We start from the raw sequence: 127,796 nt of genomic DNA on the forward strand, positions 1-127,796 counted from the left end.
GATCCAAAATTGAGCTCAGAATCGCTGAAAAGTGCTTCTAAAGCTCAGAAAAGGCCAAAATAGAAAATGATCCCAAATTTAGTTAAGAATCGTCGAAAAGCGCTTCTAAGGGCCAGAAAAGGCCAAAATAGAAAATGATCCAAAATTGAGCTTAGAATCGCTGAAAAGTGCTTCTTAAGCTCAGAAAAAGCCAAAATAGAAAATGATCCCAAATTGAGCTCAGCATTGTCGAAAAATGCTTTCAAAGCCCAGAAAAGGTCCAATTAGAAAATGAATTCAAATTGAGCTCAGAATTGCTGAAAAGTGTTCCTAAAGCCCACGAAAAGCCAAAATAGAAAATGATCCCAAATTGAGCTCAGGATCGCTGAGAAGTGCTTCTAAAGGCCAGAAAAAGCCAAAATAGAAAATGATCCCAAATTGAGCTCAGAATCGCTTAAAAGTGCTTCTAAAGCCAGAAAACGCCAATATGGAAATTGATCCCAAATTGAGCTTAGAATTGCCGAAAACTGCTTCTAAAGGCCAGAAAAAGCCAAAATTGAAAATGATCCCAAATTGAGTTCAGAATTGCCGAAAAGTGCTTTTAAAGGCCAGAAACGGCCAATGAAGAAAATGATCCTAAATTGAACTCAGAATCGTCAAAAAGTACTTATAAAGGCCAGAAAAAGCCAAAATAAAAAATGAAGCCAAATTGAGCTCAGAATCGTCGAAAAGTGCTTCTAAAGCCCAAAAATGGACAAAATAGAAATGATCTCAAATTGAGCTCAGAATCGCGGAAAAGTGTTTCTTACGCAAAAGGAACCCGAATTGATCTAAGAATTGCCGAAACGTTCTTCTATAAATTCATGATAGTCCAGAAAAAGCCAAAAAAAAAAAATTGATCCCAAATTGAGCTCAGATTTGTCGAAAAGTGCCTCTAAAGGCCAAAATAAAAATGATCCTAAATTGAGCTCAGAATCGCCGAAAAGAAGTGTTTAAAACCCAGAAAAGACTAAAAAAGAAAATGATCCTAAATTAAGCTCATAATGGCCATTCTACAGTTAATTCGAACTCATTTAAAGTTTTTTTTAAATTTCATGATCATTTTTATCATATTTGTTCAAAAACCTTTTGTTGGTTCTTCGTAGTATCGATTTACCTGTCACAATTTTTAAATTTGTATGAATTCTTTGAAGCTATTTTTTTATTATTAGAAAAATTTGTTCGTTGATATTAAATAAAGCCGAAATCAACGAAATTGTTTGTTTTAGCGATTATATTATATTGATATTATATAATTAATCCTCATTCGATTCGTGTGCTTGTGTTCTTTTCTCCTCTCTAGTGATTTCGGTTTAAGGTTTAAAGTCACGAACCCGTTTAGAATTTGTTTCATCCTAAAGGTAGGCAATGAATAAAAACAAACCATTGAAATGTTACCGGAAATATTTCAGAAAGCTTCCGATGAAGCAAAAAATTTCGATGGAGATTGTCAGGTTGAATAGCTATGCGCCTCCTTCTTTTTTTTTCTAACAATTCTGTGTTTGAACAAAAGCAGAGGATTTTTTTGTTCAACAGACAACAGATCGACCAGTGTTAGTTGACAATATAAATATAAAAAACTACTTAAGCAACGCTGAGAAAAAAATTCAACGTTGATTTCTATTCGGATCTTAATGACTTACTGCAGCAGGTGTTTATGGAAGCATGAAACTCAATTCAAACACGTTCATATTTTTTCTAACTGATTAATATGAACTGAACCTACTAACTGAGTCATTGTGATATCACAGCAAGAAAATAGACCGTGCGTATGAAATAGCAAATTTATTTTTGTTCTCTGTTTTATTTTTGTAATAAAAGCTAAGTCAACTAACCACTAAATAATAATAAACACATGTTAACATTACTCCTAACTGTAAAAAACAGGTCGTTCACTCCGCCAAACGCTTTGCGGTAGGTCCGTCTAGTGCACAGCAGAGTGAGAACGGATTTTTTTCTCTTCAATTATTGCGTTTCCAAAAGATCGCCGGCAGATCATTGATTATTACACATTATTAACTATTCAAGTGATGTGATTTCTTAATTCTACTATGTACAACAATAACCGAACCCACGACAATTCAGCTAAACGCATTGCACTCGAGGTACCTGAAAACTTAACAATTGCGTGGCGGTGTCTGGAATAAAGATCCATTTGATTACCCTGATCGATGCAAAACGAAGACGCCACAGAGGGGTTTCATATTGATCCGTTTATTAGATGGCTCTGCTGTTCGACGTCTGGCTATTCTAATGTAGTATATCACGATCACGATTCGATCACCATTTTCGACATGCGTTTTACAAATTGTCTGCCAATCTCAGTGGTATTTTATCAGTCAATTTATACTTTCTCTTTGAAGTTTTTATTAGCATATAAACCTTCGCTGAGCAAACTTATGTGTGATAACTAACAACAAATAAAAGGTACTTTTACAGAGCTAAATGATTGCTTACATCCATTTAGACAGTTTAGTGCTAGTAGTTTTTTGTTTGTTAATTTCTTATGAATATACAAATAATAAGGGAGACTTCCTGATGTTGTTCTAAACGTCCGTTTATTAGTTTCCTGATCCATTCCGTCTGACTTTTGTTTTCTGCTACTGAAATCGTAGTCTCTCTCGCTCGCCTTCGCATGCAAATTAATTTAATTTGTGGACACAATCAGTCTTTTGGTTTCTATCATTTTTCATTCGTTACTAGGGTTTGTGATTTGTTTTTATTGTTCGCTGTGCAGTACAGGTGTGCGTGTATTTGTGTGTGACCTAATTTTTCATATACAATTGTTTCCTGTATGTTTGCTTTAAATCTTACTAGTTTCATTCTTTTCCATTTAAAAAAACCCTTTTTCTGACTATTCATTGGAAGGTTAACTCCGTTTTCTTTCCTGTCATGGCATACTAGTGCGCGCGGCACGAGTCTATCACACGGTGCTGACCGAGATAAAAAAATCTGTGGTTAAAACGAACAATAAATAATAAATAGTACAACCGGTGCTCCTGGCTAGGACCCGCTTGCTGCTGACTGACTACTAGTAGGCCATGCTTCATTGACAATACAATCGTACTTTTCAATCGAAATTCCCTAACATCTTCCGTCTCCCGTTTGCTCACTACTGTAGCAGAGTAGGCGTTCCTTCGTCGCTCTTTTACCTGACATAAATAGGTTAGGCTAATGTACTTCAACACAAAGCGTTAAATAGGTATGGTTCTAAAACTGCTTTAAAAAAGTATCGAAAAACAAACATTCTTCAACCCTCATCGGACACAGAGAATAGTACGAACAAACTGTATATTACGGCTTGCTTCCCACGAAAGTGTGCGTGCGTGTTTGTATGTGTAAGTGTATAATTTTCAGTATTCACAATTAATGAGAGTTAGAGAAAAAAAAATCTGTCCAAAGGTCCATCTTCAACCATGCACATTCTGACCGAGCAGCATTTCTCGCAGGCTAAGCAAATTCGACAGCAAATCGTCACCGTCGGAACGTTCCCGGATAAAGTATTGTCGACCGGTGTCCCGCGGAGTGCTGCAGCTTCGCACCGGCTTCTGCAGGGAACGGGTAAACTCGTCCCCACAGGAGCTCAGATGAATAGTACTGTGACGACGCATGCTTCCGTTGATAGCGTTCAGTGTTAGGTTGGTGTTAGCACGTTTCGGCGATACGATCGGAACCTTTGACGGGGTGCCGCCAGTGGTGCGGGGCAAAGGCGATAGGTCCGGATCGAACGAACCGTCCACCGAGTCGCTCTGCGGAGGAGTGACCTCCGGCTTCGGTGTCTCCGTAAGGTTTCCGATTGGGTTATCCGAAGGTTGCTGTTTTGCTGTGATAGTTTGAGCTGGAGCTAGTTCCGATTGCTGGGTCTTCTTCAGGATACCAGGTAAACTGTAAAGCAAATAGAAAGACAAAAAAAAATGTTTAAAGAAATCTTTTGCTTTTTTTTACGTTTAACACAGAATGTCACCATGTAGGGATTTTCGAGGCAGTGCGATACCCAATGAATTAAAGCGAGTGCGCCAATGTACAAAAAAAACGCAAACTATGTATTTAAACTGCATCTCTTAAAAAAAGGTCTGATAATAAAATGATCAGATTCATCCGAGTTTTTTTCGCAGGTAAATTGCAAACGGCTGATCGGACAAGAATTATTTTGAAAGCCTAAAGTATTTTCCAAACATCGATAACATTTAGGGATTAGATAATCAGCATATTATCTAATCAGTTCCGAAAAAAATTTCGAAACCGATCACAATCATGTAATAAAAAATTTATCTAATCATGGTCGTCAAAAACAATCGCTTAAACTTGCAACGTCTTGTTGATAACTGTTGAAAAATGCAATCATCTATATCGAGCGCTCTCGCAAAAGCTAGTCGTGCGAAAATAGAGTCAACATCCTTATCTAAACTGTTTTGGTGATACTTTTTTAATACCACACGAAAGCGGTCCCACGCCTACAGAGCGATATCGCTAACACCTGATACAAGTTAAGTAATATTTATCTGATACATCACCCGATCAATTGAGTCACTCATGCGCCGAGTTGGAGTGACAGCTAGCGGCGCAGTAGGCTAAAACAATCGCGAGGATATCCGATCGGCCAGTCTGCGGAGCACGTTGTGTTACGTATATTAACCGCATAGCACTGCAACAGTCGATACTGATAGAACGGCAAAAAATCTTTGAAAAACCTGTTTCTATACCGGGGCGCCAACACGCTTGACTGAGTTCATTCGTATCTGCTCGAATTGAACCCCATTCGCATTCATGACGATCGTGCGCGCGTATCTCGATGAGAGCAAACGACAACGGAACTTGCGTGAAGTATTCGCAAAGGTCACCTCAGGAATTGCGAAAGGGAAGCGAATCTCGCGCGCCTGCCTGGAAGGTGTGATTGACCGGACTAATGTCGCTCGTATTCGTGTAGGTTCAGCTCTATGAAGCAGGTTATAATGACCTATTTTTTGTAATCATGCAGCTTAAAAATTATTTTTCCAACTGTTGCTTTGATTCGAAGTTATCGCACTACTCTCGGCTGTCAAACACTTCAAATAACGCAAGACTAGAACAAACCGATCGATTTATATCGAAACAACGACCGACCGTCTGGTCTAGTCTTAAACAGTAAAACTTACACAGGTGTCGAATTAGGGTACCCAAGCCACCAAATACCGTGTGGGTTTCGTTAGTGGTTAGTGTGGTTCGGTTCCATAGGATTTTAACTACGGTATGGAACATAGAATGAACGACTCAAAATAGGTTTTGTTTTCCAATTGTTCGAAAAAGGCCAATAGCTACTAGGTTAAGTGTGTGTCTTTTGTGGTAGTTTAATTTACCTTCCTATCTATTAGAGTGCTAGTCCGGGTCCGAATGGGGTTGCTCGCTGGTTAGTAAGTGAGCGGTATTAATATTTTTTGTTTTTCGCCGGTGAAGTGATGAAGACTTACTCCGTACGAGTGGAATGATCAGGATGGTTATTCGTTATGATCGAGGAAAATTGCAATAGGAATGTAATGAGATGCTATGGATTCATTCTATAGAGAGAGAGAGCAATGGTGTTACCTTCTTGCACTTTAGTTGTAGTATTCCGCGACCGTTACCTCTCGATCGATGATGATTTTGTGTTTGTTTTTTTTTATAGATAGGAAGATCGATCTGTTAAGAACTTTAGCTTTTTTTGTTTGGATTTTTTCTCTGTTCTGGCAATTACCGTTTTGTACACACTTAACACTGTACCTTTTGTTTTGTCTTGGACTCTCAATAAATGCCACCGTTCTAAGACTAATTGGTTACAATTTGGTAGAATTGTGAAACGGTTTTAGTGATTTTTGTTTCGCGAACGAGCAGAGAAAAGCGCATGAAGATGCACCCTTGATTGCTGCATTTTAGTCTGCTTGCTTTTGATTGTTGAGTCGGGCTTAGAGTAGCATTCGATTGAAAGTGTTGAAGCGTGTGCAAAAATTTACCAATAGGGTCCACTATGGTTCTCTGCGGTCATATGGCGCCACGTGTCCAGTTCGACCGTCGGATCCACGTACGACGTGGTCGAGTCTATGCTAGTGGTGTTGGAACTGAAACCGTTAGTGCTGTTGTTTGTACTGCTGGTGTGAGAGGTACTGTTGATGTTGCCGCCATTGTTCACTCGATCCCTGAAGGCATTGTGCGTCGGGAAGAAGATGCTGGACTCCTGGCGTGGCATTACCCGGTTGGTCAGAGAGTAGTTGTGACCCTGTTCGAAGAAAATGGAAGACGCACAGAGAGTCGCTTTTAATAACTAGAGGAATTTTCAACCAACGGATTGCTTACATTGTTATTGTCCCAGAACTCGCCGATGTCGCATCGGTAGCAGACACAGAACTCAATCCGCCTGGACTTAGGAGGAAGAGTGATTTTGAAGGAGAACGTATCGTGTACCATGTAGGCTGATGCAATGCCGGTTCCAACCTGGGGAAACAATAAAATATTCAAAATAATTTCGGATTCTGAGTCGACCCTTCAAACTTCAAGTGGAGCCTACTCACCACGGTATATGTGCAGTAGGTGTCCTCATGCGTTTTCCACCCATCGCAGGACGATCTGACGACAACTTCTTTGTTGTAGCTAACGTTTTTCACCTTCACCGTGCCGACAATCAGATGCTCCGTCTCTTTGATGATCACGTTTTCCAGCGAGACATTGTGATCCTCAACTTTTTGACGGAACTCCAGATAGGCACTGGCTGGCTGTCGGAAATCCACGACCCACTGTTCCTGTGGGACCGGGCTGATCATGCCCTGGGTTACGTGGGCCAGAAATTGCAGACTCCACACCGGAGGCATGTAGGAAGGTTCCTTCATCACGCGTACCTGTGTCAACTGACCGCCCTGGTCATCGGCAAAGACAACCTTTTTCTTGTTTCGAATTTTATCGTGGATGTCGGTTGGGCTGTGCAGGTCGATGGTGCGTTCCTCCTCCGGTGTGAGGTCTTCCACCCGGACTACCAGACAGGATCGTTTGGGTGAGGCCGGCATTTTGGTACTTAGTGGACTGAATGGTGTCGGCTGACGGCGCAAAGGCGGTGGCGTGAGCTGCAGTGATGCTGGTCGGCAGTAGCTACGGGTTTGGGGGATGACGGCGGAACCGTATCGACTGAATGGTGACCCGCTGTCGGTTTGGCTCGCGATGTAGTCGGCTAGCGAGTGACTGTAGATCGGCGGACTTTGCGATACCAGCATCTCGGCGAGGGCTGGCATTCACGAACCGGTATCGGACGGGTGGACGGGTGAAATTTTCACTGAAAAAGAAGGAAAAAAATATTATTAATTTAACTATACACATTCATTCACAACAGATTTCGTTCACATTTAGCAACTGAGAGCAAGTCCTACTTGTAGGAGTACGCGACCGATAATGCTGCGCGGCGGAATATCTGCTGAATGTTTTATTGTTTTTGTTTGGGTTCATACACTTATAAATATAAAACCACCGTCAACCGGGCGCATTGAAGCTCCTTGATTGGCGCCAAACGTGAGAAAAATTTTCCATTAGTTTCGAAGCAAACTAGAAACCTCCTGCTCTGGCACAGATTTATTTTTTCTCATCCCAAGCTCATTCCTAAATTCAAATTAGAACCCACACGGCAAGCAGTAACAGACTGAGCGGTTCCATCGCTTGCTTGGTGTGTTGTTAGTTTGTAACTAGAAGGTCATCAACCAGCTGATGAGATGAGGTTACTCGGTAGAAGATGAATGCAATCGTTCGGTTAGTCTACTTAGCTTTCATTTTCGAGCAGGAAAGACATGAGGTCGCAGCATGCAAAGGTGCTCTAAATAAGATTCTAAAGAACAGACTAAACCATGTGTTTTATTTTGAAAACGTGCGTCACGCAAACTCAGGTTAGGTTCATTTTTCTTAGCCAGCTTCGACCGTCACTGGACGCGGTCAGCAAAGCAGCATCGAGTTCGGTAATTCGGTAACGATTTCTCGAAAACACGATTATTTTAGATTTTATTTACTCGAAAAGACAATGTTCTGCAGAAGTCATCTGCAGCAGCGAAAAACAGTTAAGAAGAGCTTCATATTAATCACTTCGATTGACGCAAGTTGGGATATTTTCGGGATTGTCTGGCTACGAATAGAAGCGCAAAATAAGATCACGAATTATTGCGGCAGCGTGTGACAGCGTTGGCACAGCGACCCGCTGTTTGTTTTGCAACTTTAAAAAAGAATATGGCGATGAAAACACCTTTCTTTTGGGGGGTGGGTCCAGCAGTGGCGAGTAGCTGAGGGCATGGCATGGAGGCACGATCTTGATTTCATTTTGCTTTTATTTGTTAATTTGTGAAGTGTTATGGAAGATGCAGCTTCTTAGTCTTCTTTGTTGTCATACATTGCGCAGCTGGCAATCGGTTATAAATAGTCAAGAAAACCGCATTAGTGACCGCAGCAAACAGCTTCCAAAAAAGATGATTTATTTTGATGGTTTTGGTGCTAAGAGAGCTAAGCAGATGACCGCGAAGCCGGAACGGTCGAACTACACGTAAATTGCATTTAAATGAAATAACAGTAGCATTGCCGAGCCAGACACTATGTGGTGGATTTGAGGTTCAGGGAGGGGTGTTACTTCCGGCTTACAGTAGAATAAAGGAAAACGATACTGAGCAGCTTTTGGCGGAGGAAGTCACAACACGTCTTTTTTTTTTGACTGCACTAAAAAAAGTTCCGATTTGATACGAGCGATGCAATACAATGAGTAATTCTGTTATGGCACATGCAATTGACGCTTGATAACTGGCGTCATTTTGACGTTTTATTCGAGTGTGTTATCATTGTTATTAATACATTTCGCTAGCTTTTGGTCCTCCGGAGGGAGAATATAATGAGGGCACTTCTGCGAAGTAGGCTGAGAATTGATACGGTGAATATCGTTTCGGAAGTTGAAAGTGCGGTGCTGCACTTTTTTGTGGCGCCGCTTATCAGACATTTATTGGTCTAGAGTAAAAAAAACTCGGGACCAATCAATAATTGGTTTTGAGCTGCGGGAATTGCTGATGACCTCCGCCGTCAGAATTGCGTACTTTCTTCGCTCGTTATGGATTTATCAACAACAGAAAGAGTAAGTGGCGTGACTAACTCCGGCCATGAAATAAGTTTCTTCCGAGTTCGCTTCTAATTAGAGCCCTTTAAAGCGAGTCACTTGACCTGATCAGGGCCGTAATGCCTCTCCATCCTGTATCAGTTGAAATGAAAGCGAGGTGTGACTGCACGTAGCTAGAGCAAATCCCACTAGTCTGTTATTGTATAGCATCCATTGAAACTGTCCTACTGGGCCGTTACACGAAACAGTAATTCTGACGTCTAGTTCTAAGAATGCCAGTTTAGTGTTGTTACGCACGAATAATTCAAACAGACACGTGAGTATGACCGCCTTACAGAAAATAGGTTAAGAGGAATTCAAATTTATTACTATTGCCTGGGAGCATCTTCAAGTGAGTACATACACCTAAAAATATAGGAATGTCTTCAAGTACCGCATTTCAGACGCGGTATTGGCTGCCAGAACCACTGCGGTCTCAATGTTATCATCCCGTTAATAGTTTCTCTTTCAATGCACTAAGTGCCTCCAAAGGTCTCACAGGGCGCCTACGAGTACAACAATCAGAACAGTCATCCAGAAGGTCGAAGATGAAACCCGTCTCGTTCCGAGTGTATTCTTTCTCTACTACAACTTCATTCAAGCTGCACTATCAATTAGATGATGATGCACACGGTATAGTGGTAGCGTAACTGATGACTGTCAGTATGTCAAACAGAGACTGGATGCGCAAGCTGTAACGTACGTCATAGCTTGGGGCAATAAAAAAAATCGATTAGCTCAACAGTGATCTTGTTTGGTGCCCGCTTACGTTGAAAATATTTTTATTGTTTTCGGCATTAAAACATGTTTTGGATGTTCCACTTCGCGAACAATAATGTGCGCAAACTGGAATACAGTTAAGCTTGCTTCGTTTAGAATCTGGAACAAATGAATTAGCTCTATCTCAAAGTTGGTTTGACTTAGTAAACATGTCAAGTAGTTAAAGTGGAGGTATATTATTGTACTGTCAAAGAAAAATATAACAAAATTAATATAATTTTCTGCACGGGAGAACTTGTTTTTTTTAGTAAATTCCTTGCTAGATCCTTAGTTTTCGTGCAAGTATTGTTATTATCATCATATTTATTGGCGATATGCCGATCCGAGAGTTCTGGGTTTACCTTGATTGCCCTCAAGTTCCTTCAAACTTCGTATCGAGATGAAACTGAAATGCAAAAAGTTTCCAAACCAATAGCTGTCAAAATAATTCAGATCCGACCACTGGGGGCGCTGCTCTACAACTGATAACAGTTCCGGATTCTAAATAAGGAAAACTTTAGGTTCAAAAATTGCATGACGAGTTTTGAACCGGTCCCTAAACTGATTTGCAAAACCCAAAAAAGGCCCATGACTTGTCTCTATGTTTAATAATTTTCATTTGGTTCATTTTGGTATTCTTGATTTTTCATTTTTTCTTTCTTTTTCGCTTATAGTTTCACGTCAGCTAGTTCTCATTTTTGATTATTTTTTTAACCATAGAGACCTAATTTTGACCCAACTTTCTTCCACCCATATTTTTTTGGGAATCGACACATTTCACACATACGGAGTTTCTTGACTTTGCATGATATTTTTGTTAATTTTGATAATTCTTTTGTGGGAGTATTTTGTTGTTGTAATTGTTGTATCATATCTTTGTTAAAACGAAACAATCTCTTTATAGAACCTTTTTTTTTCTCAAGAAATATGCACATGCGTGAATTTGTGCACACGCTTCCTGTATAATACACATTCAAAACATGTGTTAATAAAAGTATTCATTATGCTCTAAGAGGGTGCTAATATTGCCCCACACACTGACTAATTTCTACTTTTTGAAGCATGAATATACAGGGTGTCACCGTGGAAGTGATACACACATTTTAGTGTCTCTTTTCGCAACAGGAGGCCTACCCTGTTGAACAGCTGTGTTTGTTTTGGTTGTGACATATGTTTAAACTGGTACGGTTGTCCCTAAACGGAAACCGGATAAAAAAGGGGTGTGCAGCCTGCAGCGGTGAATAAAGCGGTTAAAGAACGTATCCGGCGAAATCCAGCCCCGTCGGCAAGAAAAATGACTCGTGAAAAGAACATGAATCATAATACTATGCAAAAAATAATCAAAAGCGACCTTGGACGCGGAGCTTTCAAGAAACAAAAGACTTACGGATTATCTCGCAAAAATATAGCAGACAGGGTTGCCAGATTACTACTTAAGACGCTATTCACATTTTTTTTTTCGAATGAAAAATTGTTTACATTGGAGGCTGTTTTGAACAAGCAGAATGATCGTGTGTACGGAGTCTTCGTGCTATTCCAGCCGACAATAGGAGTGGAACGATTCCAGAATGCTTAAGCTGTGACGGTTTGCGGATCAATATCCAACAGAGGAAAGTTGCCCATGATATCATTGACAGGGATGTGAAAATTATAAAGAGTATTATCTAAAATACGTCATTAAAGACCATTAACTGCCTTGTGCCAAGAAATTATTTGGAGAAAAAAGGTTCTGCTTTTAACAAAATTCAGTGCCAGCAGAAGTGGTGCAACGCAAAATTTACCGTGCTATATCAGCCCCTCTGAATGACCCGCATCCTATCCCTATCCTAATTTAATCCATTGGACTTCAGCATTTGAGGGAAAAGCTGGATGATTTGTGAACATTGTGTTTCTAATTACTGATAGTACATTTGAGTTTTGCGCTTATGATATTTCAAAATTTTTGTAATTTTGGATCTTTAAATTAGCATTCAAGTTAGGGCGCTCATTATGCCTCTATTCTCGCTATATTGTCAATTGTTTTTGCATGTTTTTGTTAAAATTCAATGAATGTAAATCTTTAAACCTCTGGACCTGCTGCCGAAATGATTCGATACACGAGTAGTTACTTTATGGGCCAGCTAACAACGTTGCCAGTTTTGTTTCGAAGTCCACGAACGTTTTGATAGTAAAATAATGAAAATAGCATTCCACCGACGAAGGCCCGCCTGGCTATTCCGAAAATACAGTTTTTATTATAACATTGTCGCTCAATATAATAAACGCATCGGATTGCAACCATGCATTCTGCCTGCGGTGATCGACCGCACTTGTGATTGTAGGTACTTAGTAAAACTCTTCAGTGCACTGTTCTTTTCCCTTTCAGCAGCGGCTTTGAAAATATCTTTCGTTAAATAGATAAATAAATCCGCCAGGATAAACAGACGTCAGCAGACTATCAATCAGAGACCAGTTGCGCGATGCGTCCGAGCGAGAGACTCACACAAGGCATCGGGGGTTTCAAAGGAAGAAACCTCGTATGTACGCTCGAATTTCCAGGTCACCGGCGAGGGGATTGTTTATATACACACACGGTAATCAAGATTTAAGTGAGATAAAGTTGTCAACTCGTGTCGGTGTACTGCAAATGTGACGTGAATGTGCGCTGCAGACCCCGCCATCCAGAGGGAAACAAAGTATGCTCTTGTTAAGCTGGAAAGTCGCGATTGTTGCGAGTGTATTCCAATGTCACCTGCGATTGATAAATTGTATCACAAGTCGCAGTGGAACGGGAAAGCATTAGCAACTTGCAGAGCTGGATCCAGTTTATGTGCACACCGCATTGTTTAAATTTGGCCATTGGTTGATTGCAGAACGATGCAAATAAATGTCAGCCAACGGCGCGTGGCCGAATAGAAAAGATCCGGGATCACACATTGGTGCCTATAAAAGATGATTGACTAAACAATTTATGTTGACTTGGCAACAATTGCTGTGTGGCTCGAAACGAAAAAAAGTGTTTTTATTTTGTTTCAAATAATCCCCGATTGCCGTAAACACTGAGTGGGAGGTGTTTTGTTTATTGAAAGATGAGTACCTTTGATAACCTATAAGGCTGATCCTGATTTTGGAGTTAGCGGAAATTGGACGTTATAGATTAAAACTCAGATTGGCGACCACCAGACTCGTCTTTTATTTCTCGTTTAGAACCAAATATGATGCATACACATACACAGGGTTTCCCGTTTTATTAGGCTGCAGTGTTGGAAACAAGGGCGCCTAATCTGTCCACGTGGATTGCAACTGTGACAAAGTGCCGATCACGCTCGAATGGCATGATCCCAAAGCATGCAGGCAGGCAGTCGAATCGCAACACACTTGGAGGCCAAGAGGCGCTCATCTTGATTACAGATGCATCGACAGTTCGAGTTCTAAATTTAAATACGACGAAGTGCAGCGTTCGAAGTGTTGATAACTTTTTTTTCTCTCTTCAAGTCACTTCTTATTGCTTTCTAATCATTTGCCGACAACAACATAACAAACGCAGTTCTGTCAATTCGAGATTGGCAAACCGACTTGCCCCCTAAGAGCTCTGAAAAATTCGCGAAAACAATGACATAAATCGTGCTTTAAAATTAAAGCATTGGTCATTTGAATAAATTTAAACGAATAAAAACGAGTTACTCACTCGGGTTTTCGGCTGCCCTCTCATCTTCACATTCTCTCGAAAGCATCGCTGCACCCACGAAGCGCCGCTAGGCCAGTGCCACCGCAAAAGTAGGCGGGAATTTTAATTATAGCACGCCGCTTCTGCTGCTGCAGTGCTTCATCGCCATCACCATCGCAGAGGCCTTTCCGTTTCGCGAAGAAAGGCTGTGAACGGAGGTGACCAATTATTATCGATGGCTGTCCGCTATTAATCGAAGCAAGAGTTATTGGTCTCCTGTAGGGTATTATATCGCGTTACGCGCACTCCACAGCCCGATAAAGTGAGATTATAATTACGGATGTGTCGCAAATCGTGCCTCCCAACCGGTCCGAGTATGATTAATCGCAGTAATTTTCATGTAAATCTATTTTTTCAGGCGAAATTGATTAATTTTTGACACAAGCGTAACAATTTCCTAGGTTGGAATAAGAGGATTTTTGTTTTGCTTTCCAAGAGACCGAAAGAACGGATGACTTCTATTCAGCTAAACAAACATTCCCAACTTTCATTCGCCGTGCATGCGGCACAGCTCAATCCAAGATTACTGGTTATCTAATTTTAGAAACTAATAAGCTGTATCATCAGTTGTATTTCCAATTAATTTCCTTCCTTATAAGAGCTTAAGCTTGAAGCGTTTCACATTAGCAGACCGCAGTCTCTGGGACGGTGCTTGAAACTGGATCGCCATTAGCGCGGCTCTCATAGGCGGCGCAGTCGAACGTCGAGCGTTATGGATGGTGATAAAAATGTGTAAATTTCCTTTGGAAACCTGATCGCAGCGAAAAACCCTTTCAGTTACAACATAAACTGAAATATGCATCTTAGATCTCACAAATGCACGACAAATTTCCTATCCTACGGTCATCAATGGGTCATAGAAACACTGAAACCAAATACTAAACTGAGATCACATCGGCCGAATAGAAGAGGCTAGCTGGAAGTAAAAGGAGAAGTTATCGAAAAACGAAAACCAAACGCAGCGACAACCAGCCTCTTCTGTGTAGCAGGTTCTGGTCCGTACCGGTCGACTGCCGTGCCGGCTGTAGTTTTGGAAGTGGTTCGAAAAGAAAACTACGAAAATATGTAAACGCCTCCGCCGGCGCGACGATCACGCAGTCCAGGCGTGATGGCAGTCGTCTAAGCGGGTTTGTCAACTATCGGAGGCACCACGCACTGACGGTATGATGGCTTGCCTAGCTGTACGGGGACCGGTCAGCGGTGCATAGCTCGCATCGCCTGGCTACCGAAAGCTTGCTTAAACAAAAATTGCAATGAGCCACGAATGCCATTTAGATAAGAATTTTCTTGTGTTCGACTCACAAGTGTTACTCTCTCTACCTCGGGCTGAGAAAAGTGTTTGTTTGTGTGTGCGTGGCTATGCTCGATGCACTTACAGACCGATTAAAACTGTCTGTCTGTCTGTTTGAGCCATAAATAGATTAAGTGTTCACCTATCAGGAAAGCCACACTTGGATTGCTACCAGCTGAGCTGACTTTCGTTGACCCTCAGCGCGCGAGACAGATCACCACTGATGGCGTTTTAGTGTGCACTTTTGAAGAACTGAGGCAGACGTTTGAAAGGGCAAATTATTGCGTTCATCTTTCCTTTTTGGCAATCCACAGAACTTTTCATTGTACCGTAATCTTTATTAGAAGACATACTATTTTAGGAATGTACAACCGTGTGCGTAGGGCACGCGACCTAGACTGAGGCGCCACCGATCATCCCTTGAACACGTACTTGACGAGTGATTCCCACTCTGCTCAAACCGGTGCACGGTAGTAAAACTTCGAAAGAGCAATCCTGTAAACTACTCTGGACGAGTTTTGCGCTTGTAGCTGCACCAATTGACGTCAACCAACTGGTTAAGGCATCTCAAAATTTGACTAGCAATGCCGGAAGTAACCCCGATCCCGTTAGCAATGATCCAGAATACTTGACATACTTTCCGTGGTGTTTTTTGGGCAACCTGCGAGAAGCTGATAAGAGGACCAAAATCAATGCGAGTACCGCCGAGCGTTTAGAAACGGTTCACTAACCTGCCGCGTTATCGCTTATCGCAGGTCAGAGTGGTAAGAACGGTCTGCTGCGAGTCTGCTGAATTGCCGTCAATGTAGCGTACATTCAGTGTAAACCGTTGATATATTTTCAAATAATAAATGACCTTCTCCTAGAAGAGTGTAGTCAGCTGATTATCAGCCGAACAAACAGGACATGGCTCAAAAAAGAAAGATTGTATAATTGTAAAAGATTGTGTGCTAGTGGGGGGACACGCGATCAGTTTATCGTTAGCAAGCCTGGCTGGGGGTGTGACCAACCACAGCTCGGCACGAGGATAACACCAGCAGAGCACGTGTTGCAACCGAGGCGACAAAAATTCAGGCCCGCGAGACATCCACGTGTCTGTATTTTGGCAGCGACATCGTAGTAATTAGTAATTTGTAGTTACGTAATTTACGGTAACCGTTTGTATGTTTGTTGTATCATAGAGTACTTCCGACACTACTAGGGCTAATTTTGAACCTTCTCTGGTGCGCGGCCAATATTGTGTGTTTATTAATAGAGCTGGCGGCTCTGTGATCGAAGCTAAAAACTGATTGTGTGTAAACACGGTAGAACTTTGAATGATGCTATTTTTCTGCTAGGAAAACTTGCCAGTGATGAGCTGTTTACAAACTATCTTTAGATCAGTTGTACAGTTTCTCGAAATTAACATTGTCACGAGATTTATTCTCTAGAATATTCGATTATTGAAGATGCGTGTTCAGTAAAATTATTGGAGTAAACTATTAGCGTAAAATCATTATGAGCAATCGCAACTGCGATATATCACAGCAACTTGTTTTCGCATTATGTGTGGAATTTGGAAACAAACTTGTCTGTTTAATAAATCGCATTCAACGCTGATTTCGAAGTTCTCGTGTTTTCAAAACAAAACAAATGATACGGATTTCGAAACTTACACCAATTTTCCAAAAAAGTTGGTTTTTAAGGGATATGTTGTTAATCATTTTTTCCAAATTTATTCAGAGTGTCTCATGAATTTTCAAAATCAAATTCACTAACTTTGTGAGAACAGGATAGTATGGTGTAGAATCGTACGTGTCATGTGCCGTTTTGAATTAATGCAATGTTGCTTTCATCACACAGATCCTGAACACTAATATCTTAATCGATAGGTTGAGTTTTTCCCAAAATTTTGGTATAATAATTGGCATATCTTTGCAAATGGGTTGTAAAGCTATCTCAATTCTCGATCAACTAGATTAATTGAGAGAATTCGTTATCGATATTGTTTTTGGGCACATTTTGCATGTTGAAGGATAAGTACAACGATACACCGTGCCCCAGTGCTGAGTCGAGAAAATTTCCAGCTCGAAAAGATCCTCGACCTGATCGGGAATCGAACCCGACATCACAACCGTGTAGGAGAGCTACCCGACCGACATCGCTAACCACAGAACCACGGGGACCATATCCTCTAATTAGAACCGCCCTTCTATCAAGTTCTCACATTTTATCCCAGTTTCATGCGTACGAATGTACGAAAAATAAATCTCATCTCGTTTTGGCAGCAGATACCAAGAGTGCAACTGTGTTGCAGATTGTCGATGGGCGACTGGAGAAAAATTCTTTTCGTGCTGACGTTAATTGATGACAGACATTAGTATAAAGCATAAGTATATTCCGCCGTGATGTCAAACTATGGTGCTTATTACGGGAGTCACTTCACGGTGATATCAAAGTGAAGTGAACAAAATCCTATTACGGGACTCACGTAAGTGAGAAAAACGTCGCAAAGTGACATCTGCCGCGGAAGCTGGGTTATTATGAGTGTCATATGAGTGAAGTGAAAACGGAAAAAGCGACGTTTCGCGTGGAATTATTTCACGACCATTTTGAACGGTGAAATGATTCCACGAAGATGCTATAAGTTTTAAAGTTGATTGATTTGTGATCTAATGGTAAATATTGGATTTATTCTTCAGTAACGAAACGAATTAGAATTTGATCCGTGCCTTAACCCTCTAGTGCCCAGTGCCGTTTTGAGACGGCCTCAGTCACACCTCTAAAAAGCTTCAATCAATACTTAAAAAATGTTTCAAAAGTTCCATAGTGATTTTTTCGAAGTCCGTCTTAAAATTAACTTGGGCACTAGAGGGTTAAAGCGATAAAATTTTCATTTTTTTGCCCGATGAAAAAAAATGCAAACTAGTTCAGGAAATTTTCGATACCGAAAAAAAATTTTTTTTGATGCCGAATGTCTTAGAAATGCAGAACACGTCAAGATCTGGTGTTATTTAAAAAAACGAGAAAACGACTTCCTGGGACTTGGAAATTTTTGAGCTGAGAAACAATGTCATCTCACTTGTCCCATTCCCAATTTCACTTCACTGTCAATCTCACTCATCAATCTCTTGGTGATTTTTGTCACCTCACTTGAGGTAGAATCGGGAATAGGTCTAGAAAAGTGAAGTGAGCGTGAGAGTGAAATATATTTCATCGTGAAGTGACTCCCGTAATAAGCACCTATAACAGTCTTTTTTAGGGACTTAGATCCTTTTTGATGAAATGTTGTGATTTTTTTTCAACTATTCAGCATTGTTAGCTGAATATGCTGAGCTTTCCTGTTTGAAATCCAATTAGTTTCGTATATCGAATTGTGGTGTAATGAACATCACACTACTGTGCATCTGCAGCGGCATCTAAACGCAGTTGTAGTTTGATAAAAATTATTCATTAAGCTCTTCCAAATAGATGTAATAACCTTGAAAAAGGCCGATTGATGCAATTCAGCTTTTGTATAAAATTCAGTTATATGATTTATGCGTTAACGTCAACCGCACTGACATAATATAGAAGGATTCGCCTTTATTTCAAGGTTTCTCATTTTCTTATTTGCGCAAAACGCGCAAAAATTTTATTTCGTATGTAGGAATACAAGTGTACGAAAAATAAATCTTGTTTCATTCTGTTCCTGATGTTTATTTTAGAACTACTTCTTAGCAAACCGTCCTTATTTCGAGCTCACACAATTTGTCCCAGTTCTGCAATACGAATGTACAGAAAAGGAATCTTATTTCGTTTGAGCATACAGCCGAGCCGGACCGATAGACCTCTCACAATCGCAACAATATAAAGCACGCGTAAATTCCAGAATCCGCGTAAAAAACCGCGTAAATTCCGGAATCCGCGTAAAAAACCCGCGTAAATTCTGCAATCCAAGTGAAGAGAAACCAGAATCCGCGTAAAAAAAACTACCGCGTAAATCCCGGAATCCGCATAAAAAACCCGCGTAAATTCCAGAATCCGCGTAAAAAAACGCGTAAATTCCGGAATCCGCGTAAAACAAAACCGCGTAAAAAGCGAACTTGATCTATTGGCATTTTCTTCATAGCCGCAGTGTATTTTCCTTTCAATGCACCGGTGAGCGGAAAAATCATTTCAAGGGAGATTTAAAAAGGATTACGAGAAATGAATGTAAATTTTAAACCATGAGTGATTTTAATGCAAAACATCGGACTTGGAATAATGCTCAAAAGAATTCCAATAGAAAAATGTTGTTTACCGATTTCTTTCGTAAGGAATCTATCTACAATTGATTTGGTACTAACAAATCTAAGTCATTCATGGAGTGATTCATCAACCCATGCTGATGTTGAAACTATTTTAAATTGCACTAGTTCTGTGTGCATTTATCACAAGAATAATTGGGATGAATATCGATCCACGATAAAAGAAAACTTGAATTATGATATTATTTTACAAAATACAGTCCTTAAAGATGTTGGCCGCATTTTTTCTTCGAATGAACAGAAAGGTCAAAAACTTGCTCAGCAGTTCAAGAGTGTTCATAGTTTCAGTTCGAATGTAGTGCTTTCTATTAGGATTAAAGAATCACAAAAGTATAATTAGATCACCACTTGATGATTTCTTTCTGTAGAGGTACTGGAAACAAGCTCGAATGGAGTACGATAAAGAACTTCAGCCAAGAAAAACATGAAAGCAGATAAATACAAAATAAATTCCCGAAAACTCTTTCACTTTTATTTTCTTCATCTATAATTTATTTGACACGGCACAAATACAATTTAATGTTTAACGGCGCAAATTATATCTGGTAGCTTACTTTCTAAAGTATCTTAATAACTAAAAGCATATTTTTTAACCTCGCTGCCGACTACGAGCTGAAACTAAATCTAACTTAAAACTAGAATGTTTTGCATTAAAAGCACTGGTTTGTTGTTTGATGGTTCTGGTGTATTGCATAGAGGTGCCTTGGGCCCAATAATTTAACTTCTGATCTTCCTGATTTACTACCGGGATGTAAAAAACTCTGTTTTGTGACGACGAAAGCATTACTGTACAAAAAAATCCTTCGTGTCATATGCAATCGGCGGACTTTTTGGCAGTCTAAATATATTTTCTTCATACTTGCAGAAATGGATGATTTCTCCTAACGTATCCGAATTAAATGTTTTTCCTCATAAGCCAAGAGGTTCATTTCTCAAATCCACCAATACGTAATCAAGTTGCTAAAATGAACGGTGTGATTTAAAATTGATCTGTTCAAGTTAAACATATAGAAATCTTACTTTCAAGGATCACACAATCGAACCAACAATTGTATGTTGTTTATTTTAAGTTTGCATTTCAATTACAAACCAATAAGAATTTGCGATAAAGTCGAGCGTAAACGCCAACCGATCATGTCGTACTTGATATTTAATCTGAAGGCAAATAGGTCAATGTGAATTTGTGAAATGCCACATGATTGTGCAGATCAGACGTACTGTTTTTGCCAGCCGATCAAATTCGAAATCATGGCGTGCAAAGAGTGGCACCAATGAAACAGAATCGCTGACTTTTGCTGGTGCATTTATTTTTTGTTACCTCGTAATAATTAATGCATTTGCAGGAGAAAAGTCTTACCTAATAACGATTTCAAAGACCTTTCGATTTTTCTAGCTTACCTGTGGGATAGAAGAAAAGAAAGACAACAATTAGAATCACCATCTTATCAAGCAGGTATTTGTATTATAGTCGCTAGCGACTTGCTTTTGATAAAGTAGCACTCGCACAGTCGCACGCCACTCAGTCGAACATTAGTCATCAACTACTCGGAACTCGTCCGCTTCAAGCTCGCCTTAACACGTCGTCAACTCCGGGTTTTTTTTCTAAATCATATTACTCGATAAGCGAGCATCCGGGGCAAGGCATTAGCTGGCTCATCGCGTTATCAGTCGCGAAGACCAAAGAACTCACTTTACAACATTGTAACCATCCATATCCAATCAACGAACGAACCGGTGGGTAATCTGCAGACGGTGGCCTAACAACCTCCCAGGATGTATTCCCCGACGGAGCAATTATATCAACCTTTTCGATCTTCACCTAGGCATGACACGCAGTGGGTCCCTACAACATGAACTATGCATAACGAATCTCGGCTGGTCCGCGCAAATGGAACATAAACCCGCTACAGGAGAAAGGTTTAATGAAGAAAAATGCTGGTAGGCGGGAGATCGCTTGGAGCTTGCAGCTATCCCACGCCGTCTCCCGAGAGCCAACTTGTTCCACACGCATGCGCCTGGAAATTAGGTGTGTGTAAATGAAATATTAATAAATTGCATTACCCGGTCTGCAAGCCTCTGGTCTGGTATGCCAGCATAGAAAAGCCCATGCACGGGTGCTCGCCCACGTTTTGGAAGTCGATAAATTTTGCCGGCCTCGCCGCCGAGTGCCGCCGGTCGCTTATGCAGATTGGCACGCAGATCAGTACACGATCGGAATGGTCGGTCGTATAAAATTGCAGCATAAATTCAATCCCGCGCACAGCTCGCCCTATGCTGACGGCAAATGAGCAAAGGCGATGATTTATGCTGCGATTATGAAGCCGACCTCGTGTCGCTGCAGTCAGTTTACACCGGAGTCTGTGGCTTGTAGACATAAGTTGTGCATCCAATTGGCTTGAAGAACAGAGGCGTTCAATATGTCGTGGGGGTCACCGTAAAGTGGAACCAATTCCGGTTGATGAGACAAGTTTTCTTACTGAAAATACCGGTCTACTTGGCCACGTATTATGATTACACGGCGAACCGTCTACACGTACTTTTTTTAATAAGCGTTAACAGTGCCAATTCACCAAGAAAGTCACCTTGCACTATCGACTGATTGGCTTCAAGTCGCGAAAGGATGAACGATCACGAAAGCAAACAAGAAGCAATCCAATTACCGGCAACAACACAGAGTGATAACCAACTGCGAACAGCCGACCTCAACTGAATTTCCCTTTTTTTCGAGCGAAACCTGTTCCGAGAAACCAAATGTCGCTGCGTATCTCCAACGCAAAGTGCCGCCCAGAAAATAGCCTGCTTGTGGTGCCAAAAGTACCGCCCGAGGGAAGCAAAGACGCCAACGATACAACAAATTGCCACTTTGTTGGTTGGTCTCTTCAAATTGGTCAGCGGGAGCCGGGCTCAAAATAAACACAGCATTGCCAGATCTGTTGAAAAAATTAAGACACAACAAACATTTTTTTTTCATGCTGTCCCAACTGATTGCTAACAATACCACAACGACTGTGTGCTGAAGGTTCCGTAGAGGTGAAATGTGTTCGGTATGGAATAAGACAGCATCACTTGGTCCTATACCTGGCGACGCAAATTTGTATTAAGTGGAGTATGCTTTCCAAACAGTTTCCATAACGAATATATTGAATGGTTAGAGGGCGTTCTTTACTATTCATAATGCAAAACAGTTGGTGTTAGGCTCCATTTCGCTAACTGTTTCATAATGATGTTTTTTTATTAGTTGGTTGTCAAAAAGAAATATTTTAAAAAGAAACTTTGTATTTTGAAGGGTGTGTTCCAATAGCTTCAAACCATCTATCTGAAAAAATGAAGTTCTCGACCAGCGACAATCAAATTCTCTGCTGTTTATCGCAATAATTCTGATCGGTTTTCAACTGAATCGACAGTAAATGAATTAGGGAAAAAGGGTCTTAAGAATGTGTGTTGTATTAAAATATTGATTTTTTGTAAGACAAGTGTGTGCTTGATTCTCGGCCGTTAGGTGAAAATTTAAGTAAATTTAGTCGAAAATGTATTTAAAGATATGCAGTCAATGAACGACCTTTACTTTGTTGATTTTTTTTAACATTTCGTGTCTTAGCTGTTTTGTCTTGTTGTTGTAAAAAAGTACAGCTAAAGCACATCATAACACATCGGTTATGTGTCGGCCTTTCCGGATTGCAATAATACTCACACTAAAAATGAAGAATCGTTTCGTTTCCATACCAACTGTGGTAACAAGGATGTTATATGGGCGCTAATTGACATCCAGTTACAAATAAAAATTTGACGAGCGACTACTGGGATAAAGAAGTTGATGCAGAGGGCGGTTTATTCTGTAACCCACTAAAAAATTATTCGATAAATTCTACGAATTGACAAGCAGACGGGGCGGTACATATGTGACCGTCCTTGATAAGCCTAAAAATTTAAAACAAGATAGTTCAGTCTCCTGTAGCTATGCGATAAACGTCGCTTTGTGGTAATTGTTCCGTTATATTACACCCAATTTCTGATCACGTAACACGACGAGAAATCATCGTCGCTAGGTGCACCCATCATCGAATTCAAAGCGGCTGGTTTCTACAAAATTTCGACAGTGCTGTCGTCACGCTGCAGCTCGTACCTACGGACAACGCGAGGGAAGTCGATCACGCACCAATCGCATGATGGGTTACTGAGCGAACAAGCAAACGTATGGAGAGCAAAAAAAAAAAAACAAGAAATGCCGAATATAATAAACGACATGACGGTTGCTGCCGTTGTCGGCCAATTCTGACGGCGATCTTCGAGACAAACATTTGCTATGGGTGCATATACTTAGCCTAATAGTAAATGAGAGGAAACTTCAAATAAAGAGAGTGAATCGTCATAGCTTGGCGAATCTGTTTAGTTCCGAGTTTTCGGGTATTTCAGATAGTCGTTGAGAATGATAAGCTTATCGTTTACATTCTACGATTTACGTTCGATACGTCACTATCAAATGTTTGTCGCTTTGGTCGTTATCTGTGTTGACTTAGTTGTTGTGCGCTTTTGTTTAGCGTTTGCGTTCTTGTCTCTTCTTTTTTCTTATCAAATCCTAACCATACCCACTGTTGTTAGGCAAAAGCTAGCGTCCCAAATTAACTCTAAGCATGCGGTGAAATAGCGTTTGCAGTTCTGTTAAGCACCCCCAGCGTTTGTTTAGAGATTGTACCTGTTTGTTGGCCATAACTACTCGGTTGAATAAATCAATAACTCGTTGCTCATCTGCCAAAACGAAGGTTCATCAGGTTTGTCATCTCTTATAAAATATAATAACAACTACATAAACGTGTCAACCTATATCGCGAAAATACTCACGCTTACCATAACCCGCGTCCTTGCGTTTTGAACGGTCAAGGTGTACTTTGTTTATAAATAAAATGGCTCATAGTATGAAGTATTGTGGTATGCGTATAAAACAAAATACTATCGTACTACTACCGTCTCTTGTCATCCGCACGTACATTTTATAGCTTCTAGGCATCCCAACCAGAATATAGATTGTACGACCCGATGCCATGGTAAGTTGATTCAGGGGTGATCCCGTCATTGAATGAAAATGAAACCTTGTGCACCCCTTCCGAGAATTGGTGCGAACATTGCGGTAAAAAAACTATACCGCCATCGATGGAGGCGCATGGTTCTAAGCGTTTGTTTACATCAGAGGGAAAATCTATGCAGACCGACTTGCGCCTCTCGGTAGGTACACTGCGTCGTCTGTAGTCTCGTGAATGTGCGTTGAGTCGCGTGAGTGACGTGTTTTTTTGCGATGAAGGAAGTGTGTTGCAAATTATAGAAGGAAAAAATCCGCGCAATCCGCGATGGTGACGACATAGGTTGCAAAGGTTGCTCGTGTCAATTGCACGATTCTGAAGACGTACACAACGAGCGGGACGCGCATTACGTTGAGGCAAGAGTTCGACTAGCTCTAGGTGGCGCGGGAGCGCAACGTAAATCAGCAGGTGTGTCAACGACTTGCGGGACCTTGCTTCGAGTCGTTCCGGTTTGTAGAGTCGCGAATAAGTAAGCGGACGATTACAGCTGCAACAGATCAGCTCAAACCGTTAGAAAGTCATTCAAATAGGTCGTAAGTACGTATCCAGTTTGGCAAATCCAGAGCACTGCTTTCTCCCAACAGAAAGGAACTAAAAATTCCTTTTACAAAAAAAAAAAGCCTTGAAACGGGCTTAGTTGAGCAGTAAAATGTAATATGTCAGCGGGGAATTAAAGCGATGTTTATTTAGATTCGACTGATAATGCTTACGAGCCTAGGAGAGTTAATGTTTATCGCAAAAAATACAATGAAAAGTGCAACAAAATTTAAACGTAAGCTTTACTGGAGGTCTGGAACTTTTGTTTCTTGCGCGACTGCAAACAAAACCGAAATATTGCATGCATTTCTTATCGGAAATGCAGACTGTTGGGCGATAAGAAAATACACCATCATAAAAGTTTACTTGGAGTAAAAACGTCCAAACGCCGCGAAAATGACGGTGGTTGTTTTTTATGTTTGAGATTCTGTGCTGGAAGTCTGAATGCAATAAATAAGAAGCTGCTGCTCGAAGTATTTTTCTCGAACATTCGCCGATGCAAGTGACGTTGCTAGGGCGTTGTCACCAATAATCAACTAATGTTTGCATTTATTTATTTTACGATTACGACTCGACCAAATCTAAAACGCAACACAAATCAATTAGACGTTTACGAATCAGGCGATTAATAAATGGCACGTGTATTTGAGTCATTCTTTCTGGATTTCAAGGCATGACCTTTTGAAGTAGAATACTTCTCTCAGGAAGTTCGGCTACATAGGGATGTGAAATGAAAATCTAAAACCGAAAAAAGTGAAAAATATGTCCAATTTCAAATGCTAATAAATCGGTTAGTATTCGATGGATTTCCTTCATTCTTGCAGCAATAGATTGGAAAATCTTCTAAGATTCTTCCCAAAATAAGATAATTGTATTGTTATTCACACTATTGTACTATTGAAAATAGTTAAGCCTTGTCAAAACGAAAAATTCGATCTGATTGGTCGTTATATGCTTGCTTCCCAAGCACGGTCGACAGGATCATATACCTTGCAATTGAAAACATGCTATTTGGCCTATATAAGAGCCTGCTTCAGCCGGAGCCGCTCATAATAGTTCTAGACAGCGACAACAGCAGTTGTCTTTCCTTAGCAGCAGCACTAGCCCTGTGGTTGGTCACCACGTCTCAGGAGCAGCCGGTTTTTCTCAGCGTGTGTCGCCAGACAGCCATTATTTCCCCCGTGTTGGGGCAGCATGATGATTGCCATCAGGAAATCTAATTTCGGAAATCAAAATGCCTTTTTAAGGCAAATAAACAAGTCATTGAAAGTTAATAATTTTTGTCAACGCAAGCAAGCATTCTGTGTTGCATCCTAGCAATTCAAATTTGGTTCGCTAATTATGGCAGAGGCCTAATGGGAAAGTTGTATCATTTTGTTCAGAAGAATATTATTGTCGGTAATATTACAGAGATGCGATTGCGTAAATCCGATTTTGAATTGAACAATTGTTCTTTTGAGAACAAATAAAACACTTATTTGAAGAGTAAATAGCTTTTGGTACCAATAGCAGTATAGTGACAGCCTCAGCGGTAGATGCAGATGCAGCCGGTACCTCCCTGAGGCCGATGTAAAGGTAAATGGGAGCAGCACGGCGAAACAGTTCGGGTTATGCTTAGACGCACGTCATTTTTCGTTGTTGACATTCCCCACATGAAACGACGCGCTTTCGTATGATAGCGGTGGTATTAGCGGTAGATGCATTTGCCAACAAGCCGTGTATAGTTTTCAATGTGAAAACACCTTTCTCACTGTGTTGACCGTGCGCCTTAGTCCTCACTATCAAGGTAACACAAAGATGTAAGATAAACACTACATCCTATGATAAATTGAACAATTGTCCTTATAAGGACAACAAATGAATTAATGAAGATTTAATTTTGAATTAGAATACTTCTCTCAGGAAGTTCGGCTACATAGGGATGTGAAATGAAAATCTAAAACTGAAAAAAGTGAGAAAAATTTCAAATGCTAATAAATCGGTTAGTTTTCGATGGATTTCCTTCGTTTTTGCAGCAATCGATTAGAAAATCTTCTAAGATTCCTACCAAATGCATGAAATTGCAATTTTATCATTCGAACTATTGTACTATTGCAAACTCAAGCCCTGTCAAAACACAAAATTCGACCTCTGATTGGTAGTTATACCGCGCTTTCCCAAGCACGGTCGGCAGAGTTATGGACCTAGTAAATTGGGAATGCATCATTTGGCCTATATAAGAGCTTCATCAGATAATAAACAAACATTTCATCGGATATTAAATTGAACAACTGAAATTTGAAGAACACAAATGATTATTTGAAGAGTTAATATTTTCTCGTTTTGCGCTATAATCCAAAGTTAATTATCTTCATCTACATGCATACTCTGATTATTATTACGTGTTTGCGTCGCTTAGTGTTTGGCTACGGTCATGCAGAACGCAAATAACGGCGCGATGCGATTCGGCAAGACGAAATCTGTTGAAATGTATAGCTCTACTTCGCCTTGAAAAGAGCTGTACGTTTCACCACGGTAAGGCGAATCGCATCGCGCCGGCATTCGCGTTCTGCATAACCGTAGCCTTTGTTCCGTTCCCGTTTAATGATGTCGTATTAAATGTGCATATTACAATTCGGCAGCACTTCAACGTCTCATTTGCACAAAATTCAAAAATATTCAATGAACTTCATTAAAAATATCAGACAAAAAGAAATTACAATACTGCCAACTGACACGCAATCAGCCGGGTTATCTTTCTTGTAAAAGTATTCTACTTCAACCTTGCGGTCGTGGCTTTGCATACAACCTTCTTGTGATTTTGTTTGTTTGTTGGTTTTCTACATTAAAGTCTACATTAAATTACTACATTAAAACGACAGATTCAATGCATAATCGTGATCGATTGTCGGTTCAAAATGTGTTTCAGAATTTCTAGAAAACCAAATTCCTAAATACTTCTTACGGAAGAGTCTATAAACCAATGCTTGATTACAAGAATTTCAACAAAATCCTAAGTTGAGTGCTCCGTTCTAAGCAGTCTACCGTGGTACGCTAACGTCGGACTGAACCTTCAAACAGCAGGAGAGACTTGATCCCTCATTTGGGTACACATGTGCTTTATGTTGATATAAACTTTAAGGAGTGATTTGTTAATTACGTAAACACTCAACGGTCATTCAATTTCAACGTGGACTAATTCATATGTAACTTATTGTCGAATTTTAATAATCAAATGTAGCTTCATTTGCTCATCACTGAAATTCATAGACAATTTATTGTTACTGAAATGTTGTTGGTAAAAAAATTTTTTGAAAATGTATTGTCAAATGAATAAAAAAGAAATTTTTAAAAGTTATTCAGAGTTGTCAAAAAATCGAAAAAAAATCTGCTGTTTTTCCTTAGATTTCTTCATCTGCCTTGCCATGCTTGGTTTCGCTCTTTTTCTCTTTGAATGCTCATTAAGCTATATTTTGTCGAAAAGGCAGAATTCGAACAAGTCATATATAAAGCACTTGTAAAGATACTCTATCTCTACAATTTGTCCAAACATTGTACTGTTGAAATTGCCATAGGTACAGCGTGGAGTTTTTATTCAACGATGAGCAGGTTTGAGGTAATCTGAGGGAAGTAGAACCTATAGAATCTTGTTGAACCCGGTAATTTTTTTTCGGGTGCTTGAATGTTTTGATTGCATTATGAACTGCTGCCGCGACACTCGATTAGGGCTCATTGATTGCTGGCTCCGGTTACGGTCTGTTCACGCTCGTTCAATTTTACTCTAAATTGAGTAAAAAGTACTCACTTCCGTATTTTAATTAAAAATGTCAAAAAATGAGTAACTTTAATTAACGAAACTGAGTAACTTAAACTCAGTTTACGTATTCTTCTATTTTACTCATTTTTGAGTAACTGGCCATTTTATTTTCCGCGATTCAAACGCTAATTTCGTGATTGGATGTGCAGAACCTAATTTGTGAAGTGAAATAAAGGAGTAAAATTTGCTAAAAGGACCGAAATGGATAAAATTGCAGCTAAAGTAGACGCCGGGACGTGCAATAAATTGAAAGGTAAGCTATTTGAATAAAATTTTTGGAAAAATAAATAATAATCATTATTGAAGGATTTCGTTGTCATCTTGCTTCATGCAGGATTCTGGTTCCGGGGCATCATTACATGCCATAGACACCTTCTACAAAGCCTACAGTGTGTTTGGAATAAAAATTCCAACTAGCTTAAGCATGATTATGGATTTTTTAGGATGCGTTCTGAATAAAACTTTAGATCACAGCTGCCGCATAACCGTAAACAAAATAGCCGCTTCTTTCCGCGAGGCAATCAATGCGGAAGATGTGGAAATAATATGAAATGTAAACTTTATTAACCAAATAAATCTATAACATTTATGCGATGCTTCTTGTGTTGTTTTCAAATTCGAATTTCCGAAATTTCAGTCATTTTCCCTTGCGTAGGAACGTCAATACTACGAAACTGAGTAACAGTTACTCAGTTTGCCTAATTCTTGCTGTGTTTGAAATGAGTAAGTAGTACTCAGTTTTTGACATATACTAGGGCTCCTCAAAAGTGAGTAACAACATGATTACTTTATTTATTTTACTCAATTTAGAGTAAAAATGGCCGAGCGTGTTAGTTACGTATGACGTGTTGACCTCAGTAAAAGCTTTTTTGAATGCCCTATCAAAACCACTCCGACACTTGATAGATAGTCAACGTTTTTCCAGGATTCTGGACCTTGTTGCCAATCGCCGAACACCTAAGGGATTTAGGCCTTGGTTGAACTTGCTTGGTTCCTGGATCCTAATCCTGGAGCATTTTCTCCTCTTCATCTAAGAATATTCTAGATGATGATTCATAGTCGGATCCGTTCTGGATCGAAAGTTTTCTGTTTCCGAGCCAACCACTCGAGGATCATCGCCGGTAAATCAAACTGCTTGGCGATCGTTTTGATTTGTTGACCATCCAGCACAACTGTTACAGATTTTTCATCCGAGTTTGACGGCATCAACAACTTATCATATTTACATATTAAAACATTTACCAGTCGACAAACACGGCAGCGAGTTTTTAAAGATAAGTGTACAACTGTTAAACTTGCGATACAGGGCTGCCAGTCGTGCTGCATTTAATAATAATTATTGTTCCACTGTATCCAGAAGTAATGATTTTCGACAATTCTTTTGTGACATGGCAACATTCGCTTTGATTGTGGTAGCACAGACTAACAGACATAACAGGTCGAACAAATTTTCAATAAAATCATCGTTTGGATGATTCCAGTACTTTACATTAGTAACACTAGCACCATCTGCTGTCGTGTTCGCGCTGCGTCATGTATTTTGACATCAGCGCCAGCGTTACTGCATGTGTCAAATGGGGAACTGCAAAATATGTATGAGATTGCATGACAGCGCCCCAGACGACGTTTTCGCGCGATGATTGTTATTCGATTGAAAATTTGAAATGAACGTTTTTTGTGGCGATGGAGCTAGGTTCCAGTGTTACGTCTGTTAGTCTGTGGTGGTAGTGTATATTTTTTTAATGATTGTTGGTATATGTTGTTGTTGGCACAAAGGAATTATGTATACACGAATTTAAGGGATTAAATCTACCCAAAAGACCTAGTACATTAGATTCAAATAATCATTACCAGCATCGGCTAAAGGAGATTGTGGTACAAAACTAGCAGAAGATATCTTCCGCAACAACTAAAGAAATTTGCTCTTTCGAGGACAAGACGCCTGCAGAGAATGATCAATCAATTTCTTTTATTGGATTTTGATTGAATACTGATTAAAACTCAGTAGACACTTTCCTACAAAATCAAAATAAATCTTATGTTTGAGCTTAACGATTGAATAGGTTCAGTACAATAGATGTACGGAAATTTTTTTGACATAGTGTATCTATGATAGGAATAATCACGATTAGGAAAGAGCTCGATAGATTAGATAAAGTGCAACGCTCTCTAGCTTCGAGCGTGATTTGAAATGATTTTTTTTTTCTCTCTCACAAGTCGATGATACGTAGCAATTAATTAATGCAATGAAAGAAAAACATTTTTTTTATTATTATTATTCTTTCATAACCATGCTCAGCAGACATACACACGACTTCATTGGGGTACTGATAAACTTTGTCAAAACAGCAGTACGCATAACAAAACAAACAAAAAAAAATAGAACGATGAGTCCATCGCAGCCTTCCCGCGCACAGTGGACCAACGGGAGAGTTTTTTGTTTGTTTCATTCGTTTATCATTATCACGCTAGTCGGGGTCAATTCAAAGTCACACCCGTGCTGGGCCACCAATTATCGCAACGGCGATTCCCCAAAAAATAAGTATAGCACATTATTGTCCCTAGTACCACAAACGCCCTGGCGCTTTTTCTCATACTCAAGACCGAGGTACTTGCTATCGAGGTGTGCGTTATCAGCGTACTTTATGGGCTTGTGATTGCGCGAGGTGTAAGCTTTTCTTTCAAAAATAACTTTTTTTCTGTTATGTTGGGATTATCATATTTCACCGGTCGGGACGCTGAATGAAAACAACTGCCTACCATTCGCCGGCCGGATGATTCAGTCACGTAGCTTTGCTACCTATTTTGACGTACACTTTGGGGGATCATTGTGGAACGAAAGAGGTTATCAACGGGCCACCTTTTACTCTGATGATTACTGGAGGTTATATAGCCGTGGGCGAGTGATACGAGTCCTCCCGAAGTGGAGCTTTTTGCTAATTTCTGTACACATTTTCGGTGTGTATATTTCCGGGTAATCTAAAACCCATTTACCGGCATTAATGGGTCTACCTTAAACTTGACCTCCTTCGGAAGGATGCGATATTGGTAATTGCGCAGTTCATAAGCGCGCCGGATTATTTTGGAACTTTGAGATTATGAATACTAGAATGAGTTTTATAGCTGCAAAACAATCAGAACCTCAGCCATAATAAGGCTACTGTGTGAGATAACTGGGGCTCATGTTAAATCACGCTGTTGCAGTAAGAACTATAGTAAACTTGTGTAAAAGCATTCCGAACACCAATCAAAATTTAGTGAAACACTTCGCAACGACATTACATTCATTGCTGCAATTCCACTAATAAAGTTTTAAGGAGTTTGAAACAAAGAAGCCTATGACATATTTTTCAAAGATTTTCAAAATGGCGTAGGCTTTTTGATTTTTACCATTTTTAGATCGAATTGTTTGAAATTTCCCATTTTTTATGATTCCAAATATTTTTTTAATAATTTTGATTTGTCAAAAAAAAAAGGAATCATTTGTCAGCCAGGTTTAGACCATGAATCTAAAGCTACGATATAGAAGCAATGATGTAGCGATCGTAAATTGAATTTTGTGTCTCTCACTTCCCATAGCATTTTCGATCCATATTTCAACACCAAATTCCAACTGAACGTCGTAAGAGAAGGAACCTGCATCTAACAGATGCAGGCGATAGACAAAATAAAAACATCAATCACAATTGTCGTTTCGTTTTCTTTTATAGCGGCTTTCCGCTAGGGTGTATCTAGAAATCTGATGACAGCCTTAACGTTGTTGATTGAGATGTCACAAAGAAAACAACCTTACAACGGGATTTGTATCAGAGATTAAAAGAATCAAACATTTCAAATACCCCTCCGAAGGAAAAACATACATCGAAAAACATACTGTAACTCTCCGAGTGCATTCAAGTAGGCGGCTGTTCCGATTTTAATCTTCTCCAACGAATCGACATGTGGAACAGAATTAGTTTTTCCTTGCCGGGTTGAGGCCAATGCGCGGTCAATCCAAAGTTCGATCGAACCTCCCCGTCGGTTGATTGATGTAGCCCCTCAATATGCACCATAAACAGCTGTGTGCAATATGCACAACTGGCCTGTTCGGGGATTGTGTAGGCATATCTAGATTTCAATATGTGGCCCACCGGAATGTCGAACTTGTCGCTACATTCGCCCGACCACCGAACATATGTTTCAGTCTTGTCTGAAATCTCTGCATTCCTTTACCAAACTTTACATTGTTCAAACTGCTATGATTCATGACTGTCGAAATAGCCTACTTGGTTTGAACCAAGTGCATAACCATAAGCGTTTTTTAATAAGATGAAATTAATTTTTAAAACTTACCTCGAACCCCAAAGTTTGAGCGCACCGAATACACCAGGAACTGGAACTGGTTAAAACGTAATCTGCTGGTGCCGTTAACTTTCTAATATTTTTCTCAAATGCGAAGGTAAAATGCACGATCAGTTCTTCTCTTGTGTCCCAGAAGGATTTAACCGAAATGATTACACTTTTACCGAACACAAATCACGACGAATATAAAAAGTCCCGACGGCAGTTCTTTTCCTTGGAGAAGCGCACTTGAGGCTTTACTTTTCAGCGAATATTAATCCAACAAATTGTCCGAAAAATCGGCTATTGTTCGAGAGTTGACTAGTTACCACAAAACCACTTTTGGACATACAACAAAAGAAAACTGTCCATCGCCACTACAGCTCCCGTTATGCTCCCACACCGTTGTGGTTAAACTTGAGCATCGTATTTCACAAAACAACAGAACGATAGGAACTTTTGCCCAAACATGCTAAGACACTACGCAAAAAAAAACACGGAAAGTTACTACTTTTTGTTACACCAATTGCCGCTTCAAGCTACACTTTTTTATCATTTTTATCACACATGTCGCTGCCCTCCATTAGCTACGACGACTTCCATCAACACAATGGACGTAGGCACGTATAGGATTTACTCTGCTCTTCAATTCCACCGTTTTGGGAACCGGCGAATTCGCAAGCTGCTTGCAGTTTTGCCGACGTTTAATTCGCTCCTCAATTATTTTGTCACTCTTCTCCAGTGGAGTGCGCTGCTCTCTTGTAGTGTCGGTGACACACAGTCTCTCAGATACGGTTTAAGGTGGATCTTGCTCGAATTAGTTAAGATCTTCAGCGAACTGTTAGTTGGTTAAAATAAAATTTTTTGTGTTAAAAAAATGTTGACTATTGCTGCTAATATTTTAACTCTAACTAAACGATTATGAACTGTGAAACTGATTGAGGAAAAACGTCCATACGCTTCGACCGTTTATCGAAGACTGAATGCGGGCCACTCCGCGACGTCCGGTAATAAATTCGAGCTCGTCGCAGTGTTTGTCAGCATCGTATTCCGTTTCGTTCACTTATGTTGAATGTGTATACATCAGACAGATAGAAGAGCCACAGTCACACACATGCTAGCGCCTCCTGGTGGTGAGAGCGACACTGACGGGAAGTTTTCTCTCGCACAGGCAGTCAGACAGATAGCAGCAGGATTGTCTTTAGAATCTGCAGATTAATTGGTGTTTTGCAGGCTGCAGGCTGCCCGACGCCACATGCATACAGCCGCAGTCATGTCCGTTGGATTATTGCTATCGAGCAAGGATCGCACAGTGCTACGAAATAATAAAGTTAGTAATCATAATTCGATTTTATTGTTTCAATCGTTAGCGAACAATTCGGATAAAAATTCCCAAAAATAGGATCAACGTTTATTCATTGGAAGCAAACAATGACGACTTGAAAAAAAATGTTAGAAACTTTAGAAATATGTGACGAAATCATGAAAATTATGTTGAACGATCACTTGGAAATTCCATCAATGACAATCAAAATAAGGAAATAATACAAAAATAAATAAAAAAGATCGATCTAACACTAACATAAATAAATTCGTACTTTTCTGGAATTTTGAATATTTTACTTTTATAATTTCAAAATACGGTGCTTCTCTAGTTGAGTTCTAACAGTCAGAATTTTTCAAAATGATAAACCACATGCTATTATTGCCAATTCTGCAGAACGAAAGCAGACAGAGTATTGTGTAATAACAAAATTGTCTGAAATTCATACGGTCGAATTGCTTCCACAATTGAAGTTCAGACGATAGTAACAGTTATAATTTCCAAAAATTTAATAAGATTGACAGTTTGTCCGACGGTTAAACAAATTGTGTTATAAGTAATATTTTTCCTAATCAGCCGGTATATTGTCGTAATTAAACCGTTTGTGGGTATCTAAAAATTTACTCGAATAACCCCCTTCACATCCCGAACGAAAATCCTGCTCATGCTATGTATGCTATCGAAAATCAATGTGTAATTAACCTATACATAATGTTCATAGATATCAAACTATTTTCAACAAAAAACAATACGTGACAAAACCATGACAATCTGAAGTTCCTGAAGAAAATATGATGAAACAAAAATTTAAAAAATCGGAAATCTAGATCATTGATCCAAAAAAAAGTAGGAGATTGTGTCCAATGCACGATCGCATAACTGACGTAAAACTACGCAAATGCATTGTCAGACTAAGTTTATATTTAAGAGGATAGCTTCATTATTGTTAATTCTTTGTTTTCTCGTTTTAAATTCGTTGTATTTTAATTTAAGTGTTAATAACGGGCCCAGAGCCTATGTTTTCCAGAACAAATAAACAAATTGTTGACAGAGTTTCATTAATGAGTCATAAAGTCAACTATTGCTTACTTAAATCAAGAAACTCTACAACGCTGGTAATCTATTGTACGAAAATAACACAACACTTCAAAGTAATACTGGACTATTTGGAGCAAGAGACAATTTGTGCGTTTTACGCCCTGCTAGAGTACGAAATAAATATCTGTGATCGGGAACCTTCACGTGGTTGTGAAAAATTCCATATCTATCAACCTGTTTCAACTGAGCAAAATCCCAAATCGTCACGATGGCATCAATCCCCATACTTCTCCATACTGAGCAAGCGCTCTACCATCTAAGCTACATCCCCGCCGATAGAAAAGGTTTTGTTACTGATATATTAAATTGTGCCAGCTAAACATAAATGAAAATAACAATGAAAGGACATTGGAAGCATAAACATACAGCTGTGCTTTAAGTTCGAATTTTTGTGCAAACCCGGTAGGGTTCGGGTTTTGTGAAAAAAAAATATCTTCGGGTTCGGGTCGGGCTCGGGTTTCGACCGAAAAAAAATTCGGGTTCGGGTCGGGTACGGGTTTGAAAAACATCAAACCCCCCCATCTCTAGCATCTATCTCTGAACCGACATTTCTCATTCAAAATGCAAGCATTGAAAAAAAAAGTCACAGCATGCTGCTAATTTTGCTGCAAATAAGCTTGGCATCTGCTCACACTTGCGACATAGCAAATATTTTTGGTAAAACCAGTTTTTCAATGAAAAATCAAAAGTCCTTTTGATTCTGTACATCTTCAAAAAAACGCCGAAAAACCAAAAAAAAAAAAATAAAAAAACTCTTTCTTTTTCACCAACACCCAAGTCTCTAAGAGACTGCAAGAAACTAGTGAAACCACCTGGAAAAGCTAGTACTAATCTCCATCTTTGGAGTGTAGATTGTTGTTTTTGCAGCTTTGCGAGAAGCTTTAGTTTGAAAAAGTGCATTTTTTCATCAAAAACGTCATAAAACCTATGAAAAAGTTGGAAATTTGCCCAAGACATGTTCGGCAGAATGATGTATTTTTAAAATATGAGAAAAAAATATCGAACATAGAAGGCTTTTAGATTCTCCTCAGAAAAAGTTAATTGGCATTTTTTTGTTTTTAGAAATTTTAAGAATGTCTGTGTATAAAACTACCTGTATGTGGTCGATTTTTAAGAGAAAGAACCAAAGTGCCTTTAGCAAATATTTTCTACATAAGTTTGCCGTCAACTTTGCAGAAGACTTCACTTTATTTTAGGAAGCAATTTTTAGGTGAATCAATCAATTTTAGCAATTTTAGGTGAATTAATCAAAAAAATTTGCTCGGCTAATTACGTTTACTATTCTGTTGACCTTTTTAGGGAAAGCCGGCAAGCGACCAACCAGAGGACGTAATTTTCATTTGAACGAGACTTGACTATTTTCAATAGTACAATAGTTCGCATAATTAAACAACAATTTTCTGCATTGAAGCTAATGTGTGTATAATCTTTCAATCGATTGCTGCAAGAATGAAAGAAATCGGTTGAAAACAAACCGACTTTAAAGCATTTAAAAAGGGACAAATTTCGTCAAAGTCATCCAGATACAAATTTTTAAAGAGCAAATTCGCGCCTAATGACCTATTGTCAAATATCGACCATTTTTGATTTAAATGAAACTTTGCACACGTATTTGGCTTAGTAAATTGAGTATAGTTTTAATACAAACTTTGAACAGTCTCAAACTTCGAACACTTTAGAATAAAAATCAAATCATTACAGCTAGAGTAATTAAAAGATGATTACTATATACCACTTCGTTCCTTGGAATGTCCTTTACCCAGTGATGTATAGCTATTTACTGTAGGACCACTATCATGGAACCAGAAGGCGTTGAAAAAAGTGACAGTCAGTGTTGAGACGGTTTACATATCTATCTCTTAGTGTTTACATTGAAGTGTTCGGAATTTGAATCGAAGCTGAGCTGAATTCTCGTTAATTTCTTAAACAAAACATATTCAAATCTATATGAATAGCACTTTTTTTCCTGTGTGCACTCATCACTGCGACCAGAGATTAGATCTATTGTGCCCAGGTGTTTTTTGTACTTCGCACTTCATATTATTGGCAGTATCACTATTGAAGTAATTATACGCTTATCATTCGCTTACCAAGACGCTTATCATTCATATCCGTGCCTTTGTGTAAGTCTTGCCTTTCCGTTTCAAGCATACTACTCTACTGTACCGAGCCTTTGTCCAGCCTAACAATATCCCCTAATTACAATTCCCTGGAGAGAACTTTCATATGTTACTCACACCAATTTTATTATAATAGGGACTTATTTTTGTTAGAAGGAGAGCCAACAGAGGTACTGTAGAATTCAGATTGAAGGAAGGGTACTTGGTGTGAAACCTGAGAATAAACCCATGCTAAAGTCCTTTGGCAACCAAATGGCCTGATTCTACTGAGATTCGAGCCCACGACCACCCGCTTACCAAAGCGGACTCTGTAACCTTGCGGCTACGGAGCTCCCCATTAAATGGCACTTAATTGAAACAGCAATACAATAACCAACATGTTGAACCTTTAAGATCGACGAGGAAAAGACGAGAAGTTACATCATAGCTTAAGTGTTCGAAATTTGATGCAGTGCGGTATATTTCACAGATGGAGAAATTTTTCAGACCCAGGAGTTATTTTCTTAGAGGGCATATGGTTGTTGACATGGGCTTTAATTTTAGAACATTCAAAGCAGTTGTGCAGAGAAACTATCTGAGAATAAGTTGTAGGGAATTATCAATGCCTTACGAAAAATTATGCACGGTGAGTTTTTTGACAAATCACACTAAATTTTGATTTACAAAAAAAGGAGATTTTTTTTTCTAACGAAACTCGGAGTTATAAAAAACAATTACTTATAGGAAAGATCAGTTTTTGAAAATAAATTCAATTTTTTACATGTTTTGAAATATTTGTACTCCAATTATTTTAAACAAATTAAACTGTCATTTCGAAACGAAAAGCTCATGATAATTAACTCCGGAATGCATCCGTTTTCAAGTTATTTCGAATTTAAGTTGAGCAAATGAAAAAATAAACACTGAATTATACATTAAATTAACAAAGCATGAAATTTTTACCTAAAATTGTTTTTTTGTTGAATTTTTACATTATTCCTAATTTTTTTGAAGAAAAATTCTGGCTGGAGAAATGTGAGAAGAATTTTTTATTTAAAACTTATGTTTCGAGGATTTTTTTTCAATTTCAACACTTTCGAGAATAATCAGATTCCAATGATTCGGTATGATTTCATTGGTAATTTAACTAAGCAACTAACATTCCAAATGCATCCGTTTTTGAGATATTTTACTATGAAATTCAAATAACTTCATTTTTCATGAAAATACGCTTTTTTGTAAGTTGTTTGTAGTTTTCCAGCAACAACCATAGATTTATAAAAATATACGATCGATATAACGCAATTTATTCTTTGATTTCAAAGAAATTGAATGAGTAATTTAGAAGTTATCTTCATGCTTCGAATTACTCAACCCTTGGAAATAAATTTCCGTGAATGTTCATAACCATAATGTATCATTGGAATTTGATTATTCTCAAAAATGTTATAAGGCCATTATTTTATTCTCATTTAAGCAACCCCCCCTTCCCCCCTTTCAAAAATCTTGAATCTTGGAAGGGGAAGAAAAAAAAAGCTCAAACCGTTTTGTTCAGTTTATTGGTTTTCCGACAGCATAAATGCTTTATTTAGCAACAAACAAGTCCAGTGACAGCGAGAGTGTCGTCAAAAGACAAGCGAAATAAATAATAATAATAAAAAATCACAGGAGGGTTGTGTGCAAAGCCACGACCGCAAGGATGAAATAGAATACTTTTACAAGAAAACCCGGCTGCTTGCGTGTCAGTCATTTTTTAATTTGTTGTCCAATTCAATATCGGATAAGATACCGATCACATCTTGGCGTTATCACTGACAGTGCGAATAAAGTATTCCTTGTGATAAAATAAACAGTGGAAAGCTGATTTAACATTCAAAACTAGACGGCTCATGTGTTGTCAAAACGAGTCAACTCTTCATTGAATGCATTTACTAGTGCCCGCCATCGCACAGAGACTGCATTTCACTAAAGTGCCTCACTGCATCAGCTGCTATCGATGCTAAACCCGCTGCAACTGCTACGCTATCCGTAGCCATGCTAATGTTTTGGCCGCTATACGCCGCTATTGGTATCCGCTGTCGCTGCATCAGCTGACCCAGCTGCTATCGATGCTGAGATCCGCTGCAACTAGTGCACTATCCATTGCCATGCCACAGCTGTGGCCGCTATCCGCCTGGTATCCACTACACTGCTACTGCTGCTGCTAAGGGAAGACCGCTGTTGTCGCTGTCTAGAACTATTATGAGCGGCTTCGATTGAAACAGGCTCTTATATAGGGATGAAAAACCTATCGATAGTAGTAGGAAATCATCGATAACTATCGATAGCCATTTCAGTCGATGATTCCCATCCTTACTCTTATACAGACAAATAGCAAATTTAAAATGACAAGGTATATGATTCTGTCGGCCGTGCTTGGGAAGCAATATATTAACGTCTAATCAGATCAGTCAAATTTCGCGCTTCAACAAGAATTGACCATTCTCAATAATATAGTTGCTTGGCATGATTTGGACTTGATAATTTTTGAATTTTGATTATGCGAAAAATAAATTTTTATGCTGATAATGAAAGCTTTTCGGATGTTGTACTCATGACTGAAGGAAAAGATAATTCAGTACGTTCTAAGACACGGAGATGAAGCCAAATATAGATGTTCCAAATTTCCTGAAAGTGAAAATTGATTTAAGAGAAAATATTAACTCTTCAGTTAGGTTTTTATTTCATCCTGAAAAGGACAATTTGTTGTTTAATTCAATGTTTGATAAGATGCCGATCACATCTTTGCGTTATCACTGGCAGTGCGAATAAAGTATTCATTGGTGGAAAATAAACACTGAAAAGCTTTCCAGAACGTTCTTTTTAATGAAAATGAAAAGGATGCTTTTGCTATTGTGCCTGCTATCGCTCAGAGACAGCATTTCACTAAAATGCCACACTGCATAAGCTGGCCCTGCTTATATAGATGCTGAGACCAACGTCAACCGCTGCGCTATCCCCGTTGCCACAGTAGTGGACGCTTCCGTTGCCATTGGTATTGGCTGCCCTGCATCAGCTGGTCCTGCTATCGATGCTGAGACGCGCTCCGCTATCCGTTGCCATACCACAGCTGTGGCCGTTGTCCGCTGCACTGCTACTGTTGTTGTATCCACTGCAGCTGCTAAGGGAGGACTGCTATTGTTGCAGTCTAGAATTATAATGAGCAGCTTCGGGTGAAACAGGCTCTTATATAGGCCAAATAGCACATTTCAAATGGCAAGGTCTATGATTCTGTCGACCGTGCTTGGGAAGCAATCAAATAACGACCAATCAGAGGCCGAAGTTTTCGTTTTGACAAGGCTTGACTATTTTCAATATTACAATAGTTTGAAAAATAAAATTACAATTATCTGCATTTGGGAAGAATCTTAGAAGATTTTCCGATCTATTGCTGCAAGAACGAAGAAAATCCATCGAATACTAACCGATTTATTAGCATTTGAAATTGGACATATTTTTCACTTTTTTCGGTTTTAGATTTTCATTTCACATCCCTATATAGCCGAACTTCCTGAGAGAAGTATTCTACCTCAAAAATGTTATTTTTTAACACTTATTTGAGTGCAAGTTACAAACGTCATAACTTGCACACAAACTTTGATCAAAGGTATTTCTTTTTTTTTTCGTCTCGGTGTTATTTATTTTTTGCCACCCCCTTTGCTAACTTTGATAACCTTGGACATAAAAAGAATTCGAAATTTGTATCAGCCTAATTAAAAAAAAAATTTAACTAACCTCCTAAGTAAAAACTAATCTTAAACTTTCCCATTCAACACTTTTTTGAAATTTTGATCTTTTTTTATTTCATTGGAGTACAAATATTTAGTAAAATGTCAAAATAAATATATTTTCCATAAAAAAGTCGTTTTTCATTTCTCCATCCTGGACTTTGAATCAAAATTTGGCTATTGGTTCCTTGTTAGGAGTGTTTCAGGGGCTGAGAGAGGGTCATATTTGATGAAAAAATCTCTTCTACGCATATGCCCTAACGTAAATCTACTCGGAGTTATTCAATTTTTAAGTTTTTTTTTGGATTCTATTGGTTTCATTTGAAGGAAATGAAAAGGCAATTTTAAGAAAATTTTCCATTAGACAAGCTTTTACATGTCTAAATGAATGTAAAAATAACATTCTAGAAGCAAACGTATTATAATTATAATGTTAATTCAGCATATTTGGTGGAGAACCTGCATTAACATAAAACTGCCAATCAAAACATCAAACAAACTGACTATTGAGAAAGTCTTACTTTATACTATATATACATTAAACACATTTTTTGGAGTTTTTTACAACAATACTTCATGCCGTTACTTTCAAGTTGCTTTTGGAATATATCGCAGCGGTAATGATTTTTTTTTTCTTAAATTTAATGAGCATGAGCTGAACACCAGAAACGGATCACCGGTGATTGGTTTTGCGGCCCAAAACTACTATGAATTGCGATGGCAGCTTTTTTGACAAAAAAAAATCAAAAAATTTAAAGCAGTGTCAATTTATCCGGTTATTTATGCTATGAGACAATACAACTTGGTATTTTAAGAACTTTTTTTTAACAAATATAAGGATATTATTTTAGATGTAAAAAGTACAACCTATTTAAACCCATTCTCCGTGGGTGATGTCGTATACTTGAAATTTTGAACGATGAAGATGTTTAATTTGGTAAGAGAACAGATCAATTTCTTATATGAAATACAGTTTGTGCCAAGTGTGCATGTTGTTGATGAGTGATAAGAGTATGAAGGTCATTTTCCGAGGTGAAAACTGATTTTCTCCGCGAGGATAATTAAAAAACACGAAATCCATAAAATGTCGAAATTCACTGTTATGTGATTATAGACGGTTAATATGTATTTATTTCCTATAGTATCTATAATTTCACGTCTAGTCAATTTCCGTAGAAAAGCTATAAAATCACCGAATGTTCCAGAATGAACTGGATAAATCACTATGAGAGTTTTGTCACTTCTGTAGTCTGTACTGTAGGTATTTCATATATTTTACTTTCACCTCGTCACAGCAGAACAAGGTTAATACAGGTAGGTATCCCACCTATTGCACAGTGCTGTACTGTTTTTAGTATCACTAGATCTTCTAGCAATCGAATGTCCCTTGCCTGCAGTGGGTGTGCACAGTACAGGCAGCTTCAACATGCGCTTCGTGCTTCATCATCCTCCTGATAATAAATTTAACGAGGAGCATGACTAAGCCTGACAGTCGAACGAATCATCACTTGACAGATCCTTCGAACATTAGCTCATCCAGCAGATTAGCACGGATGCTGCAGTGCCATCTGACAAAGTCCCGAGATCTGGAAGAAACGCACACACTTGACAAGAATTGCATGAAGTTGCACATGGAGAGTGCTCAAACCGGGTGCTGCTGAAGCTGCTGACAAGCAACGTGATCGCATTGATAAGATCTGCACGTGGAGTGTGAACTAAAGTTCAACAATGTGTTTAAGTCAAACGGGTCAACTAAAAGATTAATCGTTTTGTTAATTATTAAACAATAGAAAAGTTTCTAGGTTTTCTTCAAAACATTGTTTCTATCTATGTTGTTTACTCAAGTGTTAATGTCCACAATTTAACTTATTTATTTTTGCTTCATAGTGATAACCCCTAGAGATTTTCAAAAGCTTAAGTTACCAATACCAAAGTTTGTCTTATCCCTAGCCAAATCAAAATGCTCGTTGATCTACTTTCATCTGTGAGAAGACATATTCTCATGTATTTTTATTTATTCCATCATCTATCATAATGTTTTCAACTGCTAGAGATGGAAGAACACATTTGAGCATTAATCCATCACTTGTTGCTGGCCAAGTGTTGAAAGAATGCTTTTCTATTTTCAGACATGTCGCCTTCCACCAGTTCGTGTCCATCACGTGATCGCAGTATTAACCCTGATTTCACAATTTTCTCAAGTCCGAATCGGAAAGGGCACCGAGCCATCAAAATAGAAAAATTAGAAAAACAAAGCAGTATTATCCCTGATTTCACAATTTTCTCAAGTCCGAATCGGAAAGGGCACCAAGCCATCAAAATAGAAAAATTAGAAAAACGAAGCATGGAACAAAAAAAAGGTCAATCTAATCTATTCAAGTTCCGTGAGTTTACACGATCGAGAGTCGCCTTGCTGGCGGGGGAACATTGAGGAACCAATCAGAAACCTTTCTCATCATAATCAGTCGCTAACCGGCCGAAGAAATTTGCCTCCGTTCCAGGCTTGTCGCTCCGTCCCTTAAAGGATGCGACGATCGCCTGGAAGGTGGCAGAAATAGGGTGGCATTAATGACTGTGATTAACAAACACATGATTGTTCGTAACGTAGTGTAGCACGTAGTAGGCGAGTGATTCCGCTCGCGCGTTTTATTTACCAAACAGAGCACCTTATCATCTGCAGTTTTCCAACTGGCGACAGCAGCCGCGCAATTCGCTACGGTTGCCGCCTTCGTGATTGGGGGAATCCTCGAAGCGTTTTAATTCCTCTCGTTCGAATCTTGCTTTTATTTGTTGATCAAAGCCTTAATAATCAAATGAAAACATGCAAGGTACAGCAAGGTAATTTCTCGGATGCATTCCAATCCCTGGGCGTTCCGCAGTCAAAGTGTAAATAAAAAAACTACATACACGTACTTAGGAAAAATTTCAAGTACTTACTATATTCATTATTTATGCTTCGAGAGCTGCTGTTACACACGTGTCTCTATATCTGGCTGTACGTGAATACTTTAAAAGTACTTCAAGCCCTTGCTTTTCTCCCTTCCATTTATCAATCCCGATGTTGTTTTTTCCAAGGGACTTTGCGCTGCCTCACTGCACTTGTTCGAGAAGATGAACCTTTTCTGAAGTCGTTGGTAAATCTTGACCTTTTTCGTTTCCAGCACCGAACGAAGCAAATCGTTTTATAACGAAACGAAAAGCATCGGAAATTGAAACGGTCAAAGACGCCTCGCATAGCGGTTAATATATGCATGTATTATGTAGATTTTGCTTTGACTTGGGTGTGAAACCGGTCCAGACAATTTCACCGGTAAGTCACTTCAGTATACATAGTTACGTCTTTTCGGTGCAATCAAGACCGAAATCTTGTCGCCTAAATAGTATATTTTTGGATTGAAAATTGGCTTCTATCAAACCAAAATAACCTATGAAATTGTGTAACCTGAACTGAGTCTTAGTGTTGAATTGTTCACCAACAAATTAATTTCGAAATACGGATTTTTTGGCCCTGATGACTCTGTTGATATTGGTTTGGTTTTTACTTGCGAAAGTGAAGGAGGGAAATATTTTTGCTTTTGTTTTCACACATAAATTGACAATTGCATATGATAATTTGCGGTGGTGCGAACAGCCATAAAAATCTTTTTTACTTGTGTCAGGACCAATTGGCCTCACAAACGCAAACAACAATCACATCGTTAGGCAAATGTTTTTTTATGATAAAAAGATTTGATCCACACTTCGAACCCTTCAGAATAAAAATGTAGTTATTATAGCTGTAGTGTAATAAAATGTAATAAAAGATGTGAAAATTTGTATTGTCGGACTTCAAAAGGAAATCGGTTGGCGTTGAATACAGCGAAAACTATTTGTTTATACCTCTTTTTACCTTTTTACGATTGTAGCAGTAAATGTGACAGTCTCTTGTTGTTTTTTTCTTTTCGTTTCTGTTATATTATAAGTTGCAAGTCGTTTGTTTCTATTGTAATATGTTATGTGATTTTTGGACATATGTTAATTAGAAGACTGCTAATAACCGTCTTGCTTCTTGTAGTTTCAGGTAGGGAACAGCTTTCATCAAGACATCTTCAGCTTGCAATTCAGTTTCAACGTGGTGATAGATTTTCTCTCGACTTGTTCCTTAACGAAATGATGACGAAAATCTCATTCTTGCAGAGTAACCAATATCCTTCTCCGCTAGGCAAATGGTACTCTTGTTGTCGCAATACAGTGGTAGTGGTGATTAGCGTTACCAGTTCATTACCCAGTTAGCGTCTCTAAAGCTTCTGAATTCGGCCGGGTCATCTTGGTCGAATACGAGCTGCCTTTGAGGCATAGAAAAATACGTTTGGCAGCTGCCCAGTGAGCTTGTCCTGGGTTACTTCTGAACTGAGACTTTTCAAGGAACTTCAGCGAGAAACTAAAAGCCAGCTGCATGTTTCCGGAAGGTTACTTTCTTCATTTGCTCAGCTTCCTCAGCAGATTTCGGACACATCTTTTTGGTCGAACGCTGATTCCACACATAGTTGTTCATACCAAACTGCTACAGCTACTCATCCACGTAACGCTCCTGGTCCAACATAATTTTTCCCTCCGTGCGAGTCACACGGATGTCCAGTATCTACTTAACAACGCCGAGATCTTTCATCACGAAAGTCACAATCAGTTGCTCTTTGACCCTCGCAATCAGTTGTTCGTCGTTCAAAAATATCAATAGTCCGTTTATGTACACCGCAACTACAATGATCTTCTCGTCGTCAATCAGGGAGTTTACGCAAGTATCCAATTTCAATCTCGTTAACTCAATTTTCCGCAGCTCTTCGTCGAGTTTGACACTCCATACGCGACTAGTTTGTATGTACTCGGTGCCATAATCAGTCCTTAATCACCAGTCTGCTTTTCCACGTAAGTTTGACAATGGGAGCTGCGTAGCCGCAAGGTTACACAAGGAGCAGGTAAGAAAGAACTGCACTCCCAAGGCCATGCCACGACGCTGATTGAGACTCTGGACGTTCAGGTGTCCCATCCTCCTAAGCCACAGTTTCAGATGACTTCGCCCGACATACGAAACATTTTTGCTTGTACAGACTACCAATTGCAATCACGTCGCCAGCCAGATTGATCACTTTGCACCAGTTCTTCATGTAAACAACTCGATGAGTTCCGGATTACAAAACACAGCCGCAACCTTGATCATGCTAAATTCACTTCTTACGTCTCCTCTAAATTCCACATCATCTTAAGCCACCGCGAACATCCCAATGATTTTGGTAACCATCACGATATCGGTTACGTTTCGATGGTTCGCCAGTTCCTCAAGATCACGACTCATATGGGACAAAGATCCGGATTCGAAAATCCGTTTTACTTTCCCGGTCTTTTTTTTTCTGGTCATCCAACCACTTGGCATCCTGGAGAATCTTCGCTTTACCAGTATTCTCCGTCAGCTTAATCCCGGACGCTTTATGGACCTTAGACCTCATGGGATCGTACATCTTTGGTAATCTCATTAACAGTATACATCAAAGTCGCTTTTTACGCAGGGGATTCGTAAAAATCCGGAGTTTACGCGGTTTTTTTACGCGGATTCCGAAATTTACGCGCTTTTATTCCGCGTTAAAAAAACGCGTAAATTCCAGAATCCATGAAAAAAAATTTCGCTTGAACTCTGGAATTCGAGTGAGGAAATTCCGAAAACCGCGTAAGAGATAAATACCGCGTAAATTCCGTAATCCGTCTAAAAAAACCGCGTAAATTCCGAAATCCGCGTAAATTCCGGAATCTGACGACTGCAAAAAAGTACGCGACTTCCTGCTTGCGAGTAGGAGTACACGACTAAAATTGCTCGACTACAAGGAGTGCTTTAAAAATTGTGCTCGAAAACGAAAATGAAAATGCGAAAACGATACCGACTGCCGAATGTGGGGAAAGAATCTGTATCGCATACTGGAACGTGTAGAGTATCGGACGGCTTTGGTAAGTTTTTTATAGTAGTCTAATGCAAAACCAGCCGAAGTAAACCGTTACCGAAATAGTCCGTTACCCTATTTGAAATATATTTTTGTAGTACCTCCGCAATTATCGTAATGCATCTTGAAACAATTGTACTCGGTTGGTTGTGCTCGCGAGAAGGGGACTATACGCGAGTTAAAGAGTAGGCGCACGTGTGTGCATATGATCTCTGGAGCGAGTGCGAGGGTCTCAATGTGTTCTTGTCGTTTGGTTGAATGCAGGCGGAAAGGAATAGGACTAGACTGGGGCATCGGTGGATTTTAGAAAAACGTATATAAGGGACATGTAGGGTAGGTCACTAGCTACGAGAACTTTACTTGAGGTGTTGCATGCTGTTTAAGAGTGAGACCAACAACACGTTCACCACCTTCACTTGCTGGTGACAACGTCGGGAACATTTCGCTCGATGTTTGGCCTGACTGTGCTTTAACTAGTTTCGTTTCGAATGTATCCACTTGGCCTGATTGTGTTAGATCGTTTCATAGAGCTCCAGATGCTTCCACCTCAACTTCAGGATTCGATTTCAATCCAATTGAGTTGTTTAGCTATTCACGGATTTCTGATTTTTATATATCAGCTAAAAGAGTGTAATTTTCTGAGCAAAAAGTGATTTTTTAAAATTTCCTTTTGGCGACTTCGAGCAGTTTTAGTTCGTGATTTAAAAGTTGGGGCATTCAGATGATATAGAAACTGATATATCTAGACAACCCAATTCCGTTTCTAGGAAAATATTGTACCGACACTTGGAAAAATTTTCAAAGTTTTTCTACTTAAGCTTTCCTTCAACTTTGCTGAAGACTCCGTTTAATTTGACAAGTAATAAAAAAATAAAGAAAATTTTATCTGTCAAAAGCAATTACTTTTTTAGAATAATGTATCCCCGCAAAATAGTGTGATTGTGAGTATGACACTTTTAAACCTCCTGATTTGTGAGGCAATTTAGAAGTTACCATGTAATGGTTCAACAATAGTGGAGCTTCAACTAAAAATCCGGATATTGCCTTTACTTTTGAATAGAATTGAATTCAATGGTGCCTTTTAGTAACACTTTTATTGAAAGATTAAGACATTGTCGTCTAGTGTAAAATAAAAAGAAACCGAATAAAGGCACACTATTTTTTCAATAAGAGAATCACGACCTTAAAAATGTTTGAAATTTGATTTGAATCAGAACTTCGATACATTCATATTTTTATGTACAAAGCTGTTACATCAAAGCAACCAGTGAAAACAGCAGACAGCAGAGTGAAAATTTTATTATTCTTTGTTAAACCAGTCAAACCTCGAATAAACATAGATGTTCTTTAGTAAAAATCCTCGAATTCATTTAAATGGACCCCACTACGACTAGTAGTTTTTTGATCTTTTGAGACAAAACACCAGCCTTGATCGTTGTAATAAAAACCAGACGACCGAGTATGAGACTACTCGACTGGACTAAATGACGCTTTGGAAGCCAACAACTATTCATTGCCGGTTTCAAAGGAAATCTTCGCACAACTAGCAAAAAGTCAAGTCTTCAGTATCATCGATATGTCCGATGCCTGCCTGCAGTTTGAAGTAGCCGAAGAGTCGAAGTAGCTCCTAACCATCAAGACGCATAGAGGTTTGTTTCGTTTTAACCGCCTTGCTCCTGGAGTCGACTCAGCGCCATGCATCGCATCGCGGACATTCCAGGAGTTCGTGCGTTTATCGACGACACTATCATTTTCGGCTAGAAGCCGCATGCAGAGTGCCTAGACCAACTGCTCAAAATGCGGATTCCATCTCAAAATATCGAAAAAATCGAAATCGAAACTGAAGTAGGGACCGTATGCGTATAATGGACCCTGTGCGTATAGTGGACCCCTCTGGTATATTTTTGCATTTGTTTCTTGTCATTATCATATTTATGCCATTATTAATATCTTTCACGAATAACTATAACATGCTATAGATAAGAATGATATGAATTTTCCGAATTTCTGCAAGAAAATAGGAAAAATAACTGATTTTCATTCAGCACAGCATAACACAGCGGTTTGTAAGCCATTTTGTAAGCAGAGACAAATTATATTCTATTGTTTTCTAAGCGAATTGTGTGTTACAAATATGATCTTAAACATGTTGATACCAAGCACTAATACTAAATTTTACTTTGAAACCTTGAAAACGAAGAAAAAAATTAAATAACACTTATTCACTGAGGGTTCATTAAAAGCATAATTCAGGTTACTATGTTGCGTATTTGACAACCCTTCATTTCTGCTCATTTATAAACAAAATCTGTCGTTCGTGTGTGCTTTGAAGTGAATATTCGTGAGCGGGGAAACGGGGAAAACCAATAAGTGTGAGTGTAATTACACGAAATTAGATGTGCAACAGTGTATTTTAGCGATCCAGAATCACGTTCCGATAAAAGAGGCATATAGGCTGCATGAGCTCCCACGTTCAACCGTGAAGTATCGTCTTGAAACTTGGACTGGAAAAACAAAGAAGGGCCCCCCAACTAAGCTAAAACCTTGGGTGCTACATTCCGCTATCGGAACTCGATCTTCTGTTTCGTATACACAAGCTTCACGGCCAACTGTTAGTGTACACAACAATTGCGGGGTTAGCGCAACAATTCTACCGATACTAACAGTCTAAACTGAGCCGGGATTCCAACATACGACGACAGGCTCGTTAAATCAGCGTCGTGGCCCAGCGCGCCCCAAAGCTGTTTGAAATTCAAGCAAACAAAACCGTTGTCTATGAATTCAATAATTTTGGCCTCCAAAACCATTTTCTGTTTTAACTCTTTTGACTATTTTTTAAGTTAAACCATCAAAAAAACCTTTGAAAAATGTGTGAAGTTATTTGAAATTGGGGTTCTCAGAATTTATTTGGGATGAACACTAATGTAAGTTGGTACTAATGAAAGAAATCAACATTTCATGACCAAATATTATAATATGCGTATTATGGGCCCGGGTCCATTATTCGCATAGTGAACCCGGGTCCGTAATAGGAAAAAGGGTTCATTATGCGCACATTAAGATCGGTAATAGTTATTGATATTTGGCAATAAAAATGGAACTTGACCAAAGAATTTTTCATTAGACTAGGTAAAAGACTTCATATTTTAACCAAATATAAGAATACTTCTTCGAAAATAAAAAGAATTCGAGCCGTTTACATCTAAATTGTGCAATACATCTACTAGGTGGTCCATTACTAGCATATTAACCCTATCTAGGTCACATCATAGACCGAAACGAATCGACTTCTGGACAAGCTTGTCAACCTCTGGACAAGCTGTTGTGAAAATATGCCAATTGGAATTGGAGTACCGACTGTCAGCATTTGTTTGACCAATTCAAAAATAGCCTTGATTCAAACCTTCTTTTGAACCACTCGGGTAACGGGGGTATTTCAGCCAACATTAGTAATTGATTGTATAATTTATTTAAATAAAAAACACGAATTTTTCAACATAAATGCATGTTCTATCATATCATTGTTAAGAACTAAGTGTCTATTTGACATACATCATTCAACAATACAATTTACTGAAAAATATCCAAGATATATCGAAATTTATACGAAGTACTAAAATACATTTTGAGTAACCAAGTCTATATTTTGGCCCACCTCTATGTTTAGAGCCGTGTGTAGAAATATTTGGGATTAATTATATTTTAGATCATCATAGATCTGTGCAGGCTCAAGTACATAACACCAGTTCATGGTGTTGGGTGCCTAGTGTTATCAACGAACGCATAGGAAAGGTCAAATGTACTGTTAGACGAACTATGTGTAAAATACTACAAGGTATACAGCCCTAGGGTTGTATGAAATGGTGACGTGGGACTAAACACTGTAATTAGTGGATTTTTTGTTACAAAATATACAGAGTCTGCAGACAGAATCAATGTGTTTATTTTCAGCCTCCCCTGGAAATCAATTTTTGGAATATATTCAACAACACTCGAAGAAATATCACTTATATTTGGCGATATTATGCCTTTAGTATTTTTTTTGTGTATTTAACAAGGCAATATGTATTTAACAAGGCACAAGCATATCGTGCTTGTTGAAGGAGCACCAAGAATTTCTCTTAATGCGTGAAAGTCAGAATCATCTCTATATCCTCAAAAACCAAATCCAATAATGCTTACGTTATCATAATTAATGGTTTTGTCTTATTTAACTCTAACTAAATCAAATCTATAGTATGGATATTACTTTCAAAATAATATGGAAGCCCTTACAAAGGTTCATCAATTGGAAAACATAAGAAAATATTTTGAACTAAATTCCTAACAAGTTCCAGCAAAAAATCGTAGAAATCCACAATTACATTTTTATTTTTTGCTTGACAATTTTTTCATTTGCCTGCAACTACATTCGCTGTATTACGAAGACAGGAAATATACGTTTATTATGGTAAAGCTTAGAATAATAATATATCATCTAACAATTTTGAAATATAAAAAGAGATTCTGTACGAATCTTACTAAATAAACTAAAAAATCACAAGCATTCGCAGGTTCTTACTCTTCTATAAATGTATATATTTAGGAATTTACCCTTTCGATACTATCCGGTCACGATTATTTTGTGAATATCGAAGATAAAATTAAAAAAATATCCGTTGCAAAAATTTACAATTCTTGTTGAGTAATTCATGGCAATCATATTTATGAAATAAACTTTCAATCACCATCAACAGCAGCATTGTAGTTTTTCCTCAATTGCATACGAATAGAAATGTACGAACAAAAGTGTACCACTGCAATACGAATAGTACTGCTGCAGTACGAATAGAAGAGTAGCAATGCAATCATAGACGACGAGAGATCTGCGGTTCTATACTCCACTGGTACTGTTGCTTTTACTGGCATGTTTTCTTTCAAGACATCAGTTTTTATTAGGTTCTACAGTACCTAACACGCAGGTTTAGAGATTGTTCAAGGATGGGTATTGTTTCAAACTTTTAGGAAAACTTTTACCTTCGAGACATCATATTAGTCTAAGCTCATGGAAGCAAAAATAAATTGACCTATTGGGACGGGGAGACTCTGTCAATTTTTATTTCGAAATTGATACAGGGAATATCACAGGGAACGGATGGTGTCCATTCACGTCGTCTGTGCTAGGAATGCTCGCATGTAATTGGTTCATTATTCGCGTAAATTTGTTATTGAAACTATTATCAATTTTACCGCTTAGCAATGAAATTAGAGTGATAATTAACACATTACAAAATTGTTATACATTTTATCTATCCAACAACATATTGGTTATTGTTATCCATCATGTGGTTATGCTGTTATTAGCGTTTGAAATCTGACGCAACATTTGCCCGTTTCATTTCCAATTTTACAAAATGCATCCCAGTATAGTAAACAAAGACGTGTCCCACGTCAAAAAAAACAAACTCTACAACTAATCCGTTCGCATACCAACCAATTGTGAAGCCGGATTGTGGCAGAAGTACAATCCTGCACCAACTCACCACTTCCCGTTTTGCTCGACAAATTTGAATTTCAACGTGAATCCAACATAGTCGACGTAGATATTCTGGAAGCTCCTGTTTCTGAAGATCCACCTGCTGGACATGAAGTCCAAGGTACTCCTCTGTTACCAGTAGAAGCTCCACCATTACCCATTGTTGACTAACAACCGCTAGATACTGCTGAACAGCTTTCAAACGATTAAGAAAACATTCCTGAGCAATCAGATGATGCAGAGCCAGAAACCAGGGGGAAGAGACGTTCCATCAAGGCCAGTAAAAGTTGTCCTTGACAGTAGAGTAAAAGACTTTGTAATTCTTTGTCCAAATGCATACACTGAGACGCCACTATTTTCAACACAAGAATCTTTGTACCAGTTAAATACTTACACCTAAGCTGCACTGCCGTGAGATGACAATGTGACGTAAGTGCCACTTTCTCGAATTTGAGTTTTTCATGCCAATTTGTTCATTATTCGAAGACCTATCTTTTGGTATCTTCCTTTTCGTTGTTACTTATTCATACGTTGCATGAAATCAAAAAAACAAAGTGACGTTTGCATACATTTCCATACAAAAGTGACGAAGAATTCTTTCGTTTTTGGGCCGTACTGAAAACTGATCACTTGGATCTACGTCACAATGTCATCTCACGGCAGTGCAGTTGTCGTCCTACGCACTGGAAAAATAAACATAGGCCAACGGTTGATTGCACCACGCCTCCACACGACTGCGATTTTCGCTTTCATTCGATAAATTGATAAATTGCACTCACCGTGCCGAGTATGTCACGCAGCCGCGGCTAGCCGGCCGATTCGGAGGCTGGTCTGAATATTGTCGTGCCGACATCGTTATTGCCATTGAAAAGCACGGCGAAGCTCAAGCTATCGCTTTTGCGTCACGTTTCTAACGAAGTTAGATTAGCTTGATTCGCTTCGGATTTAATTCGTAAAATATGACACTATTTATGGCTCTTGCATTGGGGAGACATTTTCCTAGTGATCATTGGGTGATTTTATTGATTGGACGATGCCGAAAGCTATTCGTTTGTTGACCAGCAAAACAACAACGAAAACTGGAGCACCTAATTAGTACAATGTAAATTATTAGGAATGTGGTGAGAAATATGATTGAAACATTTAAAATATTAATATTCAGTCAGAAATTTTGTTCTTATAGCAGCTATGTGGACTTATGGATTATTATAAAACAACAACAATATCGCATGCTAGCCTGGAGTCTAATGCGGTCTCGATCGCCAAGATTAGTTGAGAGAATTTGTTATCGATATTGTTTTCGGCACATTTTGCATGTTGTAGGATAAGTACAACGATACACCGTGCCCCAGTGCTGAGTCGAGAAAATTTCCAGCTCGAAAAGTTCCTCGACCTGATCGGGAATCGAACCCGATATCACAACCGTGTGGGAGAGCTAGCCGACCGACATTGCTAACCACAGAATCACGGGGACCACAATTATTATGTACTTTTAAAATGTAAGTGTCTACTAATCGCTAAAAAGCATAAATTACTGCTTCTCAAATTTCTTGCTTGTGAAAGAAAAACTCACAAAATTTCAAGAAAGAAAGAAATGCAAAAATCAGATAGGATTTTCTTCGATAATAACTGTAACTGGAGGAACAAATTAACTCAGAAAGTTTTCCGGTAAACTTGTTGAGACGACTTGGAGTTACCCGAGTAATTGCATAAAATCTACCCGTAGCAAGTAAAAACATACAATTCCGAGATCCATCGTTTCACTTCGTACGATAAAGAAAAGGAAACACAATTTTTACATTTTTTTTCTATGATTGTTAAATAATCACAATGCAGAGGCACTAAAACATTTCACCAGTAAGTCGCGATTTGCAGCCCACCATAAAAACACGACACTCCAATAAAATTTGTCTCAATACCATGGAACGGGGTGAAATTGATCAATTTTTATAACAATTTCCAATTAACTAGCTTCATGTACATTTTTCCCAAAATAGTATAATTTAAAAACAAGTACTGATATGTGCTCCAGTAAACATCAATGGCTATTGGTGAAATTTCTATCGTCTACTTCATGAAATAAATTCGATAATTTTATAAGGTACTATGAGGTAAATTGGGGTGAAATTGATCACCATTGAAATCCATACATTCTTTTGGCAATGTGCTTTTTTTCGATATGCTAAAGATAAATGATGATTTCTGTACTGAAAAATATCATTTACAGCTAGTTTGGAAACGAAAATAACGATTTTTCAGGTTAAAATTTGTTTATTTTGGTTCATGAGCTGCTTGTTGCTAATTTTGCTCTTATTTGATCATCGTTAGACCGATTTTAATTTGGTTTTGTTGCAAAAGCTCAAAAATTAGCTCTGAAATTAAAATCTTTGCGGTTTCCTGCGAATTCATCAGTATTTCTTTAATGGTATGGAATGATCATTGTTGAAAATTACATTTTTTGAGCTTTTATCAAACTTTACTCACTTCTCCAAATTTAACGTAACTAACCCTCAACTAAGATTACTTCAAGTAAATTCAATATTTTTTTTTTTGTTATTCGGAAACTTGTTTGATCAAATTTGATTGAGTTTTGACTGAGTTAGAATTTTTCAAAAATATGGAAAATTGCACCGGGCATGCAAGGGTTAACTTTGACAGGTATGTGAATCATGCAAAGGTTGCGTTTAAGGACACGTTAACATTGCCTAGTGTTGTAAGAGCAATATCTTTTGATTAGTATTTTTTATCACAAATTTTCAGGTTATCAATTTCACCCCATTCCACGGTACCTCATATCTAAATTAAGGTTCGACATGGAAACTCTTTGAACAGTGCACGCAACCATTAGGTTATCTATTGTTATTCATTCCCTCATGTGACGATAGACGCAACTACATTTTTCTCCATTGTATTTTGGTTAATCCATTTGATCCACAGTACATTTATTTAAATTTACCTTTGAAAAAATTGATCGAAAGTAAAAGTGAAATCCCTGGGGTTCACAAAAAAACCGCTGTGCTGTGCTCAAACCCACACTCAACAAAGATTGGAGTATAATTTTTAATGCTTATTCGTTGAGAAAGTAATATCAATTTGAATAACGGGTGATCAGCCACGGACAGTGTTATCTCTTCCCATGCGTCATTTAATTTAACCATTCCTCGTTGACTCCGCCTTAAGGAGATCATCCTTGTTCGCATCCCGCCAGCTAGTCATTGTTTGCAAATTGATAAATATTCTAGGACAATACAATCACAGTCAGGCGTTCGTCCAGACCAACGGACCAAGGCTTGAGGCGCGAATCTCGTGATGCTTATTCACGGTTGAAAAAGCAGGTTTATTTCTGTTCACTTATCAATTAGTCGGGCGATAAAAATTACAACTCCAGCCAGCCGGGAACGCTGCGATTGATAAGTGACCATCTGCACTCTGGAAGTTTCTTGTGATAACAAACAATCATGTGGAAGTGCTGGCAAAAAAAGGAAATAAAGGGATTCGATGGTAAATGCGTACCACATCTATGTTCATCTTAGCGAAAAGTCGGCGCCGAAGATTAGCAAAATATTTTATTCACCTTCCTTTGAAAGGTCAAGACATAGCTGGTTATGTTCCTTACGACTCAAATTGATTAGAAATCATGTTCATTGCAACGAAAACACAAAACACAAAAAAACTTAGCAAATTTTTCCATCGAGCGCGCTTTGCACCTGCCAGTAACGGCGAAGGGCGCGCTTTTATTGCTACATTGTGAGCGATCGTATTTCGCTCGGATTAAATTACGTTTTGATCGGTTGTCAAACAACCCTCTCGTGCATTTGAGCAGTTTTGTTCTTCCGTAATTGTTGAGGATGCTGGTCGGGTTGACCCTCAGTTTAGTGAAAACCCAGCCGCAGCCGGTCATTGCCACAGCCCTTGCCCCCGTATGTTATCACGTATCGGTCAATATTGGCTTCTCGTTAGACGTAAATGGTCCTTGTCTACTTTAAGCGTAATTTTTGGTACTTCGACAACGGTACAAACAAAGAGCGTAATCTTGGCAACAATATGGGTCAATGTCATAACTAGAGCTTTGGTAGTGATGAAAAGTTTTGTATGGCTTAAAGAATTATACAATGCGACCGTGAATTACTGGATGTTGGCGTAACCTAAATGATTCTTCTAATTTTTATTTATACTAGATATTGTTAAGAAACACTTCTACGCAGTTGGGTACAAGATCACGAACAAAACGCGTGCACGTTATCAACGGGTAACCCAAATTCTTGTGTTACTGTCCGAAACCTACACAAGTGTGTACACGCGCACAAAAACTTTTACGTTCTTTTTTTTTTTGTTCAAACTGAGGCTTATATAACTATGATGCAAAGAAATGAAGGAAATGTAAGGGATACCGAAGCTATCAGCATCAATAACATCATTACATCTCATAGAAAGTGTTGCTATTTTAAATTCCAATTTAGGACCAAGTATTAATTTGAATCATATACAAACGTTATGTTTAACATTAATGAAATTTTATAAAAAATATAAAATTTAATTATCCCCTACTCGTATACATTTTTTGTAAAAAAATTCTCAAATATTTACTAAACATTCGAGGAAATGAATCTTTTTGAATCTCCAATTTTTTTGAATTATTTTTTCGAACATTATAAAAATGCATTATCTTCGCAAATAAATGTTAATAATTCAAAAATTTTACGGATGTAAGAGTAAATCTAAGATCTAGAAATGCTTCAACCCTTTTGTTCCAGCTTTGGCCCTTATTCTTGTTTTCGTATCAATCACATTCATACGAAAGTATTAGAATGTTGCATTCCTATTTTCGTTTGAATTAACTCGAACTGCTCGTTTATTTCCTAAAATTTTACCAAAGCATAATCACATGGTTGAAAAATAAGCCTGCGAAAAAATGTTAAAAATGTTTCAGCTGCTGAGCAATTAAAAATAACCTTTAAAAATGAAAATAAATCTAAAAGTTTTTTTTTACAATATTTTATGCAAGTCAGTATAACTTAAAACTATTCGATAGCGCTGAGAATAATAAGCGAAAGATAATTTTCAATAGAGACTGTTAACCAAGTTGTACAACAATACCCATCTGAAAACAAAAAAAATCATATTTTTATTCGATTTAAAATTTTTTTACTCAACAGTCATTATAAGGGAATTTGCAAGTTAACCGAAAAAATATGATTTCACTGTATTTTTTTAATTATCACCGAGAGATGACCGGTTTGGTGTTTCAGAGTAAACAGAGTAAAAGTTAAAAATTGTTGACTGACAGTAAAAGCTTGGAAAACTAATTTAGACAGGTACTGTGTCATATCTCAGATCCCCATGCAGTAAGCGCCCGTTAGAGAAAAAGTTAAGACCCGAATACACACACGGCGTGACAACGCCTTCCTGACGAAAATTGTCAGTACCTTTTTGAAATCTTCCAATGTGCTTTCTAGCATCTACCATGATGCATGAAGATCTACTCATCATGGCATCTACCACCTTCAACCAAGGATGAAAAAACTCGTATCGCATAACAATCATTCGGGTATCATTTCTGAACGTGCTATTTATAAGCTTTCAATCCTAGCAAACCATCGCTATTAAAAGTTACACAATCTCAAGCTTGCAAGAGACAACTTAGAGCAAAGAAATATATGGTAGCTTTCTTCGATGATTTTGTTTCAGTATTGCCTGCTTTAGGCGGAGCGAGCAACATATAGCGAGTGTTTCACGAAAGAATCGTAAACGATTGCACTCAAGCGATCGCAATGATTCTTTCAAATGTTGGTTGCTTGTAGGCGTAATTCGGCTACTCCACGTCGTGCTTTCACCGTGATATACCACGATGATTCTTGGTGATTTCAAGTATCAGATGCTAATGCACCATGCAACAATTTCCGTAAGCATTGATGATACCTATTTGCTCCGGCAAGCAAACAATTGAACGCAATCTAACGTTCATTTGGATTCATAATTTTGTATCACTGGCGATAATATCTCAAAGCTTCTCGCGATAATGTTGAATGCAAGTGAACTTGGATACAATAAATACTATCGTGTTTGAATCATTCAGTCTCCTTCTATGGTATTCGGAACTCTTAGAAGCGAAAAACAATCAGCAGCGTTCCTATGGAAAACTTGTACGCGAGTGGAAATAGCTGAACGATAACTGATAAATCAAAGAACACATATGCATGAAATATTGCTAGTGAGTGAACTTTTCCATGCTTGCCTTCAACTCTTCTACATAGGGAACCTGTATATTAGAGAAATGACAAGACTTCTACACTAGTCAGCCTATACACCAGAGAGACGCCGAGACACTCACCGTTAAGGCAGTCATGGTTTCCAATTTTGTTTATGACACATTCTACCGTGACGTTACAACGTTTTGACTATTCTGTTGGCATCATTTTAAATCTAACTTGTTTTTTTTTTCATGAAACCCTTTGATATTATTACAGATTCGGAAAGTAGACAAAATTTCCTATAAGAATGATGCATAAGACGAGCGGGGGCCTAGTGTGGTTGGTAACGTCTCCGTCAACCACGCTTGACGCCTGGGTTCGAATCCCACCGCCGACATAGGTGTCGATGGTTGTGAGGTGGCGTGATCCACTCACAACCAACCCAACTGGTCTAGATTCAATCCTAGCCGACACCGGGAGATTTTCTGAGGCGAAAAATCTCTGGGATCACGCCTTCCATCGCATGAGGAAGTAAAGCCGTTGGCGCCGGTCCGTTAATAAACGGGTCGTGAGTTAGGGTCCTGGGTGTGGAGTCGCCTCCCTGGGCGTCGGTGATTGGCCACAACAGTGGCGGAACTAGACCGACGGAAAATAAGCGAGAATAAAAAAAAAATGATGCATAAGATATTTGTTTACTTTGTTTATATTACCTTGGGGAGTAAAAATGAAGCGTGACGTTACAACGCGCGAGAAATTGAGGTGTCGGGACTTTTCTTGCAAAAGTCAAAAATTTTGCTTTGTTTGGAATTTTATAACAATTTCTTCTTCCACGATTTGATAACAAATAATAATCGAACGATTTGCCATGTTTAGAGTGCCTATAACTGGTAACATCTATATTTGAGAAGCTTTAATATTTCGTGACGTTACAACGCTCATTTTTCAGCAAGGGGTATTCTCACTCCGTTGTAACGTCACGAAAATATGAATCAGTCGATATCCATTATTTATCACATGTTTCTTAGGCATTTTCATATGAAATAGTTCAATATCTGATTTTATATATTTCTACTTCTACTTTATGCATTTGGTTTGTGGGGTTATTCATAAACTACGTAACAAATTTACTCTGTCGTTTAATGTTTGGTAATGAAGAACCAAACTTAAACTTGGAGATTTTCAGTGAAGGAATGTGAGTTATGATCAAATCAATTCTTTTCATAAGTGACACATGCATCATAAATATTCTCAAAAGTGTCTTATATGACATTATGTGTAAAACATATTAAATTTATTTTTATTGTAGTTTTTTCACAATATTAGAGTACGTTAGCAGTTTATTCAGCATTTATATTAAAGTTTACAAATGTGTCCTTAATTCCAATAAATACAAGAAACCTTTCAAAAATAATAATAATAACACAAAAATGCCGCTTGTTAGCTTTTTTCGCTCCCGTAATATTTCCTTGATTTTTCAAAACTCACACTACTTATTCAAGAAAATTCGAGTGCATTTTTGCCGCTGAAGATTTTTTCATCTAGACTCGCCCCAAAAATAAATAGCTGGCTTATTCCACGATATGGTGTTGGTCGTTCAAAAATGTTCCTCTCATCGTTAAATGTGGTGATGTCACGTCCCGTAATTGCGATAACCATCACATTCGGAAGATTGGCTTGAGCGATGCGGACGAAGTACCTATTCATTTCATTAATACGGTTACCTTGCGTCAATAATTTTTCTCTTAGGGAACATTCGCATGTTACGTAACGCGGAAGTTGACAATTTTCAATTCCCCCTCACGCAATGCATTTTAATATAATCAGAGGGGATTCACTGCTGTCAAATTTCATATATGTGTGCGTTATCGCAGATCAACTCTGGTCCATGACGTTTGTTGGTCCGTGATGTTTGTAGCTATGAACAATAATGGGGGAAAATCACTACACAACACATTCATGAAAGTTTTCCGCGGTTTCTCGAGTTTTGATGAAAAAACGTTCCAATTCTCTAATATTTCACATCGATCAATTTCATGACCAAAAAGAACAAAAACCTTAACAAACGCCATGTTGGTTACACGATATTTGACAGATAGATCCCCCCTGAATATAATATAATAGAATAATACTAGAATTTTTTAGAATGTAACGTTACTCATGGATGACCCACAGTTTAATAATTAAAAACATTAATCCATTTTACAAAATTTATTCTCTGTTATATGACAGATGTAACGTGAACTAATTTAGACGTATAAGTATGTTTTTAAACATAGACGAATATTTTATAAAGGGGAGAAAAAAATTTCGTGACGTTACAACGCAAACTAAACCCGGTTATAACTCAAGTTGTATTCAGCCTAGATGCGATCTTTTAGTATCAAATTAAAGGTATTTTTGAGTATGAAGAAAAAACAAAATATTACTTTGATTATATGTAAGGAGTTCCCATGAAGTAAAAACTGTACTTTTTTCGTGACGTTACAACGCTAAATTACCCCTGTTGTCATATTGGCCTAAAATCAACATATTTAAAATTTCACTTCAAAACCCCTTAGGCATCGAATAAAGCACTTATTTCACAGTCATATAACATAAAAAATGTATCACAAATACATACTACTGATCATTTGTAACCATTTCAAAAATATGTAACCAAAAAAGCTTGTTTTTTGTTTATTTCACTTGAACTTTGCAATTAGTTTTCTACAGTTTCTTAAACACTATAAATTTGACATTTACGTTTTTGGAAGGTTCAAACACTATAGAATCTAGGAAAATTATTCGCATTGCTGAAATATGCATTTCAAAAATTGGTTTGTTGGTGTAGCTTCGCAGAGAATGTGTCTTTTTTATGTTTGTTGGAAGAACAAATAGTACAACATGCTTCTCAGTCAAAGCTTAAATCACCAAGGCAAAAAATAATATAACATGCTCATGCTCATGCTCAGTAGGCAAAAAATATTATGCATTTAGTTGAAAATTGGAGTTGTCGACTAGCGACATTCGATTTTACTCTCATACCGTACATTATACTTAAGGTCGGAAGTAGTGCGCTGTATAGCGCATCTGATTTGCTATACAGCGCATTACTTTCAACAACCATTCGTTGTTTTGCTTTCGTCTCGATTAGACGCAAATTGTTTATCTCCGCTTGATTCGCAAATTAACAATACACGAGCACCGATGGAAAAAAATCGCTTCTAGCGACTAATGAATACGTATAAACTACGGTGGTTTACCGGTAAAACAAAAAACGGTAAAACCGATATTTTTTTCAATACCGAAATACCGGTATTGGAGAGGCAAAAATACCGGTATTTTCGGTATTTTCTTTAAATTTAAAAAAATCACCAAAACAATTGTAAGGCTAATGAATGCCACCCACTTAGATAGGCATTACAAATCACATGACGATGTATATAATAAATACATTTAGACAGAAGCAACATTGAATATGAATTTACCCTCACCTATTTATCAATTTTTGTTATCTTTTTGCCTGTTCTGCATGGATTCAGACGATGTGTTCATGTGTATCGATAATATGTCAGAAAACTTCATAATAATAAAGCAAAACATTTATTTTTTTAGTAGAACGGATAATCTCTTTACACTCTCATACTCACAGAGGCAACTCGTAGGTATTGAACCTACCAGTTTAACTACAAATTATGAAAATTGAACTAGGCAGCAGTAATCACAATCATGTCAGCGAAAATACATAAGTCATTATTCATTTTGTGCTGTTTAAAAATAAAACTAAAAAAATAATAAATAATTATAAATTTGGATTGGGAATTTTTTGTTGTTGATACAAAGTGTTTACAGGATGAAATAATCAACCAATAAAGAATTCATCCTAAAAACTACTGTTTCTTGAGAAAATGAGATATTTGAATAGATGTAACATGGTCAATGCTTCGTCGCCCATACCGCAGCGGGCTTTGATTAGCAACTAGCTGAATGTTCCCGGATTTGCTCGTGTTAAAATTTCTGCTTTTTCTATAGTTTCCTATATTTTTATATATTTTTGGCCAACCTCTCATTTCAAATATTTATTTCTATTTCAGTTACAAACTTGTGCATATGCCACATTTTTCGTTTCTCCATCAGGAGCTAAAATTAATAAAATAATTATAATAATATATAATGTTGACGAACTGCTCAAAGAGCATCGAACAGAATATAGAAGCATTTACCTTCGATTCCTTCGCAATAAGTAAATTCTTGTCTGATCGTCATTTCTTTTTATTTCTTTTTTTTCTTCATTCATATACTCTTCTCAACAGTTTCAAATATTGTTTTTCTAAGAATTTTAAAGTTATTCACTAATTTGAAACTAAGTTTTGCGATGTGAATGAAAATTGAAGTATAAATCTGCATGTTATTTTTGTTGTTTTTGAGTTTCGAAATTATGTTCTTCGTAATCATATCACTAGATTCATTCATTGAAGTTTTCAAACACTGTTAAATTTTTCCAGTGTTGTATGTGGAACTTATACCACAAGAGATCAAAATAATGGTCGCAGAGGTCCAAATCTTACAAAAAAACTGGACCGTAATGAAGTATAGGTACTCATAAATGCAAAAACATAATTATGCAGCGACACGTCCATACATAGATGCAGATGCAACCTGAGACGCTAAGCAAAAAATAAATTTCAAATCCAAATTAGTGTAGGTAACGTCTTCGGCAGTTTTACTTCGGCAGGTTTTTCCATAAAACTGCGGCAGAAAACCGGCCGAAGAAAACCACTGCCGGAGACGTTCGACACCCTATATCTTTGATTACTTTTCAGTTTTATTTTTAAATAGTACAGAGAGAATGACTTGCGTTTTTTCGCTGACAATCACCATTACTTCCCCAAGATATGATTTTAAGAATTTTGTGGTTGGAAAAGTAGGTTTAAAGTCCATGAGTCACCACTGGTTTGTATAAAACCGAAAACAATTACAAATACCGGTTTTTATCGGTTTTACCGGTTTTTATTTTTATGAATACCGAAATACCGGTTTTTCAAAAAGTCGGTAATACCGACCACCCTAGTATAAACCAAGCCTATGATGCGTTGACATCGTCGTCAGTGTGCGAGTTATTCTTATTCTTCGCACATTTGCAAACAGACCTCCATGGTAGGTGAATAACGAAGATCACAAAAGAGCACCATATAAAAAAAGTAGGAGGTTGTATCCAAGACACGACCGCATAAATGACGTAGAACTACGTACACTATTAACAAATGCATTGAGTGTTTCATTACCCTAGAAACACAACTGTTTTTATCAAAGTTTTATAGCGCTTTTTTGGCTGTATTGAGCGCTATAAAACTTTGATAAAACCAATATTTTTACTTGGGTAATGAGTTATAATGTCTACTAATGAAGGGGTTGTGAATTTCGTGAACCGGATTCAGCAGTTAGCAGATCGTGCCGAGTTTGAAACCATACACAGCACACACACACAAATCATACCATATCATAGACACACACACATCATACCATATCATTATACCATACACACATCATACCATATCATACACACATACACACACAGCAAGCAAGCTGAGGACGTTATTTTTATTTCAACAAGGCTTGACAATTTTCAATAGTGCAATAGTTCGTAGATTCAAACAACATTTTTCTGCATTTTACAATCGATTTCTGCAAGAATGAAGATAATCGGTTGAAAATCAACCGACCTATAAGCATTTGAAAAGGGACAAATTTCGTCCCAGTTTTTCAGTTTGCATCCCTGTGTGGTATGCTAAAGTAAAGCGTAGTTCTACGTCAAAAAGGCATTTTGCAGTTCAAAATTGGATTTGGTGATGACGATCTTTATGCTGCCTCAACAGTGGGAGAATTGTGACAGTCTGGCGAGGCACGCTGAGAAGAACCGCGCTGCTACTGAGACGTGGTGACCAACCACAGCGCAAGTGATTTATTTAATTTAAAAGCAGCCACAGGCGCAACCCGCTGTTACTTCTGCTGAGTGCTGTATCTGTTTCTTCTGCTGTCAACGCTGTGGACGGTCCATCCAGCTCACCTTCCGACTAATGAATGTAGCTAGTTTTCCCAGAAACACTCTTTTATAGCCGAAGGGTGCTACGTAATAGGCCACGCCTTTCAGTTCAGCTGTCTAATTCTCTAATATTCTTTAGACGAATTATTCCACAATTCGCATTCGATATTTGTTTCCAGCGAATAAACACCGATGGTGCTCTCACACACGCAACGGTTTTAACCCGTATTTTATTGCGGTTTGTAACATCAAGCGATTTCGTTTGCTCGTTGTTGCGTGTTGCATCATGTTACAACTTGGCAGCTGGGAGACGACGAAATTCTGTTAATGCTAATTGATTGAATCGACTTCATATTAGCTCGCATATTCGAATTAACTGCCTTTGTGAATGCGTTCTAACAGGGCAATTTGTTATTCAAAATCGGTTATGTTGATCGCAGCCTTTGTGCTGTCCCAACAGTGGGGGTATTAACTAAATAAACTACAACAGAATTTGATTGCTAGGATCCCGCGAAGAATGCTAGGATCCCGCGAATGTGTTGATGCTAGGAAATTTTCACCCTTCAATCACTTGTTCATTTGCCTTGAAAAACGGCATTTTGCTGTTCAAAATTGGATTTGGTGATGACGATCTTCATGCTGCCCTAACACGGGGGAATAATGGCAGTCTGGCGACACACGCTGAGAAGAATCGCGCTGCTTCTGAGACGTGGTGACCAACTACAGGGCTAGTGCTGCTGCTAAGGAAGGACGACTGCTGTTGACAACTTGTCGCTGTCCAGAACTATTATGAGCGGCTTCGGCTGAAACAGGCTCTTATATAGGCCAAATAGCATGTTTTCAATTGCAAGGTATATGATTCTGTCGACCGTGCTTGGGAAGCAATCATATAATGACCAATCAGAGGACGTAATTTTTGTTTAAACAAGGCTTGACAATTATCAATAGTACAATAGTTTGCATAATCAATCAACAATTTTCTACATTTGGGTGGATGCGTGTGTAATTTTCCAAACCATTGCTGCAAAAATGAAGGATATCGGTTGAAAACAAACCGATTTATAAGCATTTAAAAAGGGACATATTTCGTCCCCTTTTCGTTAATAGTTTTCCTATTTACATCCCTATGTGGTGGGCTAAAGAAAAACGTAGCTCTACGTCAAAAAATCGTTACTGGTGCACTCTCTCCGCCTTCTTCTGACGATGTACTTTTCATCGTGGGAGCACGCAATATATGTTATTCTCTATGTGCACAGCTGAGAATATAAAGTTAGCCGCGTTATGAACAAGAAATGAATAAGAGAAATTGGATCGTAAATATTTACTCAATGATGGGGATTTTTTTCAAGAAAGAGAGTTCGTGTTTTCCTACTCTCACTCAACTCAACGGGGTTTTTTTTTGGTGGTAGCTGGTAGGTGCAAGCGCAAGTGCAAATTGCTAGTTGGTTAGAAGCTTTTGTCGGTATAAGGCGTCAAGATGGACAAAGGGCTAAGAAAAAATAATGTATCCGAAAAAGTTCGGCAAATGTTTGTGGCGGAGAATGGCAATTTCCGGTGCACGGCGGTGGAAAATTGTAGCTATCGGCCAAAAGTCATTAACGTTACGAACTGCCATCGTAACTTTTTCTCTCTCAGTTTGCCATGATCAGACAACAAATATTTAGCTAACCTTTTATAGTGTTTTCATAACAAAAAATGAGATTTCGGAAATATTAACTTAAACAACTTTTTAACAATTTTAAATTTTGTGTATTGATAATGTAAAGCAATGCCTTGCTGCTACATTCCATCTTGAAATTTGAACTTCTGTTTATTATACACAGACTTCGCAGCCAACTGTTGAGTGTACAGGACAATTGCGGGGCTAGAGCTACGATCCTTCTGACACTATTAGTTTTCCCCGAGCTGGAAAGAGAGAGAGACTTTTTTATTTCAAATAAAGTTGTTCCTTTATCATTGACAAAATTGATTTTTTTGACGTAGAATACGTCTTACGGCAACATATATAGGGGTTCAACTTCAATACAGGGATCCAATTTCGAAAACCGAAAACATGGAGAGCGTCACGAAAATTGTCCAATTTCAAACGTTCTAAACTCAGTCAGTTTTCAACCGATTTCCGTCATTTCTGCAGCAATCGATTGGAAAATCATTTAACCCTCTAACGCCCACAAGGTTTATGTTTAAAATTTATAGCTTCACGAGAAAATTCAAGCTGAACACTTTGTAGACTAACTAAAATTACTGTCAACTGTAGTATTTTGAAGAAAATGCCCAGTGATGCTCTGAGGCAGCATATAAAAGTTTATAGAACAATCGTAAGCACAACAAACTACTTTATGTCAAGATATGGTGATTATAATTCTTGGTGCTCTAGAGTCACCATGAGCGGGAAAGGGTTAAGCAACCGTCCAAATGCAGAAAATAGTAATCTGACTGTTCGAACTATTGTACTATTGAAAATTGTTGAACCTTGTCGAAACGTAAATGTCGACCTTTGATTGGTTGCTTGCTGTCTTTCCCTAAAAAGGACGACAGAATGGAGTACCTAGTTAGCCAGGAATGCACTCGTTGGGCTATATAAGAGACTGCTTCTCCTCAAGCAATCTCCGTTTACAAGCAGCAGGCAGCAGCGGCGGACAGTAGCAGCGATGGCAGTGGGCAAAGGCGACGTGGAGCAGCAGCGGCGGCGGTAGTGGTTAGCTGCAGAACCTAACTTTTTCAGTTCGGCGCCCTTTTGATCTGAGTTGGACCCCACCAGTGGTAATTTAATTCAGATATCGTTGGATGAATACAGCAAGAAATTAAATGAGACTCGCACCGCCAGGTGGTTTGAGAAGCCACCATCTTCCAGGGTGTATATATAGGGTGTGTGCACATATATAACGTGTTTGAATTTTTATAGCGTGTGTCGCTAGCGTGCGTGGCTAGCTATATAGCGCGTGCATGTCTATAGCGTGCGTGGCTTGCGTGTGCATGGTTATATAGTTTATGTGCTTGTCTATAGCGTGTCTGTGCATGTCTGTGCATGTTTAGAGCGTGCGTGGCTAGCTATATAGCGTGTGTGCATATCTACAGTGTGCGTGGCTAGCTATATAGCGTGCGTGACTAGCAGTATAGCGATAAAAATTATCATATACAGCCACAAAACAATACAATTTCATTCTTGTTTTGGATATGGCGTCAAGTGAAACTGCTTAGCTGCACATAGCTTCTGCTGTTGTTCTTTGTCGTTACCGGTGCCGTCTGTAGAGGTAAACGTCATCTGGAACAGAGAGACCATTAAATTGATTAACCCCATTGAGTGTATTCCCAAACCTATTGCAAGAAATACATTGACTTAAGACAGGCTGTCGTATTCTAGGTTAACTCTGCGGTCGTGTCTAATAAACAACCTCATCAACTTTTTTACGATGGGCAATTCCTTACATATAATTAGTTGGTGTTAAGTCAGATCAACATTTTAATATAAACAAATTCTAGATTTACTACTCTTTGAATTCCGGAGTTTTCAAGCTTTTGTGCAATTTTGATGTTACGGGCCCGTTTGATTTATCACTAACAGCATGTTTCTCCTACTTGACCCATTATGGCCAAACAACATCTGTCGTTACAAACCCAACCAACTTTTCAGAAACAAACCCCCTGTGGTCAATGAAAGCAAATGTTACCAAAATCGAACCATCGAACCGCACTGTGTCAACAGGGTGTATTACAACTGATTCAATTGTGACGTACGGAGAACTTACAAAACAAATTTCTTTTAAATATGTATTAAGAATTTTTTCCTTACCGTTACAAGTGTATACAAATTTTAATAACAGTTCGAATATTTCCAAAACAAATAAAAACAAAGGTTCAAACTGTAACTGTTTTCAGTACAGAGCATATAGCTCTGAAACTAACCTTATAATCGTTGTGGCAATGCTTTTCGGTCGGAAGGCTGTGGAATGAGCGCGAAGCCTTTTAAGACCACTATTGTTGGCCCTAACTAGTGTTTCTTGAACTGGTATTCCGCGAACATTCGACTAATTGAAATCAGACCAATCAGGAAAAAAGCTTCGATGAGCTTTTTATCATACCAATTGTTTCTCCTCTATGTTTTTCGAACTGTTGTGAAAGATAGAAAAAGTTTTAATGATTTGCAAAATATTGCAGATTTTAGCAGGTATTAATCAGGCATTAGACGTAAAAAACACTTGCCATATTTTGTTTGGATTTAAGTTGCATAACATTTTTACTAGGGTAAATATGTTTGTTAAATTAGCCGTTACAAATTTGATCTGTAAATAATTTATGTCATTTGTACTCAGAAATATAGAAAATTGAAAAGGAAGGGAAAAAAAGATCTGAGTTGTTATGCTTATATTCCAAGTTCCTTGTTGAATTTAGTATGAATAAACAAGTCCAGTGATAATAAAAATGTCGTTGCCAGCATATGTTTAATAAGAATGATAATTCTACAAACCTCTACAAATTTTTGCTAAAGATTTTGCTAAAGAAGCCGTATTTTACGTCTCGGTGTTATTTCTGTACTTCTGTACAAATATATTCGGTTCAACACAATTGGCATACAGCACTAAAACCTGAAAATCGCAGCACTGAAACGTGAAAATGCAGTATCAAAATCTGCAATAATGCATCCAAAACCAGTTCAAAAGCAAGTCAAGCATTATTCAAAGATTTTCAAAACTCCATCCCCTCTCACTCTTCCATAACGTTACTACCCAAATTAGTATGAGGAAAATATTCCATTCACTAATCATAACAAAAACTAGTGAGTAATGTCATTGACGAAATCGCAACGCAATACAACAAACGTATAATTTCTCGGTAACAAACATAGCACATTTTGGTATCTGTTTGGCTGCTATAGAAAACCTGCTGAAAAAATTACCTTCCGAACTACTTACTCTCCCTCCCATCATCACCGCACCGCATCATCGCTGCTGCGTCACTGCGATGCGAGATGCAATCCAACCAACATTTATTCTTTTGCTAATTATTCTTTTGCTTGTTGCTATCGTTTTTTTTTCTACGATGCGCCCAGGGTTGCCAATGTTCCAGTTTAAACTGGATTCTTCCAGTTTTTTTCAAGTGATCCAGTCAAACAGTTTTTTCCCAAAATCTTCCAGTTTTTCAGATATTTGCCAGTTTTATCCAGTTTTTTATTCACTGAAGCTCCGATTGATTTTTAAAAATATTTTATAAACGTTAATATTGTAGATTGATAAATTATTTTGACAATTCTTAACAGCATTCTCAGTATGCTATCTTACATCAAATCAAATCAAATTAAAGACTGCATGGTTGAGACAAAACCAAACAAATAGAATTTACCAGACCATGCAAAAACATATCTATTTATTTTCTGTTGCATAGCAGTTAAAAAATTATTAAAAGAATCAGATACCAAAAGATAGCGAAGTCAGAAATAATTGAAATTTAAACTTCACTGTTGTAACGGAAGAAAATGTTGCTCTACACTGGGGTCTTTTTTACGCGGTTCGTTTTTATGCGTTTTACTAAACGCGATTTTTTTACAATAACGCGGATTATTTTTAGGTGATTTAGAAGACTATTTGTACTCGGTATCAAATAAGTTTAGTTTAAGTATATCTAATCTAACCTTTAAAAGGCGATAAGATCAACCGCGTAAAAAAAGACCACAGTGTATTTTCTTAATTTTGAGATAGATTGATTGCGTAATTTCAAATTGCGCTGCTGTTAGAAGAAATTTTTCAGTCCATAATTTTAACAAAATGTAAGCCCAAAACAAAACAGTTATGATTAAAATGAGTAATTTTTTGCGAAGTGTTATCTCTTTAGTTGCTTCATAAAAAACTGTCACTGGATTCAGTCCCCATAACAGAAATGCACACTCACAATAATTTTTATGCTTTTTGAAATTTATTCGGAATCCAGTTTTCCCAGTTTTTTCTTCAGCCTTTTTCTTCCAGTTAAATAGAAAATCGGCAGAAACATCTTCTGCACACTAGTAGGGGCAGGCTACCCCGCCAGTGATCTGATACGCAGCTGATATATCAGCAAGAATAATTCTCCCGCACCGCTGTTACCCCGCTAGCAGCACGGACCATCATACGATCGAGCGAGTGGAAGTCAACTACAAGTGGCATCTACAAGGTCGCGTGTAGAATACGGCCACTGTTTAACAACTCGAAGCTGGATCGTCATTGTTTGTTCTGCGGAGACACTCGATTGATCCTACTATCAGCCGTGAGGTCGTGACTTAGACGTTCGGTGAAGTATTCACTTTAGATTTTTTATCATTATTTTTAATATTATTACTATTAATATTAATATTATTATTATTATTATTATTATTATTATTATTATTGTTGTTATTATTGTTGTTATTATTATTATAATTATTATTATTATTATTATTACTATTATTACTGTACTCTCCCAGCTGGTCTCGAGGTACGATGCTGGCTTAACAAGCCAGTCGTCGTAGGTTCGAGTCTTGGCTCGGTAGAGACTGTTAGTGTCAGTAGGATCGTAGCGCTAGCCCCGCAATTGTCCTGTACACTCAACAGTTGGCTGCGAAGTCTGTGTATGATAAACAGAAGGTCGAGTTCCGATACGGAATGTAGCACCAAGGCTTTGCTATGCTTTTACTATTATTACTATTGTTATTAGTATTAGTATTACTGTCTTTTTTTATTTTGATCCCTTGTAGTTTGAAAAATTGTTTTTAAAATTTAATATCAACTATTTGAACCCCCCCCTCCCCCCCACCACACATTCGAATATTTATCGTTTGTGTGCGGTAGAGCGTAACGCTCCCGCAAAATGGAAGACATGCAGGTGCAACTTTTCCTGGATGTTGAATCAAATGGGGAAGAAATTGAAATTTCCTCCAGCAGTTCTCCCTTACCTTCCCCTGTACCACCCCCGCTACCTAGCCCCGTACCAAGGGTACCGGAAATACGGGTAAAAGCTTACCCAGATGCCGCTAGCGGTCCCTACGTTGTTTACTTCCGGCCCATAAAAAAACCTTTGAATATAATTCAAATAGGCAAAGACCTGGCAAAACAGTTTTCGGCCGTAACCGAGATTACGAAGGTGAGGCCGAACAAACTGTGAGTTGTCGTGAGTAGCTTGAAGCAAGCAAACTAAATTGCTAGCTACGAGCTCTTTACAAGGAAGTACCGCGTGTACATCCCTGCCAAGGACGTGGAGATCGACGGTGTGGTTACCGAAGGAAGCCTCACGGTCGATGACATTTTGCGTCACGGGGTTGGCTGCTTCAAGAACCCCCTAATTCAAGATGTAAAGATACTGGATGTCAAGCAATTGCATTTAATATCCATCGAAGAAGGGAAGAAGAAATTCCTCCCTTCGGATTCCTTCCGTGTAACATTCGAACTACATCTCTTTGGACAGGGTTCGTCTGCCTGTACGCCTGTTCGTACCGCGGGTCATGCATTGCCAAAACTGCAAGCAGTTAGGTCATACAGCCACCTACTGCTGCAACAAGGCACGCTGCAGCAAGTGCGGAGGCAATCATGCTGAGACCGCTTGCAGTGAGGATACTGAAAAGTGTCTTTACTGCGAGGGAACTCGGCATGACCTTTCGGCGTGTCCCGCGCACAAACAGCGCGAGGAGAAAATTAAGCGTTCCCTCAAGGAACGATCAAAGCGCTCTTTTGCAGAAATGCTTAAGAGGGCTGAGCCACCCTCGACAGGAAACATTTTTTCCTTTTTGCCAACCGATGAGGGTACCTCTGACGATACCGTCGAAGGGTGTTCTTATGCCTTGCCAGAGGGATCTAGGAAGAGGAGAATGCTCAACTCTCCTAATCTTTCTTGCAAAGGTCGTAAGATAACCCCTAGCGGAATGACCAATAAGACAACACAAAAAGGAAGCGGTGAAGAAAAACCGAAGCAAGTACCTCCCGGTTTAAATTTTGAATCAAACCAGGAGTACCCACCGCTTGCTGGGGCACCAAAAACCTCTCGTGCACCCATTTCTCGATCAGAAGATAAAAAAGAAACAGGGTTCATAAAATTTTCTGATATTGTGGACTGGATAGTTAAAACATTCAACATACCAGATCCCCTACAAAATATTCTTCTTGCCCTTCTTCCTACAGTGAAAACCTTTTTGAAGCAACTAGCAGCAACTTGGCCCCTCATTTCAGCTATTATATCTTTCGATGACTAATACGGCGAAAGAGATTAGGAATTTTATCACTGTATTACAGTGGAATTGCAGAAGTATCATCCCCAAATTCGATTTATTTTCTCATTTGATAAATACATACAATTGTGACGCATTCGCGCTCTGTGAAATCTTTCTCAATTCAAACGATCAACTCAATTTCCACGATTTTAACATTATTCGTCGAGATCGAGACTCACACGGTGGAGGGGTACTTTTAGGGATTAAAAAGTGCTATTCCTTCTTCAGAATCAACCTCCCCTCGATCTCGAGTATTAAAGTCGTTGCCATTCAAACCAATATGAATGGAAAAGATCTTTGCCTTGTTTCACTATATATACCTCCAACCGCGCGGATTAAACAGAAGCAACTTTCTGATATAGCAGAATTGCTTCCCGCACCTTTTCTGATAATGGGAGATTTTAACTCTCACTGTTCGCAATGGGGGTCGCTGTACGACGACAACCGATCTTCGTTAATCTGTTCCTTAATCGATGACTTCAATATGACACTTTCGAATACTGGGGAAGCGACACGTGTACCTAATCCTCCAGCTCGTGAAAGCGTGCTTGACCTATCCCTTTGCTCGACATCACTAGCGTTAGATTGCCGGTGGAAAGTAATCAATGATCCCCACGGTAGTGATCACCTACCAATCGTTATCTCAATTGCTAATGGTTCAACTCCCCCGGACCCAATCAATATTTCATACGACCTTACTCGTAATATTGATTGGAAGTCATATGAGACGATCATAGCGGAATCCATCGAGTCTCACGAGGAACTTCCTCCGGAGGAAGAATACGCGTTCCTTTCTGGCTTGATCATCGACGCCGCGACTCAAGCTCAGACGAAACCGATACCCGGGGTAACGATTAGACAGCGTCCTCCCAACAAGTGGTGGGACAAAGAGTGCTCTGAACTGTACGCGCAAAGGTCCTCGGTGTATTTGGCCTACCGAAAACACGGTACTCTTGATCTGCTCCGAAAGTACGATGTACTGGATAGACAGATGACGAGTTTAATTAAAGCGAAAAAACGCGGATACTGGCGGCGGTTTGTGAACGCGTTGTCAAGGGAAACAGCAATGAGCACTCTTTGGGACACGGCCAGACGCATGCGGAATCGTAACGTTTCTAATTAGAGCGAGGAATATTCAGGCCGCTGGATACTCGACTTTGCCAAAAAGGTCTGCCCGGACTCTGTACCGGAACAGAAGACCTTTCGCGACGCGTTTTTAGTAGCTACGGAAGAGCCTCCATTTTCGATGTTGGAATTTTCGATGGCTCTCCTCTCGTGCAAAAATAAAGCTCCAGGGTTGGATAGAATCAAATTCAACTTGTTGAAGAATCTACCCGTCTCTGCAAAAAGACGCTTGTTGGACTTGTTCAACAAGTTTCTTGAGCTAAACATTGTTCCGCACGACTGGAGGGAGGTAAAAGTCATTGCTATTCAAAAACCCGGAAAACCTGCCTCTGACCACAATTCTTATAGGCCGATTGCTATGCTCTCTTGCCTCCGGAAATTAATGGAGAAAATGATCCTCTTACGGTTAGACAAATGGGTCGAAACAAATGGCTTACTTTTAGATACTCAATTTGGCTTTCGCCGGGGCAAAGGAACGAACGATTGCCTAGCGTTGCTTTCTACCGAAATTCAACTCGCCTTTGCTCGAAAAGAGCAAATGGCTTCTGCATTCTTGGACATTAAGGGGGCTTTTGACTCTGTCTCTGTTGAAGTTTTAACCGAGAAACTTCATTCGCAGGGACTTTCTCCAAATTTGAATAATTTTTTGCTCAATTTGTTGTCAGAAAAGCATATGTATTTCTCACATGATGATTCGACAACTTCCCGAATTAGTTACAAGGGTCTTCCCCAGGGCTCATGTTTAAGCCCTCTCTTATATAATTTTTACGTCAATGACATCGATAAATGCCTTGCAAATTCATGCACGCTACGGAAACTTGCAGACGATAACGTTGTATCCATTACTTGAAGCGAGGCTAATGATCTGCAAGGACCATTACAAGATACCTTAGACAATTTGTCTGAATGGGCTCTTAAGCTGGGTATCGAATTCTCTCCGGAGAAAACTGAGCTGGTCGTTTTTTCTAGGAAGCATAACCCAGCTCAGCTGCAGCTCCTACTAACGGGTAAAACAATCACTCAGGTTTTAGTCGCTAAATATCTCGGGGTCTGGTTCGACTCTAAATGCACCTGGGCTTGCCATATTAGGTATCTGACACGAAAATGCCAACAGAGGATTAGTTTTTTTCGTACGATTACCGGAACCTGGTGGGGAGCCCACCCAGGAGACCTTCTAAGGCTTTACCAAACAACGATATTGTCTGTAATTGAGTACGGGTGTTTCTGCTTCCGCTCCGCAGCAAACACACATTTGATCAAACTGGAGCGAGTACAATATCGTTGTTTGCGTATTGCCTTAGGTTGCATGCAGTCGACCCATACGATGAGTCTTGAAGTGCTAGCGGGTATTCTTCCATTGAAACATCGTTTTTGGAATCTCTCTTACCGGTTGCTAATTCGATGCACAGTTATGAACCCATTAGTAATTGAAAATTTCGAGAGGTTGGTCGACCTTCAATCTCAATCCAGATTTATGACTTTATATTTTGACTCTATGGCTCAAGATATTAATCCATCTTCATACGATTTCTCCAATGTCGCACTTTTAGATACTTCTAATAATGCTATATTCTTTGCCACCACCATGAAACAAGACATTTCTGGTATCCCGGATCAATTGCGACCCCAAGAGATCCCTAAAATTTTTCCAATAAGTTTAAACATGTTAGTTATGATAAAAGGTTTTACACTGACGGTTCTAATCTAGATGAGTCCACTGGCTTCGGTGTTTTCCACGAAAATTTTACTGCCTCCTACAAACTCGATGCTCCTGCTTCCGTGTACGTCGCAGAACTTGCTGCCATTCAGTACTCTCTTGGGATCATCGAAACCCTGCCCATAGACCACTACTTCATCTTCACAGACAGTCTCAGTGCCATTGAGGCTCTGCGATCGATGAAGACTGTGAAGCACACCCCGTATTTCCTGGGGAAAATACGGCGGTTTTTAAGTGTTTTAACAGATAAAAATTACCGGGTTACCTTAGCGTGGATCCCTTCTCGTTGTTCCATTCGGGGCAATGAAAAGGCTGACGCTTTAGCTAAGGTGGGTGCTATTGATGGCGATATTTATGTAAGACCAATTGCTTATGATGAATTTTATAGCATTTTGCGTCAGAGAACACTCCACAGTTGGCAATCATCATGGAACTCAGATGAACTGGGACGGTGGCTACATTCCATTTTTTCTAAGGTATCGACGAAAGCATGGTTCAAGGGGTTGGATGTAGGTCGGGACTTCATTCGCGTGATGTCCAGACTTATGTCCACTATACGTTAAACACGCATCTCTTTCGTATAGGGCTTGTAGACAGTAATCACTGCGTTTGTGGCGATGGCTACCATGACATCGAGCATGTTGTTTGGTCGTGTACCGAATACTGTGGTGTTAGGTCTGAGCTTATAGATTCCCTTCGGGCCTGAGGAAAACAACCGAACGTACCCTTTAGAGACATTCTGGGAAGCGGTGATCTCCAGTACATGACACAGCTATACGGGTTTATAAAAAATGCTGGCATTAAAATTTGATTTCTTTTATCTATTTGCTAGAATACAATTTCTGTCACAAACTGAAAGAGAATGATACACCCGGCTGGAGACACTAAAACGAAGACTCGGCATCTCTATGTTTACGCAGACACCTCAGACCAAAACTGCTCAAATAGAACATCACTGGTTAGCCACGTACAAATGAATACATTCTGTAATATAAAATAGTTAAAAACAAAATTGTAACACCCCTCCTCTCACCTTAAATCCCCACTAGCTCGTAGTCAGTCGCGAGAATAAAAAAAGACCTTCCTCTTTTCCCTGCTAATTTAGAATTTTAAAAAAATGTACTTGGCTCAGTTAAACATAAATTGTATCGTGCCGTGTCAAATAAACTATTTAAAAAAACCCTAGCCAACCCCAAACAATTCTTTTCGTTCTGTTACCCTCTCCAAAACTTTCATGTGTAATATTTTCAAACCGACGGACGATCGATTTGCACAACTCGCCGGCCGGCAGTATCAATTTCACATAATTGATATTTCGCCCTCTTAACATGCGGACAGTGATATCATCACAAATCATCAGTTTCACATTGAAAATACACCGGTTCCGTTTTTCTCTAGACCGGTAATTGTGGTTTTATATTGGGATTTATTTTCGCTGTTTTTAAGTCAACTTTATATGCGAGAATCAAATAAACACGACTGCTTCGGATGTACCATTGTCGCTAAGGAAACCAACTTCCTCTTAGTTCAAGTTTGACATTTAAATATGTAAAAATCTCACCTTAACCGGCTTCCTAGTCGGATTCGCTTTCGCTCTCCGACTGGAAGTCACCCACATTGATGCTGAATTCGTACTCCTGATCGCATCCCAGGTACGAGTCACTCATGTAGTACAAGGTGTACTCGTGATGGCCCGGGCTGGGTGCGACAAAGTCCAGTTTAACCTTGGCCTTCTGTTGTAAAGTCAATCGTTTGATAGACAGCAACGAGTTGGTTTTCGGGTCACCGATAACCACCCACCAACCTTCCTCTCGTTTCTAAAATATCGAAAGAAAAATAGCAGTTAGTTGGACGATTCTGAATTCCAAGCGTGAATAGCGGGTACATATTTTTCAATTAGAACAAAAACAACCCCGTAATATTCTCTAATCATCGACACGTAAAAAGAGCATTCAGGATGTGAAACTTGTGCCAGTCACATTATTTTGTACCTTTCTGATAATGTGACCGCATCCGCGATTTTCCCTTCTTCATCTCTATCGCGATGCTTGGGAATAAAAGGTTTCTATTTATTTCCCTATTGTTTGTAAACACGGGCTTATGATTGATAATGTAAGCAAAAAACAAACTCCTCTAATAAAACGATGAATTGCTACCATTCATTAGTAGGAATAGCACGCGCAAACGCTCTCAAGTTGTTTGCACAAATAATGGCGCCAGTTTGTAGTGGAAACTTACCTGCGGGAAGAACGGAGCAATAACTGGTCCAGTAACATCATCCTCGCGCTCCAGATTGACGACCACGTTCACGGAGGAACCCGAGTGTATGCGGTCCTTCTCCACCACCTCGAAGGTCATCTCGATGTTTGGATAACGATTACAGAATCGGGCAACGTCGGACATTTGCTGATCGTTCAACTGCAGCAAACGAATCCGGTCGTCGTCATCCAGCTCCATAATATCGAACACGGTTTCGATTTTCTTATCCTGACAGCGTTTGATAATATCCGCACCGAAGTGCGGCAACTGTTTTAGATACGAGTCCTTGCTCCACATAGCTTGGGTGACCATCTGGGCAAGCTCCATAGCGGCAACCGCCGGCGACAACCAACCGTTCGAGCTGAGCACGTCAACACAAGCCTGAATGAGACGGATTGCTTTGCCCAAAATTTGCTCCGTATCACCTTGCAGTTCCGCTCCGAGTTGAAGTCGTGACAGGTGGGCCTGGAGAAGCAGGTTCGTCTTGATGTGCGGATCATTATACCTGATAACATAAGGGAAAATTAGAAATTAGTGAACGTAAACATATACAACACACTTACTTTGGTGCAGTTCCATTAGGACCAGTCAATTTATTCGGTAGCCGACCGGCCAAGCTCTTCAGGATGTTATCCTCATGGTGGCGCACGACCACATCTTCGTACTCTGCCGCCGATGAAATGATTTCTAGCAGTCCTCGGATTTTAGTTTTGCTATTCAACGATAAACTGAACAACTCGATCGTGGTATAGTTGATGTAGTAATAGGCGGCAATCATGCCTAGATTCAATGGCAGCGTGTCCATTTCGTCTTCGACGCTAATACACTTGGACTGCTCCAGATCGGAAAGGGTTGTTTCGACCAGCTCCGACAAATGATCGGACAGATGCCGATGGGTGACTCCCTGAAGATTGTAATAGTTCGGATTTTGAGTCAAACGTCGGTAGAGGAATGTCCAGGTAAGATAATCAACTGCGTCCTGTTTATTCTCAATCGTTTTAGTTACGATCTCGGCATTGAAGTGATCGTGTAAACGGTGGTCCAAATGGCTCTCCACGGGTAAGCTTTCGTTTAAGAACTTCTTGAAGAAATCTTTTTTCGAACTCTGGCACATCAGAACGCACTTGGCATCGTCATCTTCCAGTGGACGATTGGCCCTTCCCACCATTTGCATGACGTCTGTGATCGGATAGTCATCGTAGGAATGACTTTTGCCATTGTAAAACTGCGTATCCATTATAATCACGAGATAGGCGGTGATATTAAGACCCCAGCAAAGATCCCGCGTAACGACAGCAACCTGAACAGCTCCAGAGTCAAACAGCTGCTCAACGATGCGATGATCGGATGCGGTCAACCCCTCGTGAATGTAAGCAACCCCCTGGGAAAGTGTTTCCTTCAAAGTTTTATCGGTCATTCGATCCAAGAATGGTTTGATGTCTTCTTCTTCGGCGTGAAAGAAACGATTAGGTTGAGCTTCAGCTGCGCAATATGTCAAAATATCGATCGCAGTCAAACGGGCAAGTTTACGCGAAGATACAAACACGATCGCCGGTTTGTGAGGACTGAACTTAGTAATAGCATTATATACCGGTTTCGACATTGCGGCAATCCTCGAAGCATTATGAGTTATGTTGAAACCCTGCACGTGCAATTCAAGTGGAATGGGACGAACACTCGGATGGAAATTGAAGGTCGCATTGGCGTTACATCCCAACCACTGAGCCACATCTCGTGCATCCGACAACGATGCCGACAGAGCAATAATCCGGATTTGTTTCTCGATCTGCGAGGAAATGTAACGCATACGTGAGCAAACAACCTCCAATACGGGTCCGTCTTCACCGCCAATCAGCTGAAGTTCATCCACAATAAACAACTGGATGTTCTGAACGTTCTTCCTTTGTTTCCAGCGACGCGACAGAATGTCCCACTTGTCCGCTGTCGTCACAATAATCTGACCTTTTGCGATCAACTTTAAATCTGTTCCGGTTTCACCGGTTAACTTCACTACCTTACAGCCCATGTCGTCGTTTTCCAAATTCTGCCCAAACTTGTGATGCCAGTCCATGAAGATTAGCTCGGCAAGCGAGTCCTTCGATACCAAGTAAACGACGCGTCCGTGGGGATTCTGCTTTAACATGCGTAACACCGCAAACTCCGCTATGGTTGTTTTACCCGATCCTGTGGGAGCTCCTACGAAGACGTTATCCTCGCTGTTGTAGACTGCATTGAAAACTTGAGTCTGAATGGGATTGAATTGCGGAAATCGGTACAACTGCTCAAATCTGGGCTCCCGGAATGCACTGATTGGTAGTGCTTGCAAATCGAGCAATTCCGTTGGGGGTAGATTTTTTTCCGGTAAAATTAGATGACGGAAGGAAACTGGTAGCTGAGTTTCCGATCCGATCCAGCGGTCAGAGACGATTCTCAGGAAGTATTGAGGGGGCAACGGCTCGAAGACCGGCACGAAAAATTTCACCAGATGATCATCCTGGCAGTACTTTGCCTTTAGGAGAAAATATTCATGATGAAGAATAACCTCGGAGTCTACATCTTCCACCAGAATCCAGAAAGCTTCCGATTGACCATGAATCTTGTCATCCCACTGAAAATCCGGAGTGATTGTCAACTCTACTCTCAGCGTAGAGCGGGTGATCGGTTGAATATGCGTCGAAAGTTCCAACTTCGGGAACTGATGGACATATTTGTAAATAGTTTTTCCCAGCTTTGGAACACGGATCAGTTCGCCGATTTCGTTTGCCTCCAGATCATACAGTCTTTCCCAGGGAAAGTTTTTCTTTTCGATCTTCTTGACAATTTCCTCAGGCATTTTTCGAAACTGCCGCAGCGGGGACATACTCTGCCACATACGACGATCGATCATCTTACATAAAGTCAAACATTTATCTGCCAGCTGGGCCCATTCCCTATGGAGCACGATTTCGAAAATTGCTCGTAACAATCGAGACGCAGATTGTGTCACGTAAACCATATCGGCCATCAAAGCGAATCCTTCAAGTTTCAACTGTGAGATGTAGGCTTGCAGTAGCACATTAACCTTAGCACTAGCTTCCTCCATGCTTTCCTTGATTGGAATGGGCACACGTTCCATCAGCTTTTGCAGTTCAAGCTTTTCCTCCTCACGAACCGTAATGTTACGAAACTCTCCCGAAAGTGAAAACACGCGGAATAATTCGATCTCACTGAGAGTCGGTTTTAGCAGCTGATTATAGGTCAACATGGTTTCGTGGGTGCAGTAATAGTGGGAAGCGATTCTTCCAATTTCGGTTACCTGGAAATGTCCGCTCTTGCGATCATATTTGATCAAACCGCTTTTCTCCAGATGCAGCGCAGCAGTGTGTACTAAATCCGCTCGGAATTGCTCCAGCAGAGGATCGTCCTTGATTGCATCGTATGAAACGCCATAAAGAGTTGGCTGTCGAAGCATTCGAATGTAGAGATAGGTGTAACCTAGCCAGGTGACAGCATCTTTAACGTTTTGTATGGTTCCAAGAACAATTTCTGCATTCAGCATGTCTGGCATCTTGGAGATCAGCTGCGATTCGATCGGTAGCTGTTGGTTGAGTAGCGATAGATAAAATTGCAGTTCACTGTGGTTGGTGATAAGAATTCCTTCTCCCTTAGTGTCGTACTGTGGTCGACCTGCTCGACCTAACATTTGAAGAACGTCTAAGGCTCCGAGCTCCACCCAGCGACCTTTCTCTGGATTGTAAACCTGGGTACCTTTGATTATTACCGTGTGAGCAGGTAAGTTGACACCCCACGCTAGGGTAGCAGTTGAAACCAGCACTTGAATGTGACGATCGGCGAACAAATCTTCTACCAGTGTTCTGTCGACGCGAGTCATACCAGCGTGATGAATTGCGAACCCATATGGAAGAAGATCTTTCAATTCTGCGTTTTTCACCTGCTCGGCTTCAGAGCGTAAAACTTCCATACTAGCAGACCCCTCACGCAGAAAGTTTCCCAGAGTATCCTTCTCCAAACACATGTCTCTAATGGCACGCGCTGTTTTACCAGTTTCTTTTCGGGAATGGACAAACACCAACACTTGATTTTTTCCAGCATGCTCCATCACTTTTTCGTAAACAATATCGTTCATCACCTGGAAACGCTTAAGAGCTTTCTTCTCCGTGACACCAATGTACTGCTGCTCTAATGCAACCGGACGATAACTGTTGTCGAAATAGAAAAGTCCTGTTTCTGGCCGAACACGCAAGAAGGTCGCCACGTCCTGGTAATTCGGTAAAGTAGCCGACAGTCCAATTAAACGAACATCCTCCTGTGTGGTTTCAATGTTTCGAATAGTCCTGGCTACCAACGATTCTAAAACCGGACCTCGCTCGTCATGCAGCAGATGAATTTCATCAATAATCACCAATCGAACCAACTGTGTGTATGTTTTCTCACCGCCCTTCCTAGTTATAATGTCCCATTTTTCCGGCGTACAAACGATAACCTGTGTAGCGGCTATTTGTTCTCGGCTAAGCTGATGATCCCCAGTCAATTCCGAAACCGTTAGGTTGTATGTTGCCAAACGCTTGCCAAAATTACCGACCATTTCCTGTACCAGCGAACGCATCGGAGCAATGTAGATAATCTTGAACTCATCCACATTGATTGTGCCGTCGTCGTTAATATGTTTGCCTATTTCTCGCATCATCGTCAGCAGAGCTACGTTAGTTTTACCTGCTCCCGTGGGAGCACACAGTAGTAGATTTTCATCGCTTTCCAAAGCTGTCTTATACAAACGACTCTGAATGCGATTCAACGTTTTGAAACCAGCAAAAACGGGCTGCACGTATTTCGGCAACTTTTCAATCGTTAGCAGCTCTTCGTTATCTTCAAACGGTTTGGGCTTCAGTGCCGGTACGTGAACTTCTTCATAACCCTTCCGCTGTTTTCTGAAGCTACCATCCGGCAGCTGACAGCGTTTGTTCGCCATAAGGTGTGATCCCTGGGTAAATGCCAGCTCATCCAACTCCAACAAATTTCTATTTCCAGGAATCTGCCCTCCAATACCCTCCATATTATCATCGTCCTGTTCCTTCCTACGGCGTTGCATTTTTGATTTCTCACTTTCATAATCCTCCACCTCCTGTTTGCCGGTATCGAGCTGGCGCAAAATCTTCGCCAAATATGCGTCTCCCTTCATCTTCTCGCGTATCTTGACGCGTTCGCTTTCGCTCTGCGACGATGCCAACATTGTGCAGTACAGAATCATTTGTCGGTTTTTCTTCAGCAGTTTGATGAAGTCGAAACAATCGTAGCCCAGCAACAAAACCAGCTGGTTTTCGCACTCCCGATCGTCACCGGCGTCCTTTAGAACGCTTAAGACCTCACCGGCTTTTGCTTGCGATAGCATGGAATCGTTATAATACTTCCGGAGACAACGCTGCAACCAATGAGCGTCGATATCGCGTGGGTCCAGTGCCTTTTCTTTCTTGCCCTCCTCGTTGCCACCGAGCTGAAAGTAAATAAATTTATTTTATTAAATCAGCTTATTTCCACTTTGTGTAAATCTTGTATGTCTCACGTTTTCCGCGTGCAACATTCCATCGTCTCTGGCTTCCTCGCCTTCATCTTGTACGTCATCGTCACGGATTTCACCGTACTTATCCTCGTCACTTTCCTCTTCCGATTCCTCAAACTGCACATTGATGCCGTATGTGTCATCGATTTGCTCTTCTGCTGTAACCCCCATCGCACTAGCTGCGTCCACTCCAAAATCGGTAATTTTCTTTCCCAGATTAACCAGCAAAGCAAACCTCTCATCGGTTACATTACCCAGCAGACCATCGATCTCGCGTTTCCGTTCGCGATCTTTCATCTTATCGTTTTTCAAGACTGCCAATATCTCGTCCGCGGCTCCACATAGAATATCCCGTGGCTGATCGCCGATCGCTTCTTGAATAAAGCTCAGCAGAACCTCATATGTTTGGCGGGTCTCCTGTGTCTTGGGGCGGTAAACGATTCCAACCATTTCATCGATTCCCTCCGACAGCAGGGTCGCTCCCTTCATACTGTTGAAATCGTACTGAGCTTCATCACGCTTCTGGCGTCTGAAATATAAAGTTACAATTTTACCTCACATACTCAATGGAGTAATTCGTAGTTTCTCACTTCGCCTTCCGCTCTTCAGTCTTTTCCGGTTTGGTTCGCTGTGCCCTGTCTCCCATTCGGGTACCCTCCAGCTTTCCAACTAACGACAGTACTTCACCCGTCGCTTCATCTCGGCGAGGACGCTCGATTAGACGAACATCAGCTTGCAAGACAAGATTTGAGTTCTGGAAAAAAAGCAGCGTACACAAACAAAACATTTTAAATGCGTTTCCATTTTTCACCAGCTTGATTGCTTTAAATTAACATTGAAATATCACGCAGTTTAATACATACCGCCTTATACTCGTATTGCAGCTGACGTGCTGCGGCATCAGCCATTATTGAAAAATGAGTTCAACGTATTTTTTCTATTGAAATTCTGCAAAAATTTAACTTTTTTCGAATAAACTAAAAACAGCACCGTTCGGCTTGTTCCACAGATTTTGACAACTTCACAAATCAATAAAAACGCAGGGTTGCCAAATTTTTATTATGTTAGGAGTCGCGATACACTGAGGAAAAACATTTGAGGAATTTATTAGTTACGATGGTTGTACAATTTAAATCAATCGAACGAATTTAATCCCAGTTAGGAAATCAGAAGAAAGAATTATCAGTTTCCGTTAGACTCTACTAGAAATTTGGGAAATAAATATTGAAATTCAGTCCGCGCAAATACGTATTTCGACTGTGACATACAGTCATCCTCAGTGCTTGTGGACTGGATACATAAGCACTGAGGATGACTATGTCACAGTCGAAAACCTTATTTGCGCGGACTGAATTTCTATTAATACTAACAGTCTCTTCCAGGCTGGGTTTCGAAGCTTTGACAACCTGCTTGTTAGGCCAGTATCGTACCTTGTGACAAGCTAGGAGGTCTTAGGCTTAGATAAAGACTTTTATGCTCCATATTTTATTGGTATTACCGTTTAGCACAAATTTTCAAACAAATGGGGAGAAAAGGGAAGTTGGCTGAGAAACTAACTTTTGGAAGGACAGATCAGTCGGAAGGAGAATGTCCTGAATCAGGACTTCTGATTCAAAAGGCATGTGTCGATTCAGCAGCAGCACTTTGCTAATTGTTTCAATCCTCTAGATCAGTGGCTCTCAACAGGGGGTCCGCAGCCGGCTTACTTAGGAAGGCCGCAAAGCTCTTGGTAATTTTGACAGGTAGTTGAATTTTTTTCTGGATATCTATGTGACAGCGGATTTACAACTCTTCTGTGTATTAGAACCACGACGTGAAACAAATTAGACCTACAGGACGTGAGACTAAAAAACATAGCCTCAAATTGCGAAACTTGTATCAGAAACTCTTTTGGGGGGCCTCGAAACCCTCTATGCTCGCAAAGGGGCTACGGAGTTTTTTGTGCTTAGCAAAAGGGTCGCGGAGCCAAAAAGGTTGGGAACCACTCTGCCGTGAGATGACATTGTGACGTAGATCCAAGTAATCAGTTTTTCAGTACGGCCCAAAAACGAATGCATTCCTTGTTACTTTTGTACTGAAATGGTGCCTGAGTCACTTTGTTTTTTTGATTTTATGCAGCGTACGAATAAGTAAAAACGAAAAGGAAGATACCAAAAGATAGGTCTTCGAATAATGAACAAATTGGCATGAAAAACCCATTTTCGAAAAAAATGGCATTTACGTCACTTTGTCATATCACGGCAGCACTGCTCTAGATGTTTTGCTACGCGCATTCCGTGAATCCCATGGTCACCGTTATTTTCAACGCGTGAACACAGCAAAAACCGAAAGTCGTTTTCGTTTTTGCGGTGTAGCTACCCCGCGGACTACACTTTGTCCTATCACTGTTTTTTTTTACATTTTCCGGACTATCCCGGACTACCCTTTTTCTGTCCCGGACAGTCCGCGCAAGAAACAGAGTGCAGTTTTGAAGACACCAACACAGTCACACGGTTGTGTCAAAATCGGTTTGCTTTGATTATTGTTCTTCGCGTGTCAAACATCAGGTTGAATTTTATTTATTTTATTTTGTGATTTTACAGTAAATTGACAAATTTTTCGTACAGTAGCACAAACGCGATAAAAGACAATTCGGGTTATTCGCGTTGAAGGAGAGTTTGAAGGCTGTTCGCACCTAGGTAAACACTCATATGTAATTGTCAAAATGTGCAAAAATATTTCCTTCCTTCTTTTTCGCATGCAAAAACCAAACAAATATCAGCAACACCGTCAACGCGAATGGCGATAATGACCAAAACAAAAGTGACAGCTACCTTTGGTATTACGCACACCATTGCAACTGCTCGGGAAGTTTTTTTTTTAGCTGCAAAGCGTAGTTCGGGACGGGATAGTCCTGCCGTATAAACGAATTCGACATAAATTACCTACATCTCAAGAGTAGCAGGCTATTTGTGAAAAAAAAAATATCATTGTGTAGATCTAACCGTACAAATCGTTAATTTCAGTTGAAATAACAGATAACGAGGAAGAATTAAACAAATTTGCTAGTCTCTGAGACATTCACATTACTTTACCTTTGTACGGCGAAGTACAAAACTTCAACTTTTTTTCGTATAGCCACACACACCTTGCGTAGTCTTGCGAAAGGATTTTGACGTTAAACTGTCACCAAAATTGTCCAACTATATTTTGCAAATCTTAGGACTTATAGCCTCTATTACAGAAGACACGGCGAGTTGCTCACCTCGTCTTCTGTAATAGAGGTTGATGGGATCAAATCTCAATTTACTTGGCATAACATTGAAAAATCCTACTACTTTGTAATTGATCGTTAATTTTGGGTAACATAGGAGATACCATTGTTTATTACCTTAGAATGATTATATGTAATGGAGCATTAGAAGACCGAATGGCGCGAAGCGCAGAATATATATGCTTGATATCCACAAGCAGAATTAATTCAATATCAATCGAATCATTACTGTTTTCGTAGTTACTCTACATTTTCCTCTTGTAAAGCGTCCAAAAAATCCTTCAAGTCTTTAACCATGTTACGATAATAATCTAGCTTTTTCTGTAGAACAGAAATTTCTGTCTGAGATTCACCCAAACGAATTTTCATAGCACCCAGTTCTTCTTGGTACAGTGCTTTGGGCATTTGAATGTATTCCTCGCCCTTGAAGATGAATTCGTATATCGCCTCGTTCTTCTCGTCAATCGATTTGGCGTTCTTTTTGTTGCTGCTTGTTGATTGCTTATGTTGCTCGACTGGCTTGGTTTTGGGACTGGCAGTTTTAGAACTTGAAGCCGAAGTCTGTACCTTCGGCGGTGTTAGTTTCACGAAAGAGAATTTTTTCTCCGGTGTCGAACTTACAGTTGCTTCAACTGTTTCTTGTGCTCCATCTCCGATTTGATCCATTTTCATTTTTTTAGGAGAAATGGATTCAGCACAGGCATTGTAAGGAACCACTGTTGGCCGCTTCTTGAGTTTCACTTTGCGAAGAACAGTACCCGTGGGAGGTGTTAGATTTTTGAGGGTACCATTAGCCGCAGGGCCAGTAGAAGTAGATGAAGAAACAACAGTGGACGTTCCGGAAATTGGAAGTGCTTCTATTTTGGTAATATTTACTGGTTTCGTTCCTGGTGATTTACGAGTTTTACGCTTAGGCGTATCTTGCTCAAGTTCTTGTTCCTCCTTGTAGTCATCCATGTAAATAATTTCAGTGAGAGTGCCTTCACCATCGTCATCGGCGTCCCCGATCAAGCCTGAAAGTTAGAACGAACTGGATATTTAGAGTTCAAAAACTATTGATGTACTCACTTTCATCTAAATGTTCCTCGATTGTTACTTCTTCGGCGTCAGCCGATGAGCTTTGCACTTGTTCTGGTTCCACCTCGTCGTTGTCTTCGATACCGTAACGTCTGGGGACTGCTGTATTCAATAACATCTTCCGGCGTGCACTGAAGCACATATAGATACGAGAAAAATGTTTATCACACATGAACTGCTGGACATTGTCAATGGGGTCAACTTCTCCGGCTTCACGCCACTTGTTTGCCCGCTTTTCATCTTTGGGAAACGCAAATAGTGTTCGGTGCGGATTACTATGGCTATCAACGTCGCAGTCTCGGTATGCGCAGATCCTTTTAGCGCGATTCATTCTCGCGAGAAATCATCCAGCGGTTAACAATATGTACTTTTTGGTTTACAGAAATTCTGGCGTCTGTTTACGCGCTCGCTCGAACTATCAACATTTAGAGCCATTTAGAGCCCCTTCAGAATGATCGTTCACAGATGACAGATGGGATTTTCTGTAACAGTCGAACTGCGTTACTAGCGTTACGGAAAAAGTGCACGTCGAAATTTGCTGACATTTTAAACATTTTGATCGACTTGACATGTTGTCAAAAAATCGAATATCGACTACGTACTGTCGAGTGGTCAGTGCGACACTTTTCGACTCGAGGCAAACTCCCTGAAGCAATCAAATAGAAAAATAATCCTTCAGGTTTTGTGGTAAAAAAATGGCTGCATCGGGAAAACTATCGGTTCTGGTAAGTAAATCACCCCAAGTCGAACATTCAAAAATTAATCAACAGGGAAAATAAACAGTTCCAGTAACTTTAAGTCCGGCAGCAAAGGTTATGCCACAACTGTGCGGAATACGATGTTGCTCGATTATGTAATTTTGCAATGATTGTGATTTATCTGTTCCAGGCCCGTCAACTGAGCACTAGCTCGGTCACCGCGCAACTGGTCAAACCCCCGATCCAAGTTTTCGGTCTGGAGGGTCGCTACGCTTGTGCCCTCTACTCGGCTGCTTCTAAAAACAAAGTTCTAGATGCCGTCGAAAAGGACCTCAAGGGTCTGCAAAAGCAAATGCGTTCCGATCCCAAGATTCGTGATTTGTTGATCGATCCAACCACAAAGCGAAACGTCAAGGCGGCTGCTCTAAAGGAAGTTTCCACCCGGGTTAAGTTCAACGCTGCCACCGGCAATTTGCTCGCGGTGCTGGCTGAAAATGGGCGCCTCGGTCGGTTGGATGGCATCATAAATGCCTTCTCGCTCATTATGGCCGCCGAACGAGGAGAGGTTGTATGCGAAGTCATAACCGCGAAGCCACTGGACGATTCTCAGCGCAAGCAGTTGGAGAGTGCTTTGAAGGTATTCTTGTATGCCAGGTGGTCATAATTGAAAATTTATTCTCTGTTTTACGACAACTTTGCAGTCCTTCTTGAAACAGAATCAGACCATCCAGCTGACTGCCAAGGTTGACACAGCACTGATCGGAGGAATGATTGTCTCTATCGGCGATAAATACGTAGATATGAGCGTTGCCAGTAAAATAAAGAAATACACCGATATCATTACTGCTCCAGTCTAAACGCGTCTAAAGCATCAATCTTCGCGAGTGGCTAAATTTGTAGGATTTGTTATTGAAGTTAGGAGATTCTTGTAACATACTGGAGTTTGCAGGATCTTAATAAAATGATAAGCCGTAAAGCGAGCAAACATTTTATTTATGTATTGGCGGTTTTACTCTAGAACACATCTGTCAATGTTTGCATACTTGTAGTTCCGTTTACTTTTTCTATTGAAAAAAAAAAAGTTGAGGGCTTCCTGTTATGTTATGCAAAGTTGCATGAATTTCCAACGTCACCAAACTCAAAAAGTTTTACCGAAAGCCAAGAGTCCATAAACAAGTTTGCGTGAAATCCCCTGGTCAGTTAATTAAAAAACATTTAATAGCAAAACCAATGTCGTGTGTTGGATTTCGGAAAGGTTACACAAGCTGCTCGATTTTTTAATACTTATAGTAAGTGAAGTTTATTATCGGATAGTGCAACTACGACTGAGTACATCCTTTTGTTAGGATTTCAAATCATTTCCATCTGATGAATAACTGATAATTTAATATAGTAAAATTCTGCCATCATTTGGTCTCTCAATAAGAGACATGGGGTTTCAAAAATGTTATAAGTACAATCAACTATTGCTGTTAATGCAAAATATGGGATTCTTCGTTAATAATGTTCAAACAGATTCAAACAACATTTTCGAACACGTTTTCAACCAAAAATGTGAGTGGCTAATATTTGTTCAACTGATTTCGTGCAGTACAAAGAGGAAACTAAAGATGGTAGCATCTAGAACGCATAATTCAATAAAAACGCACCGCATCTGGCCTAAGGGACCTGTTCGAAAAAAAAACGCAGTTAAGCGTTATTTTTCGGGATCGGTCCTTTTCCCCTCTACCCGCACACACATATGCTACAAGGGAATAGAAGAACATGATACATCGATTTTGCTGGCTTATCATTTACCTGATACCCCGGACACTTAGGCTTCCTCCTCTTCCTCGTCAAGTTCGTCCTCTTCTTCTTCGCCTTCGTCACCGAAGTCTTCCTCCCCGCCATCATCTTCAGCTTCCGGTTCGACCTCAATGTCCGGTACCAAATAGTATTGCAGCGGATTTGGCCACAAATCATCCTTGATCAGCTCCGCTATATCGTCATTAATCGGATCATTATTGTCCGTGAACCAGTCGAAGAAAGTTCGATATTCGAGTCCGCGTTTTCTCCGATTGGCCAATGCTTTTTTCGGCAACATCTTTGTCAGATCACGATCAGGTTTCCATTTGATCGCCGTGCTAGTTGAGACGGGTGTTTCTGTGAAAATATAATATAAGCACAATTTTACCACAACAGCACAATCATAATCCGCCCTAACAAACCTTTACCCCCGCTCGATCCGAGATTAAATTCTTTAGTCAGCATTTTATTCTCGAAGTATGGATTCTCATCAAAGTAGAAATGAATGCGATAGCCACTCTTGATATCCTCAAACTCCTCAACTTCCAGCTTCTCCATAAACTGAAGACATTCTTCTTCCTCCTCTTCGAGGATTCCAGATATTTGCGGATGGTTAACAATGGCCGTTACCCAGAAACTTGGAATGCGTTTGATGATTTCATTTCGCCTTTGGAAGTGCGGCTTTCGTAATAGATTGAATGTTTGCTCTACCTTGAGGATTTCCTCACTAGCCCGTTCATTAAGCGCATCGATTTCGTTTTGACAGCTGTCGATCGCCTCCAACGCTTCCGATTCGTCCTCTAACGCGTCATCCGATTTTTTCACCTTTTTGGCAATCGAAGCCATATTTCGAATACCGTAAAGTAAAGTTACTTACTGCCGGACTACACTTGCAATCAACTGCGACGGAAATAACGAGCTGATCTGACAAATCTGAACAATGATCGACAGGAAAAATGCCGGTTAAATGCAGCCTCGTTCTACCTACAAAGATGTTTTTTCCCGAGATGACGGATAAAGATGAGACGAGGGCGAGAGACACGACTTTGTTCTGACGACTCTGTTGATATTGGTTTGGTTTTTACTTGCGAAAGTGAAGGAGGGAAATATTTTTGCTTTTGTTTTCACACATAAATTGACAATTGCATACGAGAATTCGCGCAGGTGCGAACAGCCTTAAAAATCTCTTTTACTTGTGTCAGGGCCAATACAACCGCTACAACGGTACACATGAGAAATATTCACAACCCTGCCAGCATCATGAGTTTGTCGGAGAACCGATTGAACAGGACTTTACCGACAGATCCCAGAGGTTTAAAAGTTCAAAATTTAAAACCATTCGCAAATTAAAAAATAATGTGGATAAATTTTCTATAGATTATTAGGACATTTGGCAAGCTATAAAGTTCTGAAAGTTCCAAGATTTGTTTCTCTGCAAACCGCTGCCAGATTCAGTAGCTGAAGTTCTCAAGCTGATCGGTTTGGGAAAATGATGTTGATGGAAATATTTATTGAGTCGTGGCAAGAATTAGAAAAAAGGCATAAATATGTGATAGAAATTTAGCATTCTTCATCGCCATGCACTCGATATGAAGAAACTTCCATTGTTAAGAGAAGTCTTGCAGGATATGCATAGCACAGACAAACGGACGTGCCACTTCGAAGGAAAAACCTGAAAAATCTTCGTCCTTATTTGAAACGTTACACTCGTGCGCCACCTTACTTTCGTAAAACGGTTTTTGTCTCTGCTAATGGGTGTGCACGCTTGCTTAAATCAACATACGCGGCATTACTGATGGTGTTTGTCTTTGATAATGAATCAGCACGCTTGCTTATAGCGACACTAGCGGCATTACTGCCCACTAAACGAAATTTCAAAATAATCGTTATTTTTCTGGTCGATGAAATCGTCATCGAGTGGCACGTCTGTTTGTCTGTGCATAGTATATGAATGAATAGAAGTTATATTATATGAAAAATCAATAGTCAATGAGATGTGTTTGTTTAAATAGATAGCACGACTTCAAAGGTAGCAATTTCAAAAGAAGTTCCTTTACGCTACTGGCAATAAACAAACAAAAACCTAAATTAATCCACCTAGCGGTGAGACCCAGCCTTTCTCCTTCGAACTTATAATTTGTTAAAATAGATTTACTCCAACACTTAAAAAATACACCTTGATTATTTCTGCTGGATTTGTTATTCACTCTAAACAACAGCACAACTATACTGAACATTTAAAATTTAACATATCATCGGCTTCGTGCAACACTGGCACACCTCAAAATTTTGCATTTTTGAGATTTTGATGGCAAATGATTCCAAATACTGTTAAGTTTCATCACACGAAATCCCATTTCGAAAATCACAAAAATTCCAGAGTTATGAGCCTTTGCTGCACAAATCGAAATTTCTCCATAAAGTTAGTAAAAATAAGGTTTTAACTTGAACAACGTGAGCACGTAAATATTCAGATTCTTTAAGTCAACGTTAGTCAGTAGATTTCAAATAATGTATAATTGAATGTTGTTCCTTATACAATAATTTGAATGATCTTATCAGTGAAATTGAAATTCTTTAACGCAGTTGATATAACTGATCGTTTCTGAGAGGCATCCAATGAATGGCCAAATACCAATCAATATGGGTTCTTGAAACCTGGATCATACCCAGTGGCCAGAATCCGACCTAAAACCCAATTTTCAATCCAGATGATCCACTAATGGTTGCCTGATAATCATAAAATCATAAAATCCATCACAAATTTGCCGAACTGCCTAATCTGGTATTTCTAAGGCGAAGATGGCGACAGTTTTCGATCAACAGCCTAAAGTGACAAATATCATCCAATACGATTTGGGGAAGCGGTATGATACCCTAAGGCCAGAAATCATCTTCAGACGCCATTTTGAATTTCTAGACAGTAGCTTCCGGTTTCTACCAGTCTAAAAGGGACAAACATTACCCAATGTGAGTTTTTCAGTACCCGTGATGATGCTCAGAGACTAGGAATCAGTTTCATACTTCATTTTGAAATCCGAATTTGCGACACCTGTTTTCTTTAAATAAGTCGTGTAACCTTTGAAAGAAGAGATTTTCAATATTTTTACAATTTAACACCTAATGGATAAAATAAAAGTCCCATTACACTGGTCAACACAAGTGTTGCCCCGAAGGTCAAACTAAAATATGTGAAAAATTATAGCTTTTCCTGTGAATTTTTTTTTTCTAGGGCAACTATTATGACCTATTATTTTATCAACTTGTCATAAAGCAACTAAACCTTCAATTTACAACTAAGATTGTTGAAATCAGTGATGCCATCTTTGGCAAAACGAGTGAATTTAAAAAAGTTTTCTGAACACGTTTCTTTTCTTAACCTTCGAACTACATGTTCAATCATCATAAAATTCGTTACTTAGGGGTTTTAAAGACAGCCCGTTCATTTGATACCTATTTTGTTCAAATCGGTTGTGTGGTTTCTGAGATAATGGAGTTTCATAACTTTTACATTTTGATGCATAACAGACAAAGTTGCTGTTCGAGTATAATAAAATTCAATAGGGTTTTATCAGAAGACTAGACCTTTATATTGCAACTTATTTTGTGAAAATCGGTTCATCCATCTCTGAGAAAAGTGGGTGAGTTCAAACAGTATTAGAAACATGTTTCTTGTCATAGCCTGATTTCACATTATTATACATAACGGACCAAGTTAAAGTCCAATAACAATAAAATTCAATAGGGTCTTATGGGGCAACAAGACCTTCCATATGACACTAATTTTGTGAAAATTGGTCTAGCCATCTCTGAGAAAAGTGAGTGAGTTTAAACAGTGTTTGAAACACGTTTCTTTGCATAACTTTTGAACTACATGTCCAATCATTATAAAGTTATTTCACAAATGGTTCAAAAACAAGCCCGTTCTTTTGATACCAATTTTGTTGAAATCGGTTGTGTAGTTTCTGAGATAATGAAGTTTTGTGACATTTTGATACATAACCATTTGATACATAACCTCGAAACTAAAAATCCGATTACAATAAAATTCGATTTGGTCTTATGGGGCAACTAGACCTTTCATTTGCAATTAGTTTCATGAAAATCGGTCCAGCCATCTCTGAGAAAATCGAGTGAGATTGGGAGACCGTTACATACATACATACACACACACACATACACACACATACACACACACATACAGAAAATGCTCAGCTCGTCGAACTAAGTTGATTGATATACGAGATTCCACCCTTTGGAGCACTTTTATACCTTTTGTTTTTTCAGTGATCGCTATACCTTTCGAGGAGAAAGGCAAAACAAGTAACATAATCAACATCAATAAAGCTCGACCTAAAAACACAGCGAGCAGACATTCATGTTCATACAAAGATATTTGAAAACCGTGTGTAAAAATTTGAATCAAAATACGTTAATGAACTAACGACATCTGGCTTGTGGTGCCCCAGTTGCACTGCGAAAAGTTGAAGAGGTTGTTTATAAGACACGACCGCAGAGTTAACGTAGAATACGACAGCTTGTCTTATGTTAATGCATTTCTTGGAATAGGTCTGGGAATACACTCAATTGAGGTTAATTAATTTAATGGTCTCTCTGCTCCAGATGACGCTTACCTCTATAGCCGGCACCGGTAACGACAATGAACAACAACAGAAGTTATGTGCAGCCTTGCGGTTTCACTTGCTACCGTATTCGAAACAAGAATGAAATTGAATTGTTTTGAGGTTGTCTTTTGCACTAAGATATCTTAATTTAGGCAGTGGCTACGAAAAGGCTATAGACGAGGGCAAATAGTGCATTCCCCATCTATAGTAGAACAGTTCAAATAGCAATTTTAGCGTAGATAATTTAAAAACTGATTGCTGCAAACTTGAGCGTTAAATAATGCGATTCAGGCTCGCTAGCTTCAAAATTCTTCAGCTAAACTTTGAGGCTTACCTGAAGTCAAAAAAGGTTTATTGTGTTTGTCTAAGCTATTTATTGAGAACTGAATATATTTTTTTTCAACGTGGCAAATTTTTTATTTAGTTCTGGGTGATTTACAGTGATAATTAATTTCAACATGAGGTGATTTATTTGCAATTATAAACGAAAATTGTAATCGCTATACTACTAGCCACACACGCTATATAGAAAGCCACGTACGCTATGAACCAAGCCACACATGCTTTATAGCAAGCCACACACGCTATATAGCAAACCACGCACGCCATATAGCAAGCCACACACGCTAACCACACACACTATATAGCAAGCCACACACGATATATAGGTAACCACGCACGCTATATAGCAAGCCAGGCACACTAGCCACACGCTATATAGCAAGCCACACACGCTATATAGCAAGCCACGCACGCTATATAGCAAGCCACACACGCTATACAGCAATCCACGCACGCTAGCCACACGATATAGATATTCACACACGTTATGTGCACCCAACGATATATGAATTGGATTACCGCTGGTGGGGTCCAACTCAGATCGAAGGGAAGCCGAACTGAAAGAGGTAAGAACTGCGGCTAACCACTACCACCGCAGCTGTTGCCCGCTGCTGATCAACGCTGCCTACTGCCATCGGTATTGATGTCCGCTGCTGCTGCCTGCTGCTAGTAAACTGATTTACTCGAGGAGAAACAGTCTCTTATATAGCCCAAAGAATGCATTCCCGGCTAACTAGGTACTCCATTCTGTCGTCCTTTTTAGGGAAAGGCAGCGAGCGACCAATCAAAAGTCGACATTTGCGTTTCGACAATGTTCAATAATTTTCAATCCAGTTTTCCACGAGCGGTAAAGGCGGACAGTGCACGCAGCCCATTTTGACGTTTTCTGTAGGTCAGGGAATTTTGAATCGCAGTAACGGAGTAGAAAATATAAAAAACATCGTAACGTAGCATAACAACTTCAACAAACAATGAGCGTTTTGTTATTTGAATTTAGTCGTGCGCATCCGCGGACCAAAATAAACAAAACTGTTTATTGAAGTTGCTATGCTACTTTGCCAAATTTTTATGTTTTTCACTCCGTTACTGCGATTGAAAATTACCCGACCTACAGAGAACGTCAAAATGGGCTGCGTGCACCGTCCGCCATCACCGCTCGTGGAAAGCTGGATAGTACAATAGTTCGAACAATCAGATTACAATTTTCTTCATTTGGACGGGCGCTTAATTGATTTTCCAATCGATTGCTACAAAAATGACAGAAATCGGTTGGAAACTGACTGAGTTTAAAACGTTTGAAATTGGACAATTTTCGTGACGCTCTCGTTGTTTTCGGTTTTGATATTGGATCTCTGTATTGAAGTTGGGTCCCTGTATATGTTGCCGTAAGACGTATTCTACATCAAAATATTGCCGTATCAATATTTTATCGATATCAGTGCTTATGGTTTGTCAGTGACACGAGCGCCACTTAGCGGGAGCATTACCACTGTTAATTGACGGTTGCAAGTTTTTACACAACCTTTGAGCAGTTTTAAATCGTGATTGAAAAAACGAAGGACAACGATAGAATTTTTTTTTAAAATCACGTTTTACTGGGAAAATGCATATCTTTCAGATGATATAAGAAACTGATATCCAGCTTTCCACGATCGGTGATGGCGGACAGTGCACGCAGCCCATTTTGACGTTTCCTGTAGGTCAGAGAATTTTCAATCGCAGTAACGGAGTAGAAAATATAACAATGCCGTAACGTAGCATAGCAGCTTCAACAAACAATGGGCGTTTTGTTATTTAAAGATCGTCGTGCGCATGCGCGAATCAAAATAAACAGAACTGTTTATTTAAGTTGCCATGCTACGTTTCAAAATTTTTATGTTTTTCACTCCGTTACTGCGATTGAGAATTCTCTGACCTACAGGAAACGTCAAAATGGGCTGCGTGCACTGTCCGCCATTACCGCTCGTGGAAAGCTGGATAGCTAAACTCAAAAATTCAGGTTCTCCACTGCAAATGGAGAGATACATTCCCATATGGCATCCCTGCCAGTAACCGGTTCGCTCGGCGAACTGTTATCCGCTGCAAAAGTGTACCGATGAAGCGCGGTGAAGCTGCTCGAAGCCGCGCGGCTCCAATGACAGCGAGGAAAAAGAAGAACAACTGCTACGTGAACAGTAAGAAGAGTTCTTTTACAGTGAGTCAAATTAGCAACACACGCATCGCGTCAAGAAGCAGTCCTGCTTTTTCGGTGAAAATTAATACATTTTGCATCTAAAAAGTGCTGCAAATCGTCCATTGACGATGTCTTCAGGTGATCAACAAGCGCAGGCCACTACCGGGCAACCGCATCTGCAAAAACAAGACCTTTCGCAGCTGGTAAGTTCGCTGTCACCAGCATATTTCTCGCGACGAAATGGGCGCTGTGTGGAACGTAAGCAATAATGGTTTTCTCGCCTACCTGCAGCATAACGAAATGCCAACATGCCACGAAAATCCGGTTTTGTTGAACGTGTTCTAGCGAGCTTATTCACGGTTGAGACAGTTTTTAGCTTTGTGTATCTTTTGTTTTGATAAGGACTCGAATTCATTCGATTTGGGATCTTTAAATTCAGCTTCCTTAACTGTAGGAAAGCTGACGAAATCACGGGCTCTGCTTCTTATTTCGAGGTTAGATTTTCTTCATGTCCCCTTTCGCTCAAGTGGTGAGTTTAATTATGCCTGGTGCTGGTATGCACCAACGCAAAATAACTGAAACGTTTTCATTGGAACCATAAAAAAGCAATGATTATTGCTATGATTAATATTCTCCAAAGTAAAACGGAACTTGAAGAGTGTGAATCAAAGAAATGTATGATTACACTGGTCATTACCCACTGTATTACACAACCGTTAACTTTTCCAACGCGCTAGAATGTTACTGTAGAAATTTAACCTATGTGCTTCTCTGTTTTGCCCTCCAGGACATCACTAAGCTGACTCCGCTTTCGCCTGAGGTTATCTCGCGTCAAGCAACCATCAATATCGGCACGATCGGTCATGTAGCACACGGAAAGTCCACCGTGGTGAAGGCCATCTCCGGGGTGCAGACCGTTCGCTTCAAGAATGAGCTGGAGCGCAACATCACCATCAAGCTGGGTAAGTCTTGGATCATTTTCAACAGTAGTGAACAAACTAGAGCAATCGTGTATAATTTATTTTTTAAGTGATTTCGTATCTTCTATTTCCCAAAATGTTTGTTTTTCTGTTCGGTCCCAATTTTTTAAGTATTAGCTCGTGGCATTTCTTTTGAGTCCGTGTGTTCATTATGCTTACGATAAAATCAACTAAGTTACGATAGCGTCTTGGAGATTGAAGCTCACGGGAAATTTGTATCTGGATTCAGAGTAGTAAAGTTAAGAATAACACGTAGATCGAGGGGCTAACGTTCGGTTGTAGCTTCCAGATAAGGAAACTCCACCCGCGGCAGAAAATCAAATATTTTAGTAAACGAACTGTTAGTAGTCTAAATCTGTGTAGCAACATATTGAGAGATATAATTTTAGCGCCCTATTTGTAAAAGTTTAACCTTGAGTAAACGAATGATCCAGACGCAAATTTCTCTTCTGCTTTTCGATCTTCCAGAGCCGCTTTCGGACGATTTGATCAATCGATTAACGACCAGTCCGGCCGAGCTGGCCACGTATATTAAAATGACCCACGAACGGTACAAAATTGAAACCCCCCCGGCAGCGGCTGGGCAGAAGCGTCCTCGCCGCTGGTCCGTTTCGAGTCCACCAGAAGTCGATGGGAATCGTTTGAAGCAGGCCAAAATATCCAGCTACTTTGGCGGGGGCGGAGGTGCCACTATAAGCCCTACCGATGGTAAACTCAAACAACGCAACATCGAGTTCTATTTTGGTCGTGCCATTAATGGCAATAATCAATCAACGGATCGGAATGGTTTTTATCATGATGTAAAGAAGCACGAAACGGAGCATGACGTCGACGATACAGATTCAGTGATTAGCACAGAATCACGCCGCAGATCGCGAAGGAGTCATACACCGAGAATTTCCGACAGACGTCAATCTGTTGCCAGTATTGGTTCATCGTCACGAATGTCTCGACGCGCCGATTCGGTTGTATCCGTGTTGAGCGATACGAGCACTGGTTCACCTTCTGCGAGAACTAACGGTAACCGTGATGGAGCAGAAACCCCAGTATCGACTGGAGAAAACAAGAAGCCTAAATCAGTCAACAAAAACCCGAAAGCAAATAAAGCTGGGGAGTACGCGGTGGAACAAATACTTGACATTCAAGAGATATCCAACGCTCCTTATTTCGAGATCAAGTGGCGTGGATATAGTGCCAAGAGTAACACTTGGGAACCGTTGAATAATATTCGAACCTGCGATTTTATTCATGAATTTCTCCAATATCAAATAGAAGCACATCAGGACACGATTGATGAAATTATGGACGAGTTTCGTAAAACAGAAGGGTATCAGGAGAAGCTGGAGGTACAGGAAGCTAAAACTCCTGCGGAAATTTTTAGGGAATATGAAACATTCGATTCACTGGCTTTCGATAGTGACCTTGTACTATACGCGAAGATCCGGTTGAGTGGTTCGAAAAATAAGCGTGTTTACGACCGACTCTCTGCAAATTTTTGGCCGGAAATGTCATATCGAAAACGTCATCAGCAGTTGCTTAAGATAAAAACATTTGAAAATATGATAAACGAGTTTGAGCCGAGTAGTAAAATTGTTGTTGAAAACTTTGAAGACCTCGATGTACCAGCAGAGAATTTCAAGTACATCAAAGAAAACCTAGCCGGAGAGGGAGTTGTGATTCCGGACGACCCGCCGTACGGATGCGAATGTGAGCAGTGTACGTACCGTAGCGAGTGTTGCGGTAAAATGGCTGGGTCTCGATTCTCATACAATTACAAAAAACGTCTGAATGTTGCTCCGGGAACACCAATTTATGAGTGTAACAAACGATGCCGTTGCAGCGCGGATTGCTCGAACCGTGTCATGCAGAATGGACGCAAGTTTAACGTATCACTCTTCAAGACTTCCAATGGTCGCGGCTGGGGCGTCAAAACCAACCAAACTATATACGAAGGCTGGTACATTACCGAATATGTCGGTGAAGTGATCACTTACGAGGAGGCAGAGAAGCGTGGTCGTCAATACGATGCCGTAGGCCGTACATATCTGTTCGATCTTGACTTCAACGGCAGCGACAATCCGTACACGATCGATGCCGCTTGCTATGGCAATATTGCTCGCTTCATCAATCACTCCTGCGACCCCAACTGTGGAATTTGGTCGGTTTGGGTCAACTGTCTAGATCCGAACTTACCGAGGCTGGCCTTTTTCGCAAAACGAAAAATCGAAGCCGGTGAGGAATTGACGATCAACTATCAGACTCAGATTAACGAAAGCCGTGCATTGGACGTAAACCAGGAGGACGCGGAAAAGGGTGATGATGGACCGGGCAGGGGAAAGCCGGATCCGGAAAATCTGACCGAATGCCGATGTGGAGCGGCCAACTGTATGAAGTATGTGTTCTGATTGTTTTACTAGTAGAAAATGGAATCGTTTTATTTTTCCACAAATGTTCGCCTTGCATCTGTTAGGTAATTTCAATAGCGAGTAAGACATGCATAACTATTGTATTTTTACAATTTTGAAATACGTTTAATCGAGCTTGAAAATATAGCCAGTATAAACTGTCGAAGGTAGCGTATGTGATGACTGAGAAACTCCTTGCATAATCTTATACCTTAGCGGGTTCCTTGGAAGGTTTTTTTCAACTATTATTGCAGTATACTTCAATCACCCGTGATATCAAATTTAATAAATTTCCAAACTTCAATTCCAGGCTACGCGAACGCGAAAATCTACAAGTGTGACAATCCCGAGTGCTTGCGCCCGACATGCTACACCTCGGGTGGTTCCAACAAAGACGACAGTTTTCCCTGCTATCGGCCCGCCTGCACCGGCCGGTTTCAGCTGGTTCGTCACGTTAGTTTTGTCGATTGCCCTGGTCACGACATTCTGATGGCTACCATGTTGAACGGTGCCGCCGTCATGGACGCTGCCCTGCTGTTGATTGCCGGCAATGAATCCTGTCCGCAACCGCAGACCTCCGAACACTTGGCAGCTATTGAAATTATGAAGCTGAAGCATATAATTATTCTTCAAAATAAGATCGATCTGGTGAAGGATACGCAAGCTAAGGAGCAGCACGAGCAGATTGTAAAGTTCGTACAGGGTACAGTAGCAGAGGGCGCTCCGATTATTCCCATTTCAGCGCAGCTGAAGTACAACATTGAGGTACTGTGCGAGTATATTACCAAGAAGATTCCGATTCCCCCGAGGAACTTTACATCGGCCCCAAGGTTGATTGTTATAAGATCGTTTGATGTTAACAAGCCTGGTTGTGAGGTTAAAGATTTAAAGGGTGGTGTCGCAGGTGGTTCGATTTTGCGTGGTGTTTTGACTGTTGGCCAGGAGATCGAAGTGCGGCCTGGGTTGGTTAGCAAAGATTCTGACGGTAAGCTAACCTGCCAGCCAATCTTTTCCAAGATCGTTTCTCTGTATGCGGAGCAGAACGATCTGCAGTTCGCCGTTCCCGGTGGTCTGATTGGAGTTGGTACAAAAATTGAACCGACTTTGTGTCGTGCCGATCGTCTGGTCGGTCAAGTGTTGGGAGCTGTCGGTGCTTTGCCCAAGATCTTCGTCGAGCTGGAAGTGTCTTACTATTTGTTAAAGCGACTGCTCGGTGTTCGTACAGAGGGTGACAAAAAAGGCGCCAAGGTGCAGAAGCTTACCAGGAACGAGATGCTGCTGGTCAACATCGGTTCGCTCAGTACCGGAGGACGAGTAGTTGCTTCGAAGGCTGATTTGGCCAAGATTGCACTAACGAATCCTGTGTGCACGGAGAAAGATGAAAAAATTGCTCTCAGTAGACGTGTCGAAAAACATTGGCGGTAGGTTGCAAGTATTCACCATAAATATATTGTATATTAATCACTGTTATATATTTTAGTTTGATTGGATGGGGACAAATTCGTGGAGGCACTACAATCGATCCGATGAAAAAGTAAGGAAATTACACATTTAGCAGGCAATTATAAACGAAGCGAGAGCTAAAAAAAGCTGAAAAAACGATTGCCCAACAAGTTAAAACTCAAACACACACACAACGTATCCGTATCAGTTATTTAATCACGCCGGTCATTATAAGAACAGCTGTGGTTAATTCAGCGAAACATAGTAGAATCAAGGTTGCACGAGCGGGTTACTTTTTTGGGGTTCATCAACCAATAAAGAAATGTGCGTTCTGTATAATCCAAGGATTGCTTTATACAACTATTTAAAATCGCGGCTATTGCTGTTTGTGAAGTGGAACGCAAAAGAATCCTGCCTATGGACCGAATTCTGTCTTGATACGGTTTAATGTTAGGTAAGTGCATGTCTGCTTTTTTGTCATTGCAAACTGAATTCATTGCCTATGCCGAACATTTTCCATTGTTACCCAGAATTTTCAATGAACAATTCGCGTTAGACTAAAATCATGTGACGTGTGGTAACATGCGAGTACATACCGGTTGTTTTCCCACTTGTTGGACAGTCAAGTTCTATTTTCGTTCCTCAGACCATTTTTAAATGAGTTTTTTTTCCCTGTAAGTCTCAGGACCTCACTCATTTTGACCTATGGATTATTCAACAGTTTAGGCAAGCGAAATTTGAACATAAGGATGATTAGCTTATCGAAAACAAATCGTTAAACTTCTCATAGTCCCCACGTTTCTTGGACGAGTCACGCGAGTATTATTTCTCGATAAAAATGTTTTTCTTGCGTGATCCCTAAGAAATACATAGTTCATACCCATATGAAAAAGTGTTTGAGGAAAAAAAAAGCATGTTGTTTTTAAAGAATCATCAGATCTATATTTACCTCTGTTGGCATTCATATATTTTCTTTCCAACGAGTTGGAAAACAGTGAGTTTTTTTTTTCAAAACAAAAAACTACATTTAGGTTTTAATCGCTAACCAATTGTTTCAAAACATTTGTGTCCGTGAGTTCTACGAATGTTACAACTACGGTTTTTCATTTACATTGAATAACCGTCCGAGAGGGATTTGGCTTATGTTAACGATCGGTAACAAGATTGGCTCTGTGTGCACATATTTGGTATTGATCATTCAACAGTAAGTTATCTATCACTAGACTTTCACCTCTGTTTTTCACTGTTAGTATTATCCTCATATTATTGTTTTCACTTTACATCACTGTTTTTCATTTTTTTTCTGGTTGTAGATAGTACAAATTGTCTAATTGACATACACATATAAAAACCTCTTTTCCATTTAGATTAGTCAGGTTTGATTTCATCATAATAACCTAGGGTAACATAACTATCGTTTGTGCTTAAAGTCACGCTGAGATTCACAGGTTTCGGTTGAAAGTATAAAGAATTCTGACGTTTAAAAACTAAAACTGACTCGAAAAGTTGCGCTTATAAAACTATAGTAGCTTCTGCGTATCCCGCCTTATTCCTTGCAATAGCAATACTTTCTCACCTCCGGATCCTTATCATATATACAGTTGGCTTGCGACCCGTACTTATTGATGCGCGATATGTCGCTCAGCTTCACCCGGTACTGGTTCTTGGCGATGTCGTACAGTACGCTCCCCTCATAAATCGCCCCTCCTGGTCGCGTCGTTAACTTTACCTGATACATGTCGTGCGCAATCGTCGAACCCGGTCCGCTAAAGTCACCAATGAAACCATCGGTATCCTTATTTTGCTTGTACCTCACCAGGTCCTTGTGCGGCGTCAGTTTGGCGGCCCACTTGATCTCGTCTAAACTTAGCGTAGCGCAGATACTGCGGTGCTGTTCCGTGTATTTGTTTATGAAGTCCACCACTGCCATCGCTGAGCGGAAGGCCGGCTCCGATGCGGTATCGTTTATCGTTTCCCAGTTGAGACAGGCGCACCAGTGTGGTTCGATGTACGCGTCCGCACACGACCGGTCGGCCGGAATTTCGTCAAACAACGAGATGGCACGTGTGTGAGCCGGCCGCTGCTTGGATTTGAGCGTTTGGAGATCTGCAATCAAGTTACATAATGAAGGAATGTTTTGTTCGATCGAAGTTTGCTATGCTTTATTATAAATAAAAACAATGACTGTCAAGCGAATCGTGATCGGAATTTAAGTTTTCGTTTCGATGTCGATCACTAATCAACATGAGATTCGTCTTCAGATAACATGACACGATTGAATGTGTGCTCTGTATCTTGATTAATTTACACTATGATAATTAGATCGCTATATAACAGATTGTTTGGAGGTTGATACTCACTCAAAATATCCTGCAGCGTTTCGTGCACATCGAACGGCGTTACTAGTCGGTTGAGATTCCCCTGAAAGTTGCGATACTGCTCCCGGTACTGCTGCTTGAACCATTCCGGGAAGCTGAAACTAAAGAACGGCATCCGTTCTTCCTGCTTGCCCTGCAGCGTATTCCGCACGCTGGCAAACCGGTTCCCGTGATCGGACATCATAATTAGCACCGTGTTGTTGAGTAGGTCGAGCCGTTTCAAATCAACCAACCAGTTGGTCAGATCGGTATCGGCCACCCCGATGAGGTTGATCGAATCGTGCGACAGTTCTCCGTGAAAACTAAACACGAAACGCGGATTCGATGGGTAACTTAGCATAAATTGCTTGGTATAGTCTAGCATCACTTTATGGCGCGGTTGAGCTCCCACGCAGAGTCTTTTGTAGTAGGTTAGCTGATTTTCGATGGCTAGGTAATAGGTACGCATGTAATGATCTGTAGGTTGTGCTTGAAAGCCGTTCAATCGGTACGAAAACGTTCCGATGTGTGGCACATCTTCGTTGAATGCCGTGATGTAACCGTAACGTTCATATTCATTCCATAGGAATGGATATACGTTAACAAACTCTGAGTGTGGCATCCGCCTTCGAGTTTCCGGCAGTTCGAGCTCGGTGAATCCCGTCAACAATGGTATCAATGCTTGCGGTGTTCCGTCTCCGATAATGTTGAAACCCTTCAGAACATCTGCCTTCAAATACTTGGTTAAGTACTTATACGTTTTCGGTAACTTTCTAATAAATGCGTTCCTGCTGAGCGAATCGAACCCCATCATTAGTACGTTCAGGGTATTTTGTTTGCTCCAACTTTGGCGTATGTTTAGAGCTGGATCTTTTCGAATACCTATCAGCACTCCGTTCCAGCGGACGTGACTTTCGGTCCAACATTGAGCTCGAGCGAAATCGCTCCTTCGCAACACGTACTTATCGGAGGAACGAACGGCTGTCCCGAAATGGTACTTGTAGTCATCGGTACGTAATATATCGCTGAAATCACAAGTGATTTTGCCCAGCTGCTTCACTACTCCAGGTTTGATGGTGCACACCGATTTCTATTTATAAAAAAAATATTGGAGCTGTAAAATGACTATTCTCTTTTGTACCTTCGGTAGATCAACTTACGTGACACGAAACCCAATCATCGTTGATATTACCACACTCGATCGGTAGTTCATCCTTCAAGAAGCTTAACATTTCCGGAGAATCGACCGGAAGGTTTGGCATCTTGCAGGCGCCTTGATTACCGATGGATTGGATCGATTCTTCAATCAGGCTTCTACAGTGAAAACAACGGGTTATAACTCAGCTAATCATTGTCCCCTTAGGTTCTTACATTTTTTCGCGATTGTCCACGTAGTCCCTGTTGTTGATCACATAGACTACTACTGCATAGGTGATGATTAGTGCCAAAAGTATCAGAATATTTTTGCGGGAGCATTTTCTGAACTGGTACATTGCTCTTTTACATCTGGGGTGCGAGGTTTCGAGGGTTTGTGCGGCAAGAGTGCCGAAAAAAAAGAGAGTGTGCGTCGAATTTGTGAGCTTTGTCAAGGAATACCGATACTACTGCTAGATTCAGGGTGTCATTTCATAACATTGAATGGCCTGGAAATAAAAATGTTATATGGAAGAATTAATGGAAAGTTTATTCAAAATTTTTAATAGTTTGGTCAAGTTATGAAAAAAGTCAGCAGTAGCAGAAGAAGTATTGAGAATAATTGACAAGGATGCCGAACTCTTCAAAAGCGGGGCGAATAGCTATATCGTGCCATTCATCGGATGATGCTGATAGTGCGGTCTGAGGAGGTTTAGGATTGCCCTCGAACTGACTGATCTACGATCTACTTTTATATGCCAGATCTACAAAAAATGCCACAGCCTGGACTGTAATAACATTCGCGGCATAACTCTCCTCAATACCGCATACCCGCCAGCATTCACCAGTCGTCCTGGTCCTGCGTGTGGGTTAGCGGAACAGAACTTCCAGACGGCTGGCTTCCGCAGCCTTCCAGGTGCTGTGTACGGACGCGAGGAAACGGAGCATTCAAAATCCTAGATCAGGCAAGTGCACAAACGCCAATTTTAGAGCATCCACTGATTCGCTGCGCGTTTCTAGTTCATCGATCAATCCAATGACGAATAACTTATCAGACCATAGACACGATATCCATCTTTACTACCAAAACGTGGGTGGTATGAACGCTACCTTACCAAACAGTCCCAAGCCGTGGTGTGGCCTTTGCTGTACGTAAGAGTCGTCTCCATTCCACTCGGTCCATGGCTGCAGTTCGCCAGCTCTGCAGTCTGCGTAGGGTCCGCAGGTCGTCTTCCACCTGATCGATCCACCTTGCCCGCTGTGCACCTCTCCGTCTCGTCCCTGACGGATTGGTTTCAAGAACCATCTTTACCGGGCTGTCGTCTGACATCCTTACAACATGCCCAGCCCACCGCAGCCTGCCTATCTTAGCGGTGTGGACGATAGATGGCTCCCCAAGCAGCTCCTGCAGTTCGTGGTTCATTCGCCTTCTCCACACTCCGTTTTCCATCTGCAGTCCACCGAAAATGGTACGCAGCACCTTCCGCTCGAACACCGCAAGGGCGCGTTGGTCCTCCACAAGCATAGTCCATGTCTCATGCCCGTAGAGGACTACCGGCCTGATCAGCGTCTTGTAGATAGTTAACTTGGTGCGGCGGCGAATTCTACTCGATCGAAGAGTCCTCTGGAGACCAAAGTATGCACGATTTCCTGCCATAATGCGCCGTTGAATTTCTCTGCTGGTATCGTTGTCGGCAGTTACCAGTGAGCCCAGGTACACGAACTCATCGACCACCTCGATTTCATCACCACCAATTTGAACTCGCGGTGGGAGGTTACTGATACTGTTACTGTCTTCTCGTGAACCCCTTCCTTTCATGTACTTCGTCTTCGATGCATTGATGACCAGTCCAATCTTTTTGGCTTCAGCCTTTAATCCGATGTACGTATCCGCCATCTTCACAAAGGTCCGAGCCACAATGTCGATATCGTCGGCGAAACCAAACAGTTGAACCGACTTTTGGAAAATCGTGCCACTCGTGTTAATCCCCGCTCTTCTAATAACACCTTCCAGGGCAATGTTGAACAGTAGGCACGAGAGACCATCACCTGCCCCCGAAACACGAACTACACACATCACTCGATCCATCGTCGCTTTGACCAACCGCGTCAGTTTGTCCGGAAAACCGTAGTCGTGCATAATTTGCCATAGCTTGTCCCGATCGATTGTGTCGTACGCCGATTTGAAATCGATGAACAAATAATGTGTGGGCACGTTATATTCGCGGCATTTCTGCATAACCTGCCGAACCGCGAATATCTGATCCGTGGTGGCGCGGGCACCCATAAATCCCGCCTGGTAATGCCCCACGAACTGCTTCGCAAATGGCGACAGTCGACGGCAAAGAATTTGGGAGAGTACCTTGTAGGCGGCGTTCAACAGAGTGATTGCCCGATAATTGCAGCACTCCAGTTTGTCGCCCTTTTTGTAGATGGGAAACAAAATACCCTCCATCCACTCCTCCGGTGCTCGTTCTTCCTCCCAAACCTTGACCCAGTGCACGGCTCTAGCCAGTGTTTCTCCACCGTATTTCAATAGCTCGCTGGGAAGTTGGTCCACTCCAGCAGCTTTGTTGTTTTTCAGCCGACCAATCTCCTCCTCCACCTCCAGAAGATCGGGGGCTGGAATTCTGATGTCTTCTGCTCGTGCACCAAGATCAGTTGCCATACCGTCCTCGCGCTCTACTGCATCGCCGTTTAGATGCTCGTCGAAGTGCTGCCTCCACCTTTCGATCACCTCACACTCGTCAGTAAGGAGGTTGCCGTCCAAGCTCCTGCACATATCGGCTTGCGGCACGAAGCCTTTACGAGAGCTGCTCAGCTTCTCGTAGAACTTCCTAGTGTCGTTAGCTTGGTACAGCTCTTCCATCGCTACGCGATCTCGGTCCTCTTGCTGGCGCTTCTTCCTTCGGAGGACTGAGTTTTGGCTGTTCCGTGCCTGTCGGTATCGTTCCACGTTCGCTCTCGTGCGGTGTTGCAGCATTCTCGCCCGTGCTGCATTCTTCGCTTCGACTAACCGTTTGCATTCGCCGTCAAACCAGTCATTTCTATGATTCGGGGCCCTTGTACCTAGTAGCGCTACAGCAGTGCTACCTATGGCGGATCGGATGCTCCTCCAGCCATCTCCAAGAGTAGCTGCGCCAAGCTGCTCTTCCGTGGGTAGCACTGCCTCCGCAGTTGCTCAATATTTGGTCACGGCGTTCGACTTCGGCGGGTGTTATACACCGTCGATAGTTTTGAGCGCATGCACACAGCTACTAGGTAGTGGTCCGAATCTATATTCGCACTGCGGTAGGTGCGAACGTTGATGATGTCGGAGAAAAACCTGCCGTCGATTAGAACGTGGTCGATTTGGTTCTCTGTCTGTTGGTCGGGTGATCTCCAGGTGGATTTGTGGATATCTTTGCGGGGGAAGAAGGTACTTCGGACTACCATACCACGGGAGACCGCAAAGTTTACGCACCGATAGCCGTTATCATTAGACACGGCATGCAGGCTATCTGGTCCGATTACCGGTCTGTACATTGCCTCCCGGCCTAGCATTCATAACGATTTTCACGTTCCGTCGCGGGCAGCTATCGTAGACCTGCTCCAGCTGCGCGTAGAACGCTTCCTTCTCGTCGTCGGGTCTTCCTTCATGTGGGCAGTGCACGTTGATGATGCTGTAGTTGAAGAACCGGCCCTTTATCCTCAACTTGCACATCCTTGCGTTGATCGGCTGCCACCCCATCACGCGTTGGCGCATCTTACCCAGTACTATGAAGCCGGTTCCCAGCTCGCTGGTTGTGCCACAGCTCTGGTAGAAAGTAGCCGCCCGGTGCCCGCTTCTCCATACCTTCTGTCCTGTCCAACAAAGTTCCTGCAGCGCTACGAATTCGAAGTTGCGTGGATGTAGCTCGTCATAAATTATCCTGTCGCATCCTGGAAAGCAGAGCGATTTGCAGTTTCATGTCCCAAGTTTCCAATCGTACTCCTTATTTCGTTGCCTAGGTCTATGCCGATTGTTCCGATCCGTATTATCTCTTACGTTGTTTGTAACATGTTGTTTTCCGGGGCGGCTTGTTGGGCTTTTCCCAAACCCCCTGGTATGAACGCTAGCGTCCCCGAAAACCTACTAGCATGCGCCGAAAGTCCTTATGACTTTATTGTTTTGACTAAATCCTAGCTCAACAATTCTTTCTTGTCAAATCTTCGGACACAAGTTTTTGACCGGAGGCCAAGAAATAGCCGCAACTTAATGCCTCTATACTCGAACCGATGATAAGTCGACACGACAACCATATGTGCCATCTACGTCCCTCCTGATCAAGGCTCGACAAGCTTGTCAGCAACCGCTAACGAATTGCTAGATTGCTACAGTACACCTACTCTTTAGCAATGCAACAGAATCACTAACGAATATGGACGCTTCTTAGATCTCTGTTTTACTACTGTGCGTTGCCAAGCCACTGAAGAGACACTGGCTTCTCCTCCGCTGCCTCGCTAGTGGTTGTTCATCAGAAAATCTCCCATGACGAGACTACGGTATCGACTTCCATCTACTACAATTTCACCCCTGGCGGTTTCGATAACATCAACGTTTTGTTGTCTGAAACGGACTGGAATACGGTCCTGAACATTTAACATTTTCTTATATTCTGAACTACGTCATTGATCGACATGTACCGAAAAAGGTTATCTCCATTCAACAGCGATTGCCATGGCTGAACACTACTGATCACTAAGCGATGTACAGCCACGAATCTCTTGGCGCTTACATATTACTTAACTAATGGACAGTTTTGACGGCCAGTCTCAAACGGACGTCATTTACACGAACCTTTTCGCCGCCTTCGGTAAACCGAACTACAAAATCGCCAGCGCGAAGCTTGAAATGTTTGGCATCTAATGGCCTGCTTGACTAATCGGCGTTTAGTAGTAAACATCGCTGGATTTTTTTCGACTTCGTTTTCTGTTCGCCCTGACATCACTCAAGGTAGCCACCTCGAATCATTGATTTTTCTTATCTACCTGAATGATGTCCGGCTCCAAGGCCCTCGACTGTAATTCGCTGACGATCTGAAGCTGTTCGCTGAAGTGAAGGTCCCACCAGATGCCGCTGTGCTTTAGGAACAGTTATCGATTTTCTCGAAATGGTGTGTGAACAACCGCATGCGCGATAATTACGAGATAATTACGTTCTCAAGTAGGTTCAGCCCAGTGACCTTTGATTACAACCCGTCAAATGCACCTCTACGACGCACACCATAGCATTTCGTCACAAAGTCAGACGCTCCTCTAGATAATTACGTAGCTTTAAAACTAGGACACATGACAATTTTTCTACTTTGACGCGCGATGCTGAAGAATCATTTTTAACGCTAGCCGTTGCATGAAACCTTTGTTGGCGAATACCAATGTGGTTTTCGAGAGGGGCGCTCCTCTACGGGATAAAAGTTCACCTTGCGACAAATCCTCGATAAATTTTACGAATTCGACTTGTGAACTTATCATCTGTTTATATACTTCATGGCAGCGTACGAATCAGTTAGGAGAAATGAGTTGTGGCGTTTTATGCTCGAACGAACATCAAGCCACATCAAGCGTCAAGGCACCGGCTAGATTTTGGAAGCTTTTTATTTTTATCGTGCAGAGAAGTGGTACCATTATCACGAAGTCTCACATGCTCCTATGTTTTGTGGACGATAACGACATCATTTGTATTAATCGTAGAGCGTTCTTTGGACACTCAAAAGGGAAACTGCAAGAATAAGGTTTGCCGTAAACTCTGTCAAAACAAAGTACATAATTGCTGGTAGAGCTTGGTAGCTCATCGGGTGCTGGTGCTACGGTGGCGATTGATAAGAAATCATTTACTTATTTGGGTACACTAGCGACGTGCGATGAGGTTAGCCGTGGGATAAAGAGACGGATAGCGAACAGGGCCTTATACGGATTGCGTAACCAGCTAAGGTTCCGCAACCTGCAAACCTGTACAAATCTTGCACTTTATTAGACACTGATCCTCCTGGCGTCTATGCCATAAAGGCCATGAAGCAGGCTAATTGGCGTGCTTTTGGTGTTTTTGAGCGCGTTCAATAATTGACGGAAACCTGGAAAATGGTGACTGGTCGATTTCGGGATAGATCCCGCACTTGTGTGATGTGTACTGACAACTGGAGGATAGCAGCCCACGAACGAGTAACGGGTTCGACAAAGCAACTGATAAAAAAAATTAACTGGAATATGCGGTGCGGTGTACAGCGTCTAAATAAACTTCCACTACTTTGATTGATAATCACTGAAGCTTCTCTAAATATCATTACGAGGCCTTTGATATTCATTCCACTGTTCTGTCATTGGATATGAAAAACTATATTCATGCATCGTCGCAACGAGCATAGGTTACTGAGTTGCATTGGAAAAAAAATGTACTGACACTTAAAACAATTCAGTTCATCTACTCGTGAATAAACATCGATATTCTAAGGCACTGATTATTACATAGACACATTTCTACTCAGAGATCAATTCTTTTTGTCTAACAATCTGACAAAACGAACAAAACGACTTTTTGCTGTAATAGTAATGAAAATTTTTACTACAAGTTCTATTGTAATTACTTTTAGCGATTAAATTCCAATCTAAAAAATTTTATCTTATAACAATTGCTTAAATGTATTGCATTTCGTCGGGATAGGTTTCATAAGACTCAAATTTTTCAAATTCAATTTTAGAATCATATTCCATCATTGGAATATCACAGACAAACTGATGTGCCTCTTCGAAGAAATCTCGACTACTTTGTGATAAGGTAGTATGTCTAAACGTAAACAAAACGAGTGAGAGATGATTTGTGCTTGTGAAGTACAAGGAATATAACTCTCACTCGTTTTGTTTACGTTTAGACATACGACCTTATCACAAAGTAGTCGAGAAATATCCTTAAAAATTTTGGTCCTTATTCGAAACGTTACACTCATGCCCCACCATGTGAGCTTATTGCCTACTAACTTATTTTCGTAAAACGATTTTTGTCTTTGCTAATGGGTGTGCACACTTGCTTAAATAAACACCAGCGGCATTACTGATGGTTTTTCTTTGATAATTAATGTGCACGCTTGCTTTTAGCGACACTAACGGCATTATTGCCTACTGAGAAAAATTTCAAATGATCGTTATTTTTCTTGTCGATGAAATCGCCATTGAGTGGCACGTCTGTTTGTCTGTGGGAATATGATTATTCTTAAAATTGAAGAATGCTTAGAAACCTAACTTTTCCTACATTTTTCCATCCTGAACTTTTGAAAAGAGTTGTAATAGCATCAATTTTCAATAAAACAAAAATTTCAAGGGAAAATTCAACTCTTTATTTTTAATTTAAAATTTGGTGTTTTTTCTAATTTTCTAAAATTGAAAAGACAATAACTTGAAAGCGGCCACATATAGAAGTTGATCTCCATCACCATTTTGATTATTTTTCTTCATTGGTACCTATATAATTTTTCTTAAAACCATCGAAATTTAAAAAAAAATCCCGAATCTAACCCCTAAAAAACAATTTAACTCACATTTGTGTACCATGGACCATAATTTCCATTATAACTTCACATTTCTTTTAAGAAAAAAAATATGAAAAATCAGCACTGTGTTTATTTAGAATTTTTAGCATTATCAGTTCCTATAAAACCTGTAAAACTCATAACATTCAATCTTTTATTTTTTTAATCAATACACACTTAGAAAAAAATCCGTCCCCAAGCAATTTCAAGATGAAAGCAATAAAACAAGAAAACGCTCCAGCAATGGGAAGATAAACTCTCACTTGTTTTGTTTACGTTTGCATATAAATCCCTCGCTTGATTCACGTTAGATTCATAAACTTTAAGCCCAAGTACACACAGATAAGCAAATACACTTCACAATCGACTGTTCTTAATCACGTTAGTTTATATTGGTGGCAAAACGAATACTAAATATATTAGCACAGTCAAAAATTTTCTATCGCGAAACCACTGAATGATGTTTACTTCGCCGTTAGTTAGCGAAGTCCAAATTTGATATTTATACAAAAACTAGACTGCCGGTTGGTTAGGCAAATAAATATGCAAAACCTACCGGTTCCGTTCCGTTCCGGTTGTGTTCTGCTCGCTATAGCTAACTCTATATAAAACTATACTCTCTGTTGGCTTTTACTTGACCGGCCTACACTTATTTATATACAGCTGTGTTCACTATGTATGTACCCGGTTCAACCCTTATGTGATACCGCGAAGTGTATTATAGTCAGACCGGTGAAAACCGGCATTTCTTCCGAGCGCGTTGTTCCCGTATGTATTTGCCAAATTCACGTGAGTTAAGTAGCGCGCAAACGAATGAGAAGACAGAGAGATCGAACGCGTTGCGCGTAATCGGTGATAGCGCCGATTACAGAATTGCTGCGCGCTAGAGGCGTTGAGAGAAAAACACAGATTGAGTACCTATCGTAATTGTCTAATTGAATAGTGCCTTTGATGAGAAGTGTTGAGATGAGAACAGATGCAACGTTTCTAAGGTTTATTACTTCTACTTATAATGTGAATATACCACTGATACAACCAGCGGTCACCGTTCAGTGTTGTTTATTTTTACTTCACTGATCTTTCTTTCTTTCTTTCGGTCGATTAGGCTTAACTGAAGGTCAAAAGTTGCATAAAACTAAAGGGTGATATTTACGTGCGAAAAAGGGCAATTTTGCGCCTCACAACGGTAGCGTGCTATCAGAATCTGTAATCCGTGTCTTTATACCTAAAGTAGTACTTCCTCAAGAATTTCCTAGAGTTGCTGCACTAATGTGATGGCTATAAAAAGCGCTACGTTCGCGTCCTTATGTTTTATCAATACTTTGCTATTGAAGTAAATAGATGCATGCAGTAATTAAACTATCGTATAGCTCAAATTGTAGCACACTATAGAAGTAATGCTTTGTGCTGAAGAAACAACTCATTGTGGTATTGAAACATCGAAACAAACGAAAATAATTGATATGAGTGCCATGCACAAGTGGTTTAAAATTTACAAACCGGCATTCAAAATTGGGAATTTTTCGAAAACTTGGCAATACAAAAGTAATACTTTTTGTATGTAAAATATAACGCTATTGATAATGTTCTCACAAAAAAAGATCAATAGATGAATCGAACAAGTAAAACCAAAGTTAAAGTAATTTCAAGTGCACTGCCCTAAACGTAACGCGCGCAGATCATTATGAATATTTTTTTGGATATTCTTCTTCTCTTTGTACATACAAGTACCTAAATTATTGTACAACACTGTTGAAAAAGATTCGGCGCTGCGGCCCAAGAATGTAATCAAAGCTGGCTGTATTTTCAGCACTCTGCGGTCCACAACATCAATTGAAAACACACGATTCGATAGAAGTGCTCTCATTGGATATAATGGCAGTGCTTGATAAGGCAATCGACTAAACTATTGTAGCTGATTCAGCGTATAAGCGATTTGTGTATATCATGCATGAGCAAAGTATATTTGTACATGGAAAGGCAGATGCTTATCATTACTGGCTGTTGATCTGCTGTCGCCATAAAAATCACCAGAAATTTGTTCAAAATGTGTTCAAAAGTTAACTAAACACTTGTCGAATATCCTTAAACCGCACAACAAAACCTTATATCCTGTCAAATCACAGTTGCCTGAAACGTCACCGAGGCAAGGAGAAAAATCGATGATAGAAGGAAAATGGATTTTCCCTTGTGCAAACACACCTTGTTCTTTTCGGTGTCTGCTCAGCTGCTCTACTGGTAGTGGGTTAATTTTCAATGCGAAATTTCGTTGCCGTGAAGATCACAGGTTTTGTTCGTCAAATATTTGATTTACACGTAATGCAAGACCCGAATTTGCGAACGACATTCGACAATATTCACCATTCAAGCAATGCTACACTTCATACAACCACTTTCTACACAGACAACCAGACCACAGACGTGTTCGAAGACTACTGACTGGCGAATTGCGCACTTCATTGGATATACATATCTTGCTATCCAACGTATCTATGTATCCAACGGTTCACCGCGAGCTCTCTCCTGTTCAGAGCGAATGAAGAAGCGGAACTGACAACTTCCCCCAAAGTATGACGGTCTCTCGCTTTCTTTTATTGTAGCGAACCTATACATTAGAGAAATGACAAGACACTCACCGTTGAGACAACTGTCAACATCAAAACGGGCGAGCTGTATAAATTTGCATTGCCGTTATCCGTTTTGATGTTGACAGTTGCCTTAACGGTGAGTGTCTTGTCATTTCTCTAATGTATAGGTTCGCTATTTTATTGTAAACAAAGAGAGCAGAAGGAAATAGAGAGTGTAGCGGTTTATGCTAAAAAAGTGTCTCAAAAGTGTCCATGTGCTTCGCTATGACCGGCTTTCATTAGCGGTGACCAAATCGCTGTGAATGGCGATTTCGGTTCTGTTGTGCCTTGTGGTGCCTATTAACGGTCCGCATTCATGGAACGATCGTTTATCGCTTTTGTTTGTACACACATCAATTTGTCGCTTGTTAAATGAATACCCGTCATTGTGGCCAATTTTTGAATGAAGCTAACTGGTGAGACCGCATTGATTCAATTATGTATGCAGAACATATCGATTTCAGTTGGACGCTGGCGGGCTGGGATCCAAGTTCTCAATAAGTTGTAGCGTATGGTTTGCGCTTTGAATGCCATTCTGTGTTAAATTGAATCACTTTTGCTGTGATTTAATTTAATTTGTTAATCTGTGTTGTCTAGTAACAAAATGTTAGGTCGGCAAATTTGTCAAAAATGGTCAAATATACAGTTTTAATTACGCAGAGAGTCTAGACCATGTGTTTGACAGATGTTGATAATAAAATGAAAGTTATTCAAAATATTTATCCTTGAATGATCATCTATAGCTATGTTCATGAGATTTTTGGAAGCTGTGATATGATTTCACGATTTATAATCCTAAAAATGAATTTTGCTGTTCAAAACATAAATCATTTATACAAATTTCATGTTACATCTTAACCTACCAAAACAAAGCGTAAATCACTTTAATTCACATTTGTTTCAGTAAACACATTTATTTAAGCAATGCAAATTAGCTGTCATTTTTCTAAATTCAAATAAACGAGGTCCGACAGCGTAACCTCAGCGAAAACGATAAATTTCACTCCGAAGAATTAAATGTTTTTTTTTTTGTTTGTATAATCAAGCATTTTCTACACACTTAATTGCGTAATGTTTTCTCGGTAAAGTGAAATACCGAACTACTTGAAAACAATTTAATTTACCGTTGTTCGGTAAGAACATTACTGAGAAATCGAAAACTGTACGTGTTTACCGGAATACCGTAAATTTTTTTTACCGAAAAAATCCGTAAAACCGAAAATTTCTGAGTTCAGTAAACTAAAACACCGAATCTCGGAACCCTGACATCATTTACCCGAGATTTCGTCGAACAAAAGAAACTCTTACCGAGATTCAGAAAAACTGAACTGTCAAAATAACGAGTGCTTCACTAACAGTTTTTTTTCGTGTTTCGGTGTATAAAGAAAAGGAGCAGGTTTTGCGGCTGATTATTATTATGGAGAATTCTGCAATGTTCAGATTAACTAAAATATTGCGTGAGTATAGACTATTTTTTCTCAGATCTCGTTTTTTTTGCTACTATTTGAAGAAAACGATTAATTCTTTCTTCAACTAATTTTCTAGGTTACCAACTTGCTTCGAAGGATGGAAGTTACAGAGTGATGGATGTTACTTAATTTCCTGGACGCAATACATCTCTCCAGTTTTTACCAAAGCTGTGTTTAGTTGAATCAGTTGACTTAGTAAATAATAAATTAATTTGTATATTTAATCGTTTTAATCATATTCTGGGTTATCTGACGAACAAAAACCGCAAAATACGTACCTCAGTAAATTTTACCGAAGTTCTCGTAATACTTTGACAGTCGAACATTACCGAGAATCTCGTTAAAGTTGACAGGTTTTTGATTTTTGCTTTTACAGAATCTCGGTGTTTTAATGTATTACCGAGATTTTTACTGAGATCTCAGCTGTTGAAATCTCGGTAATTTATTTTACCGTACTCGGTGATAAAATCTAAGTGTGTAGTATCCTACATTTTTACTTCAAAGTGTGCTAGTGCTAAAAGTTTGAATCAACTAGTTTGTCAGTGTCAGCGTTTTGCGTAAGCCATGAAAATTGAGTGCTGGTACTATGTAATGTATTTTTCAACTCATGTAACTTTTATTATTACACATAAAAATGCAACAGCGGTTCTTCACTGTGTCATCGTGGACAAGACATGTAAGTTTGATGCAAGAAATAATAACAGTTATGAAGAGGTTGTGTTTTTCAGCTTTCATTTGAAGACGGGATTTATAGATTTTAAAGCCGACACCTAGAACCTATCTTTGAAAAATAATGTACCATTTAGTTGTTGTTCAGTACTCAATTAGTAAAATTCATGTGTCGAGGAGTTGAATGTGTGGAACTGCAAATCGTTGTGCCTTCACGGTTGCGACAGGATCAAATATGATGAACTCAATATCCACGCAACTTCGAAATCGTAGCACTGCAGTCTGTGACTGCAGGAACTTTGCTAGTCGGGACAGAAGGTATGAAGAAGCGGACATCGAGAGCCTTTAAAGTGCTTAGTAGAATGCGCTTAGGCGGCATCCATATATTACGTAACGCTCATAGGGGGGAGGGGGGGGGGTATGCTTAAGCGTTACGATTTGTTACACAGGGGAGGGGGGAGGTGAGTTCAGCGTTACGTAACGAAAAATTTCTGGAGAGACTCCAAAACCGACCATTTTAATCAAGGAAATCCTTCTGTAGCGTTACGTAATTTTTTATGGGGGGGGGGGGGGTAGGTATTGGCGTTACGTTTCGTTACATATGGGGGGTGGGGGTCCAAAAATTGAGTTTTTTTGCGTTACGTAATTTATGGATGTCACCTTACGCATGATCGGGTGGCAGCCGATCAGTGCGAGGATGTGTAAGTTGTGAATGAAGGGCCGGTTCTTCAACTACAGCATCATTAACGTGCACTGCCCACACGAAGAAAACCCGATGCGCAGCTGGAGCGATGAATGATAGCTGTCTGCAACGGGACGTAAAGATCGTCATCGGTGATTGATAGACGTAAGCGTAGAGCTATGAAAGTATGCCATGAACAGCATTAGATTGAATAAAAGCTTTACACGTTTGTCATTCAACCTGATCAGTCGACTTTTACTTTGCTTTCAGATTATGGGCCCAGAAGTAAAACACGTCTATAGTAACGGCTGATCAACAAGTTATAAGAAAATTTTCACTTCAAGATATTTTTAAATTAGAAGAAGAAAAGTTCCGAAATCAAATAACGCGTTCCGAAGACGGAAACGGCAGGCGTTCCTACATTGGAAAAGGTAACCAGACCAGACATTCCGGAAAATGATACGGAGAAAAAAAAATTCAACAAGAAACGGAAACGCTTAGATTGAAATATTGAATGTAAGTGGAAATCGAGCTGTAAGCAATAGCGGTAACGGTGGCGGAGTTCAATCCGTACCCGGCGGTGTTAGTTGAAAGGCCGTCAAAACTCATTCGAAAACCAAAGATGCAGAGTATTTAGTCAATGACAATGTGCGTATGCGAAGTATGCGAAGAAAAAGAAAAATTCTACAACGACGGTCAGGAAATCGGTGATCCCACCAGGTCAACCGGTTCAAGGAGATGAAGCCCAAGCAAAACCCGTGTTTAACATGGTGGAACCGTGTTGAACATCAGAAATTGAACGATTTTGAGACACCACAACCGTCTGCGCTCTTCTCGCACCCAGCTCGAACAAATGTACATCCTACAACGAGGCATAGCGAGAGAGAGGGCGCCGTCCCCCAAGCAAGTATTCTGATTATTTGGTCACATACAGTATCCTCCCTCAGAAACTTGTCTCTTTGTATTGTGGCGCCAGCACATTCTTCCGACTTTCCAAACACATAGAAAAACTGCGTGTTAACACAATATTAACTGCGGGAATGATTTCAATGTATTTGTTTTTGTAAGCCGGACTGACAGCGCAGAGGCGGCTGAGATGGTTGCAGTGTTGCTAGAACAACAAAAATATATATCGGAAGTGAGCCTGACTGCCAGTTCATCAGCGACGTTTATTTGAATGCACAATATAATCCAGGCAATGAGACGAAACAAGGTCATCGTGTCACAGCGAGTTTCACGCTCCCGTCACAATTCAAAGAAGAAGACGTTGACCTGTAAAAATTTTTCAAGCGCAATGACTGGGACGCTCAGTCACAGGCATTTTTGGAACATCATCTGTGAAGGCCCAAACACAATGAATACGTTTGCGTTGCGTTGACGTTAATTTGACAGAAAATGTATGAGCTAACTGTCAAATAGCCGCAAACGCAGCCGCAACGTATTCATTGTGTTTAGCGGATGGAAGCAATAAGGACGGGTACGTGCGCTGACCGAAAATAAGACGTGGTGTTTGGTCGACCTACCTCCCGGACGGAAGGTGTTGAAAAATAAACGGGTCTTTAAGGTAAAGACAAACACGGACGGTTCTACCGAGCGGCTCGTAAACAAGAACTAATCAAAAATGAAAGGCGTCGATTTTCAAGAAACTTGTTCTCCTGTTGTGCGGTACGCAACCATGCGTTATCTTCTGGCGTTGGCGGCAAAGTTGAACCTTGTCGTGCATCAGTTGGACGCGGTAACAGCGGTTAATCTTTATGTAACAGCCATAAGGATTCCGCGACAATAGAGCACCAATGGAACGGAAAGCTCTGTACGGCCTTAAGCAGGCTAGTAGAGTATGGAACCAAAAGCTGGATGCACGACTCAAACGAATGGGCCTCAAGCGATCAAGATATGACACGTGCGTCTACCATCAAGTTGTTGAAGAAAAGCTAATCGTCATCATGATTCACGTCGATGATTACTTGATTCTGTCTGGATGATGAGCAATTGGTGACCCGGATCAAGCAGCAGTTACATGTGGACTTCAACATGGCCTTATCAACAGCACCCCAAAAGGCCATGTGGTGGAGAGGATTTTTGTTCGAGCTACACGAAACGAATCAAGCTCTAATGCTCAAATGCGACAACAAAAGCGCTATCAACCTGGCGAAGCGTGACGTTAGTTACTGAGCACGAAGCAAGCACATTGATATCTGGCATCTCTACATCCGTTAACAAGTTGAACAGAAATTATTGCGACTTTTACGCCAAATTGGACTACCCCGAAATACACGATTATCACAGTCGAATCTCGCACACGATTTCGCAGTTTGGGTGATGGGTATCGATACTAGCGTTATCGAAACGCTTGACAGAAATATTTTATTATACAGACAAAAAAAATCTCTATCATGACTGCTACCTTGGTAGGTTAATAAGAAATCACTCCAGCAATGGTCAGTGCTTGATACCTATGTATATTAATAAAGTATACTTGAAACCGTGAGGTCTGGTATCAATACAATGACAATTGAGAAAGTGTCGATACTTAGTATCACCGCAGACAGACGTCCAAGCTGAGTTCCAAACTTGTGTAAAGTTTTTTGTAGTAGCAATCCGTAACCAGATAGCGCTACCGGTACCGCCAGCCTCGTACACCAGCGAAAAAAAATGTATTGTAGCAATAAGGTCACCAGGCAGCGCTAGTGTACAAGTGATTCATAACGCAATTTACTTTGAAAATTTACACGGAAATTTTGATCAATGTTGTTCTTGCTTGGACGTCTGTCTGTGGTATCACCCAATCAATCATGCAACACTTAGTTTTGTTTTGATATTCAACCTAATTTTCAACTAAAGCTGCTCAAAAATATATACTTAATGTTGCAAATGAAAAACAAAACAAACAATGAACCCAAAAAAAACTGCCACTGCGCTACTGAGGTGTCAATTTGATAGAGCGAAATAAGAAATTGGGCAATGAATGATTATCAACGAAGTCCAAATAGTCATGCAAGGGGCAATAATTAAACTTGAATTTATTGTAAGCTTCTGTCCCCGCAAAGATATGCACAAATCTACCTGGGAATCACCTGAGTTACAAGTAAAGATCCAAATCGATCGCGTTCTAACCGACGGTAAATCCTTCACAGGCGTGTGAAACATGCGTCGAAGTCACCCGCCGCGACCAAACATCGGACAACTACGGGATGGCGAAGTTGCACAGAAATATGTGCAGCAGCTGGAGCAGGACAAGGAAAACAACTGTCTTGACGACGATATAAACAGTTAGTGGGAGAAAAGAATGCAGTACGAGCGAGAAAGTTGCAACACCGAACGAGGGTGAGCACACTATCGACGCGCACTGAACACACAAACTCGGTCTTTTGGAAGAAGTGTCAGCAGAAAGATCGAAATCGCGAGGCGATGGAGAAACTGTACCGTGCGAATGACACACGAAAGTCTACGAAAGAGCTGAACAGTTTCCGTAAAGGTTTCGTGCCACAATCCGACACGTGTAAGGACCTGGACGACCTCCAGGATAACTTCCATTACAATAACCAAGATTAACGAGAAGGAGGTACCCAACAAACAATTTGGTTGTTTAACTTTAGTTTAGCCGAAATCCTGCAGCAATGCCGTGAATATAACGAGCCCACACACTATCTGTTCATCGAATCTAAATCGGCGTACGACACAATCAACCGAAATCAGCTATGGCAGGTTATGTTACGGTTTCTCGGATAAACTAACACGGTCGAGTTTCGGGGACACTCTTGAGTCGCTTCGAGTTAGACTTCGGAGAACGCCCTGCTCGAACCAAATTCGCCGTCGCACGAAGTTGACCATCTACAAAACACTGATCAGAGCGGTAGTCCTCTACGGCTACAAACCGGGGACCATGCTCGTGGGGGACCAACATGCCCTTGAAATAATCATCGCCGGCAAGGTGTAGATAGTAGATGGATCATGGCGGAGGCGGATGAACGACGATTAGCATCAGCTGCTGGGAGAAACACTCATCGTTCAAACGGTGAAAATCCGGAGACTACGGTGGGCTGGGCATGTCGTAAGGATGTTGGCAACAACTGAAACGAGGCGTGACCAAACTCCATCTTCCAGTTTACCGCCAAGTATCGATCGCAGAACTTTACGCTCAAAAACTCCGAGCACTCGTCGATCAGCTTCCTTCAGCGTCCATACTTCATGTCCGCAAAGGGCCCCGGGAGTATCAGCGTCCTATACAGCGCTAGTTTTGTGCGAGTTTGCAAACTACGGGACCTTAGCTGGTTACGCAGTCCGTAGACAGCCCTGTTCGCAGCTGCAACTCGTTTCACTTCACGGCTCATATCGTTGTCACATGTCACAAGCGTACCAAGATAAACGAATTCGTCAACCACTTCAAATCGTTCCCCATCTATCTCCACCTCAGCACCAACACTACGGGGACTCCCACGCTCTCTGCCAGCTACCATGTACTTCGTTTTGGCAGAGGTAATGACTAGTCCCAATCTCGCTGCTTCTCTCTTAAAAGGTACGAAGGCCTCCTCCACGGCCTTACGGTTGATACCGATGATGTCGATGTCGTCCGCAAAGCCAAGAAGCATGTGAGATTTCGTGATGATCGTACCGTTTCTTTCCACATTTGCTCTTCGTACTGCACCCTCAAGAGCGATGTTAAACAGTAAGTTGGAGAGCGCATCCCCCTGCTTCAGTCCATCCAACGTTACGAACGCGGCTGATGTCTCGCCAGCTATCCGCACGCACGATTTTGATCCCTCCAGTGTCATACGACTCAGCTTAATTAGTTACGTAGGGAAACCGTTTTCCAGCATGATCTGCCACAGCTCGTTTCTTTTCACTGAGTCGTATGCCGCCCTAAAGTCCACAAACAGATGGTGAGTCGATAAGTTGTACTCCCGGAACATATCGAGGATCTGTCGCAGGGTGAAAATTTGATCCGTCGTGGAACGCCCCTGTCGAAAACCAGCCAGGTATTCGCCAACAAAGGATTCCGTTAACGGTCTCAATCTGAAGAACAGGATACGGAAGAGCACTTTATATGCGGAGTTGAGCAACGTTATGCCTCGATAGTTGGCCCTTCTTATAGATAGGGCATATGAGGCCTTCCAACCAATCGTTCGGCATTTGTTCATCCGCCCAGATCCTTAGTACTATCTGGTGGTTCGCATAGTACAGCCGCTCGCTTTCCGCTTTTAAAAGTTCTGCCGGGATACCGTCCTTCCCAGCGGCCTTGCCATTTTTCAGCTCACTAATCGCGTTTTTCACCTCCTCCTGTGTTGGTGGCTCCACAGCTTGTTCGTCACTCTTAACCGTCATCCTGTTCCTGCTCTGCTCATCCGACTCCTCACCGTTCAATAGCGCCTGAAAATGCTCCTTCCACCTGGCTGCAACCGTCGGTTTACCAGTAAGCAGGTTGCCGTCCTTGTCATTACACATGACCGGCACAGGGAAATTCCTGCTTCTGACTCTGTTGACAGTTCTATAGAATCTCCGCACGTCGTTTTGAGCATAGCTATCCTCTGCGCTGGCGAGCACCTTCTCCTCGTACTCGCGCTTCTTCCGACGGTGGGTTCTATTTTCGGCAGCTCTTGCCACCCTGTACCTCTCTCTGTTCTGACGCGTAACCGCAGTGAGCATGCGGCTCCTGGCACGGTTCTTCTCATCTGTCGCTCTCTGGCACTCTGCATCGAACCAGCCATTAGGCTGTCTTCCACGCGTCGTACCTACCACCTCTCTCGCAAACGTTTCGATGGCGCCGTGGATACTGCTCCACAGCCCATTTATGTCTTCCGCTCCTTCCTCCTGCTTTTCTGCGATCCGTTGATCCAGCTCTCTGGCGTATTCTACTGCCACGCCATCAGCTTTCAACCGCTGAATGTTGAAACGTGTCGTCCTCTCTGTGCGAGATTTCAGCACGTTCGACAACCGTGCGCGTATCTTACAAACGACGAGTTAATGGTCAGAGTCAATGTTTGGTCCCCGAAAAGACCTAACATCAGTAACATCCGAAAAGTGCCGACCGTCAATCAGTACGTGATCGATCTGGGAGCAGGCTTCTCCATTTGGATGCCTGTGTTTCCGAATATTCAAACGTGGAAAATAGGAGCCACCTATGGCCATTCCTCTGGCCGTGGCAAAGTTTATCAGCTTCAGGCCGTTTTCATTTGTTGACGAGTGGAGACTATGCCTTCCAATGACCGGACGAACCTGTGCGTTTGCGTCTCCGATGACGACTTTTACGTCGTGTTTTGAGCACTCGTCATAGATTCGCTCAAGCTTGTCATAGAACTCATCTTTGACTTTACGAATTTGTCGTTTGTCGGTGCGTAGGTGTTGATTAAACTGTAGTTGAAGAATTTGCCCTTAATCCTCAACACGCATATACGGTCATCTACGAGCCTCCACCGGATGACTCTTGTTTTCTGATTTCCCAGCACTACGAAACCGACGCCCCGTTCTGCTGCTTTGCCGCCACTGTAGTAAGTGTGGTACTTGAAAGAAGTGCGTGCAATAGGGTCCACTGCACGGAATTCCCTTTCTCCGGAATTTGGCCACCGAACCTCCTGAATCGCTGCGATTCCGACTCCCTGTCGCTGTAGTTCTCGAGCAAGCAAGCCAGCCCGCGCCGGTTCATTGAGAGATCGGACGATCCAAGTACCCGATTTCCAATCGTTTACCTTAATCTTTTTCCGTGTTCGTAGCCTATGTCTTTGCCGATTGATCCGTTCCATATTTCTAAATTCGTTGTTCGTGGTTGAAGAAAGGTTTCGGTATGCCTTACCTTACCTTACCAGGGTCGCGATACCTACATCCTGCTGATGGGGCTGCCATCTTAGGTGTAGCTGGCGAAGATACAGCATTCCATAATTCAGCCGCCCGCTCCGGGTCAGACGATGTTGTACGCCGCCCCTATGGGGATACAGCGGCGTACGACCCCTTTCCCAGTCAGCATACGACCATAGTTTCCACCGGGGGTTGGTTACCCGATCTCCACTAAGGTTACTCGTACTCCGCTCGGTACCACGTGGAGGTTGGGATCGGAGTTGCTGGACAGAGGTGAATGGCCGCATTAGGGTCTCAAATTACACGTGTCCAGCCATTTGCAAACCAACGGTCGGCCGAATATACACGCGTTATTTATTATGAGCTGTTGAAATCGAACGAAACAATCACTAGGAACAGTATTGACACAAATTGATACTATTAAGGTGAAGACTGCGCGACCAATCGGCCACAATACGAAAAGGATAACGAAAAAGTGATTCGACTGCATGACAACGCTCGACCACATACTTCTAAAGCCGTTGAAACTTACTTAGGAACACTCAAATGGAAAGTCCTACCTCATTCATCATATTCCTCAGTTACTGCGTCGTCTGATTATTGCTTGTGCTGTTCGATGGCACATGGTCTGATTCACCAGCAGTTCGTCTGTATGAAGATATCGAAAAATGGCTTTACTCCACAGACGAACACTGCCATCGTAACGGTATTCGAGCTTTGCCAGTGAGATGTGAAAAAGTTGTATCAAGCGATTTTTTAAATAAAGTCGGGTTAAAAAAACTGCAAAAACTTAGTCAGTGGGTTGCAAAATAGTCCCCCTTCTCGCTAAATAAACTCCAAAATCGCTATCTTATCCCCCAATTTCTTCCAATCCCGTAGCACTCACAGGAGTGCCAATTTTTTTTTAACAGATTTTTATGATGAGAGGGATTTTTCATAATCGTACCTGACAGAATTTTGTAGGACGGACTTACTTTTTTCTGCTTTTCAAATTAGCAAAATAGTTTGTTCCGTTCAGGAACTGGAATTCGTTTGATCAACGAGGAGTCAATTGGATGGTTGTGAGACAACGACAAAGCTTCGATCGTTAGCTAGAAGTGTGAGTTGAGCAGGGAATCACGGAAATATCAAAAGACAACATTAATCAGGAACTCACCGGAGACGAATGGCCAGCTCAAGAACGGTGTTTGTGAGAATATATTTCTTACTCGGCCCAAAAATAATACCAAATGTTTACAAATATCAATGAACAAATTTTATTCATGCAGAACGACTGTCGCAATTTCAGGGCTCTCGTAGATCACAGCTTATCCAACCAGCGGTGGATGGTTCGGTGGAGCGGAACACGTACGCACCGTGAACAAGTGTGCCTTATCACCCTTGGGAACGTTTCCCTGCGCTCGCCATTGGTACACTCGGTTGCCCTTTTTATAGTGCCAATCTCTGTCGTCGATGTAAAGTAATTCACCAGACCACGCGTTTCGAATCTGGACGTGACCGTCAACATCCGGTATGAACTGAAAGTAGCCTGCACTGGGAATGACATGTTTATCCCGCTGGTAGGTGTTCACATATCGTCTTTCTGCATCCCGTGCGTAATAGTTTGATCCCGCCAACATCCACTCACCCAGGCCAATGTTCAGTAAAGCATACGATAGGTTAAACGAGTCTTTGTAGCGGACCATCCATTTCGAATCATCACCTTTGAGTTTGCCGTCGTTCGTAGTGTACACGTATCGATACTTGTCAGGAACTTGTACATTATCTCGATCAGCTGTTAAAGCACCCTTTTTACCTTTAAAGGCACTTCTTATTTCGACGCATTTTAGCAAATTAGAATTTAAGGCCATACGTTGATTGCAAGCACAAGAACACAATGGCGCTTGTTGGCACTGCAAACTAATCACGAATAGTAATAATGCTAGTAGTAACTGAAAGCCGATCATCTTAGGTTTTGGAAAGGGTCTCCAATGTTGCTCAAGATTTATAGAAGCGGATTGAGTAATGTAG

At 40.4% G+C, this 127,796-nt stretch overlaps 7 protein-coding genes and 1 long non-coding RNA gene across 13 annotated transcripts; 3 read left to right on the forward strand and 5 right to left on the reverse strand.

Moving 5' to 3' along the window:
* Positions 1-1,788: 1,788 nt before the first annotated feature.
* Positions 1,789-33,881, reverse strand: LOC129729778 (protein phosphatase 1 regulatory subunit 3C-B). The gene is made up of 5 exons (XM_055688597.1): positions 32,898-33,881; positions 6,540-7,291; positions 6,325-6,462; positions 5,985-6,247; positions 1,789-3,903 (listed from the first exon to the last, which is right to left on the reverse strand). Exons 2-5 carry the CDS (start codon positions 7,248-7,250, stop codon positions 3,429-3,431), a joined length of 1,587 nt encoding a protein of 528 aa, XP_055544572.1. The 5' UTR covers positions 7,251-7,291; positions 32,898-33,881; the 3' UTR covers positions 1,789-3,428.
* Positions 33,882-77,288: 43,407 nt separating this feature from the next.
* Positions 77,289-84,751, reverse strand: LOC129729525 (U5 small nuclear ribonucleoprotein 200 kDa helicase). The gene is made up of 6 exons (XM_055688157.1): positions 84,601-84,751; positions 84,328-84,491; positions 83,741-84,266; positions 78,744-83,671; positions 78,160-78,685; positions 77,289-77,738 (listed from the first exon to the last, which is right to left on the reverse strand). The coding sequence occupies exons 1-6, from the start codon at positions 84,643-84,645 to the stop codon at positions 77,496-77,498; spliced, it is 6,432 nt and encodes a 2,143-aa protein (XP_055544132.1). The 5' UTR covers positions 84,646-84,751; the 3' UTR covers positions 77,289-77,495.
* Positions 84,752-85,530: 779 nt separating this feature from the next.
* Positions 85,531-87,054, forward strand: LOC129729861 (uncharacterized). The gene is made up of 3 exons (XR_008728750.1): positions 85,531-86,283; positions 86,344-86,415; positions 86,499-87,054. It is a non-coding gene; the product is annotated as an uncharacterized LOC129729861 (long non-coding RNA).
* On the reverse strand, positions 86,329-88,519 carry LOC129729858 (uncharacterized). The gene is made up of 2 exons (XM_055688713.1): positions 88,059-88,519; positions 86,329-88,003 (listed from the first exon to the last, which is right to left on the reverse strand). The coding sequence occupies exons 1-2, from the start codon at positions 88,396-88,398 to the stop codon at positions 87,231-87,233; spliced, it is 1,113 nt and encodes a 370-aa protein (XP_055544688.1). The 5' UTR covers positions 88,399-88,519; the 3' UTR covers positions 86,329-87,230.
* Positions 88,520-88,631: 112 nt separating this feature from the next.
* On the forward strand, positions 88,632-89,741 carry LOC129729860 (ATP synthase subunit O, mitochondrial). Its single transcript, XM_055688718.1, has 3 exons — positions 88,632-88,792; positions 88,956-89,402; positions 89,467-89,741. Exons 1-3 carry the CDS (start codon positions 88,763-88,765, stop codon positions 89,620-89,622), a joined length of 633 nt encoding a protein of 210 aa, XP_055544693.1. The 5' UTR covers positions 88,632-88,762; the 3' UTR covers positions 89,623-89,741.
* Positions 89,742-90,038: 297 nt separating this feature from the next.
* Positions 90,039-91,604, reverse strand: LOC129729859 (protein SET). 4 transcript variants are annotated; one of them, XM_055688715.1, is made up of 3 exons: positions 90,973-91,600; positions 90,570-90,907; positions 90,039-90,509 (listed from the first exon to the last, which is right to left on the reverse strand). In XM_055688715.1, exons 1-2 carry the CDS (start codon positions 91,394-91,396, stop codon positions 90,579-90,581), a joined length of 753 nt encoding a protein of 250 aa, XP_055544690.1. In that variant the 5' UTR covers positions 91,397-91,600; the 3' UTR covers positions 90,039-90,509; positions 90,570-90,578. The 4 variants fall into 4 exon arrangements, with proteins under 4 accessions (XP_055544690.1, XP_055544691.1, XP_055544692.1 ...); XM_055688716.1 differs by having other exon boundaries at positions 90,563-90,907; XM_055688717.1 differs by having other exon boundaries at positions 90,039-90,907; positions 90,979-91,604.
* Positions 91,605-97,617: 6,013 nt separating this feature from the next.
* On the forward strand, positions 97,618-102,888 carry LOC129733358 (eukaryotic translation initiation factor 2 subunit 3-like). 2 transcript variants are annotated; one of them, XM_055695182.1, is made up of 4 exons: positions 97,680-97,893; positions 98,478-98,652; positions 101,386-102,496; positions 102,556-102,888. In XM_055695182.1, the coding sequence occupies exons 1-4, from the start codon at positions 97,819-97,821 to the stop codon at positions 102,611-102,613; spliced, it is 1,419 nt and encodes a 472-aa protein (XP_055551157.1). In that variant the 5' UTR covers positions 97,680-97,818; the 3' UTR covers positions 102,614-102,888. The 2 variants fall into 2 exon arrangements, with proteins under 2 accessions (XP_055551156.1, XP_055551157.1); XM_055695181.1 differs by lacking the exons at positions 101,386-102,496; positions 102,556-102,888 and adding an exon at positions 99,139-101,241 and having other exon boundaries at positions 97,618-97,893.
* Positions 102,889-103,434: 546 nt separating this feature from the next.
* LOC129733359 (uncharacterized) lies at positions 103,435-116,080 on the reverse strand. 2 transcript variants are annotated; one of them, XM_055695183.1, is made up of 5 exons: positions 115,753-116,080; positions 106,247-106,518; positions 106,036-106,189; positions 104,879-105,965; positions 103,435-104,624 (listed from the first exon to the last, which is right to left on the reverse strand). In XM_055695183.1, the coding sequence occupies exons 2-5, from the start codon at positions 106,366-106,368 to the stop codon at positions 104,065-104,067; spliced, it is 1,923 nt and encodes a 640-aa protein (XP_055551158.1). In that variant the 5' UTR covers positions 106,369-106,518; positions 115,753-116,080; the 3' UTR covers positions 103,435-104,064. The 2 variants fall into 2 exon arrangements, with proteins under 2 accessions (XP_055551158.1, XP_055551159.1); XM_055695184.1 differs by lacking the exon at positions 115,753-116,080 and adding an exon at positions 113,814-113,837.
* Between the last annotated feature and the right edge of the window lie 11,716 nt (positions 116,081-127,796).

Source organism: Wyeomyia smithii, chromosome 3 (assembly GCF_029784165.1).
Source record: "Wyeomyia smithii strain HCP4-BCI-WySm-NY-G18 chromosome 3, ASM2978416v1, whole genome shotgun sequence".
NCBI classification, from domain to species: Eukaryota; Metazoa; Arthropoda; class Insecta; order Diptera; family Culicidae; genus Wyeomyia; species Wyeomyia smithii.

Coding starts and splice junctions, on each gene's coding strand:
- LOC129729778 (XM_055688597.1), bottom strand. CDS start 7,250: ATGCCAGCCCTCGCCGAGATGCTGGTATCGCAAAGTCCGCCGATCTAC. Junction 6,463..6,539: donor CCTACTGCACATATACCGTG/GTGAGTAGGCTC, acceptor TTGTTTCCCCAG/GTTGGAACCGGCATTGCATC. Junction 6,248..6,324: donor AGTTCTGGGACAATAACAAT/GTAAGCAATCCG, acceptor TTCTTCGAACAG/GGTCACAACTACTCTCTGAC.
- LOC129729859 (XM_055688715.1), bottom strand. CDS start 91,396: ATGGCTTCGATTGCCAAAAAGGTGAAAAAATCGGATGACGCGTTAGAG. Junction 90,908..90,972: donor CGGATCGAGCGGGGGTAAAG/GTTTGTTAGGGC, acceptor ATATTTTCACAG/AAACACCCGTCTCAACTAGC.
- LOC129733358 (XM_055695181.1), top strand. CDS start 97,819: ATGTCTTCAGGTGATCAACAAGCGCAGGCCACTACCGGGCAACCGCAT. Junction 97,894..98,477: donor AACAAGACCTTTCGCAGCTG/GTAAGTTCGCTG, acceptor TTTGCCCTCCAG/GACATCACTAAGCTGACTCC. Junction 98,653..99,138: donor CAACATCACCATCAAGCTGG/GTAAGTCTTGGA, acceptor TCGATCTTCCAG/AGCCGCTTTCGGACGATTTG.
- LOC129729525 (XM_055688157.1), bottom strand. CDS start 84,645: ATGGCTGATGCCGCAGCACGTCAGCTGCAATACGAGTATAAGGCG. Junction 84,492..84,600: donor TGCAATACGAGTATAAGGCG/GTATGTATTAAA, acceptor CTTTTTTTCCAG/AACTCAAATCTTGTCTTGCA. Junction 84,267..84,327: donor ACTGAAGAGCGGAAGGCGAA/GTGAGAAACTAC, acceptor TTTATATTTCAG/ACGCCAGAAGCGTGATGAAG.
- LOC129733359 (XM_055695183.1), bottom strand. CDS start 106,368: ATGTACCAGTTCAGAAAATGCTCCCGCAAAAATATTCTGATACTTTTG. Junction 106,190..106,246: donor GTGGACAATCGCGAAAAAAT/GTAAGAACCTAA, acceptor TTTTCACTGTAG/AAGCCTGATTGAAGAATCGA. Junction 104,625..104,878: donor AACGCTGCAGGATATTTTGA/GTGAGTATCAAC, acceptor ACTTGATTGCAG/ATCTCCAAACGCTCAAATCC.
- LOC129729858 (XM_055688713.1), bottom strand. CDS start 88,398: ATGAATCGCGCTAAAAGGATCTGCGCATACCGAGACTGCGACGTTGAT. Junction 88,004..88,058: donor CGAGGAACATTTAGATGAAA/GTGAGTACATCA, acceptor TCTAACTTTCAG/GCTTGATCGGGGACGCCGAT.
- LOC129729860 (XM_055688718.1), top strand. CDS start 88,763: ATGGCTGCATCGGGAAAACTATCGGTTCTG. Junction 88,793..88,955: donor CGGGAAAACTATCGGTTCTG/GTAAGTAAATCA, acceptor TATCTGTTCCAG/GCCCGTCAACTGAGCACTAG. Junction 89,403..89,466: donor AGTTGGAGAGTGCTTTGAAG/GTATTCTTGTAT, acceptor ACAACTTTGCAG/TCCTTCTTGAAACAGAATCA.